The following is a 121,896-nucleotide window of genomic DNA, read 5'->3' on the forward strand; positions in this document are numbered from 1 at the left end:
CTCATCCTCCCCAGCTCCACTCTCTCATCAAAATAATAATCACATCCACTAGCAAAAAACCAAGGTGGCGACGCGTGTATCGCTACACCCGAGGCTTCGAAATCGCAGTCCACAAACCAGTGGGTGAAGTCACGGATGCTACGTCCATTAGTTTTGCAGTCTGTGGACATAATTCAAATTGGTAATGGGGTTCTTTTTTCCGAGTTATACTAACCTGTGATGCTTTCTGCAACCTTTGCTATCATCTTTATCAGAGTATCCATCTGCTGTTTCCGCTCCAGGAAAACCTTGAGCTCCTTGTCTCTCTGAGCCAAAACAACGTCTGCATCGACAGGAACGCTCTCAGATTTGTTGTTTTTCTTGTCTGTGAAAGACATAACGACCACTTTTGTAGTAATCACAGAAGGCTGTTTGGGATGTTAATGCATGTAAAAGGTTCATACAATGTTGATGAAGTCTCTTAAACTGCTCCTTATGTTTCAGGCAGCTCTGCAGGTGTCCCAGGACCACGTGTCCCTGAAGCAGAGCGTCCACCAGAGATTGTAGTGCAGTCAGACAACTGTGGACAACCTGTCCTGCCGTATCGTCCACCTGGATCGACTTCCAATCACCTGGGCCAGAACAAAAACATTGTGACCATTATAACACTTTAATAGCCCAGAGTAAATAAGGAAATAAAAGCAGGAATGAATGAAATAAATGATGAAATGAAGTACTGTGAGACAGCAGGTGGTTGATGGCGGACTGTGGATCGAGCAGCTGGACTACAGGGTTGTGTCTGAATCGCGCTGCGGATTCAACCACAACAGCAGACAAGACAACCTCAGGGGGGGCCTTCCCCTTAGAAGTGAGACTCCGCATCAGGTCTCCCTCCTGCCATCTCTAAAAACAAGAAGGGATGATCATTTTTTTCAACTTTTACTATTATTTTGCTCTTAATTGACCAGCTTGGTTAGAGAGAAAAATTAACAACTTATGAACAGGGCCTGAAATTAACACCCGACAACGCGTCAAATGCGGGTGAATTTTGCCATTGGCGGGTGAACCTGTCAATCTACCTGCAGTTAGCCAATGAGAATGGAGTGATTCATTAGTTGTTTTTTTGCCACTGTTGTGCTTTCACATTTCAACCAAGTCTGCCTTTTTTCCTTGGATTTGAGTTCAAAAATGTGCCGGCACATCACTGGGGGTGACGAGGCTGGCTGAAACAATCGACAAACAAAAAGATGAGGATGACTCAAAGAAAATTAAAAGAAGACTTTTTAATACCAAGGGGGCGGTTGGCGAACGGCAAAGTTCCTGAGTGGCTGATTTATGCCAGCAGTACAAAACAAATGTACTGCAGTGACTGTCTGAGTTAAATCCATTTGTAATTGGGAATTTGTTGTTGTAATTTAACCTTTATTTAACCAGGTAAGCCGATTGAGAAGAAATTCTCATTTGCAACGACGACCTGGCCGAGACACGGCATAAAACGTGCTAGACAACATATAGTTACAGAATAAAAACTGTAGCAGTATAACTGTCCGTGACAGGGGGAAATCAATAAATTTAATATATATATATCCTAAGAGTTATTGATTATATTAATAACTTTGTACTTCTGCTGCTTGAAATGTTCAGAGAATTTGCTGTTGTGCCGAGTGCAAAGGTATTCTCTATTCATGTTTACTCTGGATGTGATTAGGACAGTCCAGGCCTGTATTGACACGTTTCATATCCGTTCCTGTTGATTCCTTGCCTCTTGGGCCTATGATAGCCTCACATCTGTTTCTGAAAATGACAGCAGCTAGCAAAATTGACAGTTATACAACTAATTTGGCAGGCATATTGGATAACATCATATTAAGTGTACTGTTACATTGTCCACCCTTGTACAACCTGTCAAGCCTAGTGTTTTATTGGAGGGGGAATAGTTGGTGGAAGGTATAGTGCAGGTAAGCAGAGTTATTTATTTAAATGTATTATGTAATCCTGGTAATGTTTACCAAGAGGTTTTAGTCCAACCCTGCATACAACCTCTAGAGATTCATGTAAATAGACAATACTGCACATTTAACTCAAAATATTCTGTGTATTGTACGTCGTATTGTGTATTCATAACAAGTTCAACAACGATGCTCGTGCATTTCCTGTATTTCACCTTTATGAGGCAAAGAAAATGGCCTTGTAAAAAGCCTGTGTGGCATGTGTGTGATTTTAAATTCCACCTGCCAGTGGCCGGAGGCAAAAAAAAAAAGTTAACATCAGGCCCTGCTTATGAACATCTGGATGCACAATCTCATTAACAGACATATTTGCCCTGAGTAAGCATGGATGATTGTTGAAGGTACATCACATGACGTGTGAATATTAATGTGTACCTGGCAGATTGCCTTGATAGCAGACTGACACAGCTCGTCGAAACAGGTCTGTACAACATCGCCACTTTTTCTTATAGCTGCCAAGGATGACTCAAGGCAGCAGACCAGTACTTTATCCTCGTCACTTGCCTGGGAAGACAACAGTTGAGACACGCTGTAAACGGAAAGCATTTCTCTGCTGCCACTAGATTCCAGGGATCTCTGCTGTTCTGAGTTTGAACCTCAGATGTCACTAAAACAAGACGAATAATGTCCATTTAACACGGATCACTAAACGATTACCGACCTTGGAAATCCTCTTCATTAGGTCTTTCTTCAGACTTAGCCTCCAACTGGATGAAACTTCTTCAAGAGAGCAATCCACCTTCAGCAGCAAGTCCCACATCTGATGATCCAACACATTTAGAATTATAAGAGGCATTATAGGGGTCAAACCTGGTTTAACTGCATGATTCAAAATAAATAAATATGGCTCATCATGTTCCTTCTGAGATCAGTCAATTCATCTATTCATTCTCATAGGTAAAAACATTTGCAGCACAAACACTGTAAACATTTCAGTTTTTCCCCGTTATCAGAGGCAGTGTTGCCAACTCTTTTCCAATGAAAGTCGCTAGCACCAGCTCCAAAAGTTGCTAAAAGTCGCTAGATGACGTCATACGCTCATTTGCATATTTGTGACGTTATTACGCAATCATGCTTAGTGGTTGTGTCAGCAAAGTAGAAGACAGAAATAGAACTCTTTAGCCAAATAATCACAAATTCAATACAGGAATTTATTTTACCTCATAATTATTACTTAGGTAGCCTATCTTTAAAGTAAAAAAAAATAAATTCTACAAAGGGAGGGAAAAATATCGATAAAGAATTCTCAAAGAAGGCTGGCTTGCCCAGGGCCAGGCCAGCTCAGCGGCGTCTTTCTCCCGTCACGTCCTGCTGTCTCTCCTACCTACACCGGCCCCGCACACCCAGAGAGGGGAGAGGCTGCTCCTCTGCTCCTCAGTCACAGAACAGAAGACTGTTTTGGCAGTTACAGGAGAGAAATACCTTGCGTGCTCACTGGACAATACTGGCGACAATACTAAGTGGCCAGATTTGTCGCTAGTCGCTTTTTTGAAAAAAAGTCGCTAACGGGGTCTGAAAAGTCGCTAAATCTAGCGACAAAGTCGCTAAGTTGGCAACACTGATCAGAGGGACTCTGCTGCATAATGCAAACTGCAGTAATCACAAAACATACCACCATATTTGGGTGATTGGTTAAAATCTGAGTGAAAAGGGTTCAGAAACAGATATTTTTTTTTGGGGGTGAAAACTGAAATGATGTGAACGAACCTAGTTTTATACAGTCTGTAGAGGCTAAGCCCAAGCTTTAAGCCCCTGAGGTGCTGTTCCACGGGTAGAGTAACTGACGCACTTTTTACCTTTTTGATCAATGAAAGTCCAAGTCAGTTAAAACCTTTGGTTCCATGTATTTCCATGAGATCTTAGTTGGGTTTCCAGACAAATCACTGCTTGTATGTATGCCTGCGTAGTGTTGTGGTGTTGGTATGCGCGTGTGTGCGTGTGTGGTCAAAAACTGTATGTGCTTCAGGTTTGCACCCGAGGAACCAAAGATTGGTTTCTATTTATACCAAAGGGCACTAATTGGCTCTTACAGTCTATGGTACGAACTGAGCGGTAAACGATAAGAAATGAAGCCAAAGTCAAAAATATTCTGTTACTGTGTACCTCAATTTCCTTTGGATAGGTGAGTGATTTTGGATAGGTGAGTGATTTTGACATCAAAAGGTCTTTTTGCAGCAGTTGATCCCTCCACTCGCTGATTTGCTGCTGCGCACCGTTAAGTTCAGCCAAGAGTTTCTGCCTTAAGCTCTCAAACTCATCGTCAGAGGACTGAAAAGCACAAAATGAATACAGTGAATTTGAATTGTTGTCCCATAATGAGGCAATCAGAGCAACTCATTAATAAGATGATTACCTCTTTCCTCTGTTTAGCATCTAAAATCTCTGCCAATTTCAACACCAGCTGGTAGGACAGGATGGCAGCGTGGTAGCTCTGGACGAGTCGCACAATCGCACATGTGCTCTTCATCACACGGACGCTGCTCAGGAAGGCTGGCCTGATGGTTCCAGATTCAATCATTCTACAGACACCGAGCAAAAAGTTACAGGGAGCACAAGTAAGTACGTACATAGGTAAGTAAGTAAGTACGTAAGCAATTAAGTAAGTAAGTAAGTACATAAGTAGGAAAACTTTATTTATAAAGGTTACAAGGTGCTGTACCATGCAACATTGAAAAAAAAAAGCAACTTTTTTTTAAACAAATGAAAACAAAGTAGCACTGAGCGACCCTCGCACTCTGCGCATGTCATGGGTAGCGGCAGTACGCCAGTCGACGCAGCCGTGTATTTCTATGACCTGTGTGTGGCATTTTTAGGCCTTTATTTCTGACAGGACAGCTTTAGACATTAAATGGGAGAGAGAGAGAGAAGGAGGATGACATGCGGCAAAGGGCCTGACCTTCTGTATATGGGCGCACCCTCTACCAGGTGAGCTACCCAGGCACCTGGAAATTACATATTTTATATTGTGCACTACTTCCTGTGTCCACTTTGTGGAGCTAGAGAACTCACACTAATATGTCATGTTGCTGTATATAATGTGTAAACTATACATCAGTTTCAGGTAAATGGAATGATTTTGGCAGGGCTTACTTCCTGTTGCCAGTAGGTGGCACTATGACTATAACTCATTATTGACTTGTAGATGTCCCCAGGCCTGGTCTCTATTAAAACATCACTGACTTGGGGCAGATTGAACAATGTATAGTTTAATTACAAACCACTTCCTGTTTCGCAGTGCTATACGGTCATTTGACACCTGGCCACGCCCACACCGCTGGACGAGAGTGCAAAAGCTTCGCAACTTTGCTTTGGCAAAGGCTTTAGATTGTACTGACTAATTATCAAAGTCGATTGGGTAAATTAAAAAACTACAAAATAAAAGTCAAACACTCCAGGAGACAGGACAACAACAGATGCGTTTTAAACACATTTTTAACTCTGTGATCTCTACACCACAGTGCATCATGGGAATATTTCAGATGTCCTTACCTGTCCTTCTCTTTGTCTACCTTCAGCAGTATGTGTGTCAAGGTTTTCTCGGTGAGCTGCATGCAGAAAAATATCACAAATTATCATTTTAAAGAAAAACTAAAGTTACTTTGAATGATAAATATTGTCAGGTGTAGATTTGTTCCACCTTTACATTCTCCTGTGCTCTGTTGTTATCCCTCAACTCTACACATCTCCGCAGTCTGTACAGCAGACTTTGGATCAGGTGTTCTGCAGGTATCCCCGTCAGGTCTGAAAACTCAGGAAGATCCTCAAATGGGACCAGAGATAACCAGCTCATCAGAAGCAGAGGCATCTCTTTCGCCAGAGATAAGTTTGTCTGGATCAGACTCAGCATTCTCCTGTGAAAAGAGGAAAGTGGTATTAAAACACAACGTGATCCACTATTTCAGGGAATGAAAGTTTCTTTGAGAACAACTCACTTTCTTTGGTCAGGGTGGGACTGTATCCTCTCCCTGAACTGCTTGAATTTGACACTGTCAAGTCCTGACCAGTTTTCCTCCTCTACAGCTGGACCCACTTTCGCGGCGTCGGCTCCTGGCTGTCTGAGCCTGAAGAGCAGAGGAACGAGCAGGACGAGCTCGGACACCGACTGCTGCGCACAGAGGTTCATCAGACCCAACACAGTGCTGAAGGGAAGACACAGAGAGAGACAATGTGTTACACAAAAGGGTTAAAGTAGGCCTGAATGATGCAGCACCTTTGATTGATTAGTGAATCTAATTGGGAGTTTCACACATCAGTGTTTTTCATTCCTTTAAAATAACGCCAAATATTTATTCCAGTTTTTTCCCTATTCACTCTCAGCAGCACATCGCTGTGAGTCTATGCACAAGGCAACTGTCACTGGTGAGTTCACATGTCTGTAAAAATAACTGGTAAAGTAATTTGAACAGGTAAAGATCACGTTGTCGGTAGCCTGCCGGTTACAAACAGGCTCGGTAGTGGACGACGCGGTAACGTGCTGCAGATCCGGTGTTTTTAGCTGAGCTAGACAGAGAATATTCGGTGATGCTGATCTGCCCTCATTGTTCTCCGTGAAGTCAGCCGTTGGACTCTCTTTAAAGCTACACTGTGTAAGAATTTCTCCCATCTAGCAGTGAAATTGTATATGACAACCAACTGAATATTACTTTCTAGCCCCCCTCCCATCCCGAGCGCATTTCAAACTCCTACGGTGGCTGAACCCGAAATTAGCTCTTAGCATCTTATCATCGTTTACACGCAGCCACTCGGTCCGTGTAACGCTTATCAGTTCAATTTTCTAAGCACAAACGGACATTTGGAAAAACAGAAAAATGGGTTCCAATATCCAATTTTAAATTTTTTTCCGCCTTGACAAATTAAAAAATTGGATCTTTAAACTGTTTTTCCAATTCTGTTTTTATTCCGAGGATCAGAAATTTAGAAAATTGCGTCTGGGCTCCAATTATTCAATACTGAATAACTCAGTTTTTTTTTTGGTCCATATGCAGTTAATGGCCTGCATATTCCGCAAAGTAGAGGAAGAGAATACCATTGCAGTATTGAATAATTGGAGCTCAGGCACAATTTTGTAATTTTCTCAATTTCTGATCCTCTGAATAAAAAACAGAAAATTGGAAAAACAGGTTAAAGATCCAATTTTTTAATTTGTCAAGGTGGAAAAAAATGAAAAATTGGATATTTGAACCCATTTTTCTGTTTTTCCAAATGTCCATTAGTGCTTATAGAAAATTGAACTGATGAGCATTACACTGACCACGCTCCAATATTAACTTGTTCTTGTTGCTTTGCCTGTCGCGTTGTCGTTTTAATTCTCTTTTTCGCTTCCCTGGCGAGTAATCTCCCCCTGGCGTTGGTCACGGTGCCACTGAGTTTAAAAGCGCAAAAGGCGGAGGTATGTCCCTCTTTGGCTAACGTATTTTAAAGATGGAGGCGCTACATGGCGGCTCGCTCGTATGTATTCTGAATGATTCTAAATGTCCGATTGTATGGGTACGAGAATACTTTGATTAGTTGGTGGAAGTAATTACACATGAATGAGCACATAGAAAGAACAAAGGGGTTTTGCTAAGAATCAACTCAAAACATTACACAATGTAGGTTTAAAAAATAGCCTTTAAAAATGTTTGTCTGCAACCAGTCATACGGTAACTCATGGGCTCTGATTGATTTGGTGTGCCGTTAACACACCAGTCTTTTTGTTTTAAGGAAAATTCAATTCCTGGTAATTGCTCCTGTTTTGGAAGAAGGAAATAAAAAGTAGCAGGTAAACTAGCTTTAAAAGTGAGTTTTCTTTAAGCGTTGTGTAGTGGATAGAGACTTTAAAGTAGTAAGAAACAGTTCTTAGGGTTCCCCCATCTGCCAGATCCCACTTAAACCCCTGGTTACACAATGCCATTCATCAATACCTCAGGTAACGGTACGTGTGATGATTGCTTTTAAAATCATTCTGGAAGATTTATGAAAGCTTTTGAAAAACCTTGTAAGAGGACCTCTTTTTTGCTAAACTTACAATTGTGGATTTTGGAAAGAACTAAGCAACACGTCCAGGTTTTTCTTGTCCATTGTGACCCCAGAGGACACCAGGAGACACAGCTCAGCCCAGCCTTTCACTCCAAGGTTGATGCTACACTTACTGGTCACCATGAACACAGACAGGGCCTGAACGAGAGGACTGGTGCTCCTCCAGCTGCCTGGGAGTTTCTCCTTTGGCTCGCCTTTTAAGATCTGAACCAAAGTCTCTGAAATCATGTCTGATGTCTGTGAATATGAAGAACATTTGGTTACTGGTGGAACATTAGAGACAATATATAACGAAGGCTTGGAATCCAACTCTTCTTGATGCACCAACCTTGACCATGGGAGGTTGGGAATGGTCTGGGAATGATATCCTTGTAGGTGCAGAACCAAGACTCGTCATGAAATGCTCCAAGCTGTTACACAGGCTCTCTGTGCTCTGTTTGTCTGATGGAGACCATTTCTGGAAGATTCTGTCCAGCAGAGTTCTCGCTGAAGCCTGCCAGGCGTCTGATACCTCTACACCTTTTGATCTCTGCATGCCAAACATGTTAAGGCCAGATTGCCAAATACTTTGCCCGTCCAGGCGAGTAATGAAGCCTTCATAAAGGTGCAACTCTAGATGAAACACAGTCAGGTATATGTTAAAGACACAGAACTACAGTGGTGTGTTGGTATATTAAAGCTAGATGGTTTGATTGCCTTACCTTTAACGTTGGGATCCAATGGAATTTGAACGTGTCTTTCGGCAATGGCTGAAATCTCTTTGACTCGTTGCTTTACACCATACCAATAGGTCCAGATTTCGCCTCTCCTCAAGCTCCTTTCTTCAACAGAAAGACTTGCTTCCACCAGATATCCTCCCTGTTTTTGCCCACTAAACATAAAATATTGAACATTTGTTAGAATGATAAAATCCGCAGTGAAGTATGACAGTATCAGGACAGAGGTGTGATTAAAAAAAATTTCGGCTCTGTAGTCCAGCACACTGGTTTTAAAACTGAGGTTGTTCACAGTGTAAGATGTATAGCCCCAGTGATACTGGCTGCTGTTTGGAAACAGGAATGTTCCCCAAACGAAACACACTGACAAAGTAAAAAAGAGGGCTACAGGTATGTAAACACCCTGAAATGAAATACTCACACAAAATGCGTCATCTTAAAGGGTAAAACCCTCCTTCATAACACAAGCGTGTCATGGTCTTGGTTGAATTTAAACTTTTTGTCCAGCACAGCATAGATGTGAACGGTGAACATGGGAACACCCGGCGGAGGTCTCACTGGGCTTCGATCACTGTGGAAAAAAAAAAAAAAAAAAACCTAAAAACCCCAAAACAAAAAAAAAAAAACAAAAAAAAAACCCCCCCCCCCTCTCCACAAAAAAAAAAAAAAAAACAAAAAGAAAAAAAAAAAAAAAAAAAAAAAAAAAAAAAAAAAAAAAAAAAAAAAAAAAAAAAAAAAAAAATATTTAAATATTCTAATTTTAGTCACTTTGCATCCCTTTGTGATTGTTTTGCATCTATTTGTAGTCATTTTACTTTTCCATGTGGTCGTTTGCACCCCTTTGTGGTCATTTTAAGATAGACTTGGACATCACTACGGTGTCTGCAGTATGAAATCTCAGCTAAACAACAGTCTCCATGTGGTCATTTTGCACCTCTCTGATTATTTCGCATCTAGTATGTAGTAGTTTAGCATCTTTTGTGGCTGTTTTGTGTCTCTTTGTGGTCGTTTTGCAACTCCTTGTGGTCATATTGTAATTTTGTGCATCTATTTTTTGTTATTTGGTTTCTCTTTGTAGTAATTTGGGGTTTGTTGCCGGTAGGTGTATCATTTTTGGTCGTTTTGTGTCTATTTTCAGTCATGTAGTGTCTCTCTGTGATCGTTTTGTGTTTTTTTCAGTGGCATTTTGTCAGGCACCCTGACCCCTTAGCCTTCTGGGCTTCTGAACTTCAACCACAGTATTTCATGTAGTTGTTGAAGTCATTCTTACCGTGTGCTTTGGGAAGTGTCTGTGGTTTTATCTGCTGCTTTGGAGGCTTCCATGTTGGACTGTTTCTGACTCCCACCCTCTCCAGTCACAACTTTGGCGTAAGACATTGGTTTGGCATCTTTTTCGGCTTTGGAGCCTGCGGGATCAGCTGAGACTCCTGCAGAAGGATTCTCCTCTTTAGACTTTGACTCTTTCTCTGGGTTTTGCTCCTTGACTAAATCTGATGGCACTCTGTCCTTGTCTGGATCTTGATTTTGCTTTAACGGAGTCTGAACAGCGCAGTCTTCTTGCATTTTGGGTTCAGGTGTGTGTTTGTCTTGCTTTAGCTGTGTCTCAGCAGCGTTGTTTGTCTCATCTGGAGTCTTCTCATCGCTTGTGTGGTCTGGTTTTGGCACGGGGACGTCCGTCTGTGTTTCCTGGTTGTTCTGGGAAACGACTGGAGTTTGTGTGAATTTGTTTTGGCCTTGATGTTTCTCTGTTTGAGTCTGAGCCTGCACCATTTTAGCATCTTTGTGGCGTCGCTCTTCACTGTTGTGCACAGTTGGCAAGCTGTCTTCCACTAGGGGATCCACGTGTTGTGTTGCTATGGACACACTCTCCTGAGTTTGGCTGCTTGTGGTCTCCACAACCTCCATCTCGCCTTTTTCTGTATCTTCGCTTTTGACGTTTGCATCTCCTTTTGCTTTTGAGTTGCTCTTTTTTCTTCTTTGATTTCTCTTTTTCCTCCTCTCTTTGTCTCGGGCCTTCCTGATGCCACTTCCTGGTCCTCGTTCCTGCAATACACATTAACATAACCTTTAACTGAGGATCACATATCTGCTAGGGCAGGGCAATATATTGATATTACATTGATGGTGTCTTTAGGTAAACTGACTGGATGCTCTCGCTATTTCACTTCCTGCCAGGCGGCTCGCATGAAAATAGACTGGCGGGTGTCTTTAGCTAATTGCTCGCGGAAGGTCGCTGCGCCTCCGGAACACAGAGGAGACGCGCCTGGCGAAAAATCGGGGTAGGTGTCATCTTTTCCTGGTTTTAAAGGCTGCATTACAGTAAAGTGATGTCATTTTCTGAACTTACCAGACTGTTCTAGCTGTTCTGTTATTTGCCTTTACCCTTTAAGTCAGTGTTTCTCAAATGGGGGTACATGTACCCCTAGGGGGCATTGGAGGACTGTAGGGTGTGAATTTTTTTACAAAAATGCTAATTTAAAAATATGTCATGCATAATTCCTAAAATAATTATACTATAATAATGAATGAATTAAGTGATGGATTCTAAACATTTGAAATGTAGCATTTAAATGGTTTTGTTCAAAAAAGGTATCTATCACTGCCGGCGCTGTATTGTACCTCTTTATATAGACTTTTTTAGGGTCAATGGGTACTTGGCTTAAAAAAGCAATTCAAAGGGGGTACAATATTGAAAAAAGTTTGAGAAACACTGCTCAAAGTCATTATAGCCACATTATTGATGATTATTTATCTAAAATCTAATTGTGTATATACAGTATTTTGTGAAAGCACCAATAATCAACCCTACAATATTGCCGCAATATCGACATCCATGTATACGGTCAGAAATTAAAAGATCGTGATTTTTGTCCACATCGCCCAGCTCTAGTATCAGCCTTTAAAATATTCCATGATGGTTCGAATACGGTCTTAAATCTGTTCTAATGACAGCATTTCTACCTTGCTGCTTTCCCGGTGTCTTTTTGTTGCAACATCCTCCATATTCTGGGGCCGAGCGGCGCTGCGACCCGCTCCCTCCTCCATCTGTACGGACTCTGTTCTCAGGGGAGTCCCTCCCCGTTCCTCCTGTTACCTGTCTCTGAATATAAAACACAACGGGCAGTTACATCCTCCACGCCTGCAAATGCATCTGCGAGACTTTCTATTCAAGTTAAGTCAGTTAGATTACAGTCAGTAAGGGAGTGGCACACAGAGAACTGCTGCGTCAGCTGGTTTCAAAGTGCACTTCATCTTTGCACACAGGGCAGCTTTACTTGTATTAAAGAGCAGTTGAAAATAATCAAAAACATTAGTTAAAGAGAACATAAAAACAGCTAAAATTGAATAAGACAGTACTTGTACAATAAAACTGATGGGGAAAAGGGCATCTGCGCAATCAAATCTGTGCAAAAATTGAATTAACTTAGCAAGCTTTTGGTCAGATTTTTGCACAGACTTGAGTGCGCATGTGTATTTTTTCCTTTATTTTTATAGTCTGTAGCTTCAGCACCTCAGCTAAACCTCATACCGAATGAACTAGGGCTGTGCTCGATTGAAGAAATTCTTAGTCGACTAACACTCATTCAATTGTATCGACTAATCGATTAGTTGATTTAATCGACAGATCTGTAAATCTGAGTTTCTCCGCAAAGAGTCATGCAAAAGCACCACTTTAATTCTTGTGTTTACCAGAGATGTGCTCGTACGTTTCTTGGAAATAAGTCATTCAGCCAAAACCAAAACCAAAAAGACCAAAACGACCGATTAGTCGACTAATCGACTAAGAGGGAGCAGCCCTAAAATGAACAGTTTTTGGTTACACTTTACTTGAAGGTATCTACACAAGAGTGACATGACACTGTCATGACCGTGTCATAAACATTATAAACAAGTCATAAACGTTTATGACATAACGCTTCTGTCAGTAAGTGTCATTCGGTTTTTGTCATGACAAGTTAGGGTTAGAGTTATGGTTCATGTGTTCATGACAGTGTCATGTCACTCTTATGATACCTTCAAGTAAAGTGTTACCCAGTTTTTTTTCCTCTACTTTGGTTTCTTTCTTTATAAAATGAAGGAGGCTATCTATTGGATAGGATAGGCTAAAATAAGCCGTGGTCTTCAGCCTATTCCTGTTCCGGTTGCTAGTTGTGTGAGTTATATCATCATGTCATGTCATGTCATGTCATGTCATGCTTTGTTTACTATAATGTAAACCGAAATAAAGCTATTCAGTCATTCAATTATGGCACCTAGTCTGCAATACCAAGCTAGGGCTGCAACTCATTTTTATTGTCGATTTTTTTTCCTCTCGATTTAATCGATTAGATGTTTGGTTACTAAAATGTCAGAAAATTATTAAAAATGGTCAATCAGTGTTTCCCAAAGCACACGATGACGTCATTAAATGTCTCGTTTTGTCCACAACTAAAAATATATTAATGTTACTGTCACAGAAGAGGGAAGAAAATATAAAATATTAACATTTAACAAGCTGCATTCACACAAGTTTGACTTTTTTCATTAAAAAAAAAGACTCAAACCAATTAATTGATTGACAAAATAGTTGGCGAATAATTTCATAGTTGACATAATCGATTCATATTTGCCGCTCTATACAACTCTACCATAAACACCACCAGGGCTGCAACTACCAAATATTTTTTTTATTATCAATGAATATGTATTAGCATATAATAAAATGAACACAAACATAAATACCACGGACTAATTCGTTTTTATCTGAGCTAATTCCAGGTTGTTTGACTTTTCGTTAAAATACGCAAAAAGGTTATTTAATCAACGAAACGACAAAAAATACAAATTCAAGTTGTGTTAATGATATATCAACCTATCAGTTAAAAGATGCTCAGCTGTAACCTGAACATAATGTAGTTACACTGTGTGACGCAGCGCATTTAACACACAAACGTGTGAAGGTTTATGCTAGCTTTACTCACCTTTTCAGTGACGAGTCGGCCCGGCCAGCCTGCACTTCTGTCAGCAAACAGCTACTGAAGTGATTCAGGAAATGTTCGTTTTATCTGCTAGCAACCTCCCGTATGTAACTTCAAGGGAGCGTCGACAAATTCATCAACGTATCTAAATGGTGGTTATCTTTCGGGCTAAACTGTGTAATGAACCAGTCAAACATACTCGATCATATATTATTTTTTAAATTTTTTTTTAAATTATTTTTTTTTTTTTTTTTTTTTTTTTTTTTTTTTAAAAAAAAAAAAAATTTTTTTTTTTTTTTTTTTTCACACACTAAAAAAAAAAAAAAAATTTTTCCATTCACGATATCGGCAGTCTGGAAACCTATTTGTCCAGGTTTTTAATAATTTAGGATTTCAGTGCTTTTTAATTTTTCTATTTAAAATTACGTTTTTTAATAACACGCTGTGTTTCTATATTTACTGTATGATGCCAGAGGTAGAATGTCAGTCAAGTCAGCTATATTTACAATTTAAAGTACTAGGCTACTTGTGTAGTTATGGAGGATATTTTTATTCATAATTAAAATGAAAAGTCTAAAGAGAAAATTAAATAAAAATATATATATTTTACTACACTCCTATGAATAATCAGGCCATAAATAGAGTTTAAAAAGCAGCACATTAAAAAAGCAAAGTTCAAATGTAAAATAATTATAAAATTTAAAGTTACAATGAAAAAACTGAAATTTAAAATAAACTATAGTAATATTTATTTTTTTAAATTATGAATAACAAATATCCTCCATATATATTTACAATACCATAATTTAGCTGAATCAACTCACAATAAGTGCATTCAATCACACACTGTTCATACAATTCATGAAGATGCCACCCAAAAATTGCAAGAAACATGCGTGTTCATTACATTTATCAAATAAGCACAATCAGTCAAATATTAATTTTCTTTACAGTGTAAATACTGTTGAGTACTTTAATCACATGACATTAGACAGTTATTACAAGAAGAAAACATGTATGAAATGGTTATCAGAAGCAGTCAGTGAGAACAGATGAGTGGATAAATAAATTTAAGTCAAACATGTTTCTACCTTTGTGGGATTGTTTTCCCAAAAAAGATACAAAGTTCAGCACAACAACGACCAGTTACCTTAAATGGGCCTTCTGATTTTTGTTCACTTAAGTACCCTTACTTTTAACTGTATTAACAGTCATGTTAATAGGCTGATATATACCAAAAATAGCCTTGCATTGTCAGACCTTCCTCCACAGCACTGCAGAGGAGGGTCTGGCGAGTCCACACAGCATTCCGGGATGGGAGAAAAACATGCTCTGCTTTATTGGCGTTTCTTTAAACCAATCACAATCGTCTTGGGCGGGGCTAAGCGCCAGAGGGAGCAACGGTTCCGCTGTAAATTGTCTCAGGAAGGAACTTGTTTTGGTGGAACATGTGTACGTTCAAAAGTTGGACATCTGCCAAAATTTCCAGCGGCACCAGAACAATCAAGGAATTACTGTATAACGTTGTAGATGTAGACTAAGATCAGATACATGTTTATTGTCTCCTTCAGTAGAAATGTGTCTTGTGTCCAGAAGTGTTACTGTATGCAATCTAGAAATGTCCCTGTTCTTCAATGTTGACAGGTGATGTAACCACAGCTGTGAAAAAAAGAAGAGTTTGACAACATGAGAGTGCTAATAAGAGACAGGGATGACTTCACCTGCAGCAAGAGCTACTGGAGGCCGTCCGTCCAGTTTCGTAGGCAGAAAATCCTGTTTGATGAACTCATTTGGAGAACATTTCCTGCATAAAACATAACTTTACTAGAAACAGGATCACGACTAGTGCTGCAACTATTAAATTAATTGCCAACTATTTCGATAATTAATTCATCAGTTGGAGTTTTTGTTTTATGAAAGTAAAGTACAAACTTCTCCGATTCCAGCTTCCTAAATGTGAATGTTTGAGGATGTCATCTTGGGTTTCGGGAAACACTGATCCACATTTTTCGTACATTTTAGAGACCTAACCACCAATCGTTTAATCAACAATTGACTGACAGATTAATCGACAATAAAAATGTTAGTTGCAGCCCTAATCATGATTAGGGATGCACCGAATACCGAATCCACTTGTTAAGATTCTGCCAAATCCAAAACTGAATACCGAATCCTACTCCCAGTTTTTAGCTGTGACTGTCCTTCCTTTGCCGTACCTGAAATTGCTGCATTTTGGCTGCTGTCTGTAGATTCCTTCATGCACAATTTATATTATTTCTGATGTTTCATAAGCAAATGTTTTAACGGTGATGTTGTGTATAGTTTAGGGTCCTCGCCAACACGAGACAAATCAGCATTGCAAATTGAACATGTAGCTGGACTTGAATGGCCTTCTTTTGACTGAAAGTACTGCCAAACACTTTCTGCTCACGAGTTCCATTTTCACTTTCTCACAGCCTACTGCATTGAACGCTCCACCTACGTAAACACCTTCCCGTAAGCGAAATTACAAATCCTACTATAGCCACGCCAAGACCCGCCTCTCAATCACTACTATTGGCCAGGCGTCCATGCTTACGCAAGGTAACGTAGCCCAATTTTTACAGGTCCTATCCCCTGACCAATCAGGTATCCTAACCTTAACCACTCGAGGTCAATGCCTAACCCCAACCAATGGAACTGCTATTGAAGGGCGGGTCTTGGCGTGGCCATAGTAGGATTTGTAATTTCGCTTCCCGTAATCAATGGCGGTGTAGTGCAAGCGTACCGAACCCTGTCAAAAAGCCCAATATTTGTCCGAATCCTGGATTCGGTGCATCGCTGATCATGATATTTGGAGAATATAAAAAGAGCATTTTTCTGCATAAACATATGACTTCACACCACAGAGCATCACGATGCCGTGTCCGTCTCAAAGCTTCACCATGAACCTGCAGGTTTCTTGACTCTCCGAACTACCACCCTGGTTCTCCGTCCGGGTGGCGCCGCAGCCGGCGCCTCTCCCGGCAGCGAACCGGGGGGTCGGGGTTCTCCTCGGGGCGGCGCAGGCTTCCTTCCCGACCGCACGTCGTCCACGAAGGCCTCCACTCCGTCAAACTTGGCCGTCAGCTCGGAGAGGCGCTCCTTCAGCGCGTTGAACTCGTTGTAGAGATCCCCCAGGGCGTCTGACAGCGGCTGGATCCTGAGGGATGGGGAGACTAACTTCCATTACTCACACTCACAGCAACGTCCTTCCTTCTTAACCCCTGTGTTGTCTTCCTGTCGACCATGCAACCTTTTCTTTTTCTGGGTCAAAATTTGAGTTGTTCTTTTTCGACATTTGTCACTTTTCCCGGCCTTTTTGTCGTTTTTTTTCCCCCCCAAGTTCTTTGTCACTTTTTACGATGTTTTTGTAGATTTGTTTTCGGTGTTTTATTGATATTTTCGTCAATGTTTTCCGCTGCTGAAGGTTTTGGACCGGCTCTGGTCTGGCCCCAGTGGCCGGAGTCTTTCTGACTCCAATTGGTCACTTCACAGACCGCACCTTTAAAGGGATACGCCACCGTTTGTTGAAATAGGGCTCATCACGGTCTCCCCTAGCTGTAGATAGGTGGGCCAACGCATTTTTTGTGCATGCATCGTTTTAGTCCGGTTTAGCGTAGTGAATGGAATCCTATGTTGCCGGTTAGCATGTTGTGAGTAAAAGTGAGCCAACAAAAGACAAAAAAAACAACCTAATTACTTGCACTGAGACAAAAAATGCATTGGCCCACCTATCTACAGCCAGGGGAGACCGTGATAAGCCCTATTTCAACAAACGGTGGCGTATCCCTTTAAGTTGTATTCGTTTGAATGGTAGACCAGAAATCAATACACAGCATTCTCTCAGTTAGTCTATAACAAACTTTAGTAAATGATATTGCAAGGAAATAACAACTTATGCATAAGGATCAGATTTCCTTCAAGGTAATTCTCTCTCGCCCTGACACCAACGAGTCTACTCGGAGTCTGACCCCGCTCCTCTCTCTGCCCTTCTCTCTTATCCTCCTCGGGTTCCTCCTCGCAACGGTGCATGCCGCTGCTATCAGCTGCACCTGGTCCAGGCATCCTGCTTCCGCCCGCGATATCGCGCAAGGCCATCGCAAGGCCTTCACAACTTCTACCTTCTACTCTGTTGCTAGGCAACTGAACCCCTTTGGACATCTTGACCTTGTGTGCCACCTATCCTAACTTCCTTTTGCTCCGACATGTTTTCATCAGACAAAGACACTCCTGCACAACAGTACACCTTACACAATACTTCAGTTTTATGACACACAGGCCATCAAGGGGCCATTAACTGTGACATGTCTGAGTAAAAAGACACATCTAAGTGGTATAATATTCCTTCACTGCGTTTCTGAGGCTTTTTCCGAAATTTTTGACACTTTTTTTTCAACGTTCTTTTGTCATTTTTTATTTTACTTGGGAAGAGCGTCGTATGGAAGCATCCTCGTTATTTTCTTTGACAATTTGGTTAAAAGAAACACAAATTTCCGACGAAGAAACCTTTTGAAAATGGGTCAAATTTGAGACAGTTAAAACGGACAAAAAACTGGAGACAGTGAAACCAAACTCTTCCTCACTGTTGCACTTTTACTTTGATAGAGGTCAAGTTTTTATTGTTTTATTTGTGTTTTTTTGCCTCTGGACTTTGAGCTTGAAAAGTTCTTTTGTAAATAAAATACTGTTTTTTTTCTTTCAACTACTATGGACAAACTCTTTCTGTCCTACTTTCCTTCCTTCCTTCATTCCTTCCTTCTCGTTCTACTCTTCCCTCTTCTTTATTTCTTTTCTACTCTATCCTTATATTCTTTTCACTCTTCCTTCTTAATCTTTCCCCCTTTCTTTTATTCTTTCTTCCTTTATTACTCCTGCTATCCTTCCTTCTTTCCTTACCTCGCTTTCTCTTTCGGTCCTTTACTTTCCTTCCTCCCCTAGCTAGACTATCTGTCCAATCTGAGTTTTCTGTTGCACGACTAAAACTACTTTTGAATGTACACAGTTCCACCAAAACCAGTTCCTTCCTGAGGCTATTTTGCAGCGGCACCCGGGCTGTATGCGGGGCTTAGCGCCTCCCAAGACGATTGTGATTGGTTTAAAGAAATGCCATTAAACCAGAGCAGGTTTTTCTCCCATTCCCCCATGCTGTGTGGGGGAGGGTTTGTTGCGAGTTGTATGTTTTGAATGTGGATGAAGATGAATATGGAATGGTTTCTCACCGTCCGTAGTCGGGCAGCACAGTGTTGTGGTCGTGTAGCAGCAGATCTTTGACCTGCGTCATGATGGCGTATTTCCAGTTGTCTAGAACCAGCGTGAGGTTGGCACATGCTCTGCTGTTCCCGCTCTCTGCTGCAGCACAAACATTCAGGAAGATCCAAAAGTGAAACACAGAGTAGCTGAAGTATCACATATTATGCTTTTTGGCTTTCCCCCTTTCCTTTATTGTGTTATATATCTTTTTTGTACATGTTATAGGTTTACAAAGTGAAAAAGCCCAAAGTCCCCCCCAAAGGGACTTACCATCTCCAACAGAAAACACTGTTCACCAACTGCTCCAAACAGCTCTATTGTAGTCCAGCCTTTACTTCAGAGACAAACATGCACCCTCATACTCTGCTTCTGACTGGCTAGTAGTCCTTACCTAGGTACTGTCAGGGCACGCCCTCATACTCTGCTTCTGACTGGCTAGTAGTCCTTACCTAGCTACTGAGCATGTGCGACTCCCAACAAAGTTGGAACAGAAGTGAGATGTCTCACTCTGCAGCTAAAACAGAGAGCTCAACACACAGGGTGAAAAGAGGAGCCGCAGCAATGCGCAGTACAACAAAAATATGGTGGTTTTTGAAAACACTTAGCATAGCAGCCTTCCCGGAAGCCGTGCAGCTCAAGGAGTTGCTAACTCCGGCCAAACAGCTGACGAATTCATGAGACGCTTCAGAGGAAAGGATTCCTGGAGGATGGTTTCCTCCAGTCTCTCCTGGGCCTCCTCGGTAGGGTTGGGTATCGTTTGGTTTTTCATGATTCTGATGTCTAACCGGTACTTTTAAAACGATTCAGAGTCCTTAACCGATTCTTGAAAAACTGAAAAATGACATCAAAGAAAGGTTCTTGTTTCAATAAATTCGACGTGCTTCGCCCTTTGCACGTAATCGTTTTGAAACATTTGTTGCATTTTGCGATGTCAGAATCCTTGGCTGTGAAATACAATACTGTGAAAATATGACATTTTAAAAGTAGCCTACATTAACGGTAGCTAGCTAACAGTAGACTACAGAGAAAGTGATATTTTTACGTCCGTTTCGGAGCGACAGAGGGAAAACATTTCAGTCAACACATTAAGTGGAACCGAAATGAGGAACCGAAATTTGCGTTGTAATTCGGTCCGATTCCTACCGGTTGCGTAGGAACTGGTTCCATAGTGTAACCAGGTTTCAGTACCCAACCCTACTCCTCGGTGGGAGGGACTAAGACGCGAGGAAGGGAGGCAAGTGGAGGAGACGAGGAGGCAATTTAAGCGACATGAAAAGCACTGTATGGCTTTCGGGAACCAGTCTGATCCTGAACCAGCTTCGCAACCTAGACTGGAGCGAAACGTTGTGGTGCTAGCTTGTGGTAGGTTAAATGTTGATAAATTAGTCTTTCAGACGGTCTCCTGGACATGGCGATACAACTATCTAAACTCTAACTAGCTTGGTTAAGGGCGTGCTACGCTAGCAGCTAGGCGAGCATTATAACGTGCGTTACAAAGTGACGCCAAATAACGCACTTTGACCACGGAAGTAAAGGCACACAATAAAGGAAAGGGAAAAGAATAATATGAGCACTTTGATGAGCTTCAGTGGTGGAACAAAGTTATTCAAATAAGTAAAAACACAAAGGAGAATTATTGTAAATGTATTTACCCTGCATGGTGGAAAAACTAAATGTAGAAAAGTAAAAATACCACAGTCTTTCTCTGAATTGTAGTGGAGTATAAGTACCGGTATATTAAAGTAGCACATATCAGAAATACTTAAGTAAAGTACACGTACTACTATGTCAAAATTGTACTTAAGTAACCCGAACCTCAAATGTCTTTACTTCACTGCTAACCTTTGATCCTGTAATCCCACTCTGGGCTCTGGCTGAGTTTGTGTTTCTGAGCAGCACACAGAGTCACCGAGAAGATGAACACAAGTCCAGCCGTCTTCATCCTGAAACAAACGCACCAGTGGTGGAACGACGATCGTCTACGGAAGACGATTAGGGCCACATGTGAAAAAATGTGTTTGAGTTCTGAGTTTAAATCAGAATTCTGGGGGAAAAAGTCTGAATTTAGTTTTTTTTATAAAAAAAAATAATTGTCAGAATTATAATTCTGACTTTAATCTCTGAGTTCTGACTTTTTTGTTAAAGTTTTAATTTTTTTTTAAAGTAAAAAAAAAAAAAAAGTGGGCTGGTTAGCTCACCTGGTAAAAAGCGTGCGCAGAATTCTGATTTAAACTCAGAACTCAATTTTTTCACATGCGGCCTTAATCCTCTTCCGAAGTATTCAAATCCTTCACCCACGTTTTTTAAATTAAGTTTATTGTGAACATGTTAAAAATAAAAGATGAATAAGAACGTGTACATTTCAATACAAGCATGAAAACCAACAAAATACGTGGCAAACATGTATTCTTAAGGCCGATTTATGCTTCTGCGTCAAATTGACAGCGTACCCCCGCAGACCCCTCTGCGACGCCGCGACCCCCCCTCCGAGCCCTCCGCCGTAGCTCGACGTGCACCTCCAAAAATGTGTAACTTTGCGTCGAGGCGACGCAGACCGCAAGGACTGTGATTGGTCAACTGGTCCTGTGTGTTGATAGTGGGTGTTTCCAGCAGCCTACTGTGGGGAGTAGCAACACGCTAGTTCACTGACATCAGCTCATAGTTTGGTTATAATGACTGGGTTATCTGTTTGTAAAGTGTCTATATGTCAGTAACGTTTTGAAATGAGCACTTCACCAGCAAGCAGTACTTTGTGGGCAGTTGTGCTAAAGTTAGCTTGCTAACGTAACATAAACTGGCTGGCAGACACCTCGCAAATAACCTCAGACTTATCACGCCCCCTAGCGTTGAGGCGGTGAAATGCACCGCGATGCAAAGCAACCCCGACGCAGAACTCCGAAAGGGTCGAGACGCCGTAGGAGCGACGGCGTGGAGTTGACGCAGAAGCATAAGAAAGCCTTTACACATACCTGAGTATACAGTACAGTACATACTTACAGGTACATATACACATGCATACAGTCTATGATACATACCCATACACACTTTATCTTTTTCTTTTCCTGGTATTAATAAAGTACTAATACCACACTGAAGACATACTGTGTTACAAGTAAAAGTCCTGCATTAAAATGTTAATTAAGTAAAAGTATGTAAGTATCATCAGGAAAATTTACTTAAAGTCTTAAAAGTAAAAGTACTCGATGCAGAAAAATCCTCACGTTTTAGAAAATGTAAAGGATCCAACCAGGTGTGTGTTTAATGCTGGACTTGTAGCCGTTATATTGTTGGCTAGTTTTACTTTAGAATAAAACATCAGATTTTATAAACTACATGTGTTCGCAAACTTCTGAATGTGTAAAGTAACTAGTAACTAAATCTGTAACAGATGAATGTAGTGGAGTAACTAAAGTAACTAGTAACTAAAGCTGTAACGGATGAATGTAGTGGAGTAACTAAAGTAACTAGTAACTAAATCTGTAACAGATGAATGTAGTGGAGTAACTAAAGTAACTAGTAACTAAAGCTGTAACGGATGAATGTAGTGGAGTAACTAAAGTAACTAGTAACTAAAGCTGTAATAGATGAATGTAGTGGAGTAACTAAAGTAACTAGTAACTAAAGCTGGAACAGATGAATGTAGTGGAGTAACTAAAGTAACTAGTAACTAAAGCTGGAACAGATGAATGTAGTGGAGTAACTAAAGTAACTAGTAACTAAAGCTGGAACAGATGAATGTAGTGGAGTAACTAAAGTAACTAGTAACTAAAGCTGGAACAGATGAATGTAGTGGAGTAACTAAAGTAACTAGTAACTAAAGCTGGAATAGATGAATGTAGCGGAGTAACTAAAGTAACTAGTAACTAAAGCTGGAACAGATGAATGTAGCGGAGTAACTAAAGTAACTAGTAACTAAAGCTGGAACAGATGAATGTAGTGGAGTAACTAAAGTAACTAGTAACTAAAGCTGTAATAGATGAATGTAGCGGAGTAACTAAAGTAACTAGTAACTAAAGCTGGAACAGATGAATGTAGCGGAGTAACTAAAGTAACTAGTAACTAAAGCTGGAACAGATGAATGTAGTGGAGTAACTAAAGTAACTAGTAACTAAAGCTGGAACAGATGAATGTAGCGGAGTAACTAAAGTAACTAGTAACTAAAGCTGGAACAGATGAATGTAGTGGAGTAACTAAAGTAACTAGTAACTAAAGCTGTAATAGATGAATGTAGCGGAGTAACTAAAGTAACTAGTAACTAAAGCTGGAACAGATGAATGTAGTGGAGTAACTAAAGTAACTAGTAACTAAAGCTGGAACAGATGAATGTAGTGGAGTAACTAAAGTAACTAGTAACTAAAGCTGGAACAGATGAATGTAGTGGAGTAACTAAAGTAACTAGTAACTAAAGCTGTAATAGATGAATGTAGCGGAGTAACTAAAGTAACTAGTAACTAAAGCTGTAATAGATGGATGTAGTGGAGTAACTAAAGTAACTAGTAACTAAAGCTGGAACAGATGAATGTAGCGGAGTAACTAAAGTAACTAGTAACTAAAGCTGTAACGGATGAATGTAGTGGAGTAACTAAAGTAACTAGTAACTAAAGCTGTAATAGATGGATGTAGTGGAGTAACTAAAGTAACTAGTAACTAAAGCTGTAATAGATGAATGTAGTGGAGTAACTAAAGTAGAAAGTGGCATGAAAAGAAAAGACTTAAGTAAAGTACAAGTACCTCAACATGCTGCACTTAAGTACAGTACTGGAGTAAATGTACTTAGTTACATTCCATCACTAAAACACACCAATACATGTCTAAGTGTCTTAAACTACATTCAAAATGTGCAAGTAAACAACTGTTGAACATTATAAAGCAACAACTAAAGAGCTAAAACGTCATCTGAAGTAAATCAAATTTAAACCTACCTGCAGCGGCAGTCGCAACGTCCAATAATCCAGTGAAGACTGAGACGAACGGTGTATTATCTGCAGAGGAGGGGGGGGGGTGTCTCCAGTCTCCCCTCCTATCCCCAGACGGGGCATCATATATCAGGGCCGCACTTCAAAGCTGAGCACAAACCTGCTGAAACTTTTCCTGTCAGTCTGTTTTCTATCGAGTCTGCTGGAAACGCCTTTACGGCCCCGATGAAACCCAGAAATGTTCTTTTTACGTTACGTTACGTGTCATTTGCAGAGGCTTGCAAAAGTATTCGTACCCCCTGAACCTTTCCACATGTTGTCACGTTACAACCACAAACGTCAATGTATTTTATTGGGATTTTATGTGATAGACCGAAACAAAGCGGCGCATTAATGTGAAGTGGAAGGAAGAATGATTTTGAAAAGTGTGGTGCGCAAAAGTATTACATAAAATAAATAAAATCCAGGGCAACCAATTGCCTTCAGAAGTCAACTAATTAGTAAATAGAGTCCACCTACGTGTAACCTAATCTCAGTATGAATACAGCTGTTCTGTGAAGGCCTCAGACGTTTGTTAGAGTGAACAGTAGTGAACAAACAGCATCATGAAGACCAAGGAACATACCGCATCACGCTTTTATCCAAAGTGACTTCCGATTAAGTGCTTTCAACCTTGAAGGTACAAATTCCAGACAAGAAGTAAGTGCAGAAACATTAGCTTTAAAAGGTGCCTTGCCACACAAAACCGTTTTTACTTGTATTTTTTTTTTTAAATCTGTCAGGTCCATATGTGTGTTATGTGGTGAATGTGAAAATGAACTGCTACCTCCTCTGTCAGCTCTAGCCACTGAAAAGAAATAAGAGGAGAAATCAGGCCAATTACAAAAGCTGGTCAGTCTGACATCATGTTGCCTGAGCTCATTACTATTCATGAGCTCGCCCAGTAGTGCTGGGTAAAGGTGATGCTGATAGCCAGGCTCTCATTGGCTAGCTGTGAGCCAATCAGAGTCAAGCAGCTTAGCTCGTTGAATATTAATGACAACTGGCACAAATCGAGCTGAGTCTTCCTGCAGGCTTTCTATACCACGCTAGAATGGCTTGAAACAAGGTAACCAAGGCATTTTTTTTCCACAAAATGTTACAGAGTCCATGGTAGAACTTCAGACATTACCACAAAGTAATAAAATACGTGGGGCAGGGCAACTTTAAATAAGCCAAACTACAAAGAGCCAAATGAAAGTGCAACTGTCAGGTTTTCTGAAAAGGTGTTTTGTTTCCCATGAACTTTTATGACTGAAATATATCATCTACAGCCCTTGTGGATGAAATAAAGCTTGGTTACTAAAAGTTACAATTTGGGCAAATGTAGTAATTAACATAATTCTCTCATTTAGGTGACACAGCAGAATGTCTGGGGCAGTTGACAGGTAGGATAAAGGTGACTTTGTATCGCTGCTCATATAATCTATTGTTTCTGTGAAAGCCATAGACGGTAAGCTAATGTGTCAACAACATTAAACAGGAATTTTTAAACCCGGCTCTATCCACTGTTCAGATTTCAGTTCTGGACATTTATGCAAATTAGCGCATATTCAATAAGAGAGTGCCTCATTTCCATATTTAAACATAACATTTCAGAAAACCTGTGATAATTTTTTTTTTGTGCCAACGTCAGAAATCAACTGGGGAAAGTTTCATGTTGATAGTTACAGATTCTTTAGCCGACCCCGTAAATGAGCTAATTCTGCTAATTACTAAAAATGCCCCAAATTGCAACTTTTAGCAGCCAGGCTTAATTTCATATACTAGGGCTGTAGATGATATTTCAATCATAAAAGTTCATAGGAAACAATATTTCTGGGTCCAGAAGTCTTTGACTCTTTCATTCTTAACTCAGAGTTCCAGCATCACAAAGTTAACAAGACAAACGTCTGTGGAGTCATTTCTCAACACTTTAGAGCCAACATGTAACGGGGCAGAAGATATCCAGGTAAATGTATATGAAGCGTAAAACGCTGCAACATGATCTGCAGAGGCGTTTGAGGTTTTACGATCACGTCCGACTTACACATTCCTGTTGGTCATCTGTCGACCATCTGCAGTCCACTCTTCTCCCAACTCCACCTGCTCTGGTCGCCTGTAAAACATGGATTATTGCAGATCGCTTTACAGTGAGGGGAAATAAAAACAGTGAATACATCAACGCATGTATCCTGGAGACAATAACGGCCACTTTACAAGAGAGACATTTACAAAGAGGCGTATTTTGATCGTAGTGGAAAAAAAGAAAAGAAAAATCCGGTTGGAGTCTCAGGGAATTTAAATACACAATATGCATTTGTAGTGCACTGTTCACTTTTGCACTACCACCATTGCACACACTCTACAAAGAAAGCACCTTATCGTGGTCATAGCATCACACGGTCAGTCCATACCAGACTGAGATTTTTATGTATGCGAGACAGACAGTATGTTTGTTGTGTTATGGTCGTTTAAGCATGTTTGTTGTGTTATGGTCGTTTAAGCTACTGGATGCCTGAAATTTCCCTCGTGATGAATAAATTATCTATGGCCAAAAGGATACCTGAAAATAACATATGTGATTGTTGAACACAAGGGTGTAACTTTGGGTTCAACCTGGGGGGGGGGAGGGGGTTGAAAAGTTAAACTTTGGAGCAAAAGTGAAACTTAGCGTCAAACGCGTCATTTTCTGTATTCTGAATTTTTCTGCATCAATTTATGGTGCAAATGTCTTTATTTATGTAAGGGAAATTATATGTTTGTTTAATTTTTTAATTTTTTATTGGCCCCCACTCCCCATGTAATTGACACCTATGGTTGAACATGTCATTCCTAAACCATGGTCATCAACAGCCTCCTCTCTTCTGGTTTCAATCTTTCGGCCACATGTCGATCCTGCGCCAGAGATTGGCTCCAAGGTTGAGTTTTGGGGATCGGGTCCAGTTCATCCCAAAGCTGTTGGGATGGGGGTTCAGGTCAGGACTCAGTGCAGACCAGTCAAGTTCTTCCACACCAAAACGGGAGGAAACCGCTTCTGAAACAAAGCTAGCTTTGTGCACGAGGGCGCTGCCTTCAGAGCTGGGCTGGACTAGTCCCCCTTTGCCTAGTCTATATCCTTCGTGCTCCACTTCTGGGCTTGCTCCGGTGCTGCAGGAAATTGCGCCGGATGCATGTATTTTCCATTTCCTTCCTCTTCCTCTGTGTGGGGTTCTAACCTCCGGTGGATTTGTGAGGACTATGGTTAACTGCTCCTCAGATCTCTGCAGGGTAAATCCAGACAGCTAGCTAGACTATCTGAGTTTTCTCTCGCATGACTATTTTTGCAGCGGCTCTGAGGATTCTGATTGGTTTAAAAAAACGCCAATAAACCAGAGCACGTTTTCCCCCCATCCCCGAATGCTATGTGGACTAGCCAGACCCTCCTTCAGCGCACTTTAGAGGAGGGTCCAGACCTTTCTCCACCAGCGCTGCGAGCGAAGGTCTGGCTAGTCCCCACAGTATTCCTGGATGGGATGAAAACCTGCTCTGGTTTATCGGCATTTCTTTAAACCAATCACAATGGCACTAAGCGCTGCATGGAGCCTCTGCAAAATAGCCTCGGGAAGGAACTTGTTTTGGTGGAACACGTGTACGTTCAAAAGCAGTTTTAGTCGTGCAACAGAGAAATGGGCCGTGCAGTTGCTGAATCTGTCTTCATTTCAGATCGACAAAGGTCAGTTTAAAAGATTTTTCGTCAGATTTTCGCCGCTGCTTTCCTTCACTGGAACAACGTTGTTTGGTAAAAGAAAACTGAAACACAACCGATGGGTGTCCAAATACTTTGGTCGTATAGTCTAGAAGTGGTTCTCAATAAAAACAAAATAGTATTCTAATATCTGAATTCCTCCTTTGTCGTTTATTATTCTCCTAAACACACAAACAGCTAAGTGAAAATGATTTGAGAACTACTTCTGGTGGGACATTGCTGATTGAAACCAGAAAGGGAACAAGTCAAAGACATTATTATCTAGAATTCTTTGTTGTTGATTTGTTTTTGTTTTTTTATATTTTATTATTATTTTGTTTCAAATCCAGGTCAACAGCATACAACTTTCAGAGTCCTCCGTTAGCTCGGTGGAAAGAGAGGAGCGGCTGGAAGTCCGAGAGCATGCTCGCTCAGCAAACGTACAAAAGGAAGCCGCGGTCCGTTAGCGTGACATCAGATAGATCGCTCTGAAGAACTCACACGGGGAGGGGGGGGGGGGCAAGAATAGAAGCACATAACCGGGCAAAAACAAAACAAACTTCTGTTTGTTTTTCTCTAAACATTTTCAAATTAACCTACAACTAAAAAATACAGTCTCACTTCATCAATGGAATAACTGTCAAGCTCTTGCAAAGAAGCACACGTCTCATAAATCGCTGAATCTGCAGCCAACGCCTCGCCCTCTGAACTCAAGAGGCCCGTTTCCCCCGACAACGGAGATCTGCACTTTGGAGCTAAATTTGAATTTGGTAGCACATCGAAACACATCCGTTTTCTGTATTGCGGTGAATTTTTCAGCCGCAATTTGTGAATTTTCTGCATCAAGCTATGGTGGAAATGCGGGCGCCTGGGTAGATCACCTGGTAGAGCGCGCGCCCATATATGGAGGTTTACTCCTCGACGCAGCGGCCGTGGGTTCGACTCCGACCTGCGGCCCTTTGCTGCATGTCATTCCCCCCTCTCTCTCTCTCCTCATGACTTCAGCTGTCAAATAAAGGCCTAAAATGGCCAAAAAAATAGTATCTTAAAAAAAGAAGCAGCTTGGTGCAGAGGTCTTATTAACGTAATGATTTTTACTCCCCTGTAAATTACGCCTATGGTCGTCGGTCGTAATCAGTCAGCAGCAAACATATCAAGGACGTAGATTAAGAGATTATTTTACTCCGAAACCAGACGAGTCAGGATTATTCCAAAACGTGTCCCTAAATACGCTAAACCTGCAGCTTGTTAGCTTTTAGTTTGAGCATCGGGGTCATTAGCTTTTGTTATCAGTTGTTCTTTACGGTTTAAAGTCAATTCTCAATTCTCCAAATGGATATGCTCAAGAGAAACATTGCAAAAGCATGTCACGCGAGAACATTTTGGTCACATATGTCAAATATGATCTCCAACACTCATTTTTTTAATCTTTAAGATGCCGTTTTATATGTGGACATATTTGTCTCTGGACTACAGATGATGGTACTAAAAAAAAAAAAAATCCCACTTAAAATCCCACTTAATTCTAGCTCAACAAGATCCCTCACAGCAGTGTAGGAAAACTTTTTCAGAACATGCGCTTGTTAGAAATGTTACAAGCGGCACAAAGTAACGTGCAAACCGGAGCGGAACTTTTCATGACTCAAGTGACAAGTTTTGGTCCCCATATTCATCTCTTTTTTTTTTTTTAAATCCAAAAGGGAGTAAAAAAAGAACCAGATTTTAACCAACTACCTTTATACACCCACTGCTGACTGACATATGTTAAAGGAACACGCCGACTAATAGAGACTTTGGCTTATTCCCCATATCCACCAGAGTTAGATAAGTCCATACATACCCTTCTCATCTCTGTATATATACTGGGAACTATATTCTCAGAAGGCGAAGCACGGCTACGTAGGAGGAGTGATTTGCTCGCAGCACCTGAGAAGGAGCAGAGAGTAACAACGGTGCTTTTCAGGTGCTGCGCTAATCACTCTGCCCAAGTAGCAGTGCTTCGTCTTCTGAGAATATAGTTCCCAGTATGTATACGGTTAGAAGATGGCTTTGTGTCATGTGACCTTGTTATTTGTACACGCTGTGACTAGACAAATCACAACATGGAAATAGGAACATGTTGGTGTTATGTTGTCACTTATTGGGAGCAGTAGGCTAGATGGAGCCGATTACCTCAAGGATCTGTGCTAAGCTAGGCTAGATGGAGCCGGTTACCTCCAGGATCTATGCTAAGCTAGGCTAGATGGAGCCGGTTACCTCCAGGATCTGTGCTAAGCTAGGCTAGATGGAGCCGGTTACCTCCAGGATCTGTGCTAAGCTAGGCTAGATGGAGCCGGTTACCTCCAGGATCTGTGCTAAGCTAGGCTAGATGGAGCCGGTTACCTCCAGGATCTGTGCTAAGCTAGGCTAGATGGAGCCGATTACCTCAAGGATCTGTGCTAAGCTAGGCTAGATGGAGCCGGTTACCTCCAGGATCTGTGCTAAGCTAGGCTAGATGGAGCCGGTTACCTCCAGGATCTGTGCTAAGCTAGGCTAGATGGAGCCGGTTACCTCCAGGATCTGTGCTAAGCTAGGCTAGATGGAGCCGGTTACCTCCAGGATCTGTGCTAAGCTAGGCTAGCGGTGGGGGCGTCAGACAGAGTTACAACACGCACGGAGATGAGAAGGGTATGTATGGACTTATCTAACTCTGGGGGATACAGGGAATAAGATAAATTCCCAATAAGTCAGCGTGTTCCTTTAAAGTGTAAGTTCACTGAAATTATTCACAACAAAAACAAAACATTTCCCCACTCAACACCAGTGGCATCTATACATAGGAGTTTGAATTGGTTGCTCTCTGGAGATTTCGGCCTCCTCTTTTCAACTTCCTGTCTATAAAAACACATCTCAATGCTCTTAGCACCACAAATAAGATTTCATTTACCTCCAGGGAGGTGAAGGCCGAATCTCAGGGACGTGTTAACTGTTAGCGTGGCTAAATAAAACTACAGCTAAGTGAGAAAATGGTTGTTTTCGTTGCACCTTGAACGTGAACTAACCCTTTAAGTGGCCTGTTTTTTTTAATCTTTAGTTTAGCCTTTTTAGTGCCGTTGAGGAGAAGGCATGGGCCCGTTACCAGTTTCAAGGTACACCGCGGTTTGAAAAAGTCACGGTTTCAAAACCACTAACCTTGTCTGTCATTCCGTTCCTAAGGTATGAGCGGTTTTTGTAAGAGTCTTTGAGGACAGAAAGTGCAGTTTAGAAATCCCTCTCCCTGCCAGTGTGCAGTGAGTTTCTTTTTTTACCCAGACATTTCAAAAACAAAACATTTATAGCTGTAATTGCGATACCGTGATACTGTGATATTTTTGCTGAAGGTTATCATACTGTCAGAATCTCATACCGGCCCATGCCTATTAAGGAGCATTAAATGCTTTTCATTGTTTTCAGCCCCTTCCACACTTCTGACACCTGTAGCTCTACCAAGTGATCATCATACATGCCTCCTGCTGGAAGAAGCTCAGGTGTTTGTTTTTTTTTATCTGCGGAAGCAAACACAGACGATGCTCACTTAAAACACGTATCGCCATCATCCTGCTTGCAGATGCACAGCGCAGACATCAGACGAGAAATGTTGGGTTATCTTTTCCTACCCGTGGTGACACTGTGACCCTTTGCACTCCGAGCAGCAAAGTCTTCGAAGGCTGAGTGACGGAAAGAAAAGAAAAGAAAAAAAACCAGAGAGGGGGGGCCAATCAGCGGAGGAAGATTGGTTATGGTCTTATTACTTATCGACCGGCGCCAATGCGCGAAATCAAAAAGAAGAAGAACCACCACAGGTACGGAGCGACAGAGAGGGAAGTGGCGAGCACCAGTTGTTTCTAGAAGCACCTCACGGCCAGTACAGTAATAATTATAAAGAAGGACGATGGATGGAGTCCTGGGGAGTTTTATCAGAGACAGAACATACAGCTGATAAAATAAGCTACATAGAATGCCTGTTCAAGTTCAAAACCACCAAATCGAAAAGCTACAATTCCAACAAAACCAGTGAAAGATCTTAAGAAACCACTTTAAGTTGGTGGGACCATCAGTCTAAACGGTAATAAGCACCAACAGCACACGTTACTTCTGCACTCAGTGGAGGATGATTAAGGGGTGGAGGGGGTGGGAGGGGGTATGCCTTTTCAACTCTGGGACTTATTTAGGTAATTTAATATTGAAAATATAAACTCTCTACTGAAGCAGAATTACTCTGGAGCTCTTTTAGAGTTTTCAGGTGCGAGCTTTGACCGATGATTGTACTTCAAGGGGCTTGTCAAAGACACCTATAAAAACCTGACTGAGTGGAGTCCACGCTGAAGATTCAAAATGTTAAGGTATCGCTACAATCTGATACAAAAAAAAAAGAAGCGTAATTAAATAACAGTATCATTCCTCAAATGTATTTATACACAGCAAGATTTCCCAGAAGACGTTGTGAGAGTGAGAGGGGCACTGATGTGAGAGATCGTCCAAACACTCGAGTCTCTGCTGTTGTCTTGAGTCACAGCGGGCATTTATTTGAGGGGCTGATAATTCAGAGGCGGTTGGGGGCGGGGGGGGGGGCAGTGGGTCAAGGGAAAGGGGCCTTACCCAAAAGTGCTTTACCTTAACGAGCCCTGCCACTCAGAGCTGCTGTGAGTCGGGATACAAAAAAAATCAAATAAAACAGTCTGGGTTTATTGTTATTTACTCATTGAACTGGATGTAAACGAGTACATCCCTTTCACTGGAGACGGCAGCCTGGGAGATGGGAAGGACAGAGGCTTCAAAGTGAGGCAAAATAGTGAAAAAAGAAAAAAAAAGGGCATCCAAATCTCGCAGCGGGTCCTGGTGCAGCGATGTTATTGGCCAGTTAAGAGGAGGGCTCGGCGGGATGAGATCAGGACAGAGCAGGGCATGGAGGGAGGGAGGGAGGTGGTTGTTGTTTTTTAACCGCGGGGCAAGCTGCACATTTCACAGTGCTCTGTGCCGGGCTGGTTCATGAAGGTGCAGTGGAGGCAGGACCACATGGCAGAGGAGGAGGCAGGGGCCGAGGGGCCGCCCATGGCCCCGTAACCCTGAGAGCTGGAAGGCTGCCCGCCCACAGTACCTGGAGGGACAGGACAGGGATTACAGCATGTTAGGACAGATACTCATTTTCACATAAACATCCACTGATTCAGTTTTCAATGAACTGATCGTTTTTTTGGGTTAGGATAAAAAAAGAAAAAAAAGAAAGAAAATAAAACCGATACTGCGATATTTTCTGTGGCAATACTATATTGATACACTGAAGTATTAATCTTTTATTATATAGATTGCGAATGAGAATTTACGTTTTTTTGGTACTTGAAACTAACCAAAATGTAAACGTTCAGTACTATAATACAGATGTTGACAAAGTTTTCCTTTTGGGGATATAATTTGAAGTTGGAAAATAATAAATAAATAATAGCGTTCCGTGGTTCCTCTGGTGTTTACCACCCCTATTATTTCTCTATCAAATGTTAAACAATTGTGAAACATGCCTGTCAACTAGCCCATGGTGACTTCTATTTGCTGGGTTTGTCTGACCAACTAGGCCGACTGATGAAGGCCACAAGCCGAAAGGTCTCGGTCTGAAATTGAGGTTATTCTTTATATTACGCAGGTTGAAAAGGTTTAAAAAAGGACATTCAATTATGATATTTAACAGAGAAAACTGCAAATCCTCACATTTGAGATCCTTAAACCAGCGATTGTTTTGACGTTGTTGTTCGATTAGTCTCGCTTTGCCAGACCCTCCTCCAAAGCGCGCTGAAGGAGGGCCTGGCTACTCCACACAGCATTCGGGGGATGGGAGGAAAACATGTTCTGGTTTATTGGCATTTCTTTAAACCAATCAGAATCATCATGGGCGGTGCTAAACTCTGCACAGAGCCGCTGCAAAATAGTCGTGCGAAAGAAAACTCTGATTGGACAGATAGTCTAGCTAGCTGTCTGGATTTACCCTGCAGAGATCTGAGGAGCAGTTAACCATAGTCCTCACAAATCCACCGGATTTAAAATCCCAACACAAAGAAAGCGGAAGGAAACTGAATTTCCTGCAACACCGGAGCAATCCCGGAAGTGGAGCGCGAAGGATACAGACTACCATTTAATAAACGGCTTGAAACTTTTGGTTACTCTACTTGTCAACTAATTATTTCAACGCTAGAGCACAGACTAAAGTCCGGTCGGTCCAGGAAAAACGGAGGACGTGACTGTGCCCTCGGTGCTCGACAGCGACTTACTGCACAGCTGCTCGATGGTGGCCCACTGCTCCGACTTCTTCCAGGTCTGTGCCAGATCTTCATTAGAAGTCCTCACCGCATCTAGTAGCAACCCGATGCTGTCCTGCAGAAACAAACACAAACTCTGATCTATCCGCTGGACAATGGCTCAATGATTCAGGACACTAAAGACACCACCAGCTCGTGGCTTGTTTAAGTCTGGAATTTATAGAAAACATCCTAATCTGACCATGCAGTTAATAAGTATCATAACACAGAAAAACATTTTATCATCAGCTTTTGATTGAGTTTGAAAATCTTTCAGCAGGAAAAAAAAGGGGGTCCGAGTGAAAACATCCTCACAGCAGTAACTATTTCCAGATGGGAATGTGGCCTTTCTTTAACCCATTTGCGATACAAATGGAAAACAAATGGGAAACTCGAGAAGATGCTTTGAAGTGTTGCCTTACTCTCAGAGGCATGACTTCATTGGTGACGAGGAAGAGGAGCAGATGGAAGTCTGACACGATGTCCAGGAATGCCGTGGAGGTGCACTGGGACAGGTAGGTTGCTAAACTGTGGAAATCCTGCGGACACACAATAAACAAAAAACTAAATTGATCACTTCCTCTGACCGCTGGAGGTTATGGAATCCAAAAGGTCACCCTCAACTGGTCATGTCAAGTTTCATTTCTTTTTATTTCAAGCAAAAAATAACAATAAAATTTAAAAGCACAAAAGTGCGTAGCAACACACCAGAGGAAACACAATATCTATGAAGCGTTACAAATAATATCTTCAATCTGTCCGAAAAGGAGCTGGATGAAGCCGAAGCTTGTTATTTTTACCACCCATCATTCAACGTTAAAATTCAGGCAGAGATAAAGGCTATAGTGGACTGGGCCGCCCAGATAGCTCAGTTGGTAGAGCAGGCGCCAATATATAGGAGGTTTAATCAGTGAGGAAGTGCTACACAGAGAATGACTTGGGAAAGATATAGATGACACTATATGGGGACATTTCCGTTTCACAACTAAGAACACTGCAACAGAATAAAGCTCATTTGGGTATACATAAAAAAACTATACTTCATTACATCACCAGTTTAAGACTCACTTCTCTGTTTCTGCAAGTTTCTGCTTGCACCTCGCGTTTTTGCAGGAGCGCCCTGAGCGCCTTGAGCGCCTTGAGTTGAAAGAAATCCAACTTCAAAGCGCCCAGCATCAATAATTTAACAGCATAATAAAAGGTTAGCTGAGGACGGGTGATTCGGTGGTTGCCTAGCAACAACAACAACAAAAAAGACGCATCTGCAAAATTCTCTGTGTGATCGGGGCCTCGTTCATTCTTTTCAGACGGTTTCTACTCTTCAACAAGAGCGGTTCCATTAGAGAGGTGAGAGGGTTAAGATAAACAGAAGTTCATCCAGAAAATAAAATAAAAACGTACTTGCGTCTCTCCCAGGATTTCACGGTTCTCAATGGGGAATCGTTGTGTGGAGCAGAAGGTGTACTGGGGGTCCTTTGGAAAAGTGGTTGTTATCTGTAAAAGAAAGAAAACAGGGAGATTCAGTGTCAGTACATTGGATTAATAAGAAAAGATGCTGCATGTATAACAAAACACACACCTGCTGACCATAAAAAACTAAATAAAAAAAACTAATCTTACTCACATCTATGATTAGGTACTCCACAGGAAGAGGCCGAGCTAGAAACGTGACATCATTTCCAAACTTGTCTGTGTCCTTTTGGATCAAAAGAGGGAAAACAAGGGGTAAGAAAACAAAATATCTTAACATCTGGATTAAAACATCTGAATGAAGCGACTCCTAATACCTGGCCCCAATAGCAAAGTAAGTGTCTGGATGTCATTATTCTGCTTAGGAGACAAGCAGTCCAATCATTTGTGTAATGCCGCGTATTCTCATAACCATGAACCATACACTATTATATATCACGGACCATTGTCATGTTGCCACATGTCTGAAGCGTTACCTTGAAGAAGACGTCTGGTACGTACTGCTCGGGGCTGGACTCTTTAGCGTAGCCCAGCTCAGGAGCGTCTTTGCAGGGCAGCAAGCACTCGTCTCTCACCAGAGCCATGCACTGATTGGACACCTGGTATCCCTCAAAGTGCACCTGGTTATCTGGACCGCCTGCACACAGAGCACAGGGACAGACACATGGATTCATTCGTTGGATGAATAGGAAATCACTGTTGACTGAATACCAGCTGTTAAGTTATATCTCATTTGAAAACGTTTATACAGTAGTCCTCATAACACAAGTTGTCATTTACTTAAATGCGATGTTGGGTGATGGCACTTCTTGTTGAATTTCAAAGTATTTTCAAACTAAACGGAGGCTAGCTCCCCCTCCCCGGTTATTGGCTGGAACTCTGGAACACTGTTATGTTTGGTGGTGCAGGTTGGCGCAGTTTGTTTTTGTTTCTACAGAGACCGTTTTTTTTTTTTTACAGTGTGTTCAGGGGACAGGCAGCTAGTGGATAGTGAGGAGATGTTTGCTGTATGTGACAAAAAATTATGTAGCCTAAAAAACATGGATAAGCGAAACAAGCCCTCGTTTAAGAAGCTAGAACCAGTAAACGTTTGTTGTTTGTAGATGATCAGAACGGTAATTCATAAACTTTCTGTGGATCAACAATAGATTTGATTTATCTGCCACAGGATTGAGTTTTCTACAAAACCAGGACGGCTTTAAACTCGACTTCCGCAATCAGACCCTGTTAGTACCAGCAAACAAACAAAGCCAGTGTGATAGAGGGTTAACCTAATTTAAAAGTTATGCACACTAATAACATTATTTAACTATTTTTATGTCAGTGTGCTCTGTGTCGATCTAAAGGCTCTCCAGCTTTACACATGAAACTCATTTCCAAACAGGACACGTCTTTACACGAGGGAAGTTAATACAGATGGACTTTGCAGCGCTGGCGTTAGATGTGTAGCTATGACATCAGCTTTGGCTGCCAGTGTCTCATTAATGCCTCATTAACGCAAATGACAAAGATGAGGTCGCTGCTATGTTCTGTGCTTTTCTGGAACAAATATACGAGGTGGTCTTGCTAGGTTGTAAAGGAAGGACAGTGGAAACACTTGGCCTCCATCCAACAGACCAGAGAGCATTTGACTTTGATCACACTGCTACACTGGCTGCGAACACAATGCGGATACTGGAGGAATCAAAAAATAAATAAAAAAAACATTAAAAAGGAGCATCTCATGCACTGAAATTTGCTACTCTGGAGTCATGAAGAGGTGAAGTTTATCAGTACCACTTGTTTTGCAAATACACATGATGTATTTATCGTATTGACGATATGTTTACACATGAGTAGGCTTAAAGTTAAGACTGCAAACAATGCACATAAATATTCAACTTTTCAAAATAGGATGCTATTTTTGAGGGATGCTCATTAGATTTCAATATACTACTCAGCAGTGTTGTAGTACTCGAGATCGGTCTTAAGACCAATTTTTGGTCTAGACCACAACTGCAGGGATTTCGCTAAATTGCCTGTGCATTGTCTGATTTAGGCCTATGCGCTAAAACTTGCAACCATGCAACCAATAACTTAACTCATATCTAATTTGAAATTTGTTACCGTAAACCCACCTCTCCCCAACCCCGTTTACACGCACTCATATCAAAGTGAATGCGGGAGACAGCAGAAGGAGCTCTGGCTGTTAACACAAATCTGGTCTTGGCAAATGGACCTTTGACACCTCTCCGGCTTCACATGTCAAGTAATGATATTTTCACAGGAACCTGGACTAATTTTAGCTCATAAGCATTAATTAATACAGCATGTCATGGTTTAGGCAAGGATTGTGGTATCAATAGAAATAATTCCTACTTAGCCCTAACGTTCGCCTCAGACTGAACAAAAACGTACCGGTTGCCACCACGGTCACAAATTTGGAGCCAAAATGGCCGTCTCGAGAGAGTCTGCAAGGGTTTGAATGTAGATTCTGGAAGTATCCCGCTGTGATGCACTCCTCGGCGCTCAGGTAGTGTGAGTCCTAACAGCAGAAAGGACAACGTTAAAACATGGAGGACAGCAGCATAGTAGTCTGATGAACAGGACGTCTTTGAGCGAGCTGCATCCTCCTCACATTGTTTCTCGTGTAGCGGACGGTGCCTATCCTCGTATCCTCAGACAGCAGGTCAGTGAAGATCCAGCCCACCTGAAAACCAAAGGAAAAAGAAAACCGATAAAGTAAGTAGAGCTGAAACAATTAGTTGATTAATCTGCAAAAACAAATGTGAATATTTGCTGGTTCTCCTAGTTTTGGATGACAGTAAACTGAATACATTTGGGTTTGGACTGTTGGTCAGACAAAACAAGACATTTGAATCCGTCATTTTTTGATTTGGAAAATGTCTGGAAATATACGTCACTATTTTCTGTCATTTTATGGACCAAATCATTACCTGTGACAATAATCATCAAATAAATCAATAATGAAACAATCATTACGTTCAGCCCTATACAATTAGAGTATTATGATCTTACTTCAACATCCAAATGACTTGACCATTGTAGAAATATATTGGGTTTAGAATAAGAATGTCCTGTAGCCTGGGATGGCCTCGCTGTCTCCTCCTGTCTGGCATGTGTAAGATAAGATGGATTCAAATTTAGTGGAGCAAAAGTGCTCCTCATTTGTTTAATAAACAATTGGAACAGAATGCACCTAATGAAATCTCTTAAAGGAACAGACAATCTCTAGCGCGCAACTGCTCTATCTTCTCGGAGACAGAAAGTCTGAGTGATATCCAACCGATTGGCGGCCCACACGCAATAGCGGAAGGAGGAATCTGAAGATTAATAAAAGAACAGGGAAAAGGAAGGTCCGGTGTCAGACCCGGAAAGACTTTGTTGGTGGTTAGGGAGAGAAAGTCTCGAAGGAGCAGCTGATCCATATGCATATGAAAGATCTGTTTCATTTTACTAAAGATTGATATAGTTTAACTGAACGAATCCTGAGTATTCATTTCTTGGTCTGCCTTTCAACGAACACAATAAGTAAAGGGGAAACTTTGAGAAGTGACCGGTGGTTCTTAAAAGACTCTTGACCTTTTTGAGCCAGAGTAGAATCGGTCGCTTTTTTTCCTACACCATGAACAAAAAGAGTTAGTGCTGTTCACATACAGCTTAAGATTTGGCCATTCCCATCAATTTAAAACAGAGTTTCCATTTGCCATACAGACATATTGATGTTTAACAGAACAATGTGAAGCAGTTTGATTTGCTAAAATAAAAGCTCACGTTAAACAGGTGAAATCCTTTGACGAAAGATCGACAATTCCTAATTCTAAATTCGTGTGTCACACTTCTGCAGTGCAAACTAAGTATTTGGCGTGAAAGCAAAGTAGGAAACCACTTTGTCAAAAGCTAATAGGGAGACATGGTGTCCCAGCGACAGAGCAAGCACAAATAGACGTCCAACCTTGCACAGGCCCAGTTTGGCAGCGATTTCGTCCACAGCTGCCGCTTTAGGATCATCCACCAGCTCCAGACTGTTCTGAGTGGCATTCTGAAACACAGCGGGGACAAACTTCGTTCAAATTAAAACAAAGAGAGTTACTACACAGTAAATGACGTTCACTCGTTGATGGAAGCAAACTGACTGGAGGAGCTGAAGCACACAGCGATATATTTAGGCTACATTTACATCGCTACCTTTTGGTTTAGAACGGAATATCTTCTGTTACGTTTCCCCCTCTCATTCCCCCTGCTCTGGTGTTTCCCCCTCTCATTCCCACTGCTCTGGCGTTTCCCCCTCTCATTCCCCCTGCTCTGGTGTTTCTCCCTCTCATTCCCCCTGCTCTGGAGTTTCTCCCTCTCATTCCCCCTGCTCTGGCGTTTCCCCCTCTCATTCCCCCTGCTCTGGCGTTTCCCCCTCTCATTCCCCCTGCTCTGGCGTTTCCCCTCTCATTCCCCCTGCTCTGGTGTTTCTCCCTCTCATTCCCCCTGCTCTGGCGTTTCCCCCTCTCATTCCCCCTGCTCTGGTGTTTCCCCCTCTCATTCCCCCTGCTCTGGCGTTTCCGAGCCCCTAAACCGGAGACATTTCAAAACATTTGACCCGTTTTGGTTTGGAATCTGCTGGGTTGTGTTGCAGTCTCAACAGCCGCAAACGGAGACCTTTGGCAACACAGACACTGACGCCAACGTTTCTCCTCCCGACTGGGTCATGACGACTCGTTCTCTGAGACTGAGCTACTAATGTTACCATGGCAACTACCAGCAACAGGCAGAGTATACACGCTGCCTCCTGTTTATGCCCGGTATACCAGAATGTTGATGAGATGTGAGGTTTGGGTGCGTTAGTTTAAATGGAGATTAGTTCTTCTACTGGAGCTAAAAACACTTGTGTGCACCGAGATCACTTTTGGCTCAAAACTCTGCTTAAAACAGCAACGTACAGTAAACGTAGCCTTAGAGTGAATCCCTCACCTGTGGTGGCTCGTAGATGGCAGCCACCTCAGCTCTGATGCCCAGAGGGATGTCTTTGTGCTCAGTGTACCGGCCGTACAAGTATCCCATCCTCTGACTGCCCGTCTTTCTCCAGAAGTCCAGGAAGCGGTCGGCAATGGTGTGGTTCTCAAACATGATGTTGTCCACGTGTCTGTATTTCTGGGAGGAGAACCGAGAAACTAAATTCATGAAACTGTATTTGGGATTCATGTGTGCGTTAGGGCATTTTTAGTCAACCTGAGCAGAGGTTTTTATCTCCAATTACGGGGAGGCTGTAGCTCAGGAGGGAAAGTCCACAAATCACATGGGTTGGTGGTTCAATCCCCATTTCCTCGTGTCCTTGGAAAAGACACTGAACCCCAAATTGCTCCTGATAGCCAGCACCTTGTATGGTAGCTCGCTGCCACTGTGCAGCGCTTTGGATGAAGTTAATTATTTTCTACTCATTCCAATAACTTCAAGACATAATAATCTATATGGACACAAGGGTAGGGATGGGTATTGTTTAAACATTTTCGATACAGATACCGTGACTTTGATACCGGTTCCTAAACGATACTTTTTTTCGATACCAATTGTATAAAACAAAAACAAATAACATTACGGCACAAATCTTTTAATTTATTTTCCAGCTCCTACTACGTGAGCCGTCTCTCTGCCTAACGTAGGGTTTTTCCTGCGCGTCTCTACGACAGCCAATCACAGACATTATTAGATCTTGGTAGAAGCATGCTGCGTGCTTATTGGCTTACTGACGATTACTCCTTAGGTACTGATAGTGGGTATTGAATGACGAGGCGCTTTTTTGATACTCCATACTTGAGAGGCAATTCAGTCGATGCCTAAAAAGTATTGAATTCAGTACCTAGCCCTACTCCAGGGTATTAACAATAGAATAAAGGAAAATCAGAAATGAAACGTAACAGGTGAACGATAAATTGTAAAGGATTCCTGCTCTCTTTAGCATAATTTCTAATGAACATTATAAACCCACAGAGATATTATAATGTTAAGACACATCAAGACTGAGTCAGAATACTCCTTGCTAATTTTGGTAGGGCTGCAACTATGAAGAAGAAAATGATCTGATTATTTTCTCGATTAATCCTTTGGTCTATAAAATGTAAAAAATTGTGAAAAATGTTCATCCCAGTTTTTTAAGGTCCAAGGTGATGCCTTTAAATGTCAAAGATCTTCAGTATAACAAGAAATAAAACAGAAAAGAGCAGAAATAATCAATATTTGAGAGCCTGAAAACAACATTTTCTGCCATTATTGGATGAACACGATTAACCGATTATCAAAATAGTTGGTGATTTTATCGATCGACCAGTCGGCTAATCATTGCAGCTCTGAAGTTTGGTCATCAACTCTGTTAAAAGCTTCATTGGCATACACATTAAGGCTTGGTCATCTACCTGTCTGTTCAGTGTGATGGCACTGGGCTGGCACTTGGTGCAGATCCCCTCCGGCCAGGGAGGGTGGCCCTCGCAGCCCGACTTGATCTTACAGCTGATGTTCTCCAAAGCTGCAAACTTCCCTCTGCAGGAAATCAAAACCGTGTTAGAATTGGACTATACAACTGAATGTGTGCATTTCCATTGAAGAAATTAAAGCCACTCACTTATCAGCTCCACCAGTCAACTTCCGAAGGTACGCGTGGAATGACATGTGCTTCACTGGGGGGTCAAGGTGATTCAGGTAGTCTTCGTCAAAAGGCTGACAAAAAAAATAAAGAAGCCAGGGTTTCAATGAGTAAACCTTTCTTACAGTAGTGGAGCTAGCTTTAAAGCCCATCTAGTTTAAGAAACTAGGGATGTCCCAATCAGCTTTTTTGATCCGATCTTTACAATAACTAATATCTGCCGATGCCGAGTCACGATACTTGTATTCGCTCAGATAATGGAGCTGCTTTGTTAACCAAGTAACTAAAATATGCCTCAAGCTTAATACATTTAACTAAGTGTAGCAAATGAGTCTTTACTCTAAACACCAGAACAATTCTCTTTAGGATCCCACCCCCAACCAAAACATAAACCGTTTTAAGTTCCCCGCAGGACAACAAAAACTAAACTTAGTGACGCCTCTTGCCTTAATAATCAATCTTTGATTTTCTTATCGCGTTTACTGATTTCGGCTCCAGGGAATAATAGCCTCAAAGCGCGGTGGTTTCTTGGTGGAATCACGGAATAAGTGTGGAGAATTGGAGTAATCCGCTTCTGTAAAAAACGGGTGACTTTTTTTACTTGTTGCCAAGGGCTGGCAAGCTACGAGACACTCTCTGGACAGACACTGGGGAGTGCCCGCGCCCACCCCGGTTCCAAAGTGCCGGCATCCAGGCGGTCTGGCGGTGCGTCTGTGGCGCAGGGCATGTGTGATTAAGGGCAGCGATCACTACAAGCTGATGTACACGATCGGAGAAAGGTAATCGGGGTAAATGCCGATCCCCAATCAGTTAAAAAAATGCCAAAATCGGCTCAGATCCAATACTGCGATCGGGATCAGGACATCCCTATAAGAAACAAAAAAAACAAGAATGAATTCTCTTACCTCTAACGGTACACAGTGGACGCATTTTCCAAGGGAACCATGGTGACATCTGTAACGAGAAAAAGCATCATTAGATTAGGTATCTGATACTTGGAGTTAACCTGAGCGTTTGCAGGAGGTCTTATTCTTACAGCTGTGGATCTTTGTTCCTGTAGATCTTGCCGTCTTGCTTGGTCAGATACTGATCGATCTCATCCTCTTGGACCTGGGGTGCTGAGAAGGACCGGGGGATCATGGAGGATGAAGAAGAGGACGAGGAAGATGAGACGGATGGCATGGATGAAGAGGAGTGCGGGGTGGCAGTGTCCATCACCTCCGCAGAGGAGGAAGGGGATCCCGAAGGGAACAGATACAGCATGTCGCCATGCCTACAAAGATGAGACAAAACGCATAACGTGACCGAGCAACTTTTATTAAATTATCTCAATTGTAAAAATATTTTCAAATTAATTCAGAGTTTCTGGGAATAATATTAGAGCCTGGCTCCGCCCTACTACATACTTCCGCTCAATTTTTATTTCCCTTCAGTAATCTGTCTGGTTTTGCAGTATATTCTTGGGTTTTCTCCGGCCAAATATTTGGCGTCCAATCAGCGAACAGAGTGGCTGAGAGCGATGGCGTTGAGGTCGTGTGCTAGTTTGAATTGTAGTTCCGTAATGGCGGCGGAGAAAGATGCGAGCGAAGCCATTCGGTCCGTTGTGGCAACGCTGCCGAATATCCAGAAGTTAAAGCCCGAGCAAGAACAATCTTTGCTGAGTTGTGTTGGTGGCCATGATGTCGTAGCCCTCCTCCCAGCTCGCTCCGTTAGTGGTGAAGGAGTTAGCTAAGGCTAACGCTAGCGATGCTAAGCCGACGTCACGACCAAACGTTAGCGATTGGTTATGGCAGATCCAGAGTGGCTCTGGGCAGATCCAATAGTTTTTAACTTCAACAGAGGACCCGCCTTCAAGGAAGTTAACACTTGTCAATGGAGAGAGGCCAGACTCTCTGGACAAATGAAACGGACAAGAGTCTGGTAGGACCAGGCTAATGTACCAGAGTCTGGTAGGACCAGGCTAGTAATATTACATCATTACATAACTTTAATGAGGGATGAGAGTTGTAAAATCTAGACTTGACTAAACTTCAACACAGTTTGCTTTCACTTACTTGATCTTAAGCAGGCTCAGAGTTTTGTTCTGGGACAGGATCTCTCCGGTCTTGTTGCGGTTCAGGTAAATAGAAAACCCATTGGAATTGAAACCAAACTCGTTGCCCACCTGAGAGAGAAATAAGTCTGAGTAGACTGGATGATAACTTTGTGTCATATGGACTCAAATCTAAAACACAGCTAACTTAACACCATGAAATGCATTTAATGTTGAGAGCATCAAAATACAAGTCTTAAATCAGTCTCAGTTGATCATTAGCATAATGTTTCAGAATATTTGCTCTTCCTTGGAATCCACTCTAGGGCTGCACAATATATTGTTTGTTTGTTTTAATCATTTTCGCAAACTGGCATGACAAACACATCGCGAAAGGCTGCGACACATCAAGAAAGACAAAGATTTTTTGTGTTAGTTGAAAGAAAATATCAGCAAAAAACTGCACTTTAAAATGTAAGTGTCACTCTTTTTTTTAAAGTGGTGCCTTTTATATTGAATTCAATGTTCAATTTGTTCAATAAATTAATATTGTAAATGATTTCCTTTCATTTGTTATAAATTCAACAAGCAGTTTGTTGAATTTTAGCAGAATACTGAAAGCAACAGAACTGAGTACATTTCAATATTTGTTAATTTATCACAAGTAATATCGTTACCACAATATTATTATCGCACATATTCCCTCATATAGTGCAGCCCTAGTCCACTCTCAAATCATCATGTGCCAACGAAAAAGGTGCATGTGTAACAATGCCAATGAGCCTTTAGAAGCAGATTAGCTTAGAGCCTCTCAGAAACTCAGCATGTAGGAAGGAACACCTAAGGTCATCAGTGAGTGAGCCAAACTAAGCTATTAAGAGCACCCTGAGCTGCTCGGCCAGCAGAGTGTCTCATGGCACTTTTAACCATCACATTACAAGACAGTAGCAATCAGCGTGAGGCTGGCCACTTCCCTTTATTTCATCACTTGAGATGCACTTTCAGCAACCATTAGTGGACTTTTGTACTGAAAAACATAAGAGCAGAATGATTATCTTGGCATAAAAACTGTACTCATGATGACATACAGAAGAAATACCTAAGGCAGCTGCACTGACCACATTGACATCTAAACAAACGGACACCACAAACCATCTACCAGTGGTTATTTTATCTTTAAGGTCAGTGTTGGTATTGTCTATGTCAACGATGTTCCACTTCCGGGATTGTTAAGGTGTTGCCTGAAATTCCGCCGAATATCCTTGTTTTCGGCTAGATGTCCGTCCCCTTCCTCTGTCTCTGTGTTGAGTTTCTAACCTCCGGTGGATTTGTGAGGACTATGGTTAACTGCTCCTCAGATCTCTGCAGGGTAAATCCAGACAGCTAGCTAGACTATCTGTCCAATCTGAGTTTTCTGTTGCACGATTAAAACTACTTTTGAACGTACACACGTTCCACCAAAACAAGTTCCTTCCTGAGGCTATTTTGCAGAGGCTCCAAGAAGCGCTTAGTGCCGGCCAAGACGATTGTGATTAGTTTAAAGAAATGCCAATAAACCAGAGCACAATTTACTCCCATCCCAGAATGCTGTGTGGCCTAGCAAGACCTTCCTCCGCAGCGCTGTGGAGGAAGGTCTGGCAATGCAAGACTAGTGTTGTTAAAACTAAGCAGAGAACAGTGGGAAGCATTGAGGTTCTTTGAGCATGAAGTCATCATTTATCTCAAGCCACACAAAAGAACACAGTGGTTAAGATATTTTTACAGTAGCTGGGTGAAACTGTATACTGTCAGACTGTATGAGACATAACATCACTTTGAGCTCCTTTTATTCTGTCTCAGCTGCAGAAATAAAACCTGCAGGCTCCGACTGTCTCTGCTCGGTCTGCCTGAAACCCATGGTTTTCTATTCCTACCATCCCTGGCTGCACATCGGCAGGGAAGAAAAACTACTCCCTACATTGATCTGCAGGCTATACCATCATGACTTAGCACGGAATACATACATTTTTAATGCGGGGCTGCTGCAGTGCTCCACTGGGACTTGTTTGCTGGAATACTGTTCTATTTAGGTTTTTCAATTAAATTCAACATGCATTCGTAATTATTTTTGAGTGCTTATTATGTATCAATATAGATCAGTCAGATTTTAAGCGTTAATTACCTCCATCCATATTATCTTTAGTGCCTGGGGAGTGACCTGCTCTGTTACTTTCGGCACAGCTTCTTACAAAATGGAACAATGAGCAGGCACAAAAGCCAGGGCAATGCAAGTTTACTTGGTGACCACAACGCACGCATCGGGGCTCGCATTACTGTAGAAATAGTACACTTAAAAGATGGTGTTCCATGGTGTTGTGATCTGTTACAGTCCAGTCTGTAAAAACTCTAAACAAGGCCTCTCTCATCGGTTTTAAATTTGTATCATAAATTGTTACACTGTTTTCCATCCTGAAGATGTATCTGTGTGAACCAACCTTGAACCAATCCTCCTTTCCTCTGGATCCTCTCTCTTATCGTTCTACTCTCAGTCATCCAAGAAAATGTTCTTGTGTGTCTCATTAAACCTTTAGAACAGTGTGAACTAAACCCTCCTTCGTGTCACTTTGTTCTCCGAGCTCGCCACTGCTTTCAGAATCAACTCATCATCAAAGTCCTTTTAACTACTTACCTGGCAATAAACCTTTTTCTGATTCTAATTCTGGATACGAGCCACAAAAACAATTGCGACCGGATTGTTTCCCCATCACCTTGCAAACATATGTGGCTTCCAAAAAAATAAGCATTGGTGTTAATTTGACAGTTTGGCCTATTCTGACAGGTCATGTTTTACATATAGTACCTTCTTAATAAAAGCAGCAACAGTCTCCCTCTTGGTAGCAGGAATTTTCTTCATCCCATCTGGGGATTGTACCCTGATGATCTAAAAAAAAATAATAATAACGTTAGATAAGCTCTTTTAAGTGGTTGATGTTTCCAGTTCTTGGGGACGGAAAGCTTCATTGTTAACATGGACCACCGGATACAGTTTCAATGTAACTCCCAACACCTGTTAAACAAAACAAGGACACTACTACCCCCTCTCTCTTTTTTACAGTTGTGTCAGATGTTTTGACAACGATGACAGTGCAAAAAAAGAAAAAGTAATGTTAACGTTAGCATAGGAGTCTCTACGTTTCAACAAAGAGCTCCTGTACGTCACTGCGACCTTAAGATGTCGACTTTTAAGCAGACAACGTTAACTGAAGCTGTCACGATGTTGGGGCTTATTAACGTTGACGTTATACATTGTCAACAAAGTATCACTTTTAATGAATCAACAACCCCTTGACTTCACTACAACCACCCAGAATATTCGGGCTAATGTTTGGCTAATGGGCTCAGCACGCTAAACTGCATTCAAGACATTTTTTGTCCCTAATTTGTGCCGGTTATGTAGCTTTGCTGTTATCCAACGCTGCCTCAGCTAGCCAAATAGCGAATATTAGCCGGTTAGCTAAACAGGCCCCAGTCACTACCAAGCTAATTCTGCTGCCTCATCACTCCGGACTTCGGCTAACAAGCTAGCTAGCTAACGTTAGCCGAGTCGACCCGTTAATACAACCAGCCGTTATACTTACAATGTTATCCGCCATGTTGCTCGGGGGAGTGCTCCGATATATATCGCTGCGTTAGTAGACAGAGACACTAAATACTAATTTCACGTAGCGTTACTGTCTTTCAACGAAACTCCATCCCGCAACTCAAACACCGGGTGTTGCAGACATTAGTGACCGACCGTTTCCCACCGGTCCTACAGTCAAATGACCACGACCGAAACAAGCTTTTTTTTTTTTTTTGGTGAAAAGGCACGTTCCACTTCTCATTTTCTTCCCTTTTTTGGGGGAGACTAAACGCTGCAATGGCGTATCGCTGCCCTCTACTGTTGGTAATAAAAAATATTTTAACGGATCATATATATTGTTTTCCATTCTTTGTAGAGAAGAGTTCTTAACTCTCTCTGAGTCTCCACCAGGGGCGTAGCCATAGTTTTCAGAAGTGAGGGGGACAGATTGTTCAGGAGGAGGATTTTTATTAAAAGATCCTCTCCTATTTGTCTCTCCAAATCACGGAAGTAGCCTGCATTTCATTTATGATTGATGGAAACACTGACATTTCCATAAACCGTTCCATACAGTTTTACTGCCGCATCTTGCCCAGTGGGAGCCCTGCTAACATTTTAACTGGCCACATGGAGACGAAGCATGCCAATGAACCACATATTTGTACTAAGTTCCTCAATATGCAAAAAGATAAGACATTTTTTCACATTTGAATCTATTACTGGGGGATTACTGGAATTGTTGGGTCTTTGTAAATTATAGAGTGTGGTCTAGACCTACTTCTATCTGTAAAGTGTCCTGAGATAACTCTTGTTATGATTTGATACTATGAATAAAATTGAATTGAATTGAATTACTCACATGAACATTAGAAGTATTTTGTGGGACGGGGTGAGCTGTAATTATATGTGTGTGAGGTTGCATGTGTGTGTGTGTGTGGGGTTGCCGCAACCCAAGTAACATGCACACTTGCCTCCTTATGATGTGTTCAAATCAACTCAGACGTGTTGTAAGTGTGGGGGACAGAGGGCACGACATGTAAAGTGCGCATAAAGTGGAACTATGCAGTTTTTTTAGCATAATGTACCTTAACTGAACAACTTCGGAGTCAATGGAATGGTTCTATGACTTTTTTCGGGTTGAATGGTGGTCGTCTTGTATAGGCATAGGAGCCTCTACGTTTCAACAAAGAGCTCCTGTACGTCACTGCGACCTTAAGATGTCGACTTTTAAGCAGACAACGTTAACTGAAGCTGTCACGATGTTGGGGGCTTATTAACGTTGACGTTATACATTGTCAACAAAGTATCACTTTTAATAAACCAACAACCTCTTGACTTCACTACAACCACCCAGAATATTCGGGCTAATGTTTGGCTAATGGGCTCGGCACGCTAAACTACATTCAAGACATTTTTTGTCCCTAATTTGTGCCGGTTATGTAGCTTTGCTGTTATCCAACGCTGCCTCAGCTATGTAAAGACATGTAAAGTGCGCATAAAGTGGAACTATGCAGTTTTTTTTAGCATAATGTACCTTAACTGAACAGCTTCGGAGTCAATGGAATGGTTCATGACTTTTTTCGGGTTGAATGGTGGTCGTCTTGCTCCCCCCTAGCGCCTGTGAGCAAAAAACCACCCTTGCAACTTTTGAGTCAGCCGGCCTCAGCGTCAGGAAGTATGGCGTGATATCAGGCGTGATATCAGATGCAACAAATTGCTTCACGGCACCGCACAAGGTAGCGATGGAGATTCTCACACTATCGTCATGGCTGAGCCGGCAAAAAAGAAGCAGAAAGCTTGGAAAGCATTGTCAGAGGAACAGAGAAAGAGGAAACGGCAGACTGACCGAGTTGAGGACTCAGACACAAGTTAACATCGGAGCTGCCAAATATCTATTCTGAAGCTGTAGGGGGGGGCTCTATAGAGAAAGAGATAGCCCCTTTAAAGCAAAACAATTTGTGTCAGTTAAGGTAATAAATAAATCTCCATTTTTATTTTCCTGTTTTTATGCTTTATTTTTTTTCTCCCAAATCCTGTAGAGAGGACCAAGCTCCAATTTACATGTCTTCAGATGTGATCCATCCCACTCTCAATCACTGTAAACATATTTTTTTAAAGAAAAATCCCAAAACGCTTGCATCAGCTTCATGTCATCATAGCAAAGTTAGCAACCTCTTTGTTTTTATCTTATTGACAGGGACTTGGGGTGGAAAGGGGACTGAGTACCCAGGGCCCTCACGTGAGGAGGGCCCTAAAATATGCTAGCATGAATACCTGTTGATGTGGGAGGGGCCATAGAGAATGCCTTTCTACAGAGCCCAGAATTTTGTGCTACGCCCCTGGGTGCATTGATTTGAACTGACTTTTGAAAGCCAGGAATTACAGTAGAAGTTCAAAAGCTAAATGTAACTCAAGGCGTGCATGCATTGTCCTTATGCGTACAACAGATTGGTAATACTTCGTTGTCTCAACATGAACAGAATGAAGGATCATTGGCCATGATGAGGACAATGGGGATTAAAACAAAAACAAATAAATGAATAATGGATGATGGATGAAAGATGAAATAGTTAAAATGGTGATCTTAAAAACACAAATACAAACACACAGGGCACAACAGTGCTGTGTAAAAATATGAGAAACATAAAATGCAGATTGTACATTAATATAATACAAGGGAGACATACAAATAAGAAGGGATATGAAACACGAGAACACAATCATGGAAGACACTTCAGCTAGGTTACGCTACACACAGCTGCCCGCACAAATCAAACACTGGTATGCTGCAAGGATAGCCTGGAAATCCAGATCCGAAAGATGAAGGGTCTGGCTATGAGTAATGAAAATGGCACCAACTCGAGGTGCGGCACCAAGCATGCATTTGAAAATCTCACTGCACGCATTTGGATAACACTACGACCAATCAAGTGTTTTTTTGGCTAAGCTCCATACGCTTAGCTATACCTGCGGAGCTAACTGGGAGATTAAACGCTTGCCGTATCCGGTCGGCAAAAGAGCAAAAGCGTCCTTCTTGCAAAGGAACGATTCGAGCGCCGTCTTCTGTTCCTCTTTTAGATAAAAAGCCAGGTCTAACTCGTTCATTGTAGCGGCCAAAGCCGTTTCAAACAACTGGTGTTCATCGGTAGCCATCTTGCAATGTTTACTGATGACTTTGACGTCGCAGCGCTGTCGTCATCTTTTTAGCTCGCCTTTGACCCGCCTATATCAGATACACCGATGTGATTGGTGCAGCTTGGCTACAAGGCCATAATTAATGAGCATCATTACTGAACGCCAGAGTGACTCGCTGAGCAAATCCAAATTGTGCTCTTGCGAGAACTCTGGATTTCCAGGACCAGGTTACTGCAAGGAAGGAATTTCCTGGACATTTATTCTCTTCTCAGTTGGTTTTAAAGACTTCTCTTTACTGAGAACACCTCCCCACATGCATCAGATTTCCACATATTATGATGGTTAGAACATTTTCAAGTTCAAGTTCAAACTACTTTATTTATCCCAAAAGGGGCAATTCATTTTTTAACAGTCTACAGACCCCAAAAAACATTTACACATAAACACATGAACAACAGACAGGAGAACGTCAGAGAGAACACACGAGGGCCGGACAGTGTATACAGTTCACTTCTCTTCAAGTTAAGAACAATGATTTTTATTTTTATTTTTTTTAAGAAAAAGAAAATAGATGCGGCTAAGTGTTGGTCAGAACAGAGGGAAAAGTGGGATATGTCATGATGATTGATTAACGTTATCCAACTGAAATGTTACGCTCAGCAATGGCCAAACTGGTGTTCCAGTCTCTACAGAATTCAGGTTTTTGTGTTTTCACAAGTTCGGCTGGTGATGGACTCTGAGATGTGCGAAAAGAGACCCCTTAAGCACATGAAGTGGGAACCCACCCACTTCATGGGTTTGCCACTTAAACTCAATTTGAGGCTGCTATTGCTTGCGTAAGTTTCACGTTTTTGAAATAATAGAAAATAAGAGGAGGAAAGGTGAGAGAAAAGAAGAGCAGCGAGAGAAGAGAAAAGGATGCTGGCGGTTTAGAGTAACAGTGCAGATCTACAGTATAGTGAAGACGTGAGAATCAAATCAACAGATCCTAAGTGCAGAATCAGAAGAAAAATACGGTGAAAGAGGACAGAAAGTGTTCTTTTTTTGTAGATCATTTTTCTCCTTTTTCATTTTTTTTGTGTTTGTTACAGTCCGTTTTGGTCGTGTTTTCTTTTCTTTTGAATAGTTCCATTGGAAGTTAAAAGATGGAGCGTGAGGCGGATGGTTTGAAGTGTGCGAACGTGGCCTTAGATGATGCCGTACTTGGCCAGCTCATTCAGCTCCAGGTGATTGAAGGCCTCCCAGGGGCAAATGACAGTAATGTCTGCAAAACAAAAGACGGAGAAAGGAGGTTATTCAGGCCCCTGCGTAGAGCTGGGCAATATATCAATATTATATCGATATCGTGATATGAGACTAGATATCGTCTTAGATTTTGGATATGGTAATATCGTAATAAGGCATAAGTGTCTTTTCCTGGTTTTAACGGCTGCATTACAGTAAAGTGATGTTTTGGAACTTACCAGACTGCTGTAACTGTTCTATTATTTGCCTTTTGCCACTTAGTCATTATATCCACATTACTGGTGATTATTTATCAAAAATCTCATTGTGTAAATATTTTGTGAAAGCACCAGTAGTCAACCCTACAATATCGTTGCAGTAACGAGATCGAGGTATTTGGTCAAAAATATTGAGATATTTGATATTCTCCATATCGCCCAGCGCTACCCTTGCGGATCATAGAAACTGACATGAAATGCAATTTAAAAGCTGAAGTGAGCTCACCTGTGCCTAAGCCCTCCATCCCAGGGATATCATCACCAAAGCTGCAAGGAGAAAAAAAAACAATTACATAACTTGCAATTATTTCTAAACCTCTAAAGAAGTGATTCCCAACCAGGGGTACTTGTACCCAAGGGGTTACTTTTGCAGTAGTCTACAGTATATCCACAACATGCCACTTCAAGGATTGCTCCGTTGCTGACCAAAATTCCGCCGGATTTCACTCATTTTCGGCTGGATGTCCGTCACCTTCCTCTTTCTTTGTGTTGGCGTTCTAACCTCCGGTGGATTTGTGAGGACTATGGTTAACTGCTCCTCAGATCTCTGCAGGGTAAATCCAGACAGCTAGCTAGACTATCTGTCCAATCTGAGTTTTCTGTCGCACGACTAAAACAACTTTTGAACGTACACATGTTCCACCAAAACAAGTTCCTTCCCGAGGCCATTTTGCAGAGACACCGTGGCTCCGTCCGGTGATTAGCGCCGCCCAAGACGATTGTGATTGGTTTAAAGAAATGCCAATAAACCAGAGCACGTTTTTCCTCCCATCCCAGAATGCTGTGTGGACTAGACAGCCTCTCCTCCACAGCGCTGTGGAGGAAGGTCTGGCAATGCGAGACTACATTTGCAGTTGCCAGGGAGTACGCAGTAGAGTAGAGTAGCTCAACTTATTTGAAAAAAAGTAGAAATTATGATTTGATTAAAAGAATAGATTAGCTCTAACACCTGAACACTATGTGTTGCTGTTATATAAGAGTGTGCGAAAAACTAGTTAGCAAGCAAGCACAGAAGTTTAAACAGCTAAAGTAATGAACAAATGAAGACATTTATTTCAGACATCAAAATGAAAAAAATTTAAAACAAGTGTAGGCAGGGAATAGGAAGCAGTATACACTTCTTCAATTCTACCCCTTCACCACAGCTCAGTAGTTTATGTTTATCAATTTCACTTCCCTTCCTGACCCTTGGGACTGCCGTACACTCCCATGTAAGGACTAAACAGTTACAGTAACGGATAAATAGTTGAAACACTCAGCTTCACCTCCAAGTGGTAGTTGCACAATTGCTGACCAAACCAACCTCAATATTGACTCTTCAATTTTTATTAAAACTAAAAGGAATATCCTCTTTTACAGAATGAATATTGTTATACATTAGGGACATACATTGGGAATGTATGAAGGGGGGGTGTAAATTCATCTGACAGAGCTGTGGGGGGGACCTCGGACCAAAAAGGTTGGGAAAGACTGCTTTAAAGTTCTCATATTATGCTTTGACCCTTTCCTTTATTGTGTTATATATCTTTTTTGTGCATGTTATAGGTTTACAAAGTGAAAAAGCCCAAAGTCCTGTTCACCAACTGCTCCAAACAGCTCTGTTGTAGTCCAGCCTTTACTTCAGAGACAAACATGGTCACTTTGTAACACACGTTATAATGCTCGCCTAGCTGCTAGCCTGGCACGCCCTCATACTCTGCTTCTGACTGGCTAGTAGTCCTTACCTAGGTACTGTCCGCGCGCCCTCATACTCTGCTTCTGACTGGCTAGTAGTCCTTACCTAGGTACTGTCAGGGCACGCCCTCATACTCTGCTTCTGACTGGCTAGTAGTCCTTACCTAGCTACTGCGCATGTGCGACTCCCAACAAAGATGGAACAGAAGTGAGATGCCTCACTCTGTAGCTAAAACAGAGAGCTCAACACACAGGGTGAAAAGAGGAGCTGCAGCAATGTGCAGGACAACAAAAAATTAAAGCATGTAAATCTATTCTGATATAACCTCCGAATACATTTATGAACCTGAAAATGAGCATAATATGAGCACTTTAAAGAAGAAAAGGTATAAAAAGAAGGCGGCATACCCCTGGATTCCCTTCTTCGGAGGCTTGCTCTTGAACTGACGGGTCTGCCTCTGCTTGAACTTGGGCGGTCCCTTGCGTGGGGTGGCGGGGCCGCCGGTGACACGGGTGGCCGACTTGATCTCAGCTTTGGGCGGCTCCAGATTCATTCTGAGCGGTTATAGGACACCTGTGTGCAGGCTGCGGGCTTTAGAGACCCCTCTCGGAAGTGTAGTCGTCGTGACGATAGCTTTGTATTTTTAGAAAAAAGGAGAAAGAAAGAGCTAAATAATCCATCCGAATCAAGGTCTCACTCAGAAACCATTCATTTCATGCATCAAAAAAGCGTTTAAAAAAGCTTTAATATATAAAGCTCAGACTTTATTTAAGAAATGTACTAAGTTGAGCAGCTTTGTCTGAGAGAATTTGAAATAACAGTATTCTGTATTTTAACTGTAGTTACACCCAAAAAAATTCTGTTTTTAATTACGGGACAAAGTCCGGGCTAATGAGCTGCCAGAACTTTTTCTGTTATTTTACGGATTTATTTTTAGTATAGGCTATTAAACTACGTATAAGAAAAAGATCTTTCTTTCTTTGCTTAAAATACACTGTAAACCCGAATGAATGAAATATAATTAATTGGAATAAGTATTGTAAACTTACAGTTTGTTAAGAAGTTCTACTTACTTGAAACATATTGTTGAGTTACGGTTAATTAAAACGATTGAACACAAACTAATAAATATTGAGTTTAGTGAACATGTAATACTGAGTTTTTATACTTAAAATGATTCTGTTACGTTTAATACTTTCGAGTTGCATATATTGATATTTAAGTTGGCTTAACCAGTACTTCAATTTAACGTTAATCCAAAAATGCAAGTTCATATTACTCCACATATTTAAACAACCTCAGACTTTTAAGTTTATCCACTCAAAACAATTGTGGCAACTGATTGCCTCAATTCTTTTGAGTACTGCTTAATTATTCGGGTTTACAGTGTAATAAATGAAATAATATCAAACTAATTTGAAAGTGTGTATGTGTGTGTATGGGGGGGGGGACACAAACAGGATTTTGAAAAGTGGGGGGGACCTGTCCCCCCTGTCCCCAGTGTAAATTAGGCCCTTTAGCATGTAACAGTGAGCATGCAGCCTGTGTCACCTCTGTCTGACATTATAGGCCGTAATCCTCTCACTGCATGTGACGAGCACCTGGCAGGATTTACACTCATATTTTCCCAGTGAATCAATGTCTCAGATGGGCCGGCCTTGCAGCTTGTTCTGGGAGGATGACCCAATTTCCCATAATCCCCGGCTCAAGTTAATAAATGCTCTGACCTCTCTGTTTCAAGCCGGGCCGTCCCGAATGTAATCTCGTTAGAGCGAGGACAACACGGCAGCAGATATGCTGAGCACGCTCTGAGGGGCTAAACGATCAATCCGCTCACCGCGTCCCAAAAACAATGACAGTCCTGAACAAGACTTAATCTTTCTGCAGTGGACAGCAGTTTGATACCAAAATATAGCTACAAAGTGTTGACATGTGTTTTCTTTAACCCTCTGAGGACGAAAGACGAAAGCACACCCGAACGATGTCTGACAAAACTCCTGCTCAAAAAGCGATATTACAACATTTCATTTCAGACATTTAGACTACTTTGTGAAGTTAAAGACTTTGGTAAACTCATCATAAGTTAAGGTTTGTTTTCAAAAGAGATTTGAGGGAATTTCAAAATAAAAGATCAACGTTTCAGCTTTAACGCCAAATTAACTCTTTACACGTTGCTCTGGGACAGATTTGGGCATCACTCTCCAGAAAGCTGAGTTTGTTCTGAACATTTTGATATGGAACACACGGGGATCAGTTATATGGAAATACCTTAAAAAAGGGAAGTAGCTTGTTGTCATTCCAGGTCAAAATTGAAAATTTACTTTTTCTGATGTTTCATTCGCTTTTTCCGACGCTTTTTTTTAAATTCATGGTCAATAAACCTAATTTAAATGACATTATACCTAATTTTTGACTTAAAAGAAGCAGACATTATGAACTATTTTGTTAGCAGTTAAATAGTTAAGATCAGATGATGTTGAGTGAATCACAGACTAGTTTATGTCAACGGATACTGTTTTAAAACCTTTTTTTTTCTTCAAATGTCATAAAATTGAATAAAAACACCCACAATTCAATGAATGCAATCATTAATTTTACCTGCGAAGAATGTTGTATGGGTTCCTACAACATACATGCACGCATCCAAGTTATTTTGGGGCAATTTGGTTGAAAGAAACCCATATTTCTAAAATAGAAAACTTTGAAAACGGGTCAAATTAAAACCATGCAACTTTCTGTTTATCTGGGTCAAAATTTAAACTTTTTTTTTCAACGTTATGGACGTCTTTTTCGACACGTTTGTTGCTTTTCCACCGAAGTTTTTGTCACTTTTTCCCAACGTTTTTTCTGCAGCTTTTGACATTTTTGTGTGTTTTTTCCCCCCACGTTTTTGAAGCTTTTCCCAACATTTTTGTCACTTTTTTCAACGTATTTCCAAAGGTGACCGTTGCTTTGAAGCGGTGGCTCCGACCCTGTGGAAGGCTCTTCCTATTGTCTAATGTTCAGCAGTCTCTGTTGATGCTTAAAGCAGCTGAAGACGCACTTGTTTAACCCTCTGAGGTCTAAGGGCATTTTCACACATCTACTTAAGAATTTTAGATTGTTAGAAACACCTGTTTCTATTTCTTAGAGTAAAGAAAGTATTACTTTGATATCAGTGCCAAAACTCATCATCATATCAACACATCATATCAAAACATCTCAAACAATAATCCAGCTTGAATCATGTAGCAGCCTGTCAGAGTCTCTTTTACCAAAGCACAGCTACAGAAAACCTGCAGCACAAGTGAATGTTAAATCTTCCACTACAGTACGAAAGGAAGTGTCTGATAAACAAAGTATATCTTGATAAAACAATTTAAATATCCTGTTACATCTACATCTTTTCAGTTCGAGTCAGATAATTTCAGCAGAAAAAAATTATTACAATGTCCATACATATCCATTGACTTCCATTCAATTCCAGCAACATCATTCTTTTCCTGTCTTTCACTTTGTATACTACCACTACTCTAATATCTCAATATGTTTGAGTTCATGGTGGGGATTAGAGCTGGAACAATTCCTATTAATTGTCTCAGAAATAATTGTGATTAACAATATAATTGTCTCTTTCAGTCAAATTTTTAAAAAGTTATATTAATTACTTTTTCAAACAAAATTCAAGTTTTTAATGAATCCCAGGATCCATTTTTTGGTTATATATATATTTTTTTCTTTCTATTTCTTATACTTTCTGTATATTTTTTCTCCTATGTCTCCTTAATGTGTATGTGTGTTATTCTGATGCGTATAAATGTTTTCTTTTGAGCTGCTGTAGCACAGGAATTCCCCCAGTGTGGGATTAATAAAGTCTATCTTATCTTATATCACTGTCATGTGACCCAGGTAACGTAATAACACAAATACACAGTCTATGAAGTAAACTACGCCTCTTTAAAACATTTCTTACTGTATCCCCCCCAAGTGACAACAACTAACAATTAAAATATTATTAGAAATAAATAGTCCGACCAATAATCACGCATATAATTACAATTTGGCATATCTAAACTAAACAATTACCAGTCATACGCCTTAAGACCTTGGCTGATGTTAGCAATGAATTGCGGTTAAAGAAAGCACTGCGAGTATATAAAAAAAATGGACAATTAGACAATTTTGTAATATCTGTTACAGGCATAGTGATGATGTGTAGCGGTGGGTCTACTCACCGGCTGCTTGGGTGAAGGACAGCCAGACGAGAGTGTGTGTGTGTGTGTGTGTGCTGCAGATGAGTGTATAGTGCTATGCTAGGCTTGCTGTGAGGGCCAGTCGGGGCTTAGGGCCCCCTCTTATACGCTGAGCCCCGCAGAAGATTTCAGACGCCCCGCCTCCCTGCTCTCATGTCAACACGCGTGTGTGGAGGTTTGGGGATCAAAGAGGGTGAACAGATGTCTAGGGCTGACACTTTGCAGTCCATCAGTTGACTAATCGGCCATTTTGGTTCTTATTTCTTAAGTCGATTAATCATTTATTTATTTTATACATCTGTTCTTTGTTTTTTTAACACAGTAACCAGTGGTGGAATGCAACGGAGTAAATTTACTCAAGAACTTAACGTCTTCCTGTTGACCATGAACTTGTTGTCCTTCGGGGTCATAATTGAAATTGAACTTTTTTTTGGCACTTTTCCCGAGGTGTATTTCCCTTTTTTGATGCTTTTAAAAAGTTTTTGTCAAGTTTTAAGTTAAAAAAAGCAGAAATTATGAATTATTTTGACTATTAGTTAAGACCAGAGAATGTGGAGTGGATCAGACAGTCAAAGTTTAGTCAGGACACGGTTTTGAAACCATTTAAACATTTTTGTAAATGCTATGAAATTGAATAAAACACCCAAAAGTTTATGCAAACAATAATTATTTTTTTTATGTTGTATGGGTTCTATACAACGTACATCCATGTTACTTTTGGGCAATTAAGTAGAAAGAAACCCATATTTCTGATATTAAAAACTTTGAAAAAGGACAACACAAGGGTTAAGTACAAATGTTGAGGTACTTTACTTGAGTCTTTTCTTTTCATGCCACTTTCTACTTCTACTCCCCATTACATTCAGAGAGAAATATTGTACTTTTTACTCCACTACATTCATCTGTTACAGCTTTAGTTACTACTTACTTTACAAATTAAGATTTCTTTTTTTTTTTTTTTTTTTTTTTTTTAAAAGGTCCCATGGCATGAAATTTTTACTTTGAGTTTTTTTAACATTAATATGTGTTCCCCCAGCCTGCCTATGGTCCCCCAGTGGCTAGAAATGGTGATAGGTGTAAACCGAGCCCTGGGTATCCTGCTCTGCCTTTGAGAAAATGAAAGCTCAGATGGAAAGCCCACATCCCACTCTCCTCCTCAATAGCTACAGACACAGAAATGGCACATCCTAAGGAAAGCTCATTGTGGTACTGGCTCTAGTGGCTGTAATTCTGCACCAAGGCTGAATTTCGGGAAAGAGACTTCAGATACAGTATTAGGGGACCACTAAGGCCTATATAAAAGATACTTCAGATACAGTATTAGGGGACCACTAAGGTCTATATAAAAGAGACTTCAGATACAGTATTAGGGGACCACTAAGGTCTATATAAAAGAGACTTCAGATACAGTATTAGGGGACCACTAAGGTCTATATAAAAGAGACTTCAGATACAGTATTAGAGGACCACTAAGGCCTATATAAAAGAGACTTCAGATACAGTATTAGGGGACCACTAAGGTCTATATAAAAGAGACTTCAGATACAGTATTAGGGGACCACTAAGGTCTATATAAAAGAGACTTCAGATACAGTATTAGGGGACCACTAAGGTCTATATAAAAGAGACTTCAGATACAGTATTAGGGGACCACTAAGGTCTATATAAAGAGACTTCAGATACAGTATTAGGGGACCACTAAGGCCTATATAAAAGAGACTTCAGATACAGTATTAGGGGACCACTAAGGCCTATATAAAAGAGACTTCAGATACAGTATTAGGGGACCACTAAGGTCTATATAAAAGCATCCAAAGAGCACCATGTCATGGGACCTTTAAGATTATTTTTGGGCATTTTAGGCCTTTATTTTGACAGGATAGCTGAAGACATGAAAGGGGAGAGAGAGGGGGAATGACATGCAGCAAAGGGCCGCAGGTCGGAGTTCATCCCGGGCCCGGGTTGGAGTAAACCTCTATATATGGGCGCCTGCTCTACCAACTGAGCTATCTGGGTGCCCATGTTAAAATTATTCTAAAGTAAACTAGCCAACAATATAATGGCTACAAGTCCAGCTGAGATGATTAGACCATTAAACATACAACTGGTTGGATCCTTTACACTTTCTACAATGGGAGGATTTTTCAGCATTGAGCACTTTTACTTTTTATACTTTGAGTACATTTTCCTGATGATACTTACATACTTTTACTTAAGTAATATTTTCAATGCAGGACTTTTACTTGTAACAGAGTGCGTCTACAGTGAGTGTGGTATTAGTACTTTTACTGAAGTAAAGGCTCTGAATACTTCTTCCACTGCTAAGAGTAACACATCTTAGGTTTGCTTTTTGTCCCATGAGCAACAGGAGGTCACATGAGAAAAAAAAAAGACAGAAAGAAAGACCAGTTACGTGCCTATCATCCCAGTTTGGTTTTCTCAAAATGGTCTGATCTGATGATCATGAATGAATGAATTATTTCCAAGAAACTTATGAACACATCTCTGGTAAACAGAAGATTTATTTTGTTCGATTATTGTGTGGAAAGTAATTTTTTATAGATTTGTCAATTAAATCAACTAATTAACCCTCCTGTTGTGCTCGGGTCAAATCTGACCCATTTTTTTAAAGTTTCTATATGAGAAATTTGGGTTTCTTTCAACCAAATTGTCCGCACAACACTCTTCACAAATAAAATAAATGATCAGTCTACTAATTTCATTGAATTTGGGTGTTTTAGTCCATTTTATAGCATTTGAAGAAGAAAGAATGTTGAAAAAAGTGACAAAAAAGTCGGAAAAAGCTTACAATACGTGGTAAAAAAAAGAAAGAAAGTGACAAAGAACATCGGGAAAAGTGACAAAAACGTCGAACAAAAGTAACAAAAACACTGAGGAAAGAGAGTGTCTTCAACACAAGGGTTAATTAGTAAAGAAAGTCAAATAAGAGTTTCTTTAGCCGAGGACCGCCCTGCACATGTCCAAACTCTTGTTATGAGTTGATACTATAAATAAAATAGAATTGGGTGCTGCACCTAAGTCTTATAATGGTAGGAAAAACCCTGCTATAGTAAATAAAGTCTGACGACATTTGAAACTGTTCCTGGAAAAAAGAGCAGGTCGGGGTTGTTGGATAAATCCCCGCGATGATGAAAGAGGATCAGCCCAAACATTTGATCCTCTTGAGAGCAGAGCGTTTATGAACACTGTTCTGCTAATCTACCTCATGTGTATTTCAATCCTACAATTAAAATATTCTTACTAATATATTACCATTGCACTTAACTACCTTGCACTATATTTATATTTACATCTTAAATCTCAGGCTATACTGATATTGCACTACTCCTTCTCTCTCTTCAATTGTTATTTCTTGTAAATTTATAAATTCTATTGTATCGTTATACTGTATACTTAACAGTATTTTTTTATATTTCTTACTGTCCTTTCTGTTTTTATTCTTCATATGTTAAGTGAGTACTTTGTGAGTCAAATTCCTTGTTTGTTTACGCAAACCTGGCCAATAAAGGTGGTTCTGATTCTGATCTATCACCCCCTACGGGCCTCTAATTGGGCTGATGTGATGCCAAGGAGGGGAAAAAACGGTTCACGTCATCTCAGAAAGAACATTTATTTACCAAACAACTCTCAAAAATAACTTTCAAATACATCATTAAAATAGTCTTAAAGCTATAGTGCGTAGTTTCTGTCTCCCCCATCAGGAATTCTAAGTAACGACAACAAAACTGTCGGCGAGTCCACATGATACAAGCCTTCTGTGATCGCGCACAGCCCCCCTACCCCTCCACGCAAAATTACGAATCCCACTATGGCCACGCCAAGACCCACTTGGCCATAGTGGTCGATTGGTTGGGGTTTGGCATTTGACCTCGAGTGGTTGAGGTTAGGATAGCAGGTTGGTCAGGGCATAGGAACTGAACAAATCAGGTTACGTTACCTTGCGCAAGCATGGACGCCTAGCCAATAGTAGCTACTGAAGGGCGGGTCTTGGCGTGGCCATAGTGGGAAGAAAAACGATATCGCCTGCTCCACGCAGCTGCTAGTAGCCAAGGAGGACACTGAGGATTAAAAAACATAATTGACTCTTCAGACGAGGTCATTATCTTCACTCAAGTTTCTGCGCACGGACGCCACAATCTTCTGACCATAGTCCTACTGAGATAAACAGAGACAGTTGTGTGGAGCTGATAGTCTTAATTAGCTTTGTAGCAACTCATCTGGCGATGGCTTGAATGTAACGGACATTCATTAATGTCAAAAAGTTACGCACTAAAGCTTTAAATATAATGAAGCAAATGATTATTTAACACATAAAAATATACTTTCAACACGTCAAACTTCAAACAAACAAATGTGCAAATCTGCTTTATGACTAAAGGGACATGACAATGAATCAATGAACTATAAAGATGACTGAATTAAGCTGTAAACGTTAAGTCAGGTGAAAATAAACCAAACGATTTCTTTAAAGACAAAAACATTAATAACGTCATTACTAAACGTGGACGTTCAAAAAACCAACACTTCAACGCGTTACGAAATAAAGCAGAGACTACTGTCACGAAAAACGTTCTCAAAACGGTTCCCGTCATCTCAGAAAGAGCATTTAAAAGTCTTATATAGTGAAGCAAAAAGGATTAGTAAACACGTAAAAATATAATTTTAACACTTCAGTTCAAATGTCAAACAAATGTGCAAATGAGCTTTATCTATGACAATAAATTACTTATCTTTAAAGATTACTGAAGAAAGGTTAAAAAAAAAAATAAACCCAATGGATTTTCTAATGAGGCCCCAAAACATTACTAACATTATTAATAAACGTGCACGTTCCAAAACTCAACACTACAAGCACCTAACAAAATAAAGCAAAGGCTAAGGTGACAACAATTCAAGCATTCCTGAAGTCTAACAGGTTGGCTTCATTTCAAGCTGAAACTTAAGGAAGAATTCAGATTTCTGAAGTGTTTGGCATTATTCCTATTAGTACTAATTACGTTGTACTCACAAAGTTAGTTGCTGAGATACCTGGGAACACCAGACTAGAGCAGGCCCATATTTGGCATTTTCCAAACTATCGGTACGGCATTTATAATGGCCGATAAATGAATTAAAAAATAAAATAAAAACTGACGAAACCCCCTTCAACCATATGAGTGTTGGTGTTGCATAGTTTGTCCACCAGAGGGCGCTCTACAACATCCCAGGACCTTTTTCACAGAAGACATTTTGACTTATCATGTCATAGTAGGAAAAGCACAGCTGAAATTGATAACCTTAACGATGGCTCAATTCCATCAAGTGTCCCAGTAAGATATTTCCTACCCTAAGTGGAATGCAGCCATCATTAATGGGTTTGAATACACCTGTGCTTTTCCTACTATGACATGTCAACGTGTCTGCCGTGAAAAAGGTCTATTGTGTTTTTGTTCAAAGGACTTGATGTTCCTCTGTTCTGTTGTGAAAATAAAACAAACATGTTTATTTTTTAAACTGCAAGATCATATTATTTTAGTGAGGACTCATAAATAACTACAAATAGCTAATGTTAGGGACATCTGTTTATGTTTTGTTACGTGATTCTGTATTTTTTTTTATAAATATATAGGCCGATATATCGGGAAATCACCAAATATTTGTATCGATATCTGCCTTCAAAATCCTTTACCGGTCAGGCTCCACACCAGACATCACTAGAAAAAAAGGCCAACAGGTCGAGAAACAGGAGCAGTCAGACTATCAGTCAGGTTGGAAACTAAGCCAGACTTATTTGGAAGAGAAACACAGTCAAATGGCAACATTATTACCCAGACTGTTCGTTTCAAACTGCATCACAGTTTAGAGACTTTCTGCTCCAACTTTGACAGTCCTAATCCTAGTTTTCCTCCGTCATGAGGAATCATTACCATCTTTTTTAGGTGTGCTTACTTTAAATTTGACCTCTAAATAAAGGTTTAGATTTAGATAATCTTGATAAATAAATGAAATGTTAACAATCTGTCTAATGTAAATGTATGTAATGTAAAGTATATTATTTCTTTTCTCGTTTGTCAAGCAATTCCACCATTGCACACACGCTACCATAGCAGACTACCGGACTTTGTTGTAATGATGGCACATGTTCCCAGGTCTCAGCAATTACTTTGGTGTGTACAATGTTATAACAAAAAAGAAATGCTGGACTGAGTTCTCATAATAACAACAACAAAAACCCAAAATGTAATTATCTTGTTGTTATTATCATGTTTTAGGATTGGCTACAGCTGATTTGTGTCAGGCAGGACAGGAGAAACAGCTACCTTTACTTTTCACGTGCCGACCTGGTAGCTCGTGTCAGTTTCCTGAAATGTTCTGCAGACGTGACCCGTGTGACCCACCGGAGGACGTGAAAATGTGGAGCTCAAATCGGTGACTGGAGTGGGAGTGCTTCTACTCAGTCAGTGATGTGTTTTTTTTTTTTTTTTTTAGTAAGAATGCTCACAACACTCATTCCCTGACAACACTGTGATCGAAGCCACTGGCGGTCAATCTGTCACGTCTTTTTTAGGAGTCTAACTTCCATCTTGAGGTAGGTTTTAAGGTTCTCGTCGTGGACGTTCTCCTCGATGGCGTCGAGCGCCCGGTCGCCTCCGTCGCTGTAGTACGCCAGCAGCTGCTCCGCGTGTTCGATCCACACACAGTTATGGCAGCCACTCATGCAGCAGTGGGTGGGAGCCGGCGGCGGACCCTGGTCAGGGGACCAGGCGGAGGTACTGCGGCTGGGCTCGGTGTCAGAGCACTCGGGGGAGTCAGGGAGTGTGGGAGGAGCGGGTCCAGTGGAGAGGCAGCGAGCAGCACCACGACGTCTCGAAGACTGTGTGGGGCAATGATAGGTCCGATGTCTTGTGTGTAGCAGGGAGAGGATGCACAGCTGAAAGACAGCAGAATACAAAGATTAATAATAATCTAGTCTATATCGACAACGTTTAATTTCTGTGATTGCTCCGGTACTGCTGGAAATTCCGCTAGTTGTCCTTCATTTTAGGCCGGATGTCCATGACCTTCCTCTTTCTTTGTGTTGGCGTTCCCGGAAACTCTCCGTTTGAACTTTTGACCTCAGGCGGACGTTTCAGGAAAATTAAAAAACAAAACGGAGTCAGAAACGGCACGTAACGCTACTTGAGTATTAAAAATGAATCGTGCAGTGAATGTCTTGTATGTGTGGTATGTCTGTGTTTTTTTTCACAAACTCCTGTTTCTTTTTAAATATTTTTATAGTGAGTTATAGAGGCTCTTTTATGTTTATTTATTCAGCTATTTTGCACTTTTACCAATGTTTTACACTGATAGGACTGCATTCAAATGTGGAAAGCGAGTGAGACAGAGAGACCAGTGGTTTAGTCTAATGTATTGTAGTGGGTATACTGTACTATATATATATATATATATATCTTGGCCAGAATCAGCCTTTGGGTAAGGGGGGGCATATCATAGTGGGGAGTCTGGGTGTACCCTGGGAAGTTTTGAGCGTCAGCAACTTCATTTTCTGCATTTGGATACACTTTTATGCACCAATTTATGTTGGAAATACCTTTATTTAGCCTATGCAAGAAAAAGAACACAGATGACATTTAAAAATATATCAAAAATATAATGGAAAGTATGTTGTCATTGGGCATTTTTAAGAGGGTATATGGAAATCCTGGAGCTTTCTTAGTGGGTATACTGCGTATACCTGCGTATCACGTAGACTACACCACTGATGAAAGGGACAGGACTACTTACAAAGCTGTGATAAAATCCCACTCTAAAGTAAAATTGTGTTTAGGGGAAATGTGTTTTCAGAAGATGAAAGACAGACAGAAGAAGGTTTCACTTGTCAAAACAGAATGGCTCTGGCCCAGGTGGGCACATTATTATTTTCATTAGCACCACCAGTGTTTCAAAAGTTAGAACTTGCACTCTCAGAGAGGGCTGTTATGTACAGCTCAGTACTCATACATCTGTCTATTCAATCACATACTGTATACATACCACTGTCGTAGTCTGAGCCTGACTTTTAACTTGAATTAAATACGGTCCATTGAGGTTTAAATGTCAATGTCTAAATGCCATCAGTAAAGTACAAGGTGTAAACATTCAATGGTAGTTAACGCGAACTCAAAAACGTCAGGGCTTTGCTAAACTAGCTAAATTAGCTAACGTTATTCCAGTCTTCAGAAAGTAGCTAGCTTAACGTTACTTACTAACTAAAGTAACTAAAGTTACCCGTTAAATGGAACATAATAAACGCTTACGGCTGTTAAAATAGTAGAAACGATACGTTGTATTTTCTGTAAATATTACTAACTGGTGTGAAAAAAAAAAAAAAGGTTAGGTTAAAGTCAACCTGCAAAGACGGAAGGCTAGTTTAGTAACCGTTAGCTTCTCTACCGTTAGCTTAGCTACCAACCTTTTGTAAAGACACCGACGACCTCGCCGCATTTACACCCAAACACAGCATCGTTGCAGAAAACACAACGCTTGGTTATGTGTCTGTATTATACATTTTCTTCGAACTGTAGATTTCATAAAGTTTGCTCCCTCCTGGAGGTTGTGGGTTATGGTTATATCAACGGCATTACCTGCCTCACAAGCTAGTTGCATCACTTCCTATTTATCTGAACTATGACTTGTGTGTGTGTAGTTGTAAACAAAAACGTTGATTGGCCGACAGGAAATGACTTGGCCAATCAAATATCACGCGTCTACAATGTAAGCCAATGGAAAGCGCAGAATAGTTTCTGGGCTGTTCCAGACAGACAAAGCTGCATTTCCAATCACTGTCCAGCAGGTGTCAGTGTTTCATCTGTATGCTCTATGTGAAGATGCAATAGAGGGGGAATCTTACAGTAAAGCTCATACTAGTATCACACCGAGGTTTAAATTGAAGGATCAGGACAATATATCTATGTATATCTATATGAATATTATAAAACACATTATGTAACCTGCAATAAAGAATATCTTATCTGATAGTGAGTTTCTGTTCAAGGTCAGAAGAAGTAACTTAGGTTCATGTTTATGTTTGCATTGTTGCCATGCACCACTTAACAGGCGCGGCTAATTATACTGAGCTATACTGTTTGCAGGCAGCTTGGGGACACTATGTGCCTAATCAGGGCCACGTCACCAGTTTCTGAGACTTGAGAAACACAAATTCTCTTCAGCTGCACGGATCAGCACTATGATGAGGGCTTATTTGTTGTGTTTTTAAAATGTCCTTCAAAATCGTTGTTTTCTGTGTCAAAAGGCCTACGTTAAAAATGTTATCCTCACAAATAGGTATTCTTCTTCTGTATTATCGTTCAATTAAATGGTAACTACAGGGTTTTTTCAACCTGGACCTATTTTAAGTGTCTAATCAGAACAACAATCGTTGACATTGGTCCAGTATTAAGTGTGAACGCTGTAACCGGCAGCGACAAACCAGGCTGCAATGTAACCCTATGGGGAAAAAAATGTGCATCTGTCAATTTGGTCCACTAAAACTGTTTTTTATTTGCCACTGAAAGTCTCAGAGTATTACTTTAAGTGTCAGACACTTAGAATAATAATCTGAGCCTGTCAGTGGCAAAACGAGCAGTTTTGTGAACGTAAATACAAGCTGCACAGCTGCCCTATTAACTTACATTGTAGCCGCTACCGACTTCAGCGATCTTGCTTAATACTGGACCAATGTCAAAGATTGTTGTTCCGATTAGACACAAAAACATAGGAAAATAGGGTCCAGGTTGAAAAAAAAAACAGTAGTTACCCTTTAAAACAAAAGTAGCCATAAAAAGAGCAGAGATTTATTCTTGAGTCAGACTCAAGTCATGAATCTGATGACATTAGACTTCAGACAAACTCAGTTTTGACTTCAACAACCACTCATGACTTCCCTTGGCCTTTAGCCTTGGCTTCAAGTCCTCTCTAATAGTCTCTATATGCCTAAAAATTAAACATGATGTTATCAAAAACTGTTACAGCAAATTAAATCTTTATTGTCCTGCAGCATCCCACACGCTGCCAGGCAAGAGGTAAAGGTTTGGATGTCCATGACTTGAGTTTCTTTTTCTTTTCTCAAGACTTGCAAAACAATGACTTGTTCCCACCTCAGGTAGAGGAAAATTACATGTTTCTCACAAACCTGTATTGAAGCTGAGGTCATATTTCGCTTACATAATGTAGGCAGAAACCTTAATTAAAGGCTCAACGCCTTGACGTATTTCCACTGCCCTAGATTTGGATGAAAATACGTGTCACTGCACTGAGAGAGCATTAAAAGCATGGTAAAGCAGATTTGTTCTTTGAAACAGCTCCTTTATTATGCTCATGAGTGAAAGCTAACCCTCTTTTGATGTAGTTTTTCTTTGTACGTTCCCCGATTCTGTGCCGTAACCTGACAATTTCTTAACTATTTGACCCGTTCACTGATGCGTAAGGTATGTGTGTGTGTGTGTGTGTGTGTGTGTGTGTGTGTGTGTGTGTGTGTGTGTGTGTGTGTGTGTGTGTGAAAGCGAAGGAGTGTGAGTCCTAGGTCCCCACAGACTTCAATGTTTGCAAGCCACATCCATGGTAACGTGGTGTGGAAACACAGCAGCTGCTCGGCCTGGCATGAGATACCAGGTGTGTGGTGGGGCATGTTATCTCCCGGTCACAATGTGACTTCATCCAAAGGAGAGGCTCTCGCTCAGCCGCAGTCCAGACCTTTACTCAAACACATAAAACCAACCACATTTCAAAAAAAGGCTGCTGATATTATTCTGAAAGTGCAGATGGGTCGCTTAATAATCCTGACAGAGTAACAAATAGAAGGTAGCTGTGTCCACAGAGAGAGGAATGAACAAAGACCCGAGTTTTAATAGCCTCAATGATTCAGGCTTAGTCTTATGATAATGGTTTTATAATGGTTATAATAGATTCCATTCCACAGAGGTTTTTGTTATCACGAGGCGTGCCTGATGATTCATATTTCACCCTAAATGCAAGAAGGACACAATAGGTTTTACTCTATTTATAGGATGACATCATATTGTTGATATAATAAAGTTGTATGGGGGAAGAGTCGTGTCAAAGTTAACCAGCTGATGTAGTGTTTACAGTGGTACAGTCACAAAACAATGACTTTAAAGATGCTAAAACACTTAAATTACAGAATGGAGTGATAATTCGTTATAGGTTTGTCCCTGTAAGACTCCTTTCACATATAGTTAGTCATTTGATGCATTGCTGATGTGAAAATGTAATTATAGTAGCTTTAAAATATGAATATCTGAGATTTTGATTAAAATGAACATATGTTATTTCACTATCTATCGCCAAATGAGGTTAATGAGCCTATGGCCCACTGATGAAAGCCCTTACATTCACAGTATTATGAACTTGGAGTCCGTGGCGACATTCCCAAGTAAAATAGACCGGAGGAGCCCGATGGTTTGTTAACACGAAGCTGTCATTGGAAACTGTTTAGAAAAGGGCAGGCACATTTTCAATGCAAGACTTTTACTTGTAATAGAGCACTTTTACACTGTGGAGTTACTACTTAAAGGACTATTTTCCTATGTTCTTGTGTGTAAGTGACTGATAGGAACAACATTCTTTGAAATTGGTCCAGTATTAAGCGTGAACGCTGTAACCGGCAGCCACAGACCGGGCTGCAATGTAACCCTATGGTGCAAATGTGCATCGTCAGTTTGGTTCACTAAAAGTGCTGTTTTTGCCACTGAAAAGCTCAGATTAATATTCTAAGTGTCTGACAACATTATGGAAAGGATCCCTACAGAGATAGACCTTTTTAAAACCGTTTTAAGACATTTCTGTTGAACCAGAAACAGCTCTGAAATCGCTAGTGCTAAACCCACCAGACTCCATTTATAAAAACAATACCTTTAGCGTGTATAGAGCCAAAATATTGTCACATGTAAATCGGTAAACTATGTGTTTATTTCAAGCAAAACTAGAATTGTGGTGGTTGGAAAAGTGGAAAGACGACCCAAAACTTATTTTCATAATTTTGTTTTGTTTCTGTGTTTTACGATGCTAAAATTACTGTTTATTTACATGAAGTCTGGTGGCTTTAGTGAATGCAATTTTCGCGGATGTTTTTATGTTTAAAAAAAGGATCTTAATCTTTAACAGAAAGGTCGACCTCCTTAGAAATCCTTTCCATAATGTTGTCAGACACTTAGAATATTAATCTGAACCCGTCAGTGGCAAAACGAGCACTTTTGTGAAGGTAAATACAAGCTGGACAACTGTCCTATTAACTTACATTGTAGCTTGTTGATCTCACTTAATACCTGACCAATGTCAAAGATTGTTGTTCCCATCAGTCACTCAGACACAAAAACATACCTGTTACCCTTTAAAACAAAAGTATCTGAATACTTTCTCCACTACTCCACATGTTCTGTGTACAGGGATTGACAATAACACGATCGCAGGCAAACAATATGACTTAAAATGTTTATTTTTCACATTGTATCAAAAAGGCGTAGCATTCATGTGATTTGACGGTTAAGATGATCTAGCAGTGTTTGGTATCAGCTCGTGTAGGTCAGCTCAGAGAATCTCTTAAATATGTCAGGTATGTGAGCACCGAGGAGGCTGAGGGGTCCGTTTTCTCCAAGACTGCCACTAGACTTTCCTCACAAACAGTCCCCCCCACCCCTCCCCCACTCCCCCCCTTGGCCCCGCAGCTGGATTAGGTTTCTCTCAACACCTTTTCCCTTGGAAATCCTGCAGTCTGGCTTTACCTCCGGCAGGCGTTTCCTGAGGGGCCCTTCGCTTGCACATTGAGGGAAAGATAGATTAAGTCAGGCACATGACAAATACTTAAGGAAAATGAGCTCGAGGGAGGGAGACTATTTTTGATACAGTTTGATACTTTTGAAACTTTTCACATGACCCAGTGGCTCCCAAAGTGCAGCCTGAGGACTCCTATGGGTTATAAGGGATTTCCTGGAGGCCTTGTAAAGATTTTAACACACCCACTTTATTTTACTTAATCTTAAAGATAAGATTGAATGTATAAAGATGCCAATTTTGCAAATAGCTTCATAGTATGCCGAATACAGTTATGCAGCGATGCATGACATGATAAACAGGTTAGTCCACACTGAAATCTCTCAACAACTGCCGGATGGATCGCCATTACATTTGGCACACAGATTCATGTTGCCTCAGGATGAATTGTAAGTACTTTGTTGATCCACAGATTTTCCCTCTAGGGCCATTTATTTCTCCAATACTTTGGTTTATGATCAAATACCTGCAAAACTAACGGCATTCCCATTAGCCTCAGCTGTACTTTTGTGTTTAAATGCCAAGTTCAACGCATTATCATGAACGAAAACTTATGCACAACAATTTGTATGACATCCCAAGAAATAACAGCGAGCGGTGGCCAGTCACCTGACGACCGGTCACATGACAGTTGAGTTTAGCGGCCGTAGCAGTTCAATTCAGCCAACAAAAGGTGACCGTCATGGTCGACTAGTTAAGATCGGAAAGAAAATCTTGGTTTGGGTTAAAACACTGGTCCCATTTAACCCTTGTGTTGTCTTCTGGTCGACCATGCACTTGTTGTCCTTCTGGGTCAAAATTAACACTTTTTTTTTACTGCTTTTCTTGATATTTTTGACAAATTTTCTGATGTTTTTGTCACTTTTTTCAATGTTTTTGTCACTTATTTTCCACGTTTTCTATGCTATTTTTCACTAACACCAACTTATTACCACTAGTTTTACACGTATTTTTGGAATTCATGGTCAATTAATGTCATTTATAGGAGATTATACCTAATTTTGATAAATGATTAATGATTATGACTAATATTAGAGGAACGTATGTTGGTGGAGAATCGCAGACGTGTGGATGTCAAAGTTTAGTCAGGTTTTGAAACCATTTCAATTTTTTCAAATGCTATAAAATTGAATACCCACAAATCAATGAAAGCAGTAATCGAGGACTTGCAATTGTACTTAATTTTTTGAGTCATTTGGTTAACAAGAAACCCATATTTCTGATATAGAAGTTTTGCGAATGGGGGGAAATTTGACCCGGGGACAACATGAGGGTTAAGTACTCCCGAGACACCAACACGCGTTTCCTGGGTGAAAGTCTTGTGTTTTCCCCCGGTACACGAACTTCTCTTCCCCCCGCTTAAAAGCCCTGTGTTTTATGAGAAAAAAAAAAGTTACTGATGATTTCTTCTAATTCAGACATTTTTTAAGGGATTCTTGATATTAAAAAAAAGCTCACCCCCGACATAAACAACACACAGCTTTGCTCTGGCTGCAGGCATTCTGCATGAGAAGGATTAGCTTCATAATCCTGGTGAAACCCTGTGTGTACACAAGGCCTGGCAGCATTTCTAACAACTTGTTGCACATTCTACTAACACTGCACTGTCCCACTATATATCGGTAGATTTCCCAGGAATGCGACTCAGATAAAAAGAGAATTTTAGAAATGCAACAATGTTTGTGAATATAATAGAAGAGAATAGAATAGAATAGAATACACTTTATTGTCCCCAAGAGGAAATTTGTCTTGGGCACAGTGCGACAACCTGTTGCTTCACAATACAAACACGTAATAGAGAAACCATTCTAAAATCGACATGAAATCAACATAAGATCAACAAACAAAAGCGGTGCGTGCTAATGGTCGTGTCTCTGACTTCAGATCAGAGGCAAACGGCATGAATTCACAAACCTGCAAGGTTCAGCAGAGACGTGTGCAAAGTTTGGGTTATCTGGACTTCTGTAATGTACCTCTGATACAGTTGAGGGCCATATGAAGAAGTATTTTCGAGCTGCAGCTGTGTCAACAGTCTGTGCAAACAAGTCCTTGAAAACAAGGAAAAAGTGGGAACAAGGTTTTTCTGTTTCACTTATGCAGCAACAATGTCGCCTCTGATAACTAAGCATCATTTATTTATTTATTTTTTCACATTTGTGGATCTGCAAGAAGGATGAGCTCAACATGTGACAGCCTGTGTTGAAAAGGTAGCAGGGAGGTGTTTTTGGTGCTCAGGTGTCCTTCCTCAAAGTCCTCCTGGCTGACTCACAGCACCAGCTTTGTCCCGAGCGCACAAAGACCACACTGTTCATTCACCGCGGTCGGCGAGTGGTCGGGCAGCCGCGCAACTGCCCAAAGATGACAAGTCAATGACACACCTCAAACGGTGGCTTATACGAATTTGCAGAACCATGTTTGTGTATGTGTCAGGAGGCTGAAACAGGAGACTGGATGGCGTTTACATAGAAACTCAAGAAATCAATGTATATATTCTTTTTTTGTTTTTCTTTGATTTACATTTCTGCAGCGATAGCCTTTTAGGCCAAATCCAGCCCGCATATCAATTTAGGTTCCCAATCAATTTTGGCCCGCCTAGTTTTTGTCGCTCTTTCAACATTTTTGTCGCTTTTACTGACGTTTTTTGGGTGCTTTATTTTTGCCACTTTTACAGACAAATCAGGGAAGAACACGTCATGACACATAAGACCCAATCAGGAGGTGAACGCTGGCGTCAGCGTCGTCGTTTCCAAAGGTCTCCGCTTGTGCCCGTCCAGACTATAAAGCAACCTCTGAGTTTTTAAACCAAAACGGGGGCAGCAGTGTTTCCAAATGTCTCCGTTTTAGGGGCTCGGAACGGCGGCCGCCAGAGTAGCGTGGACTCAAGATGTAAAGGTAGCAAAAGATATTTGTTTTCATATTGGTCTTCTCCAGTGGGTGTGAATTTCTGGTACTGCTGATGATCAGTAAATCTGTATATGTATAAAATTGTAAAGTTACTAGTTCATTTTGGATTTGTGATGAATGAAGCGAATAACTCTATAACTCTATCTTTCACACGGCGCTAAGCCCGACGCAATTGTCTTTGCTATTTTAAGACCATACAGCGCCCGCGTCATTTAAATAGCAAATGCACCTGTGCCCATCTGTGTGCCCATGGGCGTGCTGGTCTTACAGGGAGGTGTGTTCAGGTGCATTCTTGGCGTATCGCTATCTTGAGGCAGCGGGGAGTGATCGCGCCATTGACCAACAAAAACCTGGTCTAAAGTCACTAGTCATTGTTATTTTAACAGCGAATTAATAAAATGCGCCTAGGCTTATGCACATAGCGTGCACACAATGCTTGTTACACACACACACACACACACACACACACACACACACACACACACACACACACACACACACACACACACACAGGGAAGCGCAGCAGCACACAAACATGCAAAATATTACAATAAAATAATTTAAATTAAATTAAAAATATTATGGTGCAAATCCGCCATCATAATAGCAATGCGCCAAGGTCCAAACGTGCCTGGCTTTGAAAGGGAATGGGAGATGACTCTCTGAAAAATAACCCCCCAAAACACACCTTTATTAATGAAGACACTAAGTACAACCCTTTAGAGACCCTTTTTAAAAAAGGGTGTAAAACGTGGATATGAAAATGGAGGCTCTGTCTACCCTTTTATCTCCATCTTCTAGCCTTCTAATCCACTCAGTGTTTGCCCTGAGTAGAGTTCAGGTCAAGCGGTTGGTAAATCATTCTTTAGTTTGCGGGCGAGGTCACAGGAAGCTCTGCGATGGTTGAGTAACTGCAAATGAAGGGGCTTGGGTGCATAACGACTTTCTGTCACGTGAGTAAGGATGCACTGACCATTGGTGGCCCTGGATATTAACACCTCAGTCACTAAACACCTACACTGCTCGAGCCTTTGAGTGAGTAGCTGTTAATCAACAACAGGCTCGGCTTCAACATAAATGTGCAACATAAAATTGGGCAAAGAGAAGCAGAAACGTCGAGGGCCGTGAGTGTGTATTTTGGCTTCTGATGGGAACTTATCGATGGCTGCAGTGTGTTGAGCCGTGGGAGTGAAGCCTGCGAGGTTTGCATGGGGGGGAGGGTGTTATTTTGGAGAGACAGAGGTGCTTTGACTCAAGGCTGTGAAGTGCCACAGCTCTGGGCTCAGGTCTGGCTGCCAGCTATGCTGGGCGCGTTTATCAGTCAGTGCCTCACTGGGGTAAACAAAAGGCAAAGCAAAATGTAGTCATGGAAAATAAGTACATTTACAGCAGTGCTCTACTTCAATACAACTTCTGAGTTACGTCATGTGAGTACATCCATTTTAAAGCTGCACTAATCCATATTTTTATATTAAAGGTCCCATGTTGTAAAAAGTCTTTTTTGATTATAAAGCAGGTTGAGGTGCTGTATAAAAGCTGTGAAAGTATCAAAATGCTCAATCCACAGAGAAATGCATAGCCTGTATTCAGAAACTGTGCCTTTAAAAGAGCTGTCAGGACTTCTGAATGGTTGTGATGTCACAACTATACTATATGTAGGTAGAAAGTGCCGCTACAGTGGTGTTACATTCCCTGGCTGCAATGGCGGTGCAGAGACTCCAAGAGCACGGATGCAGAAGACCCGAAAATGTTAACTATCAGAACAGTTTTTTTTCTGGAGGGGGCCTTAAAAAGGCAGGTGCTAAAACGGAGCGTTTCAGGCAGCGGTTGAATACAAGTAGACAGACAGTATGAAAAAAACAATGTGTTTTTTGAACATTAAAGCATGTACGCATGTTCTTGAGAAACCCAAAATTTGAGTATGAACCTGAAAATGAGCATGATATGTGACCTTTAAGTAACAAACCTACAGAGAATTATCAACCAGCTCTGCAGTGTTCTCACCGCTATCGCCAACCTCATTCCAGCTGCAGGCAGCTGTTAATCGTGAAAAAGTTCTGAGAAATCCAATGTTGGCCACCTGATCAGCACTAAACACAGTTAGCAACTAGCTGGTGAACATCGCGCAGCATTTATCAGCTACAGAGACTAATATTTCCCTGCGGAGTTGGTGGAGACCAAAACAGAGCTTATAGCTAAACGTTTACAGAAACATGACTCTGAATGTTAATGCCTGCTGGTTGTGTAAATAGGTAACTGTTTGCTAATGTGTTCACCATACAGTAACAAACAAGTGGCCAAAAAAAAAATCTATGAATGCAGCTTTAACTTACTTTATGGGTGGTTCTGCAACTACAGTCACTTTTGACTCTCCCAAATTAAAAAAATCTACCTTTTGGAATTGTAATTTCAACCATCAGAGTCTGTAACATATATTACCATTGCATATAATTAGTTATTAACATTTTAATCTGGAAACAGATTTACTATTTAAGGTTTTTATCACTTATTCCTATAAAATGTCCTTACCGGGACATTACAATAACTTATTATACATTTTGTTTTTTTAATTTCTATAACATCAAGATATTTAAATTCATTTTTAGCAAGCTTTGTGCATCATTGTAATTACTAATATAATAAATCATGAAAAATAGGGGATTTTATATCTTTACTTAACTACATACATTGGACAAAGTTGCTTGTTACTTTGCAGGTTAAGATTTATATAACATTTAATTATCTTATAAACTATGATGCATTGTTATAAATGAAATCAGTAATTTGCAAATTGTGAATGTAGGACTGGCATTGGAATATTTTGCAGTTCCGTCCTGCAATGTGTAAGTAAGCAAAAGCTGTGACAACTTCTTCCACCACTGTGCAAACTGTACACACGTTATAAAAATCACTGGGGAGGATGTGAGAGAGTTTGACAGAGTGTGTTTTGTCTCACCAGATGACACTATCCTATAACACCATGTAGCCAGCCTCTCTGGTTGTACATTATATCATCTGTGTTGAGAAAACCTGAGTGCCATTTAAAGATATCAAAGGCTCCATAGCAGCTTGTTCTCGTGTCACTTTGTTCAGAAAGTTCACAGCAGTTTATTCACCAGCTAGAATGCACACACTGTGTGTGTGTGTGTGTGTGTGTGTGTGTGTGTGTGTGTGTGTGTCACTAACTAATTGGACACGCCGCTCGGTGTCTCGGATACAAGCACTATCAGCAGGATGCAGGCGCTGGCTTCTAGCACCAATTAGCTCGCAGTGAGACGTCCCTCACACTCCTGACACTGCTACTCCAGGAAGCTGTGGTACCTTCCATATTCCCCTGGACACACAACCTCATCCTCCCACAGCAAATATCAAACAGCCTGCTGAGGCTTATAGGCTCAGGAGATGTCACAGGTCTTAATTTGGTCTGTATGGTCCTTTTCTATCACATATTTTTTTATTATGAACGGACAAATGCAGTTCAATTCAATTTGGTTTATAGTGTCAAATCATAACAGAAGTTATCTCAGGACACTTCACAGATATTTCGTTTACAGAGACCCAACAATTCCCGGCGAGAGCAAGTGTTTGGTGTGACAGCGGCAAGGTAAATCTTCCTTTTTACAGGCAGAAACCTTGGACGTAACCTGGTTCTTGGTGGGCGGTCTTCTGCTTCGACCGGTTGGGGAGAGGGAATGAGAGATAATGTCAAAAGTATAATACCCAGTTACAATAAATACAGTATAATGGAATGGCATGATTAACAGTGGCAATTACAGTAACAGTAAATACACAAAATAATAATAATAGTGGTAGCAGTTGAGGCGTTGAGCAGGACCACATCAGCAGCGGCTGCAACCACAATCCAGGTGCCACCACAATCCAAGGAAATCTGGGAAGCTAGAAAAGCACAAGGACTCTGGGGAGAAGCTAAGCTAGTAATATGAATTAACATGCAGAGCCAACCAGAATCTTTTTTTTTTTACAGTTTTCAGAGGTGATCCAGAATGATCTGCTGAACGTGTTCAGAACGTCTGCGTCAGATTCCGTGAGACCCTGTTAATGGTACATAAATGCACACAGATGAAGGTTGGAAACACTTGTTTTACATATTTGATATTAGATGTTTTACAGCTTTCTCTATAGCCTTCTACTCCTAGGACTATCATGTATGATGTATGTTCAAAGGAAACCAGTTATTTGCATTTTGCTGGCAAGTCTGCAGACTTTCTTAAATATATAAATATGTCTTCTGTTTCAGATGTGAAGAGTGTTTGTTTGTGTGTGTGTGTGTCTGGGTGTGTGTGTGTGTGTGTGTGTGTGAGCACATAGAGAGAGATCTGATATGGCTGCAGGGTGATGGAGGACAACCAGAATTGGTCCTGAAAGAAATCCATCACATCATCCTCAATCCATGCTTCTTTCTTTCTGTTATTCCCTCGTCTGGCTCAAATGTTACAACTTTCAGTGCACTAGAACACTAGGTGACAGGAATCCTACCATCCAGCATGAATCGCACACAGCATTTCATATAGCTCCACCAAACAGTGAGGAGCATTGGGTTTCACGTTAGTTGTATAATGGTAATGTAAACCAGGCCTTAAGTAAAGAGCAGCCTGCCCTCTTTTCACCCTGCAAACCTCACATAGTATATCAGTCCTGTTACTGTCGCCCTCTGTACAACAAACTGAGGTCAGAGCTTTTGTAACTCGACATTATCACAGAAGTAGTGAGATCCTTCCGCTGGACATAAAAGGTGAAAAAGACAAAGCATATTGTTGCATATTCCATTCATCTTCTCAAATGTGTTATCTGGCCCGCAGCAGTATTGCAGTTTTGCTTGTTAGAAGTGAGAATTTCTGATAAAAAAACAACATTGCCTGAAATAGACGTGGGGACGTGGCCTTGCGTCACCTCCTTCAGGAGACTTGGAGGTTATCAGGCCACAGCAGTCGGATCGCTTATAAATCACAGGCCGACCTCTTGACAACAGCAGTGTTACCACGGCAGCCGGCAGCCCGGGCCAGTTCAATACAGACACATGAAATGTGAGAATGGGGGAGGGGAAGTCCAGATCTGTGTGTGTGTGTGTCTGTGTGTGTGTGTATGTGTGTGTGTATGTGTTTGTATTATCGTCCGACGATGTTTTGGACAACAGACAACGCTACTACTCAAAAAGCGATGTTACAAAATTTCATTTTAGACATTCATTATACATTTATTTACTATTTTATTCATATATCACACTCCTATTGTGAACATTAGACATTTGTAAACTAATTCCAGGCACCAAAACAATGTTTTTAACATGTTTTCACCTTTTTACGAGATTTGAGGAATTTCAAAAAGCAAACTTCAACTTTTCAGCTTCAGGGTCAAATTATGTGTTTACTCATTGCTCTAGAACAAATGTGGGCGTCACTATACAGAAAGCTGAGTTTGTTCTTAACATTTTGATATGCAACACATGGGGATCAGATTATATGGATATACCTTAAAAGAAGAATTTAAGAAGATGTGTAAAAATCAAGAAAATGCCCTTAGACATCAGACTAGACCATTAAATAAATTACTCCTTAGGTCATTCAATCATATAATGTTACATTTTAAGCAGTGGCGGAGGGGCCAGGCTGGGGCCACATGCCATTTTAGGGGTACCAGATATATTAAGCATATGTGTTACATACCATCAACCCTCCATAGATTTGGTTCTACAAAAGACTAACAATAAACACACAAATACCTATTCAGTGTTAATCTAAATTTTATTTATCACTGCACATTAATTATATCCCTTCTTTGGTGATAAAGGTGGGGGTAAAAACGTAGGAAAATATTTCCCACAGTTAGGCACCACCTCTGATTTTAAGAAAATTATTATTCCAAATAAGGATGTTATTACTTCAAATAGGATGTTATCTGACTCAGCAAAAGGTTGTTTTTTTCCTTTACCCCTATTTATTTCTGTCTGTCTTTTTTTTATTTTTATCTATCAAGTGATTTGTTTCTTTCTTGCGTGCGTGCGTGCGTGCGTACTCTGTGCTCTTTCCAGGTTTCTGGGACACAGCAGAGGTTAAGTGGTCACAGCTTTTGGTGGCTCCTGGAAGTTACTCAACGTTCTCACTGATCCACATTTGCCGTGCAGAATTTGACAGATTTGCTGACTTTGAGACTCAGAATTCCCCCAGAAGCAGAGAGTTTTTAAAATTCTAAGGCTATTAGGCAAACAGGTTGTTGTGAGTCGGCTGGGTGGCAGCTGCTTTTTAAAAATGTAATGTTTGTTTTTCATGACTTGCTAAAGAAACTTTTTGCTGACTTCTTTAGGGTTTTATGTCAACCAAACTGTATGGGAGAAAGCTATATGAGACATGCAATAATACAAAGTTAATTGACTTTTTTGTTAAATAAAAGCATGTCAATAAACTCTGGCCCTTATTGTCATCGTCATTTCCAGTGTGGCCCTTAGTGGAATTGACTTTGACACCTCTGCCTTACAGTGTTGGTGGCTGGCATGGCGTTCAGCGATTTAAAAAAACTGCATTGCGGCGCCTTCCTCTCTAAGAGATTCTGAAGATAGTTTGGCCATAGGAAACAGATAACTTAAACCATGATCAATTATTTCCATCCCCTCTGATGACCTTGATGAATCCAACCCTCTGATGTCAGTGGGCTTGGATCGATGCATGTTTGCACGAGTTGATGAGCCTGATTGAATTTGTGTGCCTGCTGTTATTCCTCTCACGAACACTGGACTTCCAACTTGTATCCAAACAGCAGTGATGATGTAAGTGGAATAAAGAATATGGTCACGACTGGCTGGCAGACAGGATAAGGACAAATAATGTACTAGTAGGGGTGTCATGATTTCCATTTTAAATGGAAAATTTATCCAAATAAGCTTTTCGATTTCGACTATCAAAATCAGAAGCAGGATCGCCATTCCCCTGGTATTTTTCTCTCTACACCCTCGCCTACTTGCGCACGTCCAAAGAAAAACACAAACAGACACAGCGTAGCTTACCGCCTGGTAGCATGCAGCTAAAGACACAGGGTAACGTTAACTTACCGGTAGCCTGCAGCTGCACTATTCCAGAAACCAGAAGCAACAGAACTGAAAAATCCTCCCGCTTCCCTGGAGTTACCGGTGTGGCAACATTTTGCCTTCCGCGTGAGTGAGTCATGGAAAGAAACGAAGGAGAAAGCATGTGGGCTCCGACGGGACTCCATGGTACGTTCAGGTGCACCTTGTTAAACTAGTGGTCCGTTCAACTGCACCTTGTAAACTCTGAGAAACTCAAACTGTTGTTGTAAAGTACCCTTCTGCCATTTAGTGGCTCTTATTGTGGCAACAAAAATGTTTAAAGCGAAAATGTAATTGTGTATTTTGAGAACTGTGACACCCATAGTAAATAGTAAAATTCTAAGCAAAATAAAAGTAAGTGTGTATCAACCAGTGTTTTTGTCAAGACCACCTAAACCGAATCAAGTCATCACCAAGACCAGATTGTATCGAGACGAAGTCAAGACCAAGACTTGGAGAGTTGAGATTGAGTCAAGACCAGACCAGTGCCAGACAGCCAGAACTTCTTCTCCTGTCTTACACATTCACTTTCTTGGGAGTTTGTGTTAAGGGAGCAGGGAGAGGGGGTCTACAGTAACACAGGCAGTTTTACATCCAATCCCAGTAATAAATCAGACAATGCACCGGCAGTGTAGTGATATCCCTGCAGTTGTGGTCTTGAAATAAAATCCTGAGTCCTTTTTATTCAAACCGAGACGAGACCAAGTAAAAATGCGATTGATTCCGAGACGAGACCGAGACCTTCAAAAAGTGGTCTTAAAGTGCTCATATTATGCTCATTTTCAGGTTCACAATTGTATTCAGAGGTTGTACCAGAATAGGTTTACATGGTTTAATTTTCAAAAAACACCATATTTTTGTTGTACTGATCATTGCTGCTGCTCCTCTTTTCACCCTGTGTGTTGAGCTCTCTGTTTTAGCTACAGAGTGAGACATCTCACTTCTGTTCCATCTTTGTTGGGATGTGCAGTACCTAGGTAAGGACTACTAGCCAGTCAGAAGCAGAGTATGAGGACGTGCCCTGACAGTACCTAGGACTACTAGCCAGTCAGAAGCAGAGTATGAGGTCGTGCCCTGACAGTAGCTAGGTAAGGACTACTAGCCAGTCAGAAGCAGAGTATGAGGTTGTGCCCTGACAGTAGCTAGGTAAGGACTACTAGCCAGTCAGAAGTATGAGGGTACACGTTTGTCTCTGAAGTAAAGGCTGGACTACAATAGAGCTGTTTGGGGCAGTTGGTGAACAGTGTTTTCTGTTGGAGATGGTAAGTCCCTTTGGGGTGGACTTTGGGCTTTTTCACTTTTGTAAACCTATAACGTGCACAAAAAAAGATATAGAACACAATAAAGGAAAGGGGAAAAGTCCAAAAAGCATAATATGAGAACTTTAAGACCAAGACCGATCTCGAGTACTACAACACTGGCATCAACAGTCTTCACTGGTTTTTGTCTGCAGTTTTTTTTTCGTCTGGGTTTGCCTGTTTCATAAATGCAGATCTTCTCTTCATTAAACTTTTTAGGGTGTGTTTAGACCTGAGTCAAGGCCTCCTTTGAAGTCCCCATCAAATGCTAGCCAGTATCATCCAGACAACATACTTCCTGTCACACCGTCCCGCCCTCATTACCCTCATGTCAACATACAATTTTGATAAAAAAAAAAAAACACACTATTCATAATATCACAAGTGAATATTTATTTGCTGTATATTAAAGACAAATCACATAAAGGCTGTGGTCAAAACATGTGAATACATTAAAATAAAAATGTATAAACAAGGTGGAGTCTCGTCCTGTTTGTGAGATCATTCCCAGCCAGCCACACAATCTATTTTCTCTTCAAGCGTTTGTTTCATTTGTCTTTCTAAAAGTTAAAACATGACAATAAATAAACAACATTGTGTTTGTTGTTTCCTGTCTCCACATTCTCATGAATGGGTTTGCATGATATTGTACGAAAACCTATGCACAACAATTCCTATGATATCCTACGAAATTACAGTGACCGTACATACAGTTAATAAATACATGCAAATTACAGTGCATTGCTTTTCGTAGCTATATGTACGAAAGGTTAATGACAACGACCTGCAACCTGTTTTCTTTCTTTATGAATTGCATATCTTTGGTTTAGACTGTTCAGATGAAACAAGCTCTGGCTCAGAGAAGCCAGAGCTCTGAGATATTTGAGACTAAATGATGAAAAATGACAGATTGATCATTAATGAAGATGGTAATAAGATGCAGACATATTCAGGTTCCTTTCATCCAACAGACATCCAGCAGATCGCCCCCCCCCCCATCTGCCCAACGATGATAGTTAGCTTTAAGTTAGGGACTGTAGGTTGTACACTTTCAAATACAAATCTCACATATATACATTCTGACAACACACTATATAATGGACTACGTAGTGAATAGTGAATGACTTCGCACACTTGATTGAACATTTGTGCCCACTCAGAGACGCCAAAGATCTGAGATTTGTAAGAATAAATGATGAAACATGAGTTTCTAGTTTTCTGTCTGCTCAATGCATGATGGTAGTAAGTTTTGAGTTCGGGACCATAGGTTCGGACACAGCCTTTCAGCCAACAATAAACAACTACAACTCCCATGAGGCTTTGATGGAAGCTTCTGTAGCTAAAGCTGTGTTTGAAACCATTCACTCACTCACTATTCCCTATATAGTGTTTTATTAAATAGTGACCTATATATGGAACAACCAAACCAGATTTTGGGCACTCACTGAAAACACGTCGTTATTTGTGTGACGGAGGCACGCGGCGCCCAACGTCATGTATACAAACCCAAACTAAAATACTTCTAGAACGTCCCTTAAAGAAACCGAGCACTCAGGAGAATAGTAAAATGTATATTATGTATATTATGTTGAATGTTACATTTACGCTGATTATAAACAAAAGCACGCTCCATTTTTCCTTTTCAGTTTTCGCAGTGATTTCTGCTTCTTCCTCTCCTCAGGGAAAACATGGCCGTGATGCATTGTGGTACACAGGAGTAAAATCACATCGTATGTACACTCAAATTATCAGTGCATTGTGGGTATTTGATACTGGACTATATGGTGAATGGCTACCATCATTATGAGAAGGCGATGGAAATGGATTGGACATGTAATACGTAGAGAGCAAGAAAACATCATGCAAACTGCCCTTCACTGGACACCAGATGGCAAACGTAAAAGAGGCCAACCCAAGAATACCTGGCGCGGGACGGTGGAGGGAGAGCTGAAGACCCTACATCACACCTGGGGCTCTATAAAGACACTGGCCCAAAACAGACAAGAGTGGAAATCCTTTGTTGCTGCCCTACAAGCCAACAGGCATAATGGGCAGTAAGTAAGTAGGTATATAGTGAATGAAATTAACCGCGGAGAATTCAATCACCACTACAAAATGGCGAACACACTATATAGTGCACTAATTCCGTGAAAGGGAACGGTTTCCTACACAGCTTAAGACTCAGACTTAATTAAGATTCTCAAATTGTACGGCCAGGTAAAGCAGTAGATACATATTTATTTAGGAATATATGGACACAAAAGCATCACATAATATGTTTTTTTTAGGAAGAAATATATAGAATAGAAATGACATAGAGAGTGAAACAAGCTAATCACAGGCGTGATTTCAGCTCTCTGTTATTGTGATTGTTTGATTGGTAGAAATGAGATAAAATAATTAAATAGCACACACTGGTGCGATAAATAGCATTAAATATACGCATTCACACAATGCTTCCATGCAGTGTAGAACCGTTGACACATTAACAACATATATTTACATTAATTCAACACCAGTAGCTCAATTTTACGTGTTAACTTTGTGGTTATAAACACTATTCACAATCCAGGCACAAAAATATTTATTGACTCCTATAATTACACTTGTGCATCATATTATTTTGTTGTGTGGAAGTGAATGCAATCCTTCTAATAGTGTTTTTTTATTCCAGTGTTTCTGCTGCTGCAGTAAAGGCTATAAAAGATTGTTTATTGTGTGTGTAGGGGGAAAAAGGGGGTGCATTTTTTTACACGTGCGTGTGTGCACGTGAATGCTATATTTGCGCTGGTAGCTCATCCGTCACTCTTCATCTGTGTGATTGGCTCCAGCAGAGAGCTCACGGTCCGCAAAAAGTCTTTGTTCTGTAGCAAATCCCCTCGCTTTGACTTCCAAATGAAGCTCTACACCATCTGATACCCAGCGGCACATTGGTAAAACGCAGTCAATAGAAAGGTTTAGCTGTTTTCCATCAGTGGGGAGGTGACCCAGCGCTCACCTCCACATGTCTGGGTTGAAGGATTCCTCTTAGAACCAGCTTAGGGAACCATGGAGAACAGCAAAAATACAGTCAGCGGGTGCAAATGAACTCAGAGTTATTTCGACGGGTGTTTTGGCGAGCGTCGTGGCGTTTTCACCACTGGACCGTCCTATGCGGGCCGTTCCCCTGCAAAAGGAAGAGAGACGGTAGAGTTGTTGATTACACAGCAATTCAAATGGAAACTCCACTGACAACCTGTTTACAGTATCAACTAGAAAGGTGGCTCTGAAAGGCACGCTCATTCGTGAAGGACAGCAGCTTGAATTCACAACAGACACAGTACAGTAGATTCAAAAGGTCACCCGGAACAAGTCTGCTTCCTAATACACTGTATTGACTTGTTGTGTTATGTTATTTTTGTTTTAAAATCTCCCCTCATTGAACAAAAAAGTAGTTTCCATATTATCTACACTACTTTTTGCTTGCAAACATAGTAGATAGAGTTATGAATTTAGTATTTATCATGAAGGGAATGGGGGATTTCAGACACAGCACTAGTTTGGTGGGGGAAAAAAGAAATATCCTTGTGTATTCCTGCTATATGTTTGACTGATTTTTTAAGAGAAATATGGCTTTGTTCCTAGTGTGCTGTTAGCTGTTTTCAGTTACAGTATCACAGTTGCAAATGTATTTGCATTTTGGGGGAGAAACAGAGCTAACTCTGCCACCGACACATTTGGCGAACACAGGCTATACTTTCGCTTAAAATATATAGTCTCGATTAATGTCCATAGTTAACTGTACATTACTTTTAAACATACGTTTTTATTACTTATCATAAGTTTTCAATGGTCACGTGGTATTTAAGACTCAATTACTGTTGATTTTCCAAACTACGAAGCGGCCCAAGGTCCAAATCACAAAACATAAGTGCGTTAATCGTGCGCCACAGAAATGAATAACTCCTTATTATGGTGTTCATTTTGACAGCCCTACTATGTATACATTTTAAAGGTCCCATGGCATGAACTTTTCACTTTATGAGGTGTTTTAACATTAATATGCGTTCCCCCAGCCTGCCTATGGTCCCCCAGTGGCTAGAAATGGTGATAGGTGTAAACCGAGCCCTGGGTATCCTGCTCTGCCTTTGAGAAAATGAAAGCTCAGATGGGCCAATCAGGAATCTTCTCCTTATGAGGTCATAAGGAGCAAGGTTACCTCCCCTTTCTCTGCTTTGCCCACCCAGAGAATTTGGCCCACCCATGAGAGAGAGAGAGAGACATCATGGCTTTCAAACGAGCAAAGTGGCAGTTTGCGCCACACCCCCTCAAAAAAAAAAACCCCAAAAAATTAAAAAAAAAAACTTCAAAAACAATTTTAAAAACCCCCCAAAAATTTTTAAAAAAACTTCATATACATTTTTAAACCACCAAATCTTTAAAAAAAATACCTTATAATTTTTTTTTTCAAAAAACTATATATTTAAAAAAAAATTTTTAATATATTATAAAAACAAAAAAATTTTTTTTAATAAATTAAATTTTATTTTTAAAAAATATATTTTTATAATTTATTTTTAATTTATTTTTTTTATTTAAATTATTTATAATAAATTTTTTTTAAAAATTTTTTTATAATTTTTATTTTCTTTAATTTTTTTTATAATTTTTTTACTTTTTTTTTTTTTAAAGTAAAAAAAAAACCTTAAGTAAAACAAGCTATATAAAAGAGACTTCAGATACAGTATTAGGGGACCACTAAGGCCTATATAAAAGAGACTTCAGATACAGTATTAGGGGACCACTAAGGCCTATATAAAAGAGACTTCAGATACAGTATTAGGGGACCACTAAGGTCTATATAAAAGAGACTTCAGATACAGTATTAGGGGACCACTAAGGTCTATATAAAAGCATCCAAAGAGCACCATGTCATGGGACCTTTAAATATACTAAGAGCATACCTTGAAAGCGGAGGAATAATCTACGTCTAAATAGCTTCTGGAAGAACCTCTGTCCCATTGGCATACATTGTAACGGCTGTGAATCCAAACTGACTACCGGTGCCGTCCTCCCTGAATCAGAGCACTACAAACTTTCTACAGCCACCTTAAAGTCAGAGGTTTCGTACGTAACACACAGTAGGTTTTCAGTGAAGTATTCCTTTAAAAAATATACATAGAAATATTGAAAAGACTAGACTACCATAAGAGCAGAAAGAGACAAATCATGTCAAATCAAAGTTGACCCTTAGCACCAACATAGTCTTGCATTGTAGTAAGAAAACAGATGGAAGAAGTACAGTGTGCACTGAGTCCAATGAGCAAGCGAGGTAAAAGACAAGAGGCCTTGAAAGAGAGTGAGCTCCACAACGTGAGAAAAAAAGAAAACCCAGACAAAGAAGTGATTCATGGTCAACCTGTAGAAGAAGTTACTATGGATACAGCAGGTGCTGAGGGGTCGATAGGCACAGAGGCGGGAGGAGGGGGGGGGTTCAGGACACCACCTACGCTATTTCCGTTTGTCTGTGTGTGTGCGGTGTTCCCGCTCTCGGTGTGTGCCGAGAGCGTGCTGCTCCCGCTGTTGGCTGCAGAGTGGGTGGAAGCTCTGGGAATGGCTGTGGTATAGGATACGTCCGCAGGGTGCTGTATGAAGTCATAACATGGGCCCATGACAAAAACATCCAAGAAATGAGGGAGGGGATGTTATATGTGACCACCTCTTCCACAAAAGGGACAACAAACTAGCTGCTGTGAATCTGATTCATTTGAAATTTAAAAGATGGGACCGGATTTTTAAAAGGCTTAATATCTGACATACCTCACATCAAGAAAACATTATCTCTGAGTGAAATTTGCAAACGCCACTACGCCTAAAATAAAGACAATTAAAACTATAATTTACCACAATTTTGCGAGTACATCTTTTCATACACTTCTTGTAAAATATTTTCCTTAAATTTTCTCAACTCCTCATTAAATGTGGCACATAGCATATATCATAGCATGATATCAGATACAGCTTTGCTGTAACTAGGTGAACAAGTAAGACTAATATCCTGCACATATTGTGTATAAAGGCTAACTTTGTTTTTTTCAACCTTTCAACATGTTATAGGGCCCTACTTTAACGATCTGAGCGCACGGCTTGAAGCGCCTGGCGCAGGTGCGTTTAGGGCGTGTCCAAATCCACTTTTGCTAGTTTGACGGCGGAAAAAAGGGTCTGTGCGGCGGCCGCATGGTTCAAAAGAGTTGTACTTTAGTGTCTTCATTAATCAGAGGTGTGTTTTGGGCGTAACATGCAATAAACCAATCAGAGATCATCTCCCATTCCCTTTAAAAGCCAGGCGTGTTTGGACCTTGGAGCATCGCTATTATAATGGAGGATTTGCACCTTAATATTTTTATTTGTAATCTTCTGCATGTGTGTGTGCTGCTGTGCGTCCCTGTGTGTGTAACAAGCATAGTGTGCGCGCGCTGTGCACGAGCCTAGGAGCATTTTACTAATGCTCTGTTAAAATACCAATGAAATGCTGCGTTATTGACTTTAGACCAGGTTTTTGTTGGTCAATGGCGCGAGCACTTCCCACTGCCTCAACATAGCAATACATCAAGAATGCACCTGAACACACCTCCCTGTAAGACCAGCACGCCCATGGGCGCAAATATGGGCTGCATTTGCTTTTTACTGTAAATGATGTGGGCACTGGACGGTCTTAAAATAGCAAAGACACTTGCGTCGGGCTTTGCGTCGGGCTTTGTGCCACACTGCGCCGGGTGCAAGATAGGGTCCTTTGTGTCTACGTGACTGATGGGAACAACAATCTTTGAAGTTGGTCCAGTATGAAACGAGAACGCTTGGCGAAACAAGCTGCAATGTGGTGTTAATGGGCAACTGTGACAGATGTTGTCACAGTTGTACTGTAACTGTAACTGACAGGCTCAGAATATTATTCTAAGTGTCTGACATACATTATAGAAAGGATCCCGTCAGAGATAGACCTTTTTGTTAAAGAGTAAGATCCTTTTTGTTTAACATGAAACGGCTCCGAATTCACAATCGGCAAACTCACCAGACTCCATGTAAATAAACAGTAATTTCATCGCCATAAAACACACTTCATTCAAAGTCAACAGAAATAAAACCAAAAATACCAAAAGCTGTCTTGGTTCATCTTTCCACTGTTCCAACAATCACCACTCTGGTTTGGTTTAATTCACCCATTTAAATGTGAAAATATGCTGGCTCTGTACATGCTAAAAGTCCTGATCATTTTTACATTGAGTACAGTGGGTTTGGAAACGGTGACTTCAGAGCTGTTTGTGGTTAAACAAATATGATCTTACTCTTTAACCAAAAGGTCTATCTCTGTAGGGATCCTTTCCATAATGTTGTCAGACACTTGGAATAATAATCGGAGCCTGTCAGCAGCAAAAACAGCACGCTGATGGTGAACATTTGCCCTATATGGTTACATTGCAGCCTGGTTTGTGGCTGCCGGTTACAGCGTTCATGCTCAATACTAGACCAATTTCAAACATTTCCTTTCACATTAGTCACTTAGACACCAATGCGTGGGAAAATAGGTTAAATACACCTTCACTGTGTCGAATTTGTTTTGAATGCTTCAAAATACTTCCTGGAAAGTGTCTTCATTTCAATAATAATTTGCCTACAACAGGAAATATGAGTGCATGTGAACCAGCTAAAAATGTGCCTGATCATGCCACATTCAGGTGTGCCTGTGTAAACCAATACACTTGGGTGTATACTCACATTTCCCACTCCTTTGCTGATGATCGCCAGCTCAGTGGGCTGGTAGACTGAACTCCGCAGCTGACCGGTGTAGCCGCTGTATGGAGACACCGGCTTGGACCCTGTAATGGACAGACAGAGACAACACAACGCATGCCATTATTTTAAACAAGCCCTCTGAGTGATATCTTTAGGGCCTTTTAAGTGCTATCATTCCCCCAGCAACCATCTCTTAAATCTTTATATTACAATCAGTGAAGATAAGCAGCACTTCATCAGCCAAATGAGAGCCCGAGGCTGCTCTGTCCTTTATCTGTCGTTTGTGATTTCAGTGATGTATCCTGTAGAAACACCCAGTAGAGATGGACGTGAGAGATGACTTTGTCACATTTTGCTGATCCAAGCGTCAACTATTTTTTTCCCTTCGGATGAAACTGTTGCCACACCTCAGTTTCCGTGGGAACAATGCAAACATGAGGTGTGATGTTGCTGGTGGGAGTCGCAGTGGCAGTGTTTACATGTGGGATAGGGAGCCTAGACACTCATTAACAGGAGTGATTCAGAGAACCCATTACCTGACTGCAACTCTGGGGAAAGCAATGTGACCAGAAGGTTGGTCGGCTTTTTCTGTCCCGGTGCTGGTGACAAATATTATTGACTTTTTAGTCATACCTCACAATATGAGGAAAAAAGTTAAGTTAGGGAGTTAACTGGGGAGTTAATGATTAAGGCTGAGGTCAAATGATGTATCATAAACTCAGATCTGAGCATTTTCATATCACACAACAGCTGTGCGAACAGCGTTTAGGATTCATCGAGACTTGAAAACAGAATAATCTTTAGTTTCAGTAAGGTGTCAAACATGTTCAATAATGTCTCTATGTAAATTGGTCAAGCAAGGCTGTTTATCAGAGTTCCTAAAAATTAGGGCTGCAACTAACGATTATTCATTGTCGATAATTCTGTTTATTTTATCGATTAATCGATTAGTTGTTTGGTCTATAAATATCCCAACATAACGTCCTCAAATGTCTTGTTTTGTCCACAACTCAAAGATATTCAGTTTACTGTCACAGAGGAGAGAAGAAACTAGAACAATATTCACATTTAACAAGCTGGAATCAGAGAAGTTTGACTTTTTTTCTATAAGACAATGACTCAAATCGATTAATCGACTGGCAAAATAGTTGCTGATTAATTTAATAGTTGACAACTAATCAATTAATCAATTAATCTTTGAAGATTTCACTGCATAACAGTCATATTTATGTCATGTTGAATGCCAAAGATGAATCTATAAACTCCAGCTGTTAGAAAGATGTAATGGGTTCTCCCAGAATGGAAATAATCAAATATATAAATAGTTGCTTTCCACGTCTACACCACAGTCACACCAGCTGACAGACGGGTGAAAAAACACTGAGCATCTACTTCATCATCTATGATTATCCACTGACTCCACCAGCAGCCCTGATGATCAGCAGCGAGCTGCGAGGCGACAGACTTTGGTGCTGAGCTTTGTGGCGTTTTACTGCATCAGCTCGGGACTTGAACAGCAGCATATCACATTCTGTCGGGTCAGCATGTAGATGCAAAACAACCTTTTCAGGACATTTTGCAAGGTAATCGGTCTGTTGGGATGTTTTTGTGGTCTTAAAATTTCAATCAGCACGCATCTGTAAAAGGTCATTCTGTATATTCTGTGATATTCTAATGCACAGCCAATGCAAGGACAAAGGACGGAGTGTAAATGTTACCAGACGTTCCCCCGACAAACCGTGGGTCCAAAAAGTGTCTTTGATAAACCAAATCTAGAGTTACAAACAGTGACATCACACCCCCGTGTCGACTGACTGCTAGTTTGAGGTAAATTAGCTTTCCAAGCTAACGTTAGTGAAAGTGTTGACATACTATATGAAAGCATCAAACATGTATTTTAGATGAAGGACATGAGAGTAGGTCTGGGTAATATGGAGAAAATAATATATCACGATATTTTTGACCAAATACCTCGATATTGATACAGCAATGATATTGTAGTGCTGACTATTGGTGCTTTCGCTAAATATTTACACAATGAGATTTTTGATAAATAATAATCAGTAATGTGGATATAATGACGAAGTGGGTAAATGCAAATAATAGAACAGTTACAACAGTCTGGTAAGTTCAGAAAAGTACATCACTTTACTGCAATGCAGCCTTTAAAACCAGGAAAACACTACACTAATGCCATATTACGATATTACGATATCCAAAATCTAAGACAATATTTAGTCTCATATCATGATATTGATATAATATGAATATATTGCCCAGCTCTACATGAGAGTATATCCAGTTGTTCATTGTTCCAGTTTGATAAGTGCTGTTAAATTGTATGTACGCAGCTTTCAACCCGGAAGTTATTGTAAACATATATTGCGATTGGGTCTATAAAGATTAAATAAACAATCTGATGCTGACTGTACCTTGGTTGGTCTCATCCATAGAGAAAGCCTTATTTTCCATGAACATGTTCTGGGAGCTCTGCTCCTTCAGGATCGTCTCGTAGCCGACTCCTCGGCTTGGGTACATGTCTTGCCCGAGGCTCTGCTGGCTTTCATCGTCGCTGGTCAAACTGCAGATGTCAGGAATGGTGTAGAGGATCAGGAACACCCATGCGTTCGCCACTAAAGCGATGGCCAAGGTGGGGTCATCCCATGTGGGGCCCCCTGTCCTCCGATTCCCGTAGACGTACATGACGATCCACGCCACCCAAATACCAACAGAGAACAAGCTGGTTAGAAGGATGAAGGCGCCGTCCTTCTTCCACTTATTGCGTTTGCCTGCCATGATGGTCAGACTTGCCACCACCACAGCGAGGATCAGGGTCATCACGTAGATCAGCGCCATGACGAAGTCCTTGTTGGCGATGTTGCAAGGCGTGGCCGTGGCTCTGCTAGTTCCGGCTGTGGCGTTGAGTGGCCCCTGTGGGTGGCGCACCACTGTGATGATCAGCCACTCCGTGTTGATGACTACCTCCACCAGCCACAGCCCCAGTGCCCCTAGACATAAAACCCAAGCCCGGGGCCCGCTGTCCCGCCTGGCGAGGATGTTCAGCCTCACGCACTGCATCAGGAGGCAGGCGAAGCAGCCGCCAAACAGCACCCCGAAGAGGAACCTCCGCGAGGCGCAGGTGGAGAAGTCCCTTCCCACGATGAAGGCGAAGGTCAGGCAGAAGAGACCACCGGGTGAAGATCAGGAACCAGGCGTTGAGGGCCACAGATCTCTTGCGGTTCTTGTCTTGCGTGAAGGGCACGTTGGCCAGCAGCGAGATGAAAAGCACAAAGGAGAAGACAATGCCGGCCGCCGCAAAGGCCTCCAGCACGATGCCCCACACGGCATTCAGGTCGCAAAGGTTGTAATAGAGGGAGTCCAAGTTAGGGCCGCAACCATTGATGGTGACGTTGGCAGCCATGGCCACTGGGAGAGAGAGAGTTCAATTTGGACGAGTTGTTCTGGGATCCTTACAGCATCTGTATAGACGGACAAACAGGGAGAATCTGAGAAACGTCCGACGTGGACTGATCTTAACAAAGATTCAAAGACGTCACCAATGCTGGACAAGAAACTGTACACCCAATTAAGCAAATATTACACTTACATGAGTCAGTATACACACAGCAACACCTGGGATTCAAACCTTTGTTGTGATGTTTACACAGAAATTATGCCATAAGAAATTACTCAACTAGCCACTAAAAATGTCAGAGGAATGTCACATTCTTGACTTTTCCCCAACTTTGATGTTAATCATTAATCGGGTCTGTCGACAAATATTGTTTCTGTACATATACGATAACATCTGAGTCAAAGAGGTGAAAGTGCATTAAACCTAAAGTGCTGCGGGTTGAAGTGTAGTTTAAATGATGCACACATCAAATGAAAAAGTGGCACATCAGTGGTACTTTTATGATTTTATTGAGCATAAATCAGAGTGGAACTTTGTCTGCTTTGTGAATTAACATCTCCAAAGTTCCTGTCTTGTCTCTATTTGCTGTGTCTGGCTCTTTTTGTCCCCGTCAGATTGAATTACTCTGAACCGGGGTACAGTCTCTGAGCCAAATCGATAAAAGTGTGTGTGCGGACGTCCACTCTTTCAAACTTCTGTGACTCAATCACGACAAGGATCTTTCTGGATCAACGAAATCAACCTTTTCTGGTTCTCCACGAACCCAGATTTGGTTGGTCCCTTTGTTTGGCGGCTTTGGGAGTGCTGCCATCAGTCCCTCATAATAAACTAATTATATGGGTGTGACCTCTAATCACACGCACAGTATTGAAGCTGCTCCAGTGTTCTTTTTTTAGATTCCAGGCCTGTCAAACAGAGAAACAGAGACCTGCGGGAGACTCTGTATTAACACAGGTCCCACTCTTTAGTCAGTTCACCCTTTGTTATCATCAAAAGCTCAAGGACTAACCGTTTGATGGCATGTTTGCAATTCCCGAATGCTCAAGGTAGGACCACAATGCAGACTTTCATTCCAGGATGAAAAAAAATGAAAGATCAAGGCAGCGGTTTGGCTTTCCAAATATCTCAACAGGTTCATGTTAAGCTAAAGTAGATGAAAATAAGACTAAAGACTCCCAGCTGGGAAGACTTTGCCTGACTCATCAAACTGAGAACTTTCTTTGTTTTGTGTTTATACAAAAAAATGCAGAGCTAAAGCCTTCATATGGAAAGTGAAACCTTTGATTCCTAGAATACTTAATCAAAATTAATCAAATAACAATGACTAAGTTTACATGCACACTAATGTTCCACTAATATTCATAATTTAACAATATTCCAAATTTTAATTTTGGATATTCCGAATTAGGCCTTATTCCAAATGCTGCATTTTCTGATTAAGACATGTGGAATAGGCCAATATTATGTAAGTATAGTATGGTCGTACAAGTCGCCACCGGTGGAAAACTTTCAAAAAATCAGCAGGAGGAGCTTGCCTTATTATAAGGGGCGTTGGAATGAATCGTTGCATCGATGCATTGCGATGCGGACCTAGACGATTCTGCATCGATGCAGAGACAGACCAATATTGATTATTGCTTACTGATGTTACTTGTTGATTTTCCGGTTGCTGCTTTTTTTTGTTTACGCCTTTTGTCTGCTGTGTTTAGACTCCATACATACAGGAAGTGTCTTTTTTAAGAGCAGATACAATAAAAATGGGAGTTCATATATATCTGACTGCTTGAATTTGTTGAATGTGTGGTAATTTATAATATGATATCGAAACAATTCGATAATCGTAGTCGTATCGAATCATAAGACCAGTGAAGATTCACACCCCTGCTAACTATCATGTCTCCTAAAATATGGCTGGTCAAAACCTTTGAGCCGACATGGATGAGGCATCTGCAGTCCCATTAACACTGGCTAAACTCCACCCGCTGATAAAGACCAAGATGTGTGGGGCAGCCTCTAGCTCACTAGCCTGTCACCCCCCCCCCCTCTTTCTCTCCCCCCTTTCCTGTCTATCCACTGTCACTATGGCATAAAGGGAAAAGATCAAGATCTGATTGAAAGCTCATCAACAGCTACTAAATGCACCTTTGTGGGGAGATTGTGTTCTCAACAACAGCTGAGATGTCTTACTGTTAATCCAATCAACACAATGTTTGGAGACCCCAGACTCCCATTCAGTAATGTGTAGTCATCAAAGAAGTATTCAGATCCTTCACTTAAGTCAAAGTACTAATACCACACTGTAGGGCTGGGCGATATGGCGAAAATCAAATATCACAATATTTTTGACCAAATACCTTGATATCGATATCGCAACGATATTGTTGTGTTGGCTATTGGTGCCTTCACAAAATATTTACATATTATTTGCCTTTACGAGTGGGTAAAGGCAAATAATAGAACAGTTACAACAATCGGGTAAGTTCAGAAAAGTACATCACTTTACTGTAATACAGCCTTTAAAACCAGTAAAAGACAACACTTATGCCATATTACGATATCATATCCAAAATCTAAGACGATATCTAGTATCATATCACGATATTGATATAATATTGATATATTGCCCAGCTCTACCACAATGTACAAATACTCTGTTACAAGTAAAAGTCCTGCATTGAAAAAGTTACTTAAGTAAATGATGTAAGCATCATCAGGAAAATGTACAGTGGACATAAAAAGTCCACACACCCCCTGCTTTGGAAATTCTTTTGTACCCTTCTCCTGACTGATATCTTTCAACAATGTGATCCCTCTGATGTTCTGGAAGCTCTCTGCGGACCGTGGCATTTGCTCTGAGATGCACCTAAGAAAATGTCAGGAAGGTCCTACTAGAACAGCTGAAATGTATTTGTGATTAATCAGAGTCACTTCAAATGACGGCAGCTGTGTCATGGCTTCTATTTAACATGAGTTTGAATGTGATTGGTTAATTCTGAACACAGCCACATCCCCAGTTATAAGAGGGTGTGCACACTTACATACGCAACGAGGTTATTGTAAGGTTTTTATTTTTCCCCCTCGTTCACTTTGTTTTTCAATTGAATTGTTCACATTATAGGTCTCATTCTTTTACATCACAAAAACCTGGAATTTTAAGGTGTGCAGACTTTTTTATTTTATGTCCACTGTACTTAAAGTATTAAAAGTAAAAACACTCAGAAAAATCCTCCCATTTTTAGAAACTGGAAACGATCCAAACAGTTCTGTCAAACAACTAAGCGTTTGATCGTCTAATCATTTCAGCTGGACTTGTAGGCCTATTTATGGGTAAGTTTAATTTATAATTAAAACACCATATTTTTGAACTACATGCCTTTGTGCAAAAAGCTTAATTTTTAAATTAACTAGCAACTAAAGCTGTCAGATGAATGTAGTGGAGTAAAAAGTACAATATTTCTCTCTGAAAGTTAGCCGAGTAGAAGAAGAAAGTAGCATGAAAAGAAAAGACTCAAGTACAAGTACTTTAAATTTGTACTTAAGCACAGCACTTGAGTAAATGCACTGTTACATTCCACCACTGGTAACTGAAACGCAATATAATGTAAACTGGAATTATGTTTTGTAATTTGTTGATGGGCCGGTGTCAAAATCTAGCTTCCATGTGTCTCTTGCGTTGAGCATCCTGTTCTTAAACGCAAAATAAAACGAAACAAAAACAAGCAACGCACAGGGTAGAAGAATTATGTAATATATGAATATACCACACAGCTCATTTTTGCCCCAGGGTTCCCTAGAATCGTGTTATTTTCAAAATGGGGGCCGGGATCTATAATCCCATCCATAAGCAACACAATGACAGAATGTGTGACTACTTTAGGTCATGGGGTTCATACACTTCTTAATCTAAAAGCAAAAATCCTATCAGATCCTTATCATATGGGGGTCCACGGTTGAATTTGTCTCAGTTTGGGGGTGCTTGATGCGAAAAAATTTGGAAACCACATCTCTAGAAGATGTATCCGGCCCTGGATGGAATCAATCTCATCTATAATATTTTCATATTCATCTGTTTTGCTCAGTTTCAGTGGCTTTCATACAAAACACAGGTAGGCTACATCTATTGGCTGCAGCTGGGGATGATTGATATTAATGTGCACACACAAAAAATACCTTTTCCCCCTCAAAGTCCAGTTATGACACGTCCAGATGCTGTATTCCTCTTCACTACATCTATGTACGCTTTAGCCCATTTAAGCAGCAGATCTGTTCTCGCATCAATGACCCATTTATGCATCGGAACCATTAAACACACACACACACACACACACACACACACACACACACACACACACACACACACACACACACACACACACACACACACACACACACACTCACTTCAGGATGTGTTCAGAGACATAAATCACTATTAGACACACTTAAACCTGCATGTAATAATGAGATCCTTCCTCTGCTCCTTTGAAATTGACAGAAATAGCACAAAGTGTAGCTATTTCGCACTTAAAGTAGCTTTTAATAAAACGCATCAACGCGATCATATTGAATAAAACTATTTGTTTAGGCTTATGGGAATATAGGCCTATCTCTTCATAGCTACGGACAAACAGTCACATCTTAAAACCAGAAGCAGATAATTGGCCTGATTTTAGGAATATGAACACTGTGATGAGTCTGAAGTGTTACTGTAACTACCTGTATGTTGTCGGCAGACTGGTTGTCGATCTCTGAAACGCTTCTCCACCTGCTCCAAACTGCGCCAAATCACCAAAAAAGAAGAAAAAAGGGAGAGACACAGAGTAAAGTCACACAAAAAGTGTCTGGTCTTCGGAAAATCTCATAGAAAACCTCATCCGACTGGATTACAAACTAGTTCACGACCAATCAAATGGAAAATAAAAAGTTTACGGGAGCGCTTTCCAACGATCGGACTGCTGGGATCGTTCTCTCTCTCTCTCTCTCTCTCTCTCTCTCTCTCTCTCTCTCTCTCTCTCTCTCTATTTATCTCTCTCTCTGCCTTTCTCTCCTCTGTCTCTCTGTCTCTCTGTCTCTCTCTCTTTATCTCTCTCTTTCGCACGCACACAGGCAGCGCACGCATACTGGCAGCGCGCGCGCACACACACACACACACACACACACACACACACACACACACACACACACACACACACACACACACACACACACACACACACACACACACACACAGCTTGCTCGCTATATCTCATAAACTACTGTTCTAATGCATCCACTTCTATCTATCTGGTCACTTTGTGTGTCAGATAAAGATTTGAGAACATGTAGTGTGTGTGTGTGTGTGTGTGTGTGTGTGTGTGTGTGTGTGGGGACATCTGGTGGTGAAAAAGGTTCAATCCAGCAGCAGCGTTGGCTGAATCTCATTTCTCACCCCCCTTCAGTAACATGAAGGGGGGCAGCAAAGTCCAAAGGAGCCACTAATACTGTTACGGTGTATATGAAGAATCTCCATCCTAAATACTATGAATCCGTTTTGCTCCATGATATGCTTAAATCAATGAAAATCATGAAGAAAAAGTCTTGTAGAGTACAAAACGTTGTCACTTTTATGATAATAAAAAATAATAATAAAAACTTTATTATAGAGAACTTTTCATACAGGAGATGTGGCTCAAATTGCTATAGACCAGGGCTGTCAAACTAATTTTCCCAGAGGGCCACGCTGGAAGAAGAGAATCACACCAAGGCCCAGACATGTCAAGTTTATTGACATTTTTTTGTTACTGCATTTCACTTCTTTTTTTTTTTTACATTTTGGAAGCTTTTTTCATCATTTTTGTTCTTTTTGTTCCGACTTTTTTGTGGCTTTCTCAGACATTTGTCACCTTTTTGTAAATTTGTTGCTTTTTCCGACATTTTTGTTTGCTTTTTGTTGACATGAAGCCCTACAAAAGTCATCAAAAGAGTTCCTTAGCCATCACAGAATTTAGCAAAGCAAGCAAAAACATTTTTTTTTAACAACAACAACCTGTTTCTCAGCCTGAATATGAAAACTCTCTGCTGCTTCTGGGGGAATTTCTGAGTCTCAGAGTCGGCAAATCTGCCATATTCTGCTTTCAATGTCAGGTAATCGCAGTTTAAAAAACACTTTCCTGTGTTTTTGGTTTGGCGCACAACTAGGCGGGCCAAAATTCTAAATCTGCAAGGGGGCCAGATTTGGCCCCCGGGCCTTGAGTTTGACACATGTGCTATAGACAATATATTTAGACAATAAAAATAATCTGGATGACAAATAAGTGAAAGTAACAGAAAATCCAGAAGCAAACAGACACACAGGAACAAGCTAATGTCTACTTCCTCTTTCTTTAACAGACTTATCTTCAACCCATTATCTTTTTATTTTTCTTCCTTTTGTTTTGTCTCTTTCGCAGTACTATCATTTATACCACCACTACCATTACAAATACTTTATTGATTTGTATTACTGTGGGCTTTAGCCCTCATGTTGTCTTCGGGTCGAATTTGACCCATTTTCAAAGTTTCTATATCATAAATTTGGGTTTCTTTTAACCAAATTGCCCCAAAATAACATGGACGGTTCCATAAGACACAAAAGGAAATTAAGGATCAGATCTCTATTTTCATAGAATTTTGGGTGTTGTATTCAATGTTATAGCGTTATCCTGACTAAACTTAGACAGATCTCTGATGATCCATTACCTTCATTCCTCTGATCTTAACCATTAGTCAAAATCATTCATCATTTCTGCTTTTTTCTTACACAAAAAAAATAGAAAATTTCATATAAATGAGGTTTATTGACCATGACTTCAAAAAATAAGTGTAAAACTAGTGTAAATAAACAGGTCTAGTGGTGAATATACTGGTGTTAATGGAAAAAAGTTCCAAAAAAAAGCAAGCATAACGTGGGGGAAAAAGCAACAAAAATGTAAAAACAGTGTCTAAAAGAGTATTCATTTTGACCTGGGAGGACAACACAAGGGTTAGTGACAATGTGGTTGAAAGTTGGTCCAGCTGGTGAGCCGAGGAACAGATCCAGGTCCAGTAGCATCACCATGTGGCCATTTACAAAACACTTTACCTTTTACAGTAGCTGTTAAGACTACTTTCTTCATTTCTCCAGAAATTGTTATCAAATCTTTTTGAGCCTGGGAAAAAAAAAAGTCACTCATTATCTATTTTGTATTCCTATGATTGTATTCAAGTTTCTTGGAGGCGTGGCCTGACATAAACTGACATAATTCTCGAACGCTGCATTCAAGAACGTTGTTTCCTCCGGTGTTTTCCCTCCCTTTGGTGTGTCTGGACTTGTTTGGTCTGTTTGTGGGCGCCACCTTTGTTCTGGGCCTCTGGCGGAGTGACACATCTGACGCCCATCGCCAATCAGCTCAAAGACTCCCAGTTTTCTGATTTTCTCTGCCATCTCTGCAAATAACTATGTTAAGAGGATACAGTAGGTGGCGATAATGCTCCGACTGGTTGCAAGTCACCATTGAAAGAAGAAAAAGAAGAATGTTCACTGCCAGATTATTCTAATCAAGTGGTACTACAGCCAACTTTTAAAAAACTAATACATATTTTTTAAGTCTTTATTTGATAGCACAGACAAGACATGGAAGGGGGGAGAGAGAGAAAGGGGGGGGTGGCAAAGGGCTGCGGCCACTGCAATGAGGACTGAGCCTCTGTACATGAGGCGAACTCTCTACCAGGTGAGCTACCCAGGCGCCCCTCTGTGGCCAACTTTAAACCAAGAATCAAGAATCGAAGTCCGGTGGCCAGGTTAGCTCAGGTGGTAGAGCGGGCGCACATATATAGAGGTTTACTCTTCAACGCAGCGGCCGCGGGTTCAACTCTGACCTGCAGCCCTTTGCTGCATGTCATTCCCCCTCTCTCTCCCCTTTCATGTCTTCATCTCCTCATGAATTACGTTGATTAAAGCGTAACTCTCGCCAAAATGCAACCTAGGGTCTTTTTGTGAATGTACCCGAGTCAAACTTTCGTTTAAAAGCATATTTTTTAAGATTGACTGTATTCTCGTTTTTCGGTCAAATGGCCTTTTGAAATGGAGTGCTAAGGGCACTTTTATGCAAGCCTCAAAATAGCTATTTTTAAACCACTAAGAAGGCTCGACACAACATGAGACTCTGCTCCAAGTATCACCAGGGGCTCTACACCTTAACGAAAGCATCGACAACATTGGTTGTGTACCCAGAGTTTACTGAAAAGAAAGCTTTTGAGCAACTCACCGTAGCTCTTGTTGTTTCCGGTCGCTAGCACCTCGGCAGTCAAAACAAGTCGATATCCGAATGCGAATGAACGGACTCCATACGAGGCTCCTTTTTCAACTACAAGGTCAATATTGTTTTTCAATAACGACAAAACAAGAAATAAGACGTGCATTTATATGGAACTAAGCTTTAGAAGCTTTCCATCTTTACTCTCCTCATTGTTACGTTGCATTCGGAGATCGATTGTTTTTGACTGATAAAATGGCTGCGGCCGGAAACAACAAAAGCTACGGTGAGTTGTTCAAAACCTTTTTCAGTAAACTCTGGGTACATAAACAATGTTGTCGATGCTTTCGTTAAGGTGTAGAGCCCCTGGTGATACTTGGAGCAGAGTCTCATGTTGTGTCGAGCCTTCTTAGTGGTTTAAAAATAGTGATTTTGATGCTAGCAAAAAAGTGCCCCTAGCACTCCCATTCAAAAGGCCATTTGACCGAAAAACGAGAATACGGTGCATCTTAAAAGTGGTGCTTCCATCCTAAACATGCTTTTAAACAAAAGTTTGACTCGGGTACATTCACAAAAAGACCCTAGGTTCCATTTTGGCGAGAGTTACGCTTTAATAGAATAGAAAAGGATCAGAGGATGTTGAGTGGATCACACACTGGTTTATGTCAAAGTTTGGTCAGGATGCTGTTTTGAAACCATTTAAAAAACGTTTTTTCAAATGCCATGAAATTAAATAAAACAACCAAAATTCAATGGAAGTAATCATTAATCTTACCTGCGAAGAACATGGATGTATGTGTTGTATGGGTTCCATACAACGTACATGCATGCATCCAAGTTATTTTGGGGGCATTTTTGTTGTTAAGAAACCCATATTTCTGATATAAAAAACATTGAAAACGGGTCAAATTTGACACAAGTGTTAATGTTAAAGCTCCTTAAGTTTCACCATAGGTCAGGCTGGATTTTGGGGGAAATGTGTATACAATGATGCACAAATAAATTTTTTTGCACTTGATGGAACCATAACAAACATGGAGTCTTGAGTTTGACGCCGCCTTTTACCCCCCCCCTCCCCAACCCATGGCATTTCCAGCTACTTAAGGGGGTAAAAAGGGGGGTAACTGAAATTTGTAGGAGATAAGAGACCATGAGTCTGACTCGAGACGTTTTTTTGCGCAATTCCACTTTGTACAAAGTCCTAATGTTTAAACTCAGGGTTCAGGAATTTTTCTTGTTCTCTTTAAACCAAGCTGACATTAGAAGTGGAGTTTTTGGTTTTATGAGGTTTTTTTTGTCAATGATTAAAGGACCAGTCAACCCAGGGAACAGCTCCTCCTGCTCTTTATAATGCTCCTCCAGTTTTACACACTCGTTGCTCCAGAGCTGATTATTCCTGCTTCATGTCCCTCAGCGAGGCCTCTGGCTGACCTCTGCAGAGTGGACAGCATCTCTTTTTTTCAGCTCCTCCATATGTCTCCCACTGATAGGATGTCCGGCTTTCAGCTCTCCATTCATCCTTGAGCCCATCCCACATTATGTCACAGTTTTCTTATTGACCCGATTCACCGTCTCCTTGACCCAAAACCCCAGAGAGACATCAGAGAAGATCTTTTGCAGATAGTGCTTCATTCTGTAACTCTGGACTCATTCGTCATCAGACTTTTCTATTATGCATTAATGCAGTGCTAGATCTCCCAATGATTGCAATAATCTGTATAATATATCAGAAAAAGATCTGTGCGCCCATGGGCGTGCTGGTCTTACAGGGAGGTGTGTTCAGGTGCATTCTGGGCGTATTGCTACCTTGAGGCAGCGGGAAGTGATCGCACCATTGACCAACAAAAACCTGCTCTAAAGTCAATAACGCAGCATTTCATTGTTATTTTAACAGAAAATTAGTAAAATGCTCCTAGGCTCGTGCACAGCGCCCACACACTATGCTTGTTACACACACAGGGATACGCTGCAGCACACAAACATGCAAAAGATTACACATACTAAAAATATTATGGTGCAAATCCTCCATCATAACAGCAATGCGCCAAGGTCCAAACGCGCCTGGCTTTTAAAGGGAATGGGAGATGATCTCTGATTGGTTTATTGCATGTTACGCCCAAAACACACCTATGATTAATGAAGACAGTAAGTACAACCCTTTAGAACCAGGCGCCTGGCGAACGGACCCTTTTTTCCACCATCAAACTAGCAAAAGTGGATTCGGACACGTCCTAAATGCACCTGCGCCATGTGCTTCACGCCATGCGCTTAGATTGTTAAAATAGGGCCCAAAGTGAAAATGGGGAATGTCCTCTGTCCTACACCTGGGTGTGAATTAATCTACAGAATCACAGACTCACCTGATGCACAATATATCTCCCGGGCTGTGCTTCTCTGTGACTGCACATTATAAAAGAAACTGCACCGATCCTGTGTTGAACAGGATATGTTTTTAGTACGTTGTTTAACTGCATCTGATAGGACACACTTTGACTTTTCATTTGATGCCTCCTAGTCTGGATCAACGGAAGTACATTTGCCAGGCTAAAGCCTAACATCTGATGTCAGGCCTCTTTCCACTGTGTTGCCGTTCTCAAAATCCCTTGCCTACGGAAAACAACAAACTTCGAGTTCTGAAGAAAATTTGGATGGTGCAACAAGGCCGGCCTGCTTGGTTCTTTCGGGGAACGATTGTAAAGACTTACAAAGAATATGTTTACGGCATCTCTAACTGAGACAGTTTTTGGGACCGATTGGTGGGATTGCTGTGGACGAAGTACACACGGTGATACACTGGTAAGAGCCAATGAGGTTCCAGCTAACTTAAATAGCTTGTTACGTTACTGTATTGTGTAAACAGATAATTTAATATTGTATGTGGCGTTTCGATGCTTCCTGTCAGCTGCTGAGCAGCAGGTAGAGGCTCAATAGGAGCAGAGTGAGGGGACCTAACCAGTTGTTTGAACAGTCACAAAGGACAGGTGGCAGGCACACAGGGGACGTGTGGCTGGTAGGGTTTACCTCCCCCTCCCTTGGTCCCTCCCCCTCCCTAACGGCTCTGTAGATGCTCCAGCACGGCTCCATTATACTTAAATCAAAGCCTGCTCCTACATCTCAGCGTCACATTACAGTCCTTGCTGTTTGCGTCAGTCATCTCTCTGACCCCCCTGCCGTCTTAACCACTGTAAGGTCGCCGCCACTACACGCTCTCTCACACCCCCCCTCCGATGATGTCAAGCAGCAGGAGACGACTTCAAAGAAACAGTTTGCATCTACATCTGCGTCCGGACTCTCAGAACTCAGTGTGGGACGACGATGGGGCGGGCGACCTGAGCAGATTGACACAGGGGAACGAACACTGTGTCCGTTACTGTTACAGTACACACAGTGAGGACTGGAGAGCGATGAGAGCAGGCAGGTGGCTTACATTGCAAACTTCAAAGCTGAGTGGGTGGGCAGAGGAGATTTATACAAGGGGGTAACTTTGGATTCAACATTTGGGTGGGTTGAGATCTCCACTTTTGAGGAAAAGACAAATTTTTAGCGTATCAAACACTTAATTTTCTGCATTCTGGTGAATTTTTCTGCAATGGATGCAGGAGACAACGAGGCAGCCATCACACACATGCAAACATGAAAAGCAAGTACATCTCCTAACTAGAGCTGCAGAGCTGGGTAATCATCAAGTGTCACCCATGGTTGCACAGCTGGATAGAGTCTGGCTATAACGCTGTCACTTTAAGCACAGGCAATCATCACAACACCAGATGAAAGCATAAAACTGACAAATCCAATAATTTAGAACAGCTGGACTCCACAGTATGGGAAATTGATATTTATCTCCGCCAAGGTGGTTATGTTTTCGCCTCAGTTTGTCTCTCTGTCAGAAGGATTACATAACAACTACTGGCCTGATTTTCATGACACTTGGTGGAAGGGTGTAGCATGGGCCAAGGAAGAACCCACTACATTTTGGACCAGATCCGAATAACGGGCCAGATTATCAAATAATCGGGAAAATGAGTTCCAGACTTGGACAATTCACACTGCATTGACATTGTGGGCTAGGGCATGTCTTGGCAGAGGTGGGGGCGGCTGTGGCTCAGTGGTAGAGCAGTTGCCTCTCAAGCAAAAGGTTGGTGGTTCAATCCCTGGCCCTGCAGTCCCATGTCAAAGTGTCCTTGGGCAAAACACCGAACCCTCAGTTGCCCCCGATGCTGCACCATCGCAAAGTAAATGTGTGTGAGTGTTTATCTGATGAGCAGGTGGCACCTTGTACAGCAGCCTCAGCCACAGCATATGAATGTGTGTCAATGGTGAATGGTTCCTGTAATATGTAAAAGTGCTTTGAGTAGTCATTAAGACTAGAAAAGAGCTCTATAAAAACAGTCCATTTACATTTAGGTGTTGCTCCCTGGACTAAACTGCACTATGTTATTTTTTTAAAATAGGAGTTAATGTCGAGGCATTTATCTAGACTACAGAAGAAAAGCTTGTGCTTCAACATCTACTCAGGCACCATTAGAAACCATCTGACAAGCCGTTACACAGAACAAATTAGTGTTGCATGAAAAATCAAAGTGAGGGCGTTAATTTAAAAAAAACATATCAACGACAGATGTCTCTTCCAAATCTTAAAGTAATATATGCAAATGAGCTGTTAGAGGTTTAAGTGCAGATCTGTTATTTTTCACAACACTGATACAACAAGTAATACAGTAAAACGGGTCATCAAATGGCAATGTTACATGAAAACTCCTGTTTGTAGGAAATGGAAATGTACTAGCAGTTGTCGTGTGCATGTTTACGTTCATGCATGAGAGTGTGTGTACCTGTGCGCGCGTGTGTGTGTGTGTGTGTGTGTGTGTGAAATGTACTAGCAGTTGTCGGTGGGTGACTGTGTGCATGTTTTCGTTCATGCATGAAAGTGTGTGTACCTGTGTGTGTGTTTGTGTGTGTGTGTGTGTGTGTGTGTGTGAAATGTACTAGCAGTTGTCGGTGGGTGACTGTGTGCATGTTTTCGTTCATGCATGAGAGTGTGTGTGTGTGTGTGTGTGTGTATGTGTGTGTTTGCGCAGACCACCAGACTAATCTGTGGTTTGTTTAGCCAGAGCTGAGGCCACGTTGGGGATGTAGCGGAGGGGCTGTTTGAAGAGGAGGGTCTTCACTCTCCTGCCGCTTAAACAGCCAGCTTTCATTTAAGGCTCCGTCGAGTTGCATTTCATGAAAAATAAACAACAGCTTAGCAGCTGGGGTTTTTGTGCCTGGGAGCATGCTGCAGGGACAGAGTGCGGTTTCTTTGCTCGATTGGCAATGCTCATCAGGGCGGATTGTCTTTTGGGCATTCAGCATCTTTACACAACAGCAGAAATACCAGCCAGTTCAAATTAAAGCTCTCCCTCTTGGCTGCTTCCGGAGTAGATATAATAGCAGGGTAAAGTAGCTTGAAGACCAGGCTGGGTAGATGAATGGATTACACGGACTGTAGCAGCATGCAAAATATAATTTTTCCTTCCTTCCATTTTTTCACCACCAGTGATCTAACTACCGAATTAACCCCAGAGAAAACAAACTGTAAATCTCTTCTTCTCAATCCTGACAATATAAAACATATTTTGTCACATTACTACCATGTATGGAAAAGAAAAAAGTGCCAAAAACGAACTTTCCATTTTTTTCAAATTCTTCTGAAGAAAAACAAATAGGCTGTCATCTTATGTGATTTACATGGCCAAACAACACCCAGTGACATATTAGAATACAAAAAAACATACTTCTTCTGAGTTCAGTTTAGGCGACTTTAAGAAAAGCTCGAGGGCTGACTGGCAGCTGTCCACGGTCGTAGCTGGAATGCTGTGTGCGTCTCGGAGGTCAGAAGTGCTCGGGGGTCGTGGGACGATGGGTGTTTTGGATAATGAGAAGGGGGCACAGGATCACGAGGGCTTTCTGGTCCTGCGAGGTGACAAGGGGATGGAGTCCCGCTGCGAGCGCTTGTTGTTCCCACTGTACAGAGAGGAGATGGAGGCGTTGGTGGGAGCCTGCGGGTGAGGCAGAGTGCGGCGGATATACAGCGGGGGCCCCCTGAGCAGCAGGACGTCCCGCACGGCGCCGCGGAAAGGCTTACTGACGAAGCAGTACAGGAAGAAGTTGACGGCCGTGTTGAGCATGGCCAGCATGTTGGACAGGTCGTAGGCCAGGTGGACGCGCCAGTCCCGGTGAACCGAGGACACGTACAGGTGGTAGATGACCACCACAGTCCTGGGAGCCCACAGCACAGAGAACACGGAGGTGATGGCCAGCAGCATGGCCGTGGTTTTCCCGAGTCGCCGAGGAGGCGCGGACTTGGGCCCGCTGTCCTCCTGGCAGCGCTGCTGCGTCTTCCTCACCCTCAGCGTGTGGATTATCAGAGAGTTCAGTACGAAGAAGATGCTGCAGGGCAGGAAGTAGATGATAGTCACATGCGTCCATACGAGGACGGTGTCCAGGGCTGTGGGCGGGTCGCTGTTCCTCCACATATCCGACCACCAGAAGAAGGGCACGCCCGATACGAGAGATAACGCCAGCACCACCGCTATGATCTTCCTGGCCCGGGCCGGGTAGCTGATCTGGCGGTGGAGGAGGGGGTGGCACAGCGCCACATAGCGGTCCACGGTGAGGGGCACGGTGGACCAGATGGAGGCATGGTTGGCGGCGAACTCGGCGGCGCTGACGGAGTGCAGCAGGAGCACGGGGACATCGCGATGAAAAACCGCCGTCTCCAGCAGGAAGCCGACAAAGATGATGAAGAGCTGGGAGAGAATATCTGAGCCCGTCACCGCCAAGAGGTAGTAGTACAGAGCTTTCTTGGTGCGGGACGCCAGTCTGGATAAAGCTACGGCTGTGAGGATGTTCACTGTCAGACAGAAAAAGCAACAAGAGAAAATTAGATCATATATCTGCTATTTATGATATTTAGGGCCGTTACAGAGTCAACGCGAGCAACGCGAGCAACGCGAACAAGCAACGCGAGCAACGCGCTCCCTTTCATAGTCTAAACAGCGGACGCAAGTAGACGCAAGCGTCACGGGCGATGCGTGAAATGCAATACACCGCCCACGCAACAGGGGGTAGCAGAGTGCTCCACGGTGTTCGGTCGGCAGAGCCAGACCCTCCCGGAGAGTGGCTCTCGTCAGGGAGCAGCTGGCTGGCTGACTTCTTTTTATCAGATGCTGGCGTGTTTCCCCACCAGTACAGTGTGCTACGATTGGGTAGCACTGACCAATACATTAATAAAAGGTCGCGTAAACATGGTTTAGCAGGTTTTAAAAATATATAGATACATTTGGGTCTCTCTCTCTCTCCTGCTGTACGCTATTTCAGCCTCTTGAGGAGGGCACACAACATAGACACACACACACACACACACACAACGTTGATACATACCGAAAAATGTGACTCAGTAGTCCTATGTTTGATGAATTTGCTCAGCTAAGTTGATTCAATATTTTTGGATAATGTACAATATAGTATCCTATATTGAAATATAGGGCACTACTACAATACATGCGTGTTGTCCACCCCAACACAACCGTATAGTATAGTGCGTACGTGCGTGCGTGCGACAAAAAAACGACACAAGTACGTACGTGCGTACGTACGGCAAGGCAGGCCGCAAGCGTAAGGCGGAGGCACGCGAGGCGCGTAAGGCGCGCGCCGTATGGGGCCAAGGTGCGTAAGTAACGCACGCTAGCTGCATACAAGTCTATGTAAGGAGGCTAAAGGCTTAACCAAAACTAAATCAAGTTATAGAAGAACCAGAGGCTGAATGGCAGCAACCGCTACTCTGCTAAACTAGGCTAGGCTGCTTTATTTATGTAGCTTAACAAGCTAGATTAAGATGTCCATTTATTACAGCAAATAGCTTAGTTATAATAGCAAGTTATTAATGTGATTAAGTTAGCTGTGACCATCTAAATAGCTCGCTAGCTGTGGATGTGATAACAGCAGCTTGCAGCCTGTTCTCACAGAAATATGCGAAATGACCACAACCTCTAAACACTGCATTACGTGGTGGCGGCACGTAATGTGTTCCAATTAGGAGCGGAACCACAAAAAACAATGCCAATTGAAAGTCAATTAGGATCCTTTGTTGTGGTGGACACACAAATCCTCTGGTTCAACACAGCCCTCTCACACTCTGACACTGTGGAGGGAGGAGGATGGGGTGGATGGATGGGTGGATGGATGGATGGATGGGTGGATGGATGGATGGATGGAAGGGTCAAACTAACACAGAACTTTCACCAAGAAGACCGCAGCTCGTATCCCATGTGAAACCAAAAGTCAACATTGACTTTTTCTTTTCCAAAACCCATCCAAGGAGTTTTGTTGCCTAAACCCAGATTGTTTCCGTGGTGGTGGCACGTAATTTTAACAGATTACATGCCACCACCATTTCATGCGGTGTTAAGAGGGTGTGGTCATTTTTCTGTGATTATCCAGTTAGCAGTTTGACGTGGGTATTTAGCTCTGTTTTGAAGTAGTTACAGTTTCACGAAACTTACACATTTCTATTGGTTAATTATTTCCAAAGAGGGAAAAAAAAACTCGTCAAAAGTCAGTTTCTAGTCATTTTGGAGACTGTATGCAGAATGGATTAAGTAATCCTACCTTGCATTTGTGGGGAACAGTGCTTTCATAGCAATATAAATTACAAATTATTGATTTGTCTCCCTGCAGCATATCGCGTATGGTATCTCTCCTATACGTCTTCTGCAATCTGATTTTTACATATTGTCAACAGCAGGATATTTTCACTGGAGCATAACATTAAGTGTTTTAAGACTGCTTCAGGCACACAGCTGTTGACTCTGGCCCTATTGGCCTTTCCATTTATGTTCCTTTGGGTACAATTACGTGACGCATCTGAACGCTCTGGTGACACGTCCACTTGTTTGTGAACACCACTCTGTCTAAATCCCTGCTGGATCAATACCAAATCGCCGCCATCGACTTGGAGACCAAGCACAGTAATGAGAACATTGCCGAGGTGAACGCTGTGCATCAAAGTGACATTTATTTTCCACTTTCTGAATTATTGAGGTGACATTTCAATGAAGGGATAATTACGACAGTTGGCTCAAGCCTGGAGGGATTGATGGATAAATAAATACTCAAAGACTGATAGAAACTGAGATAATCGGATGATTAGATTGTTGTAACCTGTGAAAAGAGCCATCTGTGTTGCTAACAGTGTCACTGGTCCATTAGAGCACTGAAATGTACCTCCAACTCACGTGTGTATTGATTTCTTCTGTCCTCTGCAGATCCCACTTCTGTTAATAATAGATATCAATGCAAACTGTGACTGTGATTCAGTGCAAACGCAACTAATAAAATCATGTAGTACATCAGTTAATATTCTGACCTTAAAATCTCAGGTCACCTAAATTACTGAGTAAAATATGTTTTACTCAGTGTTTCATGTTTTTCGGGCATTACTTCTGGATATTGTTTTATTAGGCTTCACAAAATTCACAGGGCTGGTGGCATAAATCCCTGGTCTTGGTAATCTCAAAACTTTGGTGATTTTAACAAAAACTATCTCCAAATGTAGAAACTATTCAGTATGAGATTATTATTATAACCTTTATTTATTCAGGGAGGGCCATTGAGAGCAAGCTCTCTTTTCCAATGACACCCTGATTACAGCACAAATAATTAATATGATCATAAAATAATACCCAAATTACAACATATAAAACATTAATGAAGGAACAATCACAAAACTACAGTACATATAAACAATAAAAACTAATGAGAATCACTGATTTAGGCGAATAAGATAATAATATTAAGCTATTAAAAACAAGAGCAGTCCCTATGTAACACATTGTCAAGCATCATCTTGAACGTCCCAATGGAAACGAGTTGTTCTAATTCTAATTGATGCGTTGCGTGATAAGTCTAATGTGTGTCTGTGAGCATGTCTGATATGTTGTGTCAGTAAAATTTAGCAGTGACGATAAAGTAAGTTGTTGTGAAATGTAGGTGAAACAACCCTGCACGCCGCTCTCACCACAAGACATCATGACAGTGTACCTGGTACTCCCACACAAAGCAGAATGCTGTAGTAGATGACAGGGATGAAGCCCAGGACACATTTGGACTTGGGCGGCTCCTCCGGTTTCAGGCCCAGCTCCTGGTGGCCGGACGCTGTCACATTGGACCAGTCGGTCATGACCTTGGCGCTTCCCCTGGGAATGGCGGCGAAAGGCTCAGAGTTGGTGTTTTAACCAAGAAAGCAAGAAACAAACGGGAATATTGGATGATCCTAACAAGCATTTTGTCTGTATCAAAGCCTGATATATCTTCTACCTCTGTGCCATAGAGCTCCATTGCTGTTAAAAACACATCAGTGAGACACACTGTTGCACTGGCTGACATGTTCCTTCATTAAGATGAACACTACTAATACTAACTACTAATTATCGGTATCGTATTGGCCTTGAAAAAACAGTATCGGTCGACCCCTAGTTTTGACTTATTGCCACGCACACCTAGACTGGGTAGACCCAGCCCGATCTGCCGGCGATTTGATTTCGCCCTGCAGCTCGGGCTGGAAACCCGCACATCTTTCCATCCTGCTTCCGTTACAATTTTGCAGGGACCAATCACAAGCTGTATTATCCACCTGGCACGCTATTGGCGGGTTTAAAACGATGGGGATAGAGAAGCAACCAAGCAGCTTTTTGTTAACATTCAACATAGCGGTCACCGATGCGCAGCAACCTGTTGATGCCGCTGTCGCTGCTGTCTGATTGGTTGAAGGACTATCCAATTGCGTACAGAGTCATTTGAACTATGCCCTTTGATCACGCCTCTTGTGCAGTAGAAAATACAGAGCACACTCCCCAGACTAATGTTCAATCTTAAAAGATTGAGCTTGGTCTGGTGATGGTGCCAGACTAACACACACCATCTTCCTGCCACAAATACTCACTAGAGCACCAAATGTGGGATAATCTACTGCCAGAAATAATTGCCAACAAATGCAAAATTTCCTCCTACAATGACCAGCTGTTTGAATAAATTACTGAGTCTTTATAAAAAATTAAAACTTTATATTTGTAAGCTGTTTTTAAAGATCTGTGTCTTCAGTTTGAACAAATAGGCTTGGGGCTATAGACAGCGTAGGGTTGCCGGAAGGTATTGAAAGACGGACTAACACACAGATTTAAGCTAAGGTTGTGTTAAGGTTGGGGTTTAGAAGATACAATAAAAAAACTTTGAGATCTACGTCAATACATTTTAATTGAACTACTTTCATGCGAAAGAAATCAACAAAATGTCTGTGAATCCACTGACAGAGTCAATAAAACTGCAGGTCCACAACAACAGATGGGCTGACAGCAATGACCGTGTTACCTTCCACCCTATCCTGAGTAATTATCATCCTATCTCCCCATCCAACCTTTTCACTTGTGAGCCATCCATCCTGTTTTTCTCTTTCTGTCTCCCTTCTGCCTACTCTCCTAATTTACTTCACTCATCCATGAAGCCGTATTTGGACTGTGTTATCTCCCAAAGCTATCAGTGGCAAACCATTTGTGGATGCTTAACCAACGTAAACATCATCGAGGAGCCACGATCACCCAATCGGTGAAAACTGGCCTCATGATGTGAGCAGGGCAATCGCTACTTCTAACAGTTGGCCATATTTAATGACTGCAATTGTAGAGGCTATTGAGGTGCCAAAACCCCGGCATGTGCATTATATGACTGGATAATTTTATGACCTGTAGAATGTGATCATAAAATTGAGAAATTTTTTTGTGCTTGGCTGCCTTAATTCACTTTAGCACAATAAACTAGCAGAAAAGCATGGATCGAAAAGCAATCATAACGATCAATGGTGTAATTCAGTGTGTGGTTGTGTAGAAGGAGGAGAGGTCCAACAGAAACTGCCTCATGCATTTCTTTAAACACAGCTGGAACTAGATTTTCCTTTAAAATGTTTTTTTTGGCCTTTAGTTAGCAGACAGCTGACTGAAAACTGAGTATGATATACTTTGTATTTTGGGATAGTTCAGATTTTCTGTAGTATGGTTGTATGAGGGAATGCTTAGTCAGTGTATTTCCTACAGTAGATGGCGGTCACTTGGTAGTTTGTTCATTTTGTTAGTTCCTAACCCTTTAAAACACCAAAGTCACACAATAACATAAACAAACTAACCGATGGAGGCAGTGATAGAGCAGTAACTCCCGTGTTCTGCGAGGTAAAATTTATGTTTTTGTCAAAGGAGTCTGGTGGCTTTGAAGAGAGCAGAGATAACTGCTTCTGTTCCTCGTAGTAAATGGCTGTCTGACAGCAAGGTAAAGCGCTGAAAATATTCTAAATATAGTGTCCACTTAAACTGATATAGATGCTTTTAGGTGTATAAAATGTGTTTAGCTGCTGCCCCCCATCCACAGCACAACATAGCTTAGCTTCCGTGTCTCTGGCCTGCTTCTCCAAACTGGTGGCGTGCCGACCACCATCTACTGTAAAAATTGTCGAAGAAACTCAACGTCAAAATGCAGCAAATGTCAGAAAAAGTGCCAATAACTTGACAAAGGCAAGAAAACATCAAAGAAATTGACAAAAAAATGACAAAAATGAAGGAAAAAGCGACAAAAACATTGAAAACGTGACAAAATCTTTTCCATAAAAGCAACAAAAGCCCCCCCTATAATATATGGACACCTGATGGTCTTTGCTCACCTGGTAAAACACCTGAGATGTCTGGTCTTGGTCGATTCTTTAAAATCAATCTCAATATTGGATTTGTCTTATTTCATCTGATATGTAGGATATGTGTACATATCAAATAAAAAATAAAAGAACAAATGGATAAAAAAAGAAGTTAAACTGTCATTGAACGCTTTTTTAAAATAAAGTGATAAGATGTCTTAATCACACTACACTACATGCTCCCAGCGTTTTGACACAAATACTTAATTCCAGGCCATAAAAATGACACAGTGAGCTCAGAATTTGCAGTATGATATGAATCCACGTTGTGTTTTCTTTTTTACTCAAATGCATTTTGGTTGCTTTGTTTATCTATGAAACTTTCTCATATTTCACTCTTTGTTATGTAACAACATCCCAACTGCTACGATAGGATGTCCTATTCAGTATTAATAGGAGCTCAACTCCCATAGGAGGTGTAGTGCAGACATACATTCATCCTTACAGTGTTTGACCTCAGAGAAGAACATAACTCGTTCCCTATTTTACGGCTTGTGTTCGTGCATAAATGTCTTTCTAGCAGTCAAATGTCTTTCAAGCAGCTTTAAAAGTTTTTTTAATTAAAAGCACTAAAAGTATTATCAGTTAATCAGTTGTGTGGTCTATAAAGTGCTTTTTTCTTAAACCGAAAATGACTTCTTAAAATTACTTGTTGTCCCAACAGTCCAAAGACTGAAGTAAAGCTGCAAATATTCAAAATAAAGAAACTGGAGTTTGTGATTTTTTTGTCTTTTGTTTTTCTATAAAAACGGCTTCAACAATTAATCGATTATCAGAACTATTTCCATTTTTGTTTCATTTTCTAGCTCCTAGTACATTACAGAAAGTGAGTAAGCAGTGCTGCAAGGATGAAATAGAAGACCAATACAAAAGCACAGACCGAAGAGAACTAAAATTACCTCCGAACACCACTGCTGCATACATTTACTCTAAAAATAGAGGAAAACGGCTTCTGCAGACCTGCGAGAGGTGCCAGTTCTGCCTCTTTCAGACACCAGATCTGTTTCCTCACAAGCCTCGTCTCAGGGCCAGCATGTGAGAAAGATGACCGTTCATCAATGAAAAGGTTTTGTGAGGTTGCCAGCAAAACACAGCACAAAGGAACAGTAATTGCATTGACCAATCAATATCGCTGCAGCCACTTCTTTTACACGGGCAGAGAGCCTCTTTAATCCTAAAAGTGCAAATGAAATCTTGAAGCTTGGGGAGCTCACTGTCTCATCTACTTAGTCTTCATCACTTTATTCTCTGGGAAGATTCCTGTGCCGACTAATCGTCACGCTCAGTCCCTCGGGTGCTACAGATTCTAAGTGGGAATGGAGCTGTTCGCACTTCAGAGGTGTTTGATTAAATCCACTCTCAGACTGTTACAGTCTGAGTTACACAAGGGAAATAAGCAGCAGATTGTCCTGCCGGAAGTCAAGTGTCAGCAGACAGTATCCTCTGAAGAATCCCCCAATAAAAAAACACGGACTTGAACCAGGACAGCTGAGCTACTGGTCTGTGAAGATCCGAAGGCCGAGGCATGTTTCTGATTAAGACTCTTCCCAGGGTTGAGATGCAGCTGGAGGCTATAGGACGTGACTTTGCAGGGGGTTCAGTGCCCAGGAAGCTGAACTGAGTGTATCTATGCTCCACTGAGTCCTCTTAATAATTCATTCAAGATACAGTGCACCTGAAACAACAGCGCTGGGAGATAAAGGGTGCTGCCAGCATTACTGTACAGCAAACGGATCACTGTTTCACGTGAGAGCTAGGAGGATGCATCTTTAGTGAGAGCTACTTTTTTTATGTTGGAAGCTGGAGAACAGGCTGATGATTTATCTTAACGCGGCTCCTTTAGCACAGATGGAAAGGCGATGGCGACAGGCAACACTTGAGAAGAAATTTTAAAGTTTATTCATGGGGTCAAAATCCTGACTGTGGTCAGCAGCTGTTAAGAAGACAGAATCCAGAAGTGCATTTAGCAGAAACTACAAAATAATAAGACAAATGTCTGTTTCTTAGGAGATTTGGGGGTGCAATAACAACAAACCACTTCAAGTAAACTTTGTTAATATAAAAGATGAGTTCAAGACAATGTCAATTATGAAACAATTTAAAGTGAAGCAGTCCAGACTCCTTGCTTCCTTAAATAACTTTCATAAGAGCTTGCAGCAACAGCTGAAGTCAGTGATGTGTAGCAGCTCTGATTGCACAAGAAACAGAAACATTTCATCCTTTTACAACCAAGCAGCTCAGACACTCTTATATAAACGGTGAATGGCGAGAGTTTTCTCTGGTCTTGTTTGTCCTTGTATGGTCTATCTCATTGTCTGCAGTCTTACCTTCACATCCAGTTTTCACAGCGATTCTCCACCTGGATTACAGCCGCTCCTCTGCTCTGTCGTTCCCCTGGATGCTCCTACGGAGTCCCCGACATCGGTGCTGGACACCCGCTGAGGAGACGTAGAGGAGGGCAGAGAAAGGAAGGAGGAGGAAAAGTGGAGTCCAAGCAGCCTGTTCATCGCTGCAACGAGCAGAGGGAGAGGGGAGAAATGAGGCAGAGAGGAGTGACAATGTGGGTAGGGTGGGGGGAACGGGGGGACAGAGAGGGAGGGCTTTATCTTTGCATGGAAAAAGGTGAATGAGGGAGGAAACAGATCAAAAGAAGTAGAGACAAAGGAGAGGAATACAAGAAAAACTGATGGAAAACTTCATGAAGTCTGACAGGCTTTGTTCCAATTTTCATATTCACACTGGAAAAGAGACTAAATAGTAAAGCTGTCAGTATGCAGACTAACTTAGAACACAAGAAATCCATGCTGTAGTAAAAAGTAATGATACAACCCGTTACATAAAAGTCACAGGAATTGAAAGGATCGGCAAAGTTACTTGTATTCTATACAATAGTTGTTAAAGCATTTCACTCAAAACCACAAATGTCAACCTTATGGTAGCATCAATGGAAAAGTGAGGGGATTACTAAAGTCTTTAGGATTCATAATCTGGGAAACCATGAATCAAATTTGGTGCCGACCCATCCATTAGATGTTGCAATATTTCACTGGGTAATTGAAATCTTTGACCTGGTGGGGCTCAAAACAATGTGCATCCTCTCCGGGACCGTTGATGTCTGTGCCAAATGTAATGGCGGCATTTTAGTCTGGACAAAAGTGGTGGACTGACTTACCGATCAACATTGCCATCCCCACGCCGCTAGCAAGGCTAAAAGTAGCCATACTGTAAACGGGGAATGGTAAAATGGACTGCATTTATATAGCGCATTCCCACCTTAGAGCCATACTTTTTTTTTGTCATTGGGGTTCAGTGTCTTGCTAAAGGACACTTTGACATGCAGACAGGAGAAGCTGGAGATCGAACTGCCTACCTTTTTGTTAAAGGGCTACCTGTCTACCTCCTGAGCCACAGCCATCCCGTCAATATGCAGGCTAAAACATGAATGCTTCATTTTTTAGTCTGTTGGTGATAGACACTATTGTCCTGCAATGCACAGATGGTGCTAACAGCTAGACCGGGTAAACCCAGCCCGATCTGCCGGCGATTTGATTTCTCCCTGCAGCTCAGGCTGGAAACCTGTGCATTTTTCGATCCTGCTTCCATTACAAATCTGCAGGGACCAATCACAAACTGGCTTATCCACCTGGCGCGCTATTGGCGGGTTTAACACAATGACATGATGATAGGGAAGCGACGGCACGCAGCTTTTTGTTTACATTCAACATGGCGGCCACCGAAGCGCAGTAACCCGCTGCTGTTTTAAAAGATTTCAAAGGCAAGTTTTCTCTGAAAACACGACAGAAACTTGCCCTGGAACAATTCCTACAGAAGAAGGGTGTGTTTGCCTTGCTACCGACTGGTCTGCCGGCGATATGATTTCGCCCTGCAGCTCTGCAAAGTACGTCACCCGGATCGTTGGTCTGATTGGTTGAAGGACTATCCAATCGCGTACAGGGTCATTTGAACTACGCCTGTTGATCACGCCTCTTGTGCGGTAGAAACTACAGAGCAGACTCCCCAGACTAATGTTCAATCTTAAAAGATTGAGCTTGGTCTGGTGATAGCCAGACTAGCTAACAGCTGAAGATAAAAATAAACTTCATTTAAAATTAAGTCTTTTGTTTTGTGATGTAGGCAAATGTTTTGTGAGTAGTAATTTGCAAGCATTGAAGAAAAAAAGTGGTTCGCAGCAGCATTCCGAAGATTACATTTTATTTACATTTAATGGCAAACACCAGCACTGACACTTTTTACTCGGGACACTAAATGTATTTAGTATAATTTTTGTATGTACAACATCTGATGCACAAAACACAATTCATAAAATAAATTTCTACCAAAACTAACAAATATTACATAGGCCTACAGTATACTTACCGTATATATTACATGTACATATACTTTGTATAACTGACATTGTGGGGACCAAGTTTTTGTCCCCAGATAAAAGGTGTGTCCCCATAATGTGACTTTGTAAACAGATGTCCCTACAACATCATTAATACAAGTGCACAGACACACACACACACACACACACACACACACACACACACCAACCACACAACCAAAGAATAACAGCACCTAGCAGCAGCTTCCTAATTTCATGCAAGTATACTTAACAGCAGTTGAAAATAACACAATTACAAGCGAGAGAATCACTGAGATCAGTAGATGTGGGAGCCGAGTTGTTGTTTTGTACAAGACAAATGTTTCCTTAATTTAGCTAAACCCTTCGAGAGAGCAATGTCGCACGACTGCAAATTGTTGACGATAGCAAAGCTCCAAAGCAAACAGACCATTAAAGGAGAAGATTTGAAGAATTAATTCATCAGTTCAGTCTTTTAACAAATCAAACCTGAGGCCTACGTGAGCTCGCTGCGATCCAATTTGGCTCCCCGCACCCTGCAGCTGCATATCATTTTATGTTTGTTTGACATACAGCGTTACACCTCTGACTTTTACAGTGCAGCAGGGGTCAGATAAATAACGAACCTCGGCAGCCAACCATCATGTAAAATCATGACTCGCTATCGATCAGACCTGTTAGATCAGAGACAGATGAGGCAGAGGGAGCAAATAAGGATCAAGCTGGATATGATCGGTTAGGCTTAATGGATTCTGCTTCATGATTCTGATGCAGCTGTTAATATTCATCGCCATGGTCATCAGAAATCAAATCTGTCACCTAAGAAAACCCAGAGTGTGTCACTGATGCAGTATACAGATACATTATAGTGCCTACACTTGCAACCATCAACTGTAAAATAATGGACGAAGCCTCTAGGCCTGAAAAGTGAAGCCAATGCCGAAGCTCCTTAAACCTGCATTCTATCTAACTTCCATCAGGGGGCGACTCCATTGGTTGCAAAAAGAAGTATGTTTCTATAGAAGTCTATGAGAAAATGACCCTACTTCTCCCTTGATTTATTACCTCAGTAAACATTTTCATAATGAGTTTGTTGCCTCAATCGCTACTTTCAAGTCTTCTTCATTACAGCATGATGTTTTGTAAATTATAGTCCCATTTATTTTAGAAATAGACCATAAAAAGGGGATGCTTTAGGGGCGTGGCTACACGCCAACCTGTCAATCGCTTTGACCTTTTCACTTCATCAAAGTTAATTGGAACATTTTGGTCGCCTAAAAATGTCTTGTTTAACTTCTGCCAACTAAGCTAGCTAGTGTTAACTAGCGTTAGCTGGTTTTTTTTAAGGGAAAGTTTGCAGTTTTTCTATACTGCTGTACATGCGGATGAATATTATGTAGTCCACGTTCACCCGCTGGTAAAACTCAGCTGGATTAATCGCTCCAGAAGGGTGGAAAATCTGCAACTTTCCCTCTTTAGCGGTTAGCTTAGCGCAGCGCCATAGCAACCATAAGCAACACCGGCTTGGCCATCTCATCCTCCCCAGCTCCACCCTCCCGTCAAAAAATCATCACATCACCAAGAGGGCGACGCCCATATCGCCCAACTTCGAGGCTTCAAAACAGCAGTCCACAAAGAATGGGTCCCCCCCATGCTACGTCCACTGTTTTTACCACTATGCTTGCAAGTCAGTTTTTGCAACTCCTTCAGAACAACATCAGCCAAATTTATAATTTAAATTAAAAAATAGTAATGATATGTGATGAAACATTCCGAAAGATTACATACAAGAAAAACTCCTGTTCCTGAGAAACTTCTGGAAAGTCGCCAAATACGGAAATAACATTACCTCAAATATTTACTATACTTGAGGAAATGATTACATAATTAGGATTTACACCAGGAGGTTGTATTCTAAAATATATTGATTATCTCTTAAGACAATGTATAACTCATGGAGTTCATTTCACGCCTGCAGAGTCTATTGGCAACTCAGATCTATAGTCAATTTCTCTCTGCCTACAGTCAGCTCGGCCCTTGAAAAGCTGCTGCTACTGCTGAAAAACAAATCTTCCTCGGCAGCCGAAAGAAAACAAGAAAGCGAAAGGACGAGAAAACGGAGCAGCTGCAGTGAGATAAAGTGATGCAGAGGCAGGTCAGCTCAGTCTGGACGCCTGCCATAACCTCAGCTCTCCAAACTGTCCCTCTGTGCAGCTTCCAAGCAATAAGAGTCTCAGTGGCTGCAACATGAGCAGCTCTCCAGACAAACCCTGTCATTTTATCTCCACTTACCATGACTCCGTGCTCTCTCTGTGGCCAGATAATCCTACTGAAAACACTTTCAATCTTTACTTTTGATTCGTCCTTTTGAGTGTAACACAGATTTTCTCTGTTACTTGTACTTCCTGTATTCTTTAGCCAGACATCAAGCTTTTTCGTGCACTGAATGCATCGCCTCTAATGCCTTTAACAACACACTTAACTTTAACCCTTGAGTTATTGAATCGAAATTGAGCACTTTTTTGACATCTTTGGCATTTTTGTCACTTATTTTGACGGTTTTTTTTACGTTTTTATCTCTTTTCAACGTTTTTTTTGACGTTTTTTTATAGCATTGTTCGACATTTTCGGCGCTTTTTCCCCCCGCTACCACCAGTGTCCACTAACAACAACTTATTACCACTATTTTTGGAATTTCTGGTCACTAAACGTTATATAGCCTATGAAATTATATCTAACTTTTGAGTTAAAAAAGCAGAAAGTATGAATTATTTTGACTAATATTTAAGATCAGAGGATGTTGATGGATAATCACAGACTGTCAAAGTTTAGTCAGAATAATGCTGTAAAATTGAATAAAACACCCAAAAGTCAATGATAGTAGTGAACTGATCCTTAATATGACTTGTGAAGAGCGTTTCATGGAACCATCCGTTTGGTTGAAAGAAATCCAAATTTCTGCTACAGAAACTTTAAAAAAAACGGGTCAAATTTGACCCAAAGACAACATGAGGGTTCAGT

The 121,896-nt window shown here is 41.2% G+C and overlaps 7 protein-coding genes across 12 annotated transcripts in view; all 7 read right to left on the bottom strand.

Annotated features, from left to right (window-relative positions):
- rnf213b (ring finger protein 213b) overlaps positions 1-9,188 on the bottom strand; it is a 59,744-nt gene extending 50,556 nt beyond the window's left edge. For 3 of the 4 annotated variants that reach the window (XM_039787766.1, XM_039787764.1, XM_039787763.1), the window contains exons 1-14: positions 9,144-9,188; positions 8,708-8,877; positions 8,335-8,618; positions 7,996-8,243; positions 5,921-6,127; positions 5,626-5,839; positions 5,478-5,533; positions 4,342-4,507; positions 4,092-4,256; positions 2,650-2,748; positions 2,364-2,492; positions 717-882; positions 444-611; positions 215-364 (exon numbers count right to left, since the gene is read on the bottom strand). In XM_039787766.1, the coding sequence (XP_039643700.1) occupies positions 215-364; positions 444-611; positions 717-882; positions 2,364-2,492; positions 2,650-2,748; positions 4,092-4,256; positions 4,342-4,507; positions 5,478-5,533; positions 5,626-5,839; positions 5,921-6,127; positions 7,996-8,243; positions 8,335-8,618; positions 8,708-8,877; positions 9,144-9,157 (2,236 nt within the window). In that variant the 5' untranslated portion in view covers positions 9,158-9,188. The remainder of the gene's footprint in view (positions 1-214; positions 365-443; positions 612-716; positions 883-2,363; positions 2,493-2,649; positions 2,749-4,091; positions 4,257-4,341; positions 4,508-5,477; positions 5,534-5,625; positions 5,840-5,920; positions 6,128-7,995; positions 8,244-8,334; positions 8,619-8,707; positions 8,878-9,143) is intronic. The other variant, XM_039787765.1, reaches the window with a different exon arrangement.
- Positions 9,178-13,745, bottom strand: LOC120550857 (E3 ubiquitin-protein ligase rnf213-beta-like). Its single transcript, XM_039787767.1, has 4 exons — positions 13,684-13,745; positions 11,684-11,822; positions 9,993-10,765; positions 9,178-9,293 (listed from the first exon to the last, which is right to left on the bottom strand). The coding sequence occupies exons 2-4, from the start codon at positions 11,765-11,767 to the stop codon at positions 9,179-9,181; spliced, it is 972 nt and encodes a 323-aa protein (XP_039643701.1). The 5' UTR covers positions 11,768-11,822; positions 13,684-13,745; the 3' UTR covers position 9,178.
- Positions 13,746-31,527: 17,782 nt separating this feature from the next.
- nploc4 (NPL4 homolog, ubiquitin recognition factor) lies at positions 31,528-47,857 on the bottom strand. Its single transcript, XM_039788588.1, has 17 exons — positions 47,665-47,857; positions 46,887-46,967; positions 44,070-44,179; positions 43,052-43,288; positions 42,921-42,969; positions 41,995-42,089; positions 41,789-41,912; positions 40,350-40,529; positions 39,343-39,429; positions 38,005-38,076; positions 37,785-37,911; positions 35,864-36,024; positions 35,542-35,613; positions 35,319-35,411; positions 34,340-34,456; positions 33,891-33,993; positions 31,528-32,728 (listed from the first exon to the last, which is right to left on the bottom strand). The coding sequence occupies exons 1-17, from the start codon at positions 47,677-47,679 to the stop codon at positions 32,568-32,570; spliced, it is 1,884 nt and encodes a 627-aa protein (XP_039644522.1). The 5' UTR covers positions 47,680-47,857; the 3' UTR covers positions 31,528-32,567.
- A 3,276-nt stretch (positions 47,858-51,133) lies between these two features.
- Positions 51,134-58,291, bottom strand: pde6gb (phosphodiesterase 6G, cGMP-specific, rod, gamma, paralog b). The gene is made up of 4 exons (XM_039787681.1): positions 58,175-58,291; positions 54,368-54,593; positions 52,512-52,552; positions 51,134-52,047 (listed from the first exon to the last, which is right to left on the bottom strand). The coding sequence occupies exons 2-4, from the start codon at positions 54,511-54,513 to the stop codon at positions 51,971-51,973; spliced, it is 264 nt and encodes an 87-aa protein (XP_039643615.1). The 5' UTR covers positions 54,514-54,593; positions 58,175-58,291; the 3' UTR covers positions 51,134-51,970.
- Positions 58,292-61,804: 3,513 nt separating this feature from the next.
- On the bottom strand, positions 61,805-66,853 carry oxld1 (oxidoreductase-like domain containing 1). Of its 2 annotated transcripts, XR_005637791.1 has the most exons (3): positions 66,645-66,853; positions 64,513-65,123; positions 61,805-62,271 (listed from the first exon to the last, which is right to left on the bottom strand). XR_005637791.1 is itself a non-coding variant. In XM_039787682.1 (2 exons), the coding sequence occupies exons 1-2, from the start codon at positions 66,693-66,695 to the stop codon at positions 64,746-64,748; spliced, it is 429 nt and encodes a 142-aa protein (XP_039643616.1). In that variant the 5' UTR covers positions 66,696-66,853; the 3' UTR covers positions 64,432-64,745. The 2 variants fall into 2 exon arrangements, 1 of the variants encoding a protein (XP_039643616.1); XM_039787682.1 differs by lacking the exon at positions 61,805-62,271 and having other exon boundaries at positions 64,432-65,123.
- Positions 66,854-85,278: 18,425 nt separating this feature from the next.
- On the bottom strand, positions 85,279-98,493 carry gprc5c (G protein-coupled receptor, class C, group 5, member C). The gene is given in 6 exon segments (XM_039787684.1): positions 85,279-85,466; positions 87,790-87,924; positions 90,056-90,156; positions 92,506-93,262; positions 93,264-93,552; positions 98,202-98,493. Coding segments are annotated over 5 exon segments (1,257 nt in total). The 5' UTR covers positions 93,495-93,552; positions 98,202-98,493; the 3' UTR covers positions 85,279-85,433.
- Positions 98,494-106,406: 7,913 nt separating this feature from the next.
- On the bottom strand, positions 106,407-117,011 carry gpr142 (G protein-coupled receptor 142). 2 transcript variants are annotated; one of them, XM_039788407.1, is made up of 4 exons: positions 116,837-117,011; positions 111,818-111,972; positions 111,013-111,051; positions 106,407-108,629 (listed from the first exon to the last, which is right to left on the bottom strand). In XM_039788407.1, exons 2-4 carry the CDS (start codon positions 111,954-111,956, stop codon positions 107,671-107,673), a joined length of 1,137 nt encoding a protein of 378 aa, XP_039644341.1. In that variant the 5' UTR covers positions 111,957-111,972; positions 116,837-117,011; the 3' UTR covers positions 106,407-107,670. The 2 variants fall into 2 exon arrangements, with proteins under 2 accessions (XP_039644341.1, XP_039644342.1); XM_039788408.1 differs by lacking the exon at positions 111,013-111,051.
- Positions 117,012-121,896: the final 4,885 nt, after the last annotated feature.

Source organism: Perca fluviatilis, chromosome 21 (genome assembly GCF_010015445.1).
Source record: "Perca fluviatilis chromosome 21, GENO_Pfluv_1.0, whole genome shotgun sequence".
NCBI lineage: Eukaryota > Metazoa > Chordata > Actinopteri > Perciformes > Percidae > Perca > Perca fluviatilis.

What these genes read in the sequence shown, in the direction of transcription:
- gpr142 (XM_039788407.1), bottom strand. Translation starts at nt 111,956, where the DNA reads ATGACCGACTGGTCCAATGTGACAGCGTCCGGCCACCAGGAGCTGGGC. An exon ending in GCTTTGTGTGGGAGTACCAG is followed by an intron (nt 111,052 to 111,817) that starts GTACACTGTCAT and finishes TATTATTAACAG; the next exon opens with AAGTGGGATCTGCAGAGGAC. An exon ending in CAGAAGAAATCAATACACAC is followed by an intron (nt 108,630 to 111,012) that starts GTGAGTTGGAGG and finishes TCTGTCTGACAG; the next exon opens with TGAACATCCTCACAGCCGTA.
- oxld1 (XM_039787682.1), bottom strand. Translation starts at nt 66,695, where the DNA reads ATGCTGTGTTTGGGTGTAAATGCGGCGAGGTCGTCGGTGTCTTTACAA. An exon ending in CGTCGGTGTCTTTACAAAAG is followed by an intron (nt 65,124 to 66,644) that starts GTTGGTAGCTAA and finishes GCTGTCTTTCAG; the next exon opens with CTGTGCATCCTCTCCCTGCT.
- LOC120550857 (XM_039787767.1), bottom strand. Translation starts at nt 11,767, where the DNA reads ATGGAGGAGGGAGCGGGTCGCAGCGCCGCTCGGCCCCAGAATATGGAG. An exon ending in GACACCGGGAAAGCAGCAAG is followed by an intron (nt 10,766 to 11,683) that starts GTAGAAATGCTG and finishes TGTGTATTGCAG; the next exon opens with GAACGAGGACCAGGAAGTGG. An exon ending in GACACTTCCCAAAGCACACG is followed by an intron (nt 9,294 to 9,992) that starts GTAAGAATGACT and finishes TTTTTTCCACAG; the next exon opens with TGATCGAAGCCCAGTGAGAC.
- pde6gb (XM_039787681.1), bottom strand. Translation starts at nt 54,513, where the DNA reads ATGAATCTGGAGCCGCCCAAAGCTGAGATCAAGTCGGCCACCCGTGTC. An exon ending in CCGAAGAAGGGAATCCAGGG is followed by an intron (nt 52,553 to 54,367) that starts GTATGCCGCCTT and finishes TTCTCCTTGCAG; the next exon opens with CTTTGGTGATGATATCCCTG. An exon ending in GATGGAGGGCTTAGGCACAG is followed by an intron (nt 52,048 to 52,511) that starts GTGAGCTCACTT and finishes TTTGTTTTGCAG; the next exon opens with ACATTACTGTCATTTGCCCC.
- nploc4 (XM_039788588.1), bottom strand. An exon ending in AAATCCTGGGAGAGACGCAA is followed by an intron (nt 34,457 to 35,318) that starts GTACGTTTTTAT and finishes GTGTGTCCGCAG; the next exon opens with GATTTCCACAGTTTAGCAAC. An exon ending in ATGAAGTCATGCCTCTGAGA is followed by an intron (nt 33,994 to 34,339) that starts GTAAGGCAACAC and finishes TTGTTTCTGCAG; the next exon opens with GACAGCATCGGGTTGCTACT.